Genomic DNA, 133,881 nt, shown 5'->3' on the forward strand with positions numbered 1-133,881 from the left:
ACACAAAAGAAATTCTGGGAACAGAAATAGAAGGCTGGGAGCAAGGCCAACTCCTTTGGGGAGAAGTCTCCAGTGACTCCTGGGTCCAAGAAGCCTGCAGTGACCAAAGAGGAGGAGGCTTATGGTGGGATAGAGGGGCAGACTCTCTCTTTGCAAGGGAGGTCCTGCAATAGTGCTACAGGAAAAGATCCAGCAGGCCAGGGACCAGGGTAGCCTTAAGAAGCTGCCCACTGCTGTTCTGGATAAAAGGCAACAGAGAAAGGAACGGCACCCAAAAGGGCCTGGTGGAACAGAGAAGGCAACAAAGACAGAGGAGGCAGCCAGGCTTCCCTGGAGATGGCCAGCAAGGGCCACAGGAGCTGGTGTTCATCTGCATTAAGGTGGAGCTGTGTGAGGAGGTGCCGGCCAGCAAGGCCCAGTAGAGGAAAGAGAAGAGCAGAAGAGGAAAGGAGGGCTGGGGCTGGGGCTCAGAGGTAGAGCGCTCGCCTGCCAGGCGTGAGGCACTGGGTTCAATCCTCAGCACCACATAAAAATAAAATGAAGGTATTGTATCCACCTAAACTAAAAATAAATATTAAAAAATGAAGAAGAAGAGGAAAGGAACCCTCACACCAGTGATTCTCAAGAACTGTCTGCAGCGTCTCGAGTGTCAGCAGGCACAGCAAGGCCCACTGGAGAGCTACAGAGGGAGCAGACTGCAGGGCAGGTCCAGATCTGGACAAGATGAAGTGGACCACCTCGCTGGGCAAGGTGGTGAAGGACCACAACAATGCACACCTGGGCCGGCCCCAAAGCCAAGGAGAAGCTCAGGAGCAGACACGGGAGCAGCACCAGTGGAGAAGTGCTCAGTCGTCGTGGTGGGGAAAGCAGCAGCCGCAGGATGAGCAGTGCCAGGACCTGCACAAGAACGAGGTGGTCGAGGCCCAGTGGTGCCTGCAGAAGGCACAGAGGAAGGGCTGGGGTGGGGCCCAGGATCTGGAGGAGCCAGCCTCACTTGAGCATCTGCCACTGCACCTGAGTCCCTGGCCCAGCTCCCCCACAGGACACCCCTGCACCCTGGCTGCTCTCTCTGAGAGGCTCAAGGACACACTGACCCCCAGTGATGTGGGATGCTGGCCACATCCCCAAGTGAGGAGGACACAGCCCTCGCCTCCCAGAGGTGTCCAAGAGAATGTTGTTTCAGTGTGGTCCTAGAACAGGGCCACAGCCTCAGACCCCGGGGAAGGGTGAGCCAGTTGGCCATCCCAGATCCCTTTGCAGGGTGGGAGAGCTTCCCTGAAGTCTGCAGGGTAGGGGTAGGAAGACAGGGGTAGAGGGAGTAGAGATTGAAGGAGAGGCACTCCCTAGGCATTCCTGCCTCCTCTGGGTTCCCAGAGGCCACAGGCAGGAAGAAAAGGGCCTTGGTCAAAGCCTCATCAGTCCTAAACTCATCAAGAAGGGATGCAGTCCAAAGGGACTGACTGGCTCCCATAACTGGGGAGAAGCCAAGACACCCAGGCCTGCTCTTCTGGCGTAAAACACCAGGCCTCCTGGCGCTGCCTGGCTCCTCCCTGTTTTAGTCTCTCTCTCTCTCTCTCTCTCTCTCTCTCTCTCTCTCTCTCTCTCTCTCTCTCTCTCTCTCTCTCTCTATTCATCAGAAGTCCCTGGACAATGTCCTCAGAGCTCAAGCCCCAGAGAGAGAGGTCCCCACAGGGTGACCCAGTTGCAGGACCACCTCTGGGCAGTCGCTGGCTCCAGGGCTGTGGTGCAGTGATGGGTGGGCGTGCAGAGGGCTCCCTCCAGGGGATGGGGTTGAGGGAGGACTGCTATTACCAGATGAAAGGGGAGGGACATGGTGACAGGGGCCACGGTGTCAAGAGCTGCCCTTCTAGTTTGGACAAGAAGGAGTCAAGTGGGGCTGGGTTTTTCCTTCAGTGTCTTGGAGAGGAAATTGCACCACCTTGACAGCTCTTCAGAAATGAGCTGCTCTTCTTCACAGCATTACTGTTCAATAAACGGGTGGAGCGCTATGCACACAGGCCCTGGATGAACAGGTCTGTCGGGCAGTGTAGGTTTCCGTGTGCTCAAGCCCTCTAGTGTGGGGGAGTTGAAATGCTTTAAGGGGTTAAGAGAACGTCTGGGCCAGAAGGAGTGCAGCAGCAGCCTCCATCGCCTTTGTATCTGCCACTGCACTCAGGCCTGCTCCTCTGGAGTGGCACACCAGGCTACTGGCACTGCCTGGCTCCTTCCTGTTTTAATCCCTCTCTCCTGTTCTGGTAGTTTCCACCAGTGACTAAGCCAGCAGGGGTGCAGGGCCTCAGCAGTTCTGCCCCAAGCAGGGCTCCTGTCTGGTCTCTGCCACTGGTTCCTGCTGGCTGGTTCAGGCTTCTGCAGCTCTGTGTACTGGTGTGATGCTCTCTACGCTGTCCTGCTCCCTGCCCTCTCTTTCACAGGAGATACCCCCAATCTTGTATTCTGAAGAAGAGGAGGAAAAGGGAGAGGAGGAGGAGGAGGAAGAAGAGAAGACATATGGTATATGAAATTAAAAAATGACATCACTAATTATCAGGGAAATGCAAAGTAAACCACACACTATCAAAAAGACAGAAGGAAGGACAGTAGAATAAAACAGACATTATTATTGCTGTGTGTATATATACGTGACTGCATGACCAGTGTGATTCTGCAACCTGTACACTCAGAATAATGAGAAATTATAGCCTATCTGATTCAAATGTATGATATGTCAAGGTCATTGTACTGTCATGTGTAACTAATTAAAACAAAAAAACAAACAAAAAAGACAGAAGCTGACAAGTTTTGGCAAAGATATGGAGTAAAGGACATTCTTGCACTCTCCTGGTGAGAATGTCCATTAGCACAACCCTGTAGAAAACAGCATGGATGTTCCCGAAAAAAATTAAAACTAGAACGACCATGTGATCCAGCAGTTCCACTCGTAGGCAGAAATGAACCCAGCACATCACAGTGACATCTGCAGCCTCACATTCCTGCAGCCAAGGTGTAGAATCAGCTGAAGTGTCTGCCAACCAATGAAGGGTCACAGATAATGTGCCAGAGGTGCAATGGGATGCTGTCCAGCCCTTAGCAAGAAGGGTGGGCAGGCCTGGTGGACAGTGCGCTGAGCAAGGAGGCCAGGCATGAAAACGGCCAGCTCAGAACCATGGTCGCCAGAGGCTGAGAAGGCCCAAAGAGGGCAGGTTGTGGAAGAAAACTGAGCTCATTGGTAGGGGAAGAAAGCTCAAGATGTCTGTTAGTTTGAGACTATAGTAGTGATACATTGTAGCTAGAAAATCCCAGAGAAAGGATGTTGAGTGTTCTCACCAGGAGACACAACTCTGTGAGGGCAAGCACTGTTGGTATAAATACAAACCTACAGGGCTGAGGTTGCACCTCAGTGGTAGAGTGCTTGCATAGCACATTTGAGGCACTGGATTTGATTCTCCACACCACATAAAATAAATAAATAAAATAAAGGTATTGTGTCCATCTACAACTAAAAATACTTTTTAAATACAAATGTAAATATATCATGTATGCATAAATACATGCAATTTTAAAATACATACAATTTTACAGCCATTTTAGAAAACTAAACTAAAAGAAATAAAGACAGAAAGCCGGTTGCCTGTGGGTGTAGAAATCACCTACAGGGCTGCAGCCCAGCCTTGTCATCCTTGATTTCTCAAAGCTCCTGCCCAAGGGCAGAGGGGCTGCTGCTGCTCCAGCCCCTTCTGGGATGCAGGGAGGGCAGGGATGAGGCTTGACATCTAGTCTGCACAGTTCTCCCTCCCCCCACAGCACCACCTGGTTCGACACTCAACGTCTCCTCTGGGTGCCTGAGTCAAAGTGTGTGGCAAAGGAGCCATGCTCACCTCAAAGCCAGGAAGCAGGGAGCGAGGGGGAGGCTGCAGGGAAGATGCACCCTTTCAGGGCAGCCCCCAGGGATGAGTCCCCTCCAGCCACACCCAGTTTCCACCCAGTCAGTCCATTCTGAGAGGGATGGGTTAGGTCACAGCTCTAACAATCCAATCATTTATTTCACTTGTGAACATTCCTGCATTAACACAGGAGCACTGGGGGGGACACCTCACATCCAAACCCTGACAGGGGCTAGTGTGTCTGGGCCACCAATGTATCCCCAGCACCTAGTGATGGACAGAGGCAAGGATGGATAAAAAGAGGAAGGGAATAAAAGACAGGAGTCACAGACCTTCCCCAGTAGTGGCCATGAGTACACCTATGGTGGCACAGGAGGTGTGCACCTCACAAGGGCCCCCCAGGCAGCAGGCAGGTCCTGCTGGTGAGCCCAGAAAGGACAGTGTGGCTGATGCTGACTGGCAAGTGGCCTCTGCTCACTGACCCATCCACCTGGTTGAAGGCAGGCTGAGCTCTCCGCACTCCCTCGGGTGCATGCCTAGCAGAGAACTCTGTAATGGCAGGTGGTCATGGGGCTGGCAGAGGCCAAGAGGGGCAGCCACAGCACATGAGCCACAGGAGAGAAGAGAGGGGTCAGAGTCCTGCGGCCCACCAGCCTCTAGAAGTCCCAAGGAGGCAGGAAGCAGGAGGGGACAAGAAGACCTGGCTCCTGTGGAAGTGGGCAGTTCTGCAGCACATGGGATTGACTGGGTGACATCAAATGATCCTCCTGCCTCAGCCTCCTGAGTGCTGGGACTATAGGCTGCACCCAGCTAATGAAAAGTCTAACATAAGAAATGATTTCCGGGGCTGGGGATGTGGCTCAAGAGTAGCGCGCTCGCCTGGCATGTGTGCGGCCCGGTTTCGATCCTCAGCACCACATACAAAGATGTTGTGTCTGCCGAAAACTAAAAAAGAATTAATAAATATTTTTTAAAAAATGATTTCCTAGCTGGGCATGGTGGCCACACCTGTAATCCCAGCGACTCAGGTGGCTGAAGCAGGAGGTTAACATTTTGAGGCCAGCCTGGGCAACTTAACAAGACCCTGTCTCAAATAAAAATCAAAAGAGCTGAGGACACAGCTCACCAGTAGAGTGCCCTTGGGTTCCATTCCCGGACCCCATCCCATACACACACACACACACACACACACACACACACACACACGTTTCCCAGAAAAGAGGAATGGAGAGAAACTCTAGATGTGCAAACATGGCTCCTTTAGAGAGTGGTATGCATGGAAAAGGTGAACCACAGAGGAATTTAGAAGGAAAGAGGAGAGGGACATGATTGTCCCAAGAACGCGACTCCAGGAACAGAGAAGAAAGGGCAGTGTCCAGGCCTGCAGCGACCCCTCCAGTGCTTGGACTGCTCAGACCTGACCTCGCTGCCCTCTTCCTGCTGCTGTCTCCAGGACAAGAGTCAGAAGGAGGCATGGGAGGGGGCTCCTACCTGAATTCCTCCCACCAGCTTGTCTTCTGTGAGGCCCGCCAAGCAAGGTTTTTGTGTACCAGACTTGTGTTTTAAAAATAGGCTCATGTGTTATGTTCTAAGTAGCAGGTATGATTCTGAAGGCACTTTCTGCAGGGACGGCCATGTGGTGTTCCCCAGGCAACTGACACAGGACCTCCTTTGCCACACCTGGAAGCCAAGTCACCACTGAAGGGAGACAGTGCTGGCCTCCAATCCCATGACTCTCCCTTCCTCATGACACCAGAACAAACCAGGTCCCCACCTCTCCTGGATATCATGGGGAGGGGCCAGGTCTCTTCTCTGAAGGAGATACCTCAAGGCCTGGAGAACCCTCAGTTCCCAGGCCTGTGGAGCTGCTGGAGGGATCTGGGAAGAGCTCCACTGGAAGCCCCTGGTCCCTCTGGGGTGTGGGATGGAGAGAGTCTAGTGAAAGAAGTGTCTGCAGAGCCATGGGGTCGGGGAGTACTGGGCAGACAAGCCTGTGAGGGAGCAACTGTCCACTGCGTAGAGGGAGCTGTCTTGGAGCCAGTGGGCAGTCAGGTAAGCGTATGATTCTGAGTGGGAGGGGGCTAGGCAGGCAGATCTGTTCACTTGGACATGTCAAGGTATGGTGTATCTCAGGGGGTGCTGGCCCCTGGCCAGAGGAAAGTGTCCACAGGTATCTCCTCTGCAGTCCAGTCTTTGTGCTCATCATCCCTGGTTGAAAAAGGACCACATGTCACTGGGGGGAGGAGCACAGCTTTGGAGGTTAGTCTAAAATGGCTTCCATCTATTGCCCTGGGGGCAGATGGCTGAGTTCCAGCACTCAGGCTATAACAGTAGGAGCAGGCAGACCCAGGTGCCTCTTTACCCAGGGTCCTGAGCTGCTGCTGAGAAAAGCCTGGGCCCTGGCAGCCAGCAGAGCAGGTGGGCACTGCCTGGACCACGCTCCCTATAAGGAGAAACTGGGGTTGGCTTCAGATGAAAGAGGGGTAGCTTTGTGGGGTCAAATAATGATAATAGTGATCCCTCCCACCTGAGTCCCAGAAGCCCATCTGAAGGGAACCCCTATGGGATGAGGAAGGGTTGAAGGAAATGCCAGCCCACACCCATGGGCTACAGTCTCGTGCCAACCTAGCAAGGCACCCAGGACAGCAGCTCAAGCAGCAGACACGCATCCCTCACAGCCCTGGGGGCTGGAGTCTGAGATGGAGGTGCTGCAGGCTGGCTGTCCCTGAGGCCACTCTACAGGGCTTGCAGGTGCCCTCTGTCCCCTATGTCCTCTGTGAGTCTATCCTACTCTCCTCAGGAGGCCTACTGGACTAGGGCCTCACTTAACCTTAATTGCCTCTTTGAAGATCCTGCTCTACATAGCCATATTCTGGAGGACTGGGGATTAGGACTCCAACAAATGAATCTGAGGGAACACAACACATGATACACCAAGCAGAGATTTGAGGGGACAGGTGGGTGCTATGTTTCCCCAAATCCACAGGCTGAAGCCTAACCCCATGGGGCAGCATTTGGAAGTGGGCCCCCTGAGGAGGTGATTAAATGGCCCTTCCAGAAATTGACCCAGCTCACATAGTAGACTTGGACCTCCAGACCCCAGAACCTGGGGGAAAGCATTCCTGCTCTAAGCCATCTGTGGCATTTTGTCATGGCAACCTTAGCAAACTAAGGCAGTGGTACCCAGAGAAAGCAAGAAGCTGCATGTAACCCTTGGGCTGTGGTGCTCTCCACCCTGGGCTATGGAGCAGGAAACAGGTGGCCTATACGGAGAAGCAGGGGGAACAAGTTTGGACAGGCTGAGCCTGGTTGTCTCTGGGCCTCCAGCTGTGACTAGTGATGGAATGGCCATCACAGCAGCTTGAAGGTCACCTCCAGTGCTCAATCCACAAAGTCCCTATTGCCCCTACAACAGGCCAGTCCCTGTACATGAAGGCCTGGCTCTGCCCAGAACTTGTCAGAACCCCCTGACTACTGGCACACTGGACTCTTGTTAATGAAACAAGAGGCTGTGGCTTGGGGAGAGAGAGGAGAAGGTGAGAGACAGAACAGATGTGGGGTGTGGACGCTCTAGCCATTACTTCTGCCCCTCAGCAGGGGAAGCCTGAAGCCCAGCAGCATCCTGTGAGGTCCCAACTTTCCTCCTAAATTGTGCCACTCTGGAAAGGGAACAGCAGTGGGTGACCAGCACCCACTCTGGTACTCAGGAGTTGCCTTCTGGAAATGTCCAGAGGCTCTGGCTCAGGTCTGATGCTTTCGGCTGGGCAGCTGCGAGGGCTGGTGTCTGGCCATGGGCAGAGATGGCAGCCCTGTGCCCTGCAGAGGTATTGATGTGAATGTGGGCAGGGCAAGGCCAGAGCCGGGGTGGGCGGGGCCTCATTCTAATGGGCGTGGTCTCGTCACCAACTGGTGCGGCTTTGTCTGGAGTGGGCGTGGTCTCACCCTAGTGGGTGGGGCCTTCCTGGGTGGGTGGGGCTCGTTGGGGGCAGAAGGGCCTATGTCCTGGGCGGGGTCCTTTTGTTCTGGAAACTCCAGGAGAGTTTCTTTTTCTCCATTTGTCACAGGCGGGCTGTCCCACGCACTTCCCCTGTCAGCCGCGTGCAGTACCAGGAAGCCCGCCTCCCCCCGCCCTCGCCGCCGCCTCCCGGGTGTCCTCCGGAACCCTCAGGCCTTTCCTCCCTGGCCTCTGCGTCCCTCAGTCAGAGGCCTGGCCTTCTTCCCTCTTCCCAGGGGCGGCATGTCCCCCTGCAGCTCTCTCCTCCGCTTCCCTCAGACCCGGCTTCCTTGGGGCTGCTCCCTCACACGCGCCTGGAGCATGAGTTCATGGCTCCCATCCTGTGCCTCCCACTCTCGGGAGTCCCCCAGAGCCCGTGTTCCAGACCAGCTGTCTTCGCAGAGGCATCTTCGATGCCCACTAAACCCCTCCCCTGGCGTCCCCCATGGAAATGGCGGGCAGGGCTGCAGGTGCTGGACACAGGGCCTGCCCACGTCCCTCTTCCCCACATCCTCTGGCGCTCACAAACTGTGTCCTCTTCTGAGCCCCTGAGTCTTTCGTGGTGGGTCATTGAGTCCCGCGGTGGTCCGGGGCACCCCCAGCCACACTCAGCTGCCCACACTGCGACCCCTCAGGCTGACTGGACCCACCTGTTGACCTCAATGTTCTCATTCTCCGCTCCTGCCGTGCTGACCTCCCTCCGCACTGTCTCCGGCACCACTCAGTCTTCACATTCACTGTTCCTCTGCAGGCAGCCATGTCCAGAGCGTTCCCACCCACCACCTAGGTTTCCATTCAAATGTTCTTTGTTTGTTTGTTTGTTTTACTTAGTTATACATGACAGTACAATGATCTTGACGTATCATAAATTTTTTGAGTATACAGGTTGCAGAATCACATTGGTCATGCAGTCATATATATTCACACAGTAATAATAATGTCTGTTTCATTCTATATCCTTCTTATCTCCCCAACCCCTTCCATTCAAATGTCACTCCTTCCAAGGACTTGCCTGACCATCCGACCTCACTTCCCAGGCCCTGCAAACATCTCTTTGGTATTTCCTTCCCTGCACTATGATCTGAATCTTCCTGTGGGTTGTGGTTTTTGTTCATGGTCTGTTTCCCTCTAGAGCACATGCTCCTCAGCCCAGGAAGGTGCCTGTGTTGCGAACTGTCAGGAGTTCATGAGCAGCCACCGTCTCACACGCTGCCTCTCATGCCTACACACACCAAGCAGCCTTATGCTCCCAACCAAGTCTTTGCACTGCTCTCATCATCAGGAGCATCCATGCTCCTGGGAGAGTCACCTGTTACCATGCAACCAAGTAGCCCTGTAGGGAAGTTCTTGACTTATTCTTTTCCCTCTCAAGTTTTGATAATTTTAAGAAGGAAACGGAGCAACAGACAGATTAATGGGGAAGTTATGTGGTAATTTAGGCACTACATGCCTAAACACAGGAGGCACACACTTCCTCCAAGAGGCCCAGGGAGGGGCAGGATGGTGGATGGGGGCTTTGGGTTCCTAGGGCCCAGGCAGTGGTGTTTTCTGGCTGCAGAAGCTTGGGGGAGGTGCAGAGGGAGCCAGGGTTGTCCTGTTGTCTGATAACTTGCACAGCACAGCCACATGTGACCACCTCTGACTGGGCAGGTGTCAGAGCCCCATCTTCTTTCTGCAGAAGAAACTTTTCCAGGCAGAAAGGGAATGAGTGTCAAACAGGAAGTCCTACCTGCATCTGCCATTTTTCCTAGTATGGATGGATGTAAATTTCAGTTACAAAAGAGCATCTTTTCAGCAGCTTCTCAGTATTTCACCTTGAAATATGCCAAAGACATGCTTCAGGGTGGCATGTTTCTGGCCCCATGCCCCCAAACATAAAACAATAAGCATTGATTATCTCACACCTGCTTTGGATCAGAATCTGACGTGTGGTTTGGCCAGCTACCCAGGCCCCAGGTCTCTGTGGCCAGGGCTGCAGTCTCATTTGAAGGCTAGGCTGGGAACTCCACTTCCAAGCTCCCTCCTGTGGCTGGGGACAGACCTGGGCCCCTGTGGACAGACCAGCCTCTTCTGGGGCTGCCTCAGCACATGGTAAGTGGCTTCCCTGAGGATGAAAGTAAAGCCAGAACGTTTTTACAATGTCAAAGACAAGGTCGGACACTGAGCTGGGGGCTAAGCTGAACAGAGTCAGAGGTCAGGCCTAAGGAGAGGGTCCTCTGCTTCTTTCCCTCAGCCTGCAAGGACAGAACTGGCCACCAGAGGGCACACTGACCCTTCTGTACAGCTTGCAGCAGCTAGACCCAGGATCTGGGAAGTGAGGGTTCCCTTAGGGAGATAGATGGGCTTCCTGCTAGACCACTGCAGCCTGTATTCCTCTCACTTCCATGTCACCAGACAGAACCCAGCCATGGAAATGAGAAAACCTGGATCAACAAAGCAGGCGGAGGCTCAGAGAGCAGGGGATACAGCCAAGCAGGGTGCTGGCCTCCAGTCTCAGGGTCTGGTGGTAGGAAATAAGCCCTCCCACCTTTGGAGCCCTCTCTGCCTGTGCCTAGACTCTTCTCTGGAGTCCCATGGAGAAGTGATCACAGTGGCAGAGGGGAGGGCCTGGCAGTTGGAACCAGCACAGCCTCTAGCAGAACACATCTTCTCTGGACATAGGTATCTGGGTCCTCCAGAGACAGGGGCTGAGCATCTGAGCGTGGGGTCCCTTCCCACACACCATCAGTGAGGTTCACCTGACACCCTCCCATCAACATCTAGTACAGGAAATGTCCCCACATTGTGTCCTTCCTTCTGCTCACTCCCAGGAGAAATCCAAGAAAGAGCCGGAGGCTTAGGTGCTGGCCCCCAGGGCCACCTGCACAAGAGTGTCCCCCACCATCATGGCCTCCCTAGATGCACAAGCTCTTACACAAGGTGACCAAGCCCATGACCCTGTCCAAAGCTGACACCTACCCGGCTTCCCACACAGCCCCAGGGGGCAAAAATCCTCCTCCCAGCCCTGTTGCACCTGCCTGAATTCCTGTAGCACTGCCCAAGTGTGTGTAGGAATTCCCAGAGTATGTGTAGAAAGTAAGGGTGAGGAATCAGTAAGCTTCACAGAAAAGACAAATGCCTTAACAATAGCAAGGCTCCCAAAGTGTGGGCTTTTTTTCTGGACCCTAATTCCAGACTCATGTTCCAGGAAGGATCTGTCCATAGCTGTTTGGTCAGGACACCTGCCCTGGGTCCCTCCCCACACTCTGGGAGACCCTGCATTGACTCTGTGACCCCAGGGTGCAGGTTTGCAGATCTGACCATGTGCACACATCTAGGGACTGACCCAGCTTTGCAGGGACCATGGGGATAGAGGAAGAAGGGCTGTCTCTCATGCTGGTCCAGCAGTGAGCAGCTCCTGTCAACAGCAAGCACCTGGCCTCCTCAGCGTATTGTGTGATCCCCACAGGCCTGTTGCCCCCATCTCACCCCATTCCTGGCAGGACACTTTCTTTTCCCACCCCGCTGGTAAACTCCACCTTCTGAAGCCCCTGAATGATGGGAAAAATAAACACAAAACCAGCGTGCCAGGTACCACTCCAAATCTGCTAGAATGCTAAATTTTAAAAAGAAAAATAACAGGTGTTGATGAAGATGTGGAGAAGCTGGAACCCTCTTGTATGACTGGTGAGGTTATGAAATGTGGAAGGGCAACTTCTCACAAAAGTTAAGCACAGAATCACACAGGACACACAATTCCAGTCTCCGGCACCTGCCAGAAAGGACTGCAACTAGTGCTCAACAACACTTAATGTTGACAACCTCATTGCCCACAATAGCCATACAGTTGGAGCACCCCAGGGCCGTCAGTGGGTGAATGATACAACTGTGGTCCATCCACAGGGTGAATGCTATTCAGCCCCAAAGGGAATAAAGCTTGACACATGCTTCAACATGGATGAACTCTGAAAACAGTATGATCAGCAAAAACAGACACCAGAGGGCACCTAGTGCAGGACTCCATCTAGAAAAGAGTCCAGAAAAGGCAAATCCATAGAAACAGGAAATAGAGTTGTGGTTACCCAGCTCGAGGGAAGGAAGAACAGGGGTGACTGCTTGGTGCTACGAAATGTGTCAAGAGTTAGGTGAAATTTCAAGTTGTACAACACTGTGAATGCAAAAAGCACCCTCGAATTTTTCACTTTGAGCTTAAATTTATGTTATGTGAATTTTTTAATATTTTTTAGTTGTAGTTGAACACAATACCTTTATTTTGTTTATTTATTTTTTGTGGTGCTGAGGATCGAACCCAGCGCCCTACATATGCTAAGCGGGCACTCTACGGCTGAGCCACAACCCCAGCCCCTGTAATGTGAATACTATCTCAATAAAATAAAAAAATAAGCCATGCAGGCCACATGTGCCCCACACTCAGCCATCTAGCTGTGCCTGAGTGCTAGTACCCAGCTGTCCCTAGAACTCGAGCCCCACCATCCTCAGCCAGATCAGTACTCTCTGGGCTGTGGCTAAGAGCCCTACTCTCCCTCCACCTGCAGCCCCCTTCTGCTGCGTGTCCACGACTCCTCTCTACCTAATCTGCCCTCACCAGCTGCAGACGAGCTCCACCTCCTGACACTATTCCCTGCAGAGGAGACCCTGATGGCTCACCTCTGCCCACACTGTGGCTTCAGTCACTTAGCAGCAACCTCTGCACCTTTGCACCTCACCGAGCCATTGGCAGAAGCCCTGATGACCCCCTCCCTACCTTCCTCCTCCTTCACCAACCTTGAACAGACCCCCACCCATCAGGCATTCCTGCCCTTGGCCTGATGCTGGGGGTCCACCTCCCATCTAAGTCTGACCTTGCTTTGGGGGAAACTCTACTGGATCTTCAGCCCCCACCTCAGCCCCTTGGCCCTTAAACATGTTCAGTCTCTCATCAATCAGGCCAAGGGTCAATTCACCCTGACCCTGACTCTCTTCACTCTGCCTCTCTCTGACCTCCTGGTCAGTTGTATAGGAAGAGAAGTTTGCAGGTATCTCACCCTGCATGGGCAGTGGGCTCCACCGCCTTCAGGAGCAGTAAAATGCACTATCCTCTGGGTCAAGGCCCTCCTCACTTGCCAACCCACTCTTACCAGTTTTAAGGATGCACCGCAGCAGTGCAGCATAACCCATGGAAATATCCTCACCCACCCGTAGGCTTTGATAGTGGCATAAGATGCAGACCTTGGCTGGGTGCATAGTTGTCCCTCATGGTCAGTCTCTTGGACCCCAGCCCCTCCACATGTGCTCACTCTACTGTCCTCCTACTGCAAGAGGTGGCTGTATGCAGCCAGAGGTCCTCCTGGCATGTGACCTGGCTCTCAAAAAACAGTTTCCCACCCTCGTTTCTTTCCTCCTCAGAAAAATGGAGAGAGTTCCCGTAGTTCAGTAAATCCAGCTGTCTCCACCTAGGATGATACTGGGTATTGAATCCAAGGTCACAAGTGAGGGAGACACTTGGGGAGACGCTAAGAAATTTAGCCAGCCACCACCCACCTAAAATGCACAGGAAGATGGTTTGGGACTGCCCTGCAGGTGCTACAGGACTCTGGATCCCCAGGTATCCCTGCCCAACCTGTGGGCCACAGCTGTGCTAAGACCTCCCAAGCCTCAGACAAAGAAACCCAGAGAAAATGGACTGCAGCAGTTCTGATCAGGTGAGACTCAACCTCTCCTTGACTGGAGGGGCTGAAGGCCCACGTCCTCTTGCACACACTTGCTACCCAGACCTCAGCCAAGTCCAGGGGAACTGAATACGTGTAGTAGAGAGGCTGAGACTGTGGAAACCCTAGGAGCCCTAATTTGGAGCACCTCTCTCTCTCCCTTGTCTCCAGTAGTGTGCCCAAGCCTTTTCTGTCATTCTCTGGCTGACCAATGATTTCTGTTCCTTAATGTCTTATTTTCTTTTGTTTTCCCTGGTGCTGGGTATTGAACCCAGGCCTCATGGTAGAGCATGCTGGGCAGTGCTCTACCACTAAACTACACCTTAACCCCTTAAAGTTCTAGTTTTTGTTGTTTGTTTGTTTGTTTGTGCTGGGGATTTAATACCGGGTCACTTTACCACTGATCAACATCCTTAGTCTTCTCTCTCTCTCTCTCTCTCTCTCTCTCTCTCTCTCTCTCTTTGTGTGTGTGTGTATTTTGTTTTTTGTTTTTGTTTTGTTTTGTTTTTGAGACAGGGTCTTGCTAAGTAACCAAAGGTGGCCTCAAATTCATTATCCTAATAACTCTGGACCAAGTCTCTGGGATCATAGGCATGTGCCACAGCAGCCGACCTTTACGTTATTTTTAAGGCTCCTATCTATGATTCGAATGCCGATCTTGTGTGAGAACTCAAGCTAGCTTTGCAGTGGGCAACAGGGGTTGGTACAATGTCTACCCCTTAGCCCATCCAGAGTCAAGGAGAGGTTGAGTCTCACCTGATTGGAACTGCTGCAGCCCATTTTCTCTGGGTTTCATGACTGTTGACTCTTCCTCCTTGAGATCCAAAGATACTCCCACTCCCAGGGATTCATCATCTGCAGACCCTCCTCATAGACTCTGAGAATCCAGAGGCCCACCTCCCCACAAGTCCATTTCAATTCCTGCACCATCTGCTTGGGAGGGAGAAGAGGAAGGGGCAGGGGACAGGAGAGAGGGGAGGGAATGCCTTTAGCCCGGGTGCAGGAGGCAGGATCCAGCTCTACCACCCTGCCAGGGCTGAGCCAAGTCCTGGCCTCTCAGAGCCCCAGTTTCCTGGGCAGGCCATCTTGACAAGCTTCATGATTTGCACGAAGAGCTGGGTAGGGAGGCCAGCATACTAACAATTTTAGCAGAAATTATCATTATCCAGTGTGTCCTCACTGTACCCCTGTGGTACAAGGGGAAGACAGCAGGCCTGGCTGCAGACCCTGGGGAAAGGGGACAGGTGGGAGGGGCAGTGTCCTCAGTGACCTGGGCCAGCGTCTTTCTCCAGCCTGAAGCTCCAGTAGGCGCTGCTCCTGGGCTGCCCACTGGGGCCAACTTAGGCACAGCGGTTGTCAGCAAGTCCCTGAGACAGAAGAGTTAGACCAGTGGAGACATAAGGGTTAAGCCAGGCCTGGGCACGAGGGTTAGCCCAGAGAGACTAAGGGTTAAGCCCACGGGGGCAGGCTGGGGGCAGGCCAGGGGCAGTGGCGGCGCGGCTGCCCAGACTTCCCGGACGCGCCTGGCGCCGCAGCCGCCAGCCTCCGGGGACGCAGCCGGCCGGCTGGGGACAGCTCCGCCAGCCAGCGCCCCCTCCCGTCGCCGCCCCCGCTTCTCTCTGGGCCCTCAACCATGGTGACTGACAGGGACTGTCACACAACGAGGCGCCCACCATCCACGCTTCTCGGCCAAGATTGAGAGGTCCTGCAGGACTGTCTGACCCATGTCCAGCCGTGGGGGCTAACCTGCCTGCCAGAGGGAGGCTGCTGGCTGACCACAGGGGAGGGAAGTCCTGGGTCTGCTCAGCCCTCCCAGACCCCAGAACCTTGCCCACCATAAGCAGTAGGGGTGAGCTTGCTCCCTGGCACCTGTGCCTCCCAGCTTCCACCCACCCAGCCACACACATCCCACCCAGGCTGGGGACCTTGGAGTGGGTGGGCAGGCCAGAACCCCAAATCCCACCAGCAGCAATGCAGGGTCCCTCACCAAACACCTGGAAGAGACCAATGGCAAGTGTTACTTTGTTTATTTTTCTTAGTTGTAGATGGACACAACACCTTTTATTTTATTTATTTTTATGTGGTGCTGAGAATGGAACCTACTGCCTCATACATGCTAAGCAAGTGCTCTACCACTGAGCCCCCGCTCCAGCCCCAGCCGGCAAATGTTACTTTGAAGTGTGGGTGTGCAGTAGCTGGTGAGATGGGCATTGTTAAAAACACGTGGATTAGCAGGGTTGAGGACAGAGGATCTCAAGTTCAAGGCCAGCCTGGGCAACTTAGCAAGATCCTGTCTCAAAATTAAAAAATGACAAGGGCTGGGGGTGTGGCTCAGTGAGTTCAGTTCACAGTACTGCAAATTAAAAAAAAAAAGGAAACAAAACAGAAACACCTGGATTCAAAGAGAAGCTGATTGCTGTGGCAGTTTTCAGAGGAAAGCATCCCCACTTTTTCTGTTTGGATGCTGGAGTTACACATCTGCCCCTCCGTACTCAGCCCTAGTCAGGACGTGGGGGATGGCCATGTCCTTGTCCTGCCCTATCTGGACAGGGAGACCTGGTCTGCCTTCCCTGCCCCCTCACTCCCACCTGGCCTGGCCAACACCCTGACGGGGCTCTTTCCTCCCCAACTGCCAGCCTCCACTTATGGAGAGGCAGGATCCTCCTTCCAACCTCCCTCTGGAGGGGAAGACAGCAAGGCGACCACCTGCCCTGCTCCCTCATCTATCACCCTGAACTGTGCTTCACAATAAAATTACTCATCCTCGGTCAGTGATGAATGAAATCAGTCTAGAGGCAACCACACGGAGTGGGGGTGGGGGCTCCCCATTCAGGGGCTCCAGACCTGGGTGAGGGAAACCCAGCCAGCTGTCTTTGAGTTAATGCACAGCCTGGCCAGGGCCAAGTCAGTGGACTGTGCATGCCTGGTATGCTCCCAGGGGTAAGGGATTCTGTGTGGGTGAGCTGGGGCTTGGAGGAAGCCATCTGAGGTAGAGGGTGTGGTGTGGTAGCCAGGGAGGTGGCTAGACAGGCCACAGGGGACGAGGAGTAGAAGGACCAGAAAAATGAGGAAGGGCAGACCCCAGCAGGAGCAGCCCTCTGAGAGCCCAGCCTGGGGCTGTGGGAAGCCTGGAGCCTCTGGACCTTCAGATATCAGGCAGACCTCAGCCCTGCCCACAGCCCAGCCAGAAGGACAGTGCCCTTGGCTGGCTATTCTCTTCTGGTTTCGGTTAAAGAACCATCAGCCAAGAATGCCTGAGTGCCATCCACTGGGGCTCCCGTCCAGTTAGAGGAAGACAGGATTTCTGTGGGAGTCAGAAGCTCAAGGAACAGGATGCTTTCTGACTGGAGGATCCAGGAAGTTTCCTGGCGGAAATGGCATTCAAAACTGGCATCAAGGATGCACAGGGTTAGAAAGAGGGACCCCGGGGCTGCTCTGTGTCTCAGGCCCTGATGAGTGATCTTCAGTGCCAGGTGCAGGGTGGGGGCTTCCTGTTCTGCCACAGCAGGTAGAAGAAAGGCTATGCCCTAGAGGTAGAAAGTAGCCAGACTTGGCTGCTGCAGGGGCTGCAGCCCCCCAGCCCCTGCCCACAGAGCCCCTTCAATCTCTCCCTGGGCAATGTTCAGGAAGTCCCGGACCTAACCAAAACACCATAGCAAAATTGGATTGGCAGGGCTATAGCTCAGTAGCAGAGCGCTTGCCTAGCATGTGTGAGCACTGGGTTTGATCCTTTGTACCACACAAAAATAAACAAATAAAATAAAGGCATTCTGTCCATCTGTACTACAAAAAAAAAAAAAAAAAAAAAAAGTGGGTTGGCAGCTGTTGGGGCTGAGGGTGTGTTCAGCAGGTTGCAGAGGGCATGGGGTCAGCCATGGTGTGCAGCCCAGGCGCTGTGAGAGGGCTAGCTCAGAGATGAGGTGTAGCATGTATGAGGCCCTGGGTTTGATCCTCAGCACCACATAAAGATAAATAAACAAAATAAACATGGAGGGAGGGAGGGAGGGAGGGGGACAGAGAGAGAGAGAGAGAGAGAGAACACCCTCACAGGTGTGCAAAGAAGCAGAAAACACAGCCCAGCAGGAAAAGAGGAAACCAGTCAGTTGAAGGTGACCCAGAAATGACAGAGATGACCTGGGAGGAGACAAGTACATTGGAACATTCACCACAACTCTGTCCAGATGTTAAGAAACAGAAAGCAGATGGAATGTGGTAAGACCTTTTGAAGCAATGCTGCCTGAAGGGTGGGACTGCCCAGCATGCAGGCCTGCAGGGCCCACCCCACTCCACTATGATACCTGCACACCACGGACACTCAATACATACTAACTTTGTCTCCTTTTATCCTCATTCCCATTTTATAGACTGAGGTTGGAAGAACTGACAGTCTCTCCAAGGCCACACAGCCAGGAAGTGGTGGGCAAACAGCCCTGGGCGCAATGCCTACCCTCTAGGTTCCACATCCTCACAGAGATGAAGTAGGGCTGCAGCCCCGGAGGCACCTGGAGGAGCTTGGCAGGCAAGAGGCAGAGGTGAGTGCCAGGTCCCCATTCCTCCCACACCCTAGCTTTGCCTTAGCCTTGCACTTCCCAGCTTGGCTGGGAGCCTTGCAGGAGGGTGCGTGCTTCTGTGACATGTAACCACCTTGTCACCATCTGGGCTGTGCCTTGGAGTTCAGCCCCCAGCCCACACACCTCAGCAGCTGTACTTGGAGGTGCAGACAAAAAGCCCAGGAGACCAGGCACAAAGCCCACAGAAGGCTCCCCGCTACCCCCACCCAGACCCTAGCCAGCACCATCCCTTTCCTCAGGGTTTCCTCAAGCCCCTGGCTGTCCTGCAGGTGATGGAGCTCTGACCTGCCTAAGGCACTGTGGCTCCCAGATGGGACTTCCTCTCCTCTCTGGTCAGGGACTAGGCAGTCTGTGGCCCTTGGAGAGCACACTGATAAGGACCCCACCCTCACTGGGCAAGTGCTTTGCTGGTGTGTGAGGTCTGGCTTCACTGACAGAGAGGATCTGAGGCTCGGAGCACAGCACTGCAGCTGCTCCAGGGGTCACACTCCCAGAGGGGCTGGGTGGGGTAGTGCTGAGCCCCACCGGGAGTCTCCAAGAGAAGCAGCAGCTCAGGGCCAGCAGAGGAGGCGGGGGACCTCCGCCAGCTCCCACCAGGTCCTGGCAGCATGAGCGATGGCGGTCCGAGCGATAAGAAACTAATAATTCATGTTTCCAGCTCCCGAAGCCGGCGCCAAGGGAAGGCTGAGCCGCAGCCACCCCCACACTGGAGCAGCCGCAACCCTTTATTGCACAAATTATTAACGACCAGAGAATGAATGGCTGTAATCAGATCAGGGCTGCCAGCACTTTTCATTTCATTTATTTGTATAAATCCTAAAGTCAGGGTCTGCCCTGGGGCACAGAAAGCCAGCCTCCTGCTGGCCAGGTGCCCACCCCAGACAGAGCCAACCCTCCTCATACCCCACCTCTGACTCCAGGGGGAGATGACGACAGAGGGCTCCAGAGGGCTTGGGTGGGGGCCAGGGGTTCATGGTCACCCATGGCAACTCCATTTGGCGGTGGGTCCCTGGGCCAGAGCCAGAGCTCTGCTGTGACTGTTCTGAGCCAGGGGCTCGCCCACGGCTGAGGGCCAGGCCTGAGACCAGGCACAAGATCTGTATCCTCAGCACAGATGGTCCAGGCTGGCCCTCTCCAAGACTCCTGCCACAGCCGTGGCCCTGCCCTGACGGAGTCCCTCTCTCTCCCCCTTACACCAACCGGTGTGCCTCTCAGGCAGGGCTCTCCTTTGCGGTCCTTTCCCTCTTGGGCCAGGCTGGAGTTGGGGACAAAGACTATGAGGTTTCCTTACAGCACCTGGGAGTGAGCCTGCCAGCTCCTCTCACGAGCCCACTTTCAATCTCATTGACCTCTCGTTATACTACGGCACATAAATTCAGATTTGGAGATCTTATGTTCCATCATAAATTGGGCTGGCAGACTTCCGATCAACAAGATAAAGCTGTCTCCTGTGAGGTGGGTGTTTTATTACTCTCGGCCTCAGTGCTGCAGGTGGGGGCTGGGGTGGGAGTAGGGACTTGCACTGTTCAGAAGGCTAGATGGTGCCCAGGGCCCTGAGTCCCTCCCGCCATCACAGGCTAGGTTCTAGGGAACTGGGCGGCCCCTGGACCTGGCCTACAAATGCCCACACACCCCTGGAGTGAGCAGCCATAGATGAGCCCTGCCTGGGTTCCCAAGGCCCTGTGTTGACCGTTCATGCAGACGGGTGAAGTATGGCTGCAGATGTGTGCACCATTCCTTCCAGGTGGCTGTCATCAGGTCATGAGCCTCTGCATATGGGCTCTGCACAGGGCCTCAACACATCCCCACCTGGGGCCACACCTGGGGTCATGGCCATCCAGCAGCAGAGTCCTGGTCCCATGGAACAGCATTCGGGGCTGCCCCACCTGCCCTCACACAGTGCAAGAGATGAGATGGTCCCAGGGGAGCCTGGCTAGTCAGGAATAGGAATTTACACATCCAGAGGGCCTCACAGGACATCCATGCACAAAGCCACCAGTGCACCTCAAAGAATGTCATTGTCAACCTGCCCCCCAAGGACTGGGGCTGGGTGGCAATGGGAGCCCGGAGTCAGACTCGGTCTATACATCAGGAAGCCAGGACAGTGATCTCGTCCACCCAAGCTTCCTACCTCCAACACTCCCTGCCATGACAAAGACACTAGTGTTGATGAAGGGGCTGCTGGCCCTCCAGGTGGGGCCTCACGTGTCCATGCCCTCTTCTTTTTTTTAATATTTATTTTTCAGTTTTCGGTGGACACAACATCTTTATTTTATTTTTATGTGGTGCTGAGGATCAAACCCAGCGCCCCGCGCATGCCAGGCGAGCGCGTTACCGCTTGAGCCACATCCCCAGCCCCCATGCCCTCTTCTTGATGCAGCTGGTTCAGAGGTGTGACCTACTGAGCACAGGGTGACAGTATGATAGCATGAAGAAACACTGAAGGGAGAGCCCCAGACAACTGGGCAGCCTCGGGCTGTGTGAGGGCGCATGCTCCACGTCAGGCACTCTGCATTGAACACCCACGCGTTGTCCCTGGGTCACACACCTTGTGTGCACCACTGCTCCCTGTCACTCACCTGAGTGTCTGCTGCTGTTCTGTGTTCTGTTCCTGAACACTGACCACTGATCCACCCCAATGCCGTGTGCATGTTGACACAGGCCACACTGGGGCAAGGACGTGAGGCGTGGGGGGCATCTGGTACACCAGCCTGGACCTGGGCTGCCATCACTGTCAGACTCTCAGCAGGTGGCCATTAGCTGTTTCTTGTATCCTTCTACCCAGGAGAAGGCCAGTGCTGTTACCAGGCAACTCTGACTAGTTTTCTCTATTTTGAGCTTCCATATCTGCTTCTCCTAGGCCTGAATCCTGACCTGTGGGGCCCCAGACAGCAAAAATTCCCCATGAACCCTCGCTGGTGTACAGAGAAGGCACTTCACAGGAGAAACATGGATAAGCATCAGGAGATCTCAGGCAGCCAGCACTTGGGATGCAGGATCTCAGACCCCTCTATGGTGTGACCACTGCCTCTCCCTGGCTGTGTCCGTGGGCACTCTGCCTCACCCTTGTGTCAGTGGCAGGGTCCTCAGAACAGCACCATACCCCATTTATGCACCCTTAGATCTAACCTTACCTTCCAGCTTGGGCAGAGCTTGCTGAAGACCAAGGATGTCTACCCAGGCTGCTTCAGCAGAAGACTTTCAGGTATCTCTGTCTGATGAAGAGGGTACCTGTGGCAGTACCCTCTTTTTTCAGTAATGAGGATTGAACCCAGAGGTACTTTACCAATGAGCTACATCCCCAACCCTTTTAATTTTTTTTTTTATTTAGAGAGAGGGTCTTGTAAGTTGCTTACATTGCCGGCTATGTGGCTAAGGCTGGCCTGGAACTTGTGATCCTCCTGCCTCAGCCTCCCAGATCTGTAGTCCAACTCTTAATAAGCTTCTGGGGACAGGAAGGTATGTAGAGATTCCAGGGCAGGTGGTAGAAGAGGGGAACAGTCAGGCAGCCATGTCAAGTTAGGAATGGCTCAGAGAGCCCAGAGCCCAGCCTGGTCTGCACCAGATCAGGGTATGAGCTGGATCCACCCATGGCCACATTGGGATGCCCCATGGACAGTCCTGAAGACACTGGCACCTGCCATGTGCCAGTGTGTGTCAGGAAAGCCACCACCCCAGCACTGAGAATCCACCCTGCAGCCTGAACAGCTGAGGCGGCTCTCAGGTGAGTCAGAGCAGCAGCTGACCACCTGACCCCTTCTAGCCCTTTCCTTTTCCCTCCAGCACCATCCGTGATGATTCAGCACATCCCACCCAAGGTTTTCCTTGTGAAGGAACTGCCCAGATGTCCTCTTGTTTCCACCTGGCAGTCTGGCAGAGACCCCACTCCTCTCCCCACTTGGGGATGACCTCTGCCCCAAAGCTCTGCAGACAGCATAGCCTAGTGCCTCTATCAGGACTTCCTGGTAGGCTCTGGCCCAAGGGCTCACAGGGCCTGTGAATTGTACACAAAGTGAACTCTAACCAGCACTGCTGGGCTGGACCAATGAAGGCCCAGATTCCCAGAGTAAGGAACTTGGGTCCCTGAGGCCTTCACACCGTATTTGTGCTGAGTGTCAGCTAAAGTGAATGGCAGGAGGACAGGGCAGGCACACATAAGCACACGAACACCCCTCATGCAGCACTGACACACATGAGCACATGGGGCCCCTCACTCCACCCCTGCTGACACACCCTTGGGACGTGGAGTGGGTGAGACTGCACTTAAGGCCTGTGTGCTACTTAGCTCTGGTGGCCCTGAGGGTGCACAACATTTCTACACTAATTTGAGCCATGAGGGAGAGAACTGCACCCTGCCCCCGCATCCACTCTGCAGGACAGCAGCTGCTCCCATGCACCCCTGTGTATGCTCTAGTATCCAGACTGGGCCCAAGTGCGGCCATACTGTCTGCAGGGAGGAGAAGAATATAAACCACCCTCACATCTGTCTCAGTGAGAGACAGATGAGATAGATTTGGGGGCCTCAGGGGGCACTAGAGAACTCATTTCTTTCCCTTTGCTTGGCTCAGAGTTGATGGGAGCCCCTCAGTTTCTGCGCTCCAGATCCATTTACAGAGGAAAGTGTCTAGGGTGTGCAGGGGTTTGGTGCTCCCACCTCCCATAGCTGCTCTGCTGACTCTTTTACTCCAAGCTAAAGAAGGCTTTAGAAGGTGGGTTTTGAGCCCACCTCTTTAAAGAAGGCTAAAGAAGTGGGTTTTGAGCCCACCTCTCATTTTCAGATGGGACAGTAAGGTCCCAAGAAGGGCAGAGAAGACTGGGTCATGCCGCTGCTGCCAGGAGGGTCTGAGGCTCTGCACACCTGCTTCAGCCTCCCCAACAGAGTCTACATTCGGGTGGGACCACAGCAAAAGACTGCCCTAAGATGGGGGCTGCTTCTGCCCCCATGTGGTCAGAAACAGGCATCTCTGTCCCTTCTCCAGAAGGGCCGAGTGTACAGATCCACTGGTGACAGAGGATTAGGCTGATGCTGCCAGACCAGTAGGAGAGGCCTCTGTGATGCCTTGAGGGTGAAGTCTGGAGTGCTGAGCACCTGTGCATCACTGTGCCTGTGTCTGGTCACTGCCTGTGTTGACACCCTTGAACATGACATGTGACTGTCACTGCACAGGTAACGTCACTCCAGCAGTACAGGGCGCTGTGGGTGCCTGCTAGAATTCCTGCATGTGTGCATCTGGACACCAACTGCATGGCCACAGGAGTGGGGTGAGGCTGAGCTCAGGCCCTAACTCTTTGTTCCTTTAAGTGGCAGAGACTAAGGTAGTGGACAGCCCAAAAACACCTTCCTGCATGCTGAGAGACATAGCATGGCTTCTTTTCAGCTCACAGCTAGCTGCCCAGGTGTCCCAGCAGGGCAGCTCTCCCTGGGTCTGAAAGGGCCACATTCCTGAAGTTTCTAGCTACTTTGCAGGAATGTCTGAGGGAGCCTCATCTGGCTAACCTCTAACCCCTGACCTTCCAGGTTAACTCTTTCTAGACCAATAGTGCAACCAACTGGGTGTCACCTGTGCCTGACACCCTGCCTTGGCAGGTGAACATGTGGACCTGGGTCCATCTGTGCCTGTGTTTCAAGTCCCAGTCTTGGGATATCTGTGATCTGTATCTCTTAGCACACATCCTGCCTGTGTTTGGTGCTTGTGGGAAGCATTTGAGGATTTGTGTGCTCCATGAACCTGTCCGATGCATACAGGCTCAGCAGCTACTGTTCTGGCACACAGAAAGTCATGGGTGTGACACACCTGTGGTTGCTCTTTGTATGTTTTTGAGCATGCATGCATTTGTGGGTGGCTGGGCAGCTGTGTACACAGGTGTGCTTCCTCATAGCTCATTGTCAGCCACACCTGTGGCCCATAAGCTCAGTCCCTGCATGTCCCCCCGTTCTTGGTGGGTCTGGGTGTGCTCCCATGCAGCACCCCCTCATTGAAGAAGCTGGTGAGCTCAGGCAGAGAAGCCGGGAGGCAGGCCAGGACTCTGCCCATCCTCACTTCCTCCGACTCTACACCTGTGCTCTCACTCTTCCCCTGCATCTCTCTTCCCACAACCCCTTCTCTGGGTAGTCTCTTCCTGGGGTTACACCACATCTGGCGCTCAATAAATGGTTGATTGACTGATGAAGGAATGGATAAAAAGGGGGCTTTAAGAAGCAGGCACTCCAGGATGGGTCAAGTCTGGCGCAGTGGGGTTGGGGGCAGAAGTGCTGACGGCCGCCCCCGCACTCCCCCAGGACGTCTCGGGTCACAGTCTGCTCCGCTGCCCGCGGGTTATTTATGACCCTCCTCCCCCTGCCGGCGGCGGCAGAGGCGGCTCCGGCCTCAGCCCAGCGGCGGAGGGCCCAGCGCGGGGGAACCTGGAGCAGCGACGGTGTGGCGCCTAGTGGAGGGCGGGCGGGGCCTCGCGGGTTTGGAGGTGGGGCTTTGGCTTTTGCCGCCGTCGTTCCCGCCGGTCCGGACTGCCTGACTGGGACGATTCTAGAGCCAAAACTCAGTCCTTTGCTCCTGTCTGAGAAGCACAGAGGAAGGTGAGGCCCAGTGCCCCAGACCAGGACACAGATGTACCTGAGTGTGAGGTCAAGGGTGAGGATCCCATCCTGGGGCAAGACACTCTGCTTCCCAGGACCACCCTGGGATTGTTCCCCTCTGTGAAGCTGGTGAGGTGTTGGTCCCCCAGCTTTGGACGATCCCGGGTTTGTTTCAGGAAGAAATCCTGGGGAAGACTGGCATGGGGTTTGGATTGGTCCCCAGACCAGATAGAAACCCAAAGATAGGTCCTCCTAGCTTTCTAACACATGCTGAGCAAGACGAACCTGCGGGGGGGGGGGGGTCGGGCAGGGAGGGATAGAAGGGTCAGGGCTGCCGCGCCAGGCAGTGGACACGCAGGGCCAGCCTTCTCCAGGTGTGGCACACCCACCCACCATCATGATGGCCTCTTATGAGGCAGATTGTGCCTTAGAGAAAGGCACACCACGGGGTGGTGTCCAGGCTGCAGGAGGGGTGAGGGGCCCAAGGGTAATAAAGAAAGGAGGGGCAGGCCACGTTCCCACCTGGCCCCTGAGACGATAGCAGATGATGTACCAGTAGTAGCCTCAGTTGAAGGGCAGGAGGGAGGTCTGGGGCACAGGCATGCCACATTCTTGGTCTAAGCACAGCACATCCCACCCAGACCTCACTCCCAGGTCAGCGTGGGCCCGGCTGGTGCCTTGGCTGTGGGTGAGTTGGTAACAGAAGCACAGTGGTCACCAGTGGTCCACTCCAAGCCCAGCTGGGCTGGTGTCTGCTCCAGAAGGGGATGGTGAGCTGTCCCTCACTCCCACCCAGGCCTCCCTCCCCCTTTAGAAGGCACTGTGCAAACAGGCCTGTGGTCCACCTGAGGCTCCCAGGGATGCCCTGCTGGAGTGTCTCAGGGGGTCAGGGACCGGGCTGGGATTCTGTGTTGGGATGTGAGACCACCTTCTGGTGCATCTAACATGACACACCAAAGACAAGTCACTGTAACCAGCTCCAAGCTCCAGGGCAGTTCTCAGTTTCTTTTCCTAAAAAGAAACTCCAAGTTCATGCAGAATGGTGTGTGTGTGTGGGGGGGCTAACCAGAAGGCGGATCACCAGACTGACCTGCCCCCAGAACACCTAAGTGGGCATGGACTATCAGAAGCCTCTTTCTCAGACCCCCTCCTAGTGGTGTGCACACTCATTTTGCCAGCTGTCACCTTCCTCATCCCCACTCTGATTCAGTCAACTACTCCTGCCCCACACCATGGCTGATACTGTCCTGAAAGCAGACATCCTAGATTTAAAACAGCTGTGTGTCATCAGGAGCTTCCTTGGCTTCTGTGATTCAGGTTCCCAATCTATAAAATGGGGATGATTAAAAAACAAAACAAAAACAAAAAAAAAAAAAACAACCTCAAGAGTGAACAAGTGCACTACAGGAAATTTCTATCCTTATGCACAGAACTCAAACTCTCCACAAATCCACAACCTCACACTCTGTACACGAAGAGAAGCACCCTGCAAACACTCCTACCCAGAGCCACAGGCTCACACACTGGAGGGGCCAGGGAAGCTGGATCATCCACCCTGGGAAAAGCCACCAACCAAGCTGCCCCACAGGGGGTCCCAAACTGGAGCCTGAGACCCAACAGTGACCTGGTGCCCCATCTGGCTCGCGTGCATTCCCCAGGGTCTCCCTCCCTTCTGTGCTCTGACCCGAGGTGGTGGGGGGGGGCGTGCAGCCCTGTCCCGCCTCACAAACTCAGTCGACCGTCACGCACCCCCCGCTGGAGCCCGCGCCCGCCCGCCGCGCCGGGGCTGTTTAAATGGGCCAAGTTGTGGCGGCGGCGGCAGCGGCGGCGGCGGCGGCGGGAGTCTCCCAAGTCCCCGCCAGGCGGGCGCGCGCCAGTGGACGCGGGTGCGCGGCTGGGCAGCAGGGCGGGGCGGGGCGGGAGCTTGGGACCCCCGGGCAGGGCGGGGAGCGGGCCTGGCGACTCCGCGACTCCTCACTGCCCTGCGCAGCGGGCAGCAGGACTGCCCCAGGGCGCGGGCTCCAGTGGACTCCCGACGCCCCACTGAGCGCCAGCGCGGGGCACCTGCGGCGCAGGGCGAGTCGGTCTGTGATCAATAGCAGCTCTGGCAACACCATGTCTGGGTCCGCCGAGACCCCTCCAGCAGGCCGGGTAGCAGGCGGGGGCGGCCCGGCGGGCGGCGCGGCGGCGGCGGCGGCGGCGGCGGCGGCGGCGGCGGCGGCTTCGGGTGCCAGGGCGCAGTAGCGGGCGGGGTGGAAGCGCGGCCAGGCGCCTTCAGGGCCGGCGGAGACGCAACTCCAGCCAGGGCCAAAATAAGTTGCGCCGGCGACCGAGAGCCGGCTGCTGGTCCACTCGCGCGCCATGCCGGCGGTCAAAAAGGAGCTCTCGGGCCGCGAGGACCTGGCCCTGGCCCTGGCCACCTTCCACCCGACCCTGGCCGCGCTGCCTCTGCCTCCGCTGCCGGGCTACTTGGCCCCGCTGCCCGCCGCGGCAGCTCTGCCCCCGGCCGCCTCGCTGCCGGCCTCTGCTGCAGGCTATGAAGCACTGTTGGCTCCACCACTCCGGCCCCCGCGCGCCTACCTTAGCCTGCACGAGGCCACGCCGCACCTCCACCTGCCCCGAGACCCGCTAGCCCTCGAGCTCCTCTCGGCCGCCGCGGCCGCGGACTTCCAGCCGCTGCTGGACAACGGTGAGCCGTGCATCGAGGTGGAGTGCGGCGCCAACCGTGCTCTGCTCTACGTACGGAAACTCTGCCAGGGCAGCAAAGGCCCGTCCATCCGCCACCGCGGCGAGTGGCTCACGCCCAACGAGTTCCAGTTCGTCAGCGGCCGCGAGACGGCCAAGGACTGGAAGCGCAGCATCCGCCACAAAGGTGCGGCCGCCGTGGGGGCGCAAGCCGTCGTCCCTCTCCTTCGCTACTCGGGACCCGCGGGTCCGAGCCCTTCGCTCTGCCACTGGGGAGACTTGGTTTTGGCCCAGAGAGGGCGCTGCAGCTCCAGAGCTGCTGCAGGGACCCACACACCCCGCCTGCCCGGCACGGTTGCTTCAGTGGACACCGCAGAGCGCCCTCGGCCTCCACTGTCCGCCCAGTTCGGGCCACAGAGTGCTGGGGTCCCGAGCTACGCAGGAGCGGGCGCTCCCTCAGCTCGGCAGGTCTTTGTGAAGCCCCTGGGCCTCCAGGCCCAGAGGAAGTTTACAGGAAGTCGGGAGACGGGTTGGGAGGGACGCCTTCCCTCCCCAGGCTCGGAGCCACTGGTTCCCGCTCGAGTGGAGAGGTGCACGTGCGGCCGGGGTGCGAGTGCACACTGGTTGGGGCTGCGCGGGTAGGTGGGGCCGCGGGAGGAGGGCGGGGCGTGGGCGCGCGGAGCTGGAACAGTGTCAGCGAGACCTGGGGCAGCCTGTTTGGATGGTGACTCCAAAGGTGCGACAATACACCTTTGGGGGCCAGATCGGGGGCACCTGATAAGCGCGGCGACCGTCTGGCGCGGTGAGGGTCTTGGGAAGTTTGGGACCCGGTAGCGTTTGGTTTAGGAGTTCAGGCTCCGCAGTGGATGCCCTTTCCTGCACTGGGGACTGACGCAGGCCTGGGTCGCGACCGCGCCGCCGCTCACCAGTTTCCTAGCTCGACCTTCCACTGCCCTGCCACAGTTCGGGCGGGACCGGCTAAGAGAGGGTGGGGCAGGAGGAGGGGCGCCAGGGCTGAGAGGAAGCCGCCCTCCACCAGGGGAGGGCCTCGCCCAGGATTTGAGTTTCAGAGCCCAGCAGATCCCCTGCTCGTCTGCGAGGGTGGGGCGGGCAGCAGGCTCCGAAGTTGGACGACAGTGGGTTTGGAAGGTTGGTGTGCATTTCATACACCTTCCGGGAGTGGGGACTGGCTTTGCCGGTGACTGCGCCCCAGAGGCTCCATCTATGCCCTGACTGCCCCTCACCAGCTGTGCTCGGCTCTCCTCACAGGAAAAAGTCTGAAGACGCTTATGTCCAAGGGAATTCTGCAGGTGCATCCTCCAATCTGCGACTGCCCGGGCTGTCGAATATCCTCGCCTGTGGTGAGACCTGGGAATAAGCTGCCTTGGGATGTCTGGACTCCCCTGAGAGCCTGGTGATCTCTAAGACTGGGAGTCCTAACTTCAGCCCTCTGGGCATGCTGGAGGGAATCCTCCCAGGGCAGATGGGGTGGGTGGGGTTGCTTTGTGCTGTTCCAGACAGTTCCTGGGAATGGGTGGGAACCCTGGGTCACAGGATCCTCTCCTGTTTGGATGAAGGGTGGGTCCTGCCTGTTCTTGAGCAGCCTCCCTCATGGGTGTCTTGGAGCTACTCCTCAAGCCTTCCAGGTTCCAGGGTCTTCCCACTGTTATTGTCATTCATTGGGCCTGGGGACTTCCCTGTCCCAGGGCTGGAGATCACCAAGTCATCTGGCTCAGCAGAGAGAGGTGCTGGGTGCTGGCGCAGGACTCTTTTGAGGTGTAACAGTGATAGCTGGACAGGTTGCACATCTGGGTTATCCCAAGGCTTGAGCCTGAGTGGTGTGTGTCTTGGTGCTCCTAATGTTGAAGTGCTGCCCTGCAAGGGTCTGGACCTCGGAGGGTCCACGACATGGAGCCTGGGTGGGGCAGGGTCTTTGCCTGTAGGTGTCCAGAGAGCAAGAACCCCACCCAGGGTAGACAACCTATGGCCTCCCCACTGGCCTCGGGAGCAGGTATGACACTCCAGGCAGTGAGGAGTAGAGGGTTGATCTGAAAAGGAAATTGCCTCTAGAGAGGAAGCTCCCCCTGTGGGGTACCTCTAGGGACATGGGGGGGTGGAGGCTGCTGTTCCTAGATCCACCCAGCACTCCCCCTCTTATAGGAAGGAGCAGGAGGGGTGGAGGTACCAGTGGTCCTGAGAGGGCCCAGGCTGCCACCTTGGGTTTATTCCCTTTGGCCTGGTGGTGGGGTATCCTGGCTTCTTCGTGGGCTCTGCAGGGTGCACGCTGAGCAGGCTGGGAAATCTTGGACACATGGGTGCTGGCTGGGGAAGGAGAGCCACAGGCCCAGCCCACACCTGGTCTGCCACAGTCACAGCCTCAAGCCGCCCGCCATACACACTTGAGTCTACAGGAGCACAGGGCACCTGTACAAGAGCTCCCCAAGCAGGTGTGCAGAAGCACCTTTTGCTCGCTGTCACATACCTACTGGGCAAAAGATTGAAGTCCCTCTCCATCATTGCACCCCTTCAGGCAGCTGCAACTGGACGGGATCCTCTGGGTGCCCACCTCAGACTAGTCTGGGTTCTGTTTTCTGTTTGGATGGGAGTGCCCCACAGTTTCCGACCTGCCACCCCTGAGGCCTGCCACAAGAGAGGGGAAGAGGGTGGCCTGAGCTCAACATCTGCCATCACCTCAAGTGGCAATCTGAAGCGCAGAGAGGGATGGAGCTGCTGCCCTTCTGAAGCTCCCTGGTACCTGCCTGAATGAAGGGCGCTTCAGACCTGGGCCTGCCTGCCTCTCTGTGCCTGGTCGCTTCCTTGGAGGAATCTCCATGGATCCCCTTTCTAGCCCCAACCTGTTGGTGCACAGAGGCTGTCTCCACCCACCCTTGTGGCCAGTTTCAGAGGTGTGTGCACTTCACAGTCACAGATACTCCAGGGGTAGAATATGGTGTGCATGTGACTGTGCATGCTGGAACCCACTCTCACCATTTCAGAAGGGGTCAATTATTGGTTAGGAGCCAGGTTCTCAAATTTGTTGAGCAGTGGGGAGCTAAGTCTCCGATGTATGGGGGGGCATGTGTTCCCCATCCTGGGGCAGGGTTAGAGTGGCCATCTGGGTTCTCAGCATGCTCCCCCCCATAGAGTTTCCCCCAAGAGCCACCCCAGACCTATCCTTCCAGGGTGCTTTCAGGGCATACCAGGGACTGGAAGTTCCTGTGCCCAGCTCTGTGCCTCATGGGGCTAAGACTGGCATATAGCCTGGGCTCCTTCCCAGCCAGCCGGTCCTGGCCCCCTTCCAAGTAGCAGTCTTATAGACTCTGTGTCCCCCTCTTCTCTTCCCACAGATGAGAGGCAGAGAGATGTTTACTCCTAGTCTGGGTTCTACTTTCTGTTTGGATGGGAGTATTTCTGCCACAAAAGAGGGGAAGCAGGTGGCTTTGAGAAAATACTCCTTTTCTTTTCAAGAGAGTATTTCACCTAAGGCTGATAGGTGACTGAGGAGAAGGGCAGAGCTCATCTCCAGATGCCTGGCACTGGGCTTTGGCAGGCTGGACAAGGCAGAGCCATGGGGCCAAGGGGTGTTGAAAATGATACCAAACCTATGGATTGACAGAGGCCGAGGCATAGGTGGGCACTCACCACTGCCGTCTCCCTGGGCTCTGCTGTCACTGGACCCTGTCATCCTGTGGGCTGGCCCTGGCCCCATGCCACCATGCCCTTGTGTTGCTATTTCGCTCCTCACCATGTTACAGAGGGAAACAGAGGGTATCCTGGGCAGACCCCAGCAGATGTGTGAGGGCAGGTGTGGGGGATACTGTGGCTCCCAGAGCTGGGGGAGGGAGCGCTGAGCTGGGCAGAGCCAGGCATCGGAGATGATGTGGTGCTGAATCTGAAGAGAAGCGTCCTTGCAAGGACAGGACTCCATGCCGCAGCCCACCTCAGGATCCTGGATGACCTAGGGCAGGGACCCTCGTTGACCCCTTCCTCACTGAGCTCATGCGTGTGGTGAGGATCAACTCTTTCTGGCAATGGGAGGGCTGAACGGAGAGGAAAGTAGATACTCTGAAAGCCCATGCAGCCTCTGAGCCAGCAGCCTCTTAACCAAGTAAGAAAAAACCTCTGTACACTGGGAAATAATCAACGGCTTTTTTTCTTTTCCCTGGGGCAGCAGGACCTGGAGCCAGGAAGCCAGGACTGGGGCCACACACTCCTATCCACCGCTCTGTGCAGAAATGTGTGAGCCAGGTGCAGAGCTCCAAGCTTGAGCATACACAGCGCCACACACTTACACATGGTGCAGGGGGGCGCTGAGGAGAGAAAGGAGCCATCAGGGCTGGGGAACAAAGGGTCGGGGCTGTTAGTGCTCTCAGGCGGCCTGTGGATCCCAGACCTGCATTTTGCAAGGGACCAGCGGTCTCAGACAGACTTCCCCTGAGCTGGGCTCTTCATGGTGCTAACAAAATAGCAAAGAGGGGCTGGGGCTGCCGCTCAGTGGCAGAGTGTTTTGTGAGGCCCTAGTTTCACCAGCACTGCAAAAGAAAAACAAAAGTGACTTTGCTTGTTGATATTGCTGTCAGTTTTCAGGACTGACAGGAGATGGGATGTCAGCCAGACACGTTTAGAGGGACCTGCTCCCTGACTGCATACCCACCAGGACCAGCCCCATGATCCCTGCCCCAGGCTGTATGCACAATCCCAGAAGACTCTGGGGACCCAGGGAAGGAGCTGAGGGTCATAGCTCAAGCGTCCCCAGGGCTCCCTGCCACCGTGTGGGCACCCACACTCAGGCTGGGCATGCAGAACAGCCCACACTCTCCTGTCCTCACAGGCTGTGCCTGCAGCAATGAGGCCCCTGGGCCTTGGCCCAGGCCCAGGAGGCTGATGTCTAGCCTAGCCTTAACGTTCTCCTCCTCCTGCCCAGAACCGGGGGCGGCTGGCAGACAAAAGGACAGTGGCCCTGCCCCCTGCACGCTCCCTGAAAAAGGAACGGAACCCCAGCTTTTCGGCCAGTGATGGTGACAGTGATGGAGGTGGCCCAGCCTGTGGACGGCAGCCAGGCTTGAAGCAGGAGGATGATCCGCATGTCCGGATCATGAAGAGAAGGTACTTATTCCAGAGCTGGGCCAGGAGGCTCAGGCTCCTGTGGAAGGGGGCACCAAGACCAGGGCTCTTCTGGAATGCTGCTGTGGGGCGGGGGTACAGGCAGAAGCTGTCCTCTCTCCTGAACTGGCGCCCTGGCACCTTGTTCTGCCTCAGCCATGCCATGGTCACTTCTGGGTAGGGGTTGGCAAGCAGAGAGACCCAAGGTCCGGTACCCACCTGGGCTGACACCCACAGCCTCCCAGAAGCTTGTTTCCTGATATGGTCCTCGTCCTGCCAGCACCTAGGGGTTGGGTGTCTGTGAGTAAGGATGGTGGGGGCTGTGGTGCCTGGTGTTGCCCGGGGCTGTTCAGCATGCTCTTCCTCCTCATCTCTGGGAGGCCAGAGCATCTCAAGCCCTTGGGTTTGTTCAGTGGAAGCTGCCACCAGGTTGAACTGGGCATGAGGTGCCACCCTCATTACTGCCCTGGCTTCTGGCTGGTGGGATGTTAAGAGTCAGGCCCACACCCCGCTGCTGTCTCTATGCCAGTAATGGAGCCACTAACCCTCTTTTCTCTCCCGGTAGAGTCCACACCCACTGGGATGTGAACATCTCCTTCCGAGAGACATCTTGCAGGTAGGAGCCTGGCTTGGGCAGGGGCAGCTGTTGCCATTTCTCCTTGGTCCTACCCACCCTGCCTCCCTCCTCTGCCCATGGTCTTTTATCTTGTCCTCTGTCCCAGTCAGTGTGAGCCAGTGTGGGCCATGCGGTTGCCAGGCCGGTTTTGATGTGTGTCCTTACCTGGCCTGGACGGTAGGTGGCATGGTGCCCAACTGAGATCAGGAGGCCCATCTCAGCCAAGTGCAGACATGGGCAGGGTTCTAGGCAGCCCACCCGTGGAGACAAAGCATGCTATGACCCTCACCACTGGGCTGTCCGTTGGAGCCCAACAGCTCTAAGATGAGGCTGTGATTTTCACCTCTCACCCTCCCAGAGACCCACCAGGGGGTGAGAATGGTGATGTGTGAGCAGGTTCTTGAAGGATGCATAGGAGTTCACTGGGAAAAGGTGGTCTGCCAAGCTGTGGAGGGATGAAGGGTGGGCTGGAAGGAAGGAGAACGGGAACTTGGCAGGTCTGGCTCAGTGGGATGCTAAAAGGTCTGCACCTTAGCCGCTGGACCAGTTGGGCTTTGTTCTCCAAGCTGAGCAAGCCACAGAAAGTTCCTGAGCAGGGAGTGACCAGGTATGTGTTTTGGAAAGATCCTTCTGGGGACCCTGGCAGGCTGTGGTTTCCTCACATGGATTTGGGTTATGGAAACAGGCTGGGGCCTGTGAATCCAAGACATAGAGGATAAAAAAGAAGCCCCCGAGGAGGAGGTCAGGTGTCAGGGGCCCAGTTCCTGCTCCCAAGGGGCAGGGGCTGGTTTCTGGTTATTGGGGCCAAGTTTTTCCCCGGGGCTTCAAGGGGAGCACCACAGGAAGGGCCTGATGGGGAGCAGTGGGCACCAAGGGCAGGGAAAGCCTCTTGTGACTCAGGCTGTGGGTGCCTGGCCTCCCCAGCCCAGCTGCAGGAAGGCAGCTTGTCCTGCATCTCTAGCCAGAGGTGTCATTATTTATGTCTTCAAGAACGTCTGGATCCTGGAGCCGAATTACAATAAAAACATCTTTAAACTTATTTCCACCTCATTTTGGAGTTGCCAGCTCAACTGATCATTTTTATGAACCGTCATGAACATTGATGACATTTTATGAGCCTTTTACTCTGGACGCTACAGGATAAATCTGCCAGCAAGGCCTGCAGGGAAACCCAATGGCTGTGCCTCCCCTCCGGACCTGCACCCCCTTGGGGTACACCTGGCCTTGGGGTGCGGGGAGGCCCGGGAGTCCCGTGCTGGGCTCTCACCAGTACTGGCTGCTGCAGCCTGGGCTGTGCCCGGGAGGAAGCCAGGCCTGCGTTAGTGGAGACCCTGGTCCCACAGAGGATCCAGAGGGGCAAGGATGACTTTCTGGATTTCATTAAAGGGAAGGTTACAGTTCTGGAGAAGAGCACACCCCAGAGGACTAACAGCCCATCATTTCCCGTCTGCTAACAGCCCCCAGTGTCTGGACAAGGAGGGCTGTGGACCGCCAGCTGCCTCACACTGGGTCACCAACTGTCTTTGTCCCATCCCAACTGTCTGTCCATCCCCATTCGTCTGTCACTCTTCACTGGTCTGTCTGCCTCTTGCATCTGTCTGTCCTCTTCGTCCTTCTGACCAGTCCTGCTGGGGATGCCTGCTGCTGGCTGCAAGTAGAGGCCCAGGGCCCCTCTGCCCTGTGATGCCCCTGCAGCATTGCTTGCAAGAAGGGCCTTCTAGGCCCCTGACTTTCTAGGGCCCCCAGCTGGCGAAGGCTACATGAGAGAGTTGGGGTGGGGAGGCCCTCAGGGGGGAGTCGGGTCTCGCCCTTCTCCTGGCCTCCTCACAACCCTCCCTGCAGTCTTCCTGACCCTGCCCCAGTCTCTTCCCCACGTGCCACAGCAGCCTGCTGAGGCCTTGCCTGTGTGTAGTGGCCCCATACTGTGAAGACAGGTGCGGAGCTCTCAACTCTCCAGCCTGTGTGTGAGTCTCTTGGCATTTTTTTTTTTTTTTTTTAATGAACCCAGCATAATTTGTTCAGTGAGTAACTGAGTGACCAGAACAGGTTTTCAGGACTGGCCCATCTTGGGACCTGAGGAACGAACCCCCAAGGCAGGGACTTGGGTGTGGAATGCAAGGGCAGGTCCTGTCTAGCCAAGGGTTGGCCCCCATGGGCCTGCACCTCGAGAGCCCGGGTAACCCCCAAGTGAGACAGAGCCGCTAGCTGTCATTGAGGCTGGTCCCAGATGCAGGTGCTGCTGGGGGTCCAGGCCAGGGCTCACAGGAGATTACTGTGCTCACCTCTCCAGTCCCTGGAAGCAGGAAGTGTCCGGTGCACTGCGGGGAGAAGCTCCACAGCAGCTGCAGCCCTGTACCCGGCCAGCCCAGGCCCTTTCCCCATGCTGAGGACAGCAGTGCTGTCCAACAGCCCCCATCAGTGAGGATGATGGGGGATGAGCCTCGTGAGATTAATCCCATAAAGTACTTACTCCCCACCTGCCTCCCGCCTTCACGGGGGGGGGGGGGGGGGGGGGAGAACCTACATCTGGGTCTCTTAGGGGCTCTGGGGCCGCCCCGGGGTATCTGGTGCTGAAACTGATCTGCTTAGGGCCTGGCCCTGGATTAGCCTGGCTCCTGCCAGCCCGGGCTGGAGGCTGGGGGCTATTTAATAAGGTTCAGGGTCGGTTCCTAGGTCACTGTGAGGAGGCTCTGCTAGTGTCAGTGCTGCTGAAGAGGCTGCTCCACCACAGGTGGGCCGGGAGGGCATTGCTGGGGCACTGGGCTTCCCTGCCCCTGCTCTATTTGGCCTTGACTTCCTGTCCCCTCCTTCTTTGTTGATGATGGGGTTGCTCACATAACCCCAGGGGTGCCCCACTTTCTCCTCCCTCTTCTCTCTGGGGCTGTGGGTGAGGGCTCAGCAGGAGGGAGAAGGGACAAAGAATCACATGCAGGGTTATTCCAAGGCCAGGCCTGGGTGCACCCTGGGGATCACAGGTGTCCTGAGCCGGCCAGTGCATCTCCTGGGGCCACAGGTACCATGCCAGGGCAGAGTCTTTTTACCTACGGGACTTTGGTCTGAACCTCAGTTTCCTTATTTGGAGAAATGAGGGCCCCAAGAGGGTGTTGCAAGTTTTAACCAAAGTGGCATGTGCCAGGTGCTTGCTTCAGAGCTGGCAGCACATGGGTGACAGTGTGCCCTCTATGTGCCTGTCCCGTGAGACAGCAGGGCCGTCCCGTCCTCCCTCTGAGGCAGGGAGCCGAGCACAGCGCTGCCTCTTTGGAGAGAGGAAGGTGGGAGGGGCTGCTCTGGCTCGGCACAGACCAGCTGGGTGCTGGAGTGGGGTCCAGGTGCCATGTCTCTGCTTTCTCTTGGCCTGCCTGGTGAGGGTGCAGAGGTGTGGCATCCCGAGCCCACAGAGGTCTGCACACACATCAGCACGCTCAGTGCACGCTGTCCTCAGCCCCAAGCACCCTGTACTCATGCTCATCAGGTTGCACTGCCAAGGCTCATGGCTCCATCCTCTGTCTTGCTCTGCTGCAGCCAGGACAGTGACCTTCCCACACTCATATCCAGTGTGCACCGAAGCCGCCACCTCGTTATGCCCGAGCACCAGAGCCGCTGTGAGTTCCAGAGAGGCAGTGTGGAGGTTGGCTTGGGACCCACAGGTGAGGAGGCCCATGGGTCCTGAGGGCGATGATGGGGCTGCCAGGGCCACAGCAGCTCTGCCTAGGGACAGCCACCCTCCCTGTGTCTGTTCAGCAGCTCTGGAAGTCTTGGCGGGCAGCCAGGGAGGCCAGCAGAGGAGGCGGGAGGTGTGAGGCCGGCTGTCCCCTGGGGCTCCATGTGATGGTAATTGTGTTAATCCCAGCCAGTCAGGCAGACTGGCGGCAGAGGGCGGCTCCAGTGTGGCTGCTGCTGGGGTGGGCTTGGAGTTTCGAGGCCAGCCACCCCCTCCTCACAAGACAGGCACAGGCAAAGACCTTCCAGAGCTCAGAAACAATGCCCACCTCCCACCAAACCCACAGGGCATGTTGGCCTTGTCCTGCTTCTCAGGCGACCTGGGAGGGAAAGGGCCCATCCCCTGCAGCCTGGACCTCTTCAGGTAGGCCAAGAGGGTGCTGGCCCAGGAGCTTCCAGGGCCACCAAGGAGATCTGGTTCCTGGAGGCAACAGGAACTCAGAGGGAGAGAGCAGCTTGGGGACCAAGGCAGTCTCCCAAGGAGCAGGTCATGAGGGGTTGCAAGATGCCACCGCTGAGAGTGGGCACAACTTGACCTCAGGGGCCTTGTCACATGGACCCTGGACAGGGTTGTTTCTGACAATGGCTACTGCTTTGGGAAAGCAGGGTGGGCATCACCCACCACCCTGGATACTCCCAACAGAGTCCCCATGAGCCCAGAAGGCCTTTGTGGATGGGGGTGGGGGTTGCTTCTGGAGCTGCTTTGGAGGTGGCTGAGCAAGAGGCTGATAAAATCTAATTGCCCCATCGATCGGGCGGAGCCGAGGGAGCCCCTCAGTGATTGAGATGTTCTGAGGCAGCAGGCCCTCCCCTGCCTATGTACAACGTCCTCAGGTACACAGGCCTGCGTGTGCCCTGTGTGTCTGCTGCAGGCCTTACTCACCTGCCAGGTAGCCCTCCACACTCTACAGTGAGTGCAGGTCACATGCTGTGCACAGCTGCCAGGATGCTGTGTGTGTGTGTGCGCGCGCCTGCCAGGTCTGCAGCTCCCAGTGGGCTTCCTCTGGGCCCTGCAGGGGTCTTTACCTGTCACCAACTCTTCTTCCTTCCTGTGGCTCAAGGGGCTGTCCCTCGAGCCACAGCTTCCTGGGCCCTAGACAGGAAGGATCCCAGAGGACTGAGGAGCTCAGCGCAGGTCTTGTGACTTTGTGGTCCACCCCTGGTACGTGTGTCTGCCTCCTGTCACTGCCTACATCAGCTGTGACTCTGAGCTTATGCAGTCTCCTCGAGGCAGCTACAAGGCTGGGTCTCACTGTGGGGCACTCCAACCCCAGTATCACCTCCCCCAAGCTGTGACTCTCAAGCTCCCCAGGAGCAGAGAAGCCCAGCAAGGAGGCAGGCGGGAGTTGCCACTGTTGAAACAGGGAGCAGACTGCAGAGGTTACCCCTGCTGACCCCTGAGCATGTACAGGGAGCAGGAGATGGGCAGCAGGTGTGGAGACAGGCTGCAAGACCCACTCCCTGCCTGGTGCGCTCAGAGTGCCCTCCTGCTTGCTGGACTCTGACATGCAGCTCATGATGCCCATGTGCACCTGAGTGCCCTCCATCTGTCCTACAGGGTCTGTCTGACCTGACCCCTCATGCAGGCAGTGGGGACTGTCCCCTGTCTTTGGGGCAGGGCCTGGGGCCAGCCAGCTAGACCAGTGGCAGTGAGGTGGCTGAGATCAATAAGTTATTAGCACCATTCTGTCAGCTGTAATGTGGAGATTGATCGGTGCTCTTGCTGCCGCCGCACTTCCCTAGCCTGATAAAAATGACAGATTAAAGGAATAAGGAAAAGGAATTAGGCTCCTGAGCTGACAGCAGGGCTTCCTGGGGGCACAGGTTTGGGACCCCCAAGTACCAAGGTGTCATGAAAGGCTTGAGTTACACAAGGAGCAGCCCCTCATCCCCGCCACCCTGGGTCTTGTGAGGAGGAAGAGATGCCAGAGGCAATAGGGTCTGACCTGGAGGCCAGGATGATGACATGCTATCAGCAGGGCCCCCTGATGTCAGGGTCCTCAGGAGGAAGCAGAACTTGGGGGTGCAGGGACAAGTTTGGAGATGGACCTGTAGATGTGTGTGGCTTTTATTTTTATTCAATTTTTATGGTACTGGGGATTGAACCCAGGGCTTCTCACATGTGAGGCAAGCACTCTACCAACTGAGCTATATCCCCAGCCCTGTGTGTAGCTTTTGATGTGGAGATGTGATCTCTAGAGGGGATAGTATAGGAATAGGCAGACCAGGAGCAAGGCACATAGGGTCTGTGTAGGGCAGGTGAGCTGTCCAGGGGTGACCTTTGGAGCACAGAGCCTGGCTGGGCAGGTATGTGCTTGCCAAGGCTAAGTGCAGCAAAGAGAAGGGTCTTGCTTTGGGTGCAGAGAGGAGGGCCCCACTGAGCACACCCCTTGTGTGGGGAGTGACATGTGCCTTCCTGACTGACTCTCCTCCCCAGCACCTGCGTAGCCCACCCAGCCCAGCTCAGAAAGGGAAGGTAGTTCTGTTCTCCAGGAGAAGCTGAGGTGGGCTCATTAGCACACATGGGAATGGACTGGCTGGTCAGGGGCAGCAAGAGGCCCGTGGGGACACAGTCACAGTCACGTGTCACACCCATCACTTCTATTCAAATGCAGCCTGGGGCCCAGGGTCAGGGCTGCCGTCTTTCCTTGCCTTGCTCCATACCTGTCATGATGTCCTCCGGCCAGCTGGGCTCACCAGGTGGAAGCCTGGGACCCAGGGCTGGCAAGGCCTTGCCCCCCCAGAACCAAGGATGCTCCTGAGTGGAGGGGACTGGGGCTCACTAGACTGAGCTGGGGCAGGGGTGGGTCTTCCCCACCTGGTCTTCCCTGCATCCTCCTCCAGTCCCTGAGACTGGGTGTGGCTCACTCCACCCTCTGCAGGTGGCTTGCTAGGCAAGAGACTGGGCTGCTCCCCGCACGTCACCAGTGACTGCTCTTCAGAGAAGAAGGCCCGAAGCGAGTCTGAGTCTGAGTACCCTCGAGGTGGGAGCCCAACCCAGGGAGGAGGGACAGGTCACTGGAGGAGGAAGCAGTAACTGAGTGCTTGGAAGTGTTGTTAGACCTTCCAAAAGGGGCAGGTGTGCACAGAGGAGGGACTTGGGTTTCGCAGCAGGGGTGGAAGGTCTTAGGCTTAGGGTGAGGTGTGCCTTCCCGACTTGCCTCTCCGCCTTGGTAGTATTTCAAGGAAAATCCCCTCCCTATGTGCTACCCCAACGCAGAGACTCTGCTGCTGCCAGAGCTGAGACCCAGCATGGCGCCTGAGGACCACTACCGCCGGCTGGTTTCCGCTCTCAGTGAGGCTGGCAGCTTCGAGGAACCACAGCGTCTCTACCACCTGGGCCTCCCCAGCCATGGTATGTGCCCTCCCCACCTGCCCCCCACACACACACCTGTGTACACTCTCAGTTGCCTCTCCACCCCAGAAGAGGGTGTTGGCTGCTGACATCAAGACCGGGATTGGATCTGACAGTGACCCCCAGCCCTTTGTGGGTAGGCGATGAGGCCTGGCTGCCCCAGGTCTTGTTCCAAGTCCCCACTTTTCATCACATTCTCAGGATCCCCTCCAGGCATGCACACAGCTTACTCAGGGGTGAGTCCAGGTGAGAGGAAGGGGTAGGGGCTTGACTAAGCCTACCTGCCCCCTATCCAGGAGACCCTGTGGTCTGTGCCCATTCTCCTGACTCCCACAGCAGTTGGTGCACAAATTTAAGTCAGTGGACGCTGACCTGTGGTCACACTGAAATAGTGCCAGATCCTTGTCCTGCATGGGGGGCAAGCATCCCGGAAAGACAGGACTAAGAGGCAGCTGTGTTTGGCCACCATGGCCTCCTGGATGCCAAGAGAGGCCCAGCTGGAGGCTGGGATGAGGCTCTTGCCCCTCTCCACTCACTGGGTCTGCTCTGTCCCTTGTGGTCATAGCCCAGGGAGCAGTCAGATACCTGTCCACCTGCACTCTAGCCTCACAGGCTAGGCTCCTGCTAGGTAAACTTGGCTTTTATGGTAGGAGGTGGATGGGGTACGGTGAATGGGGCAGGATTTCCTCTCCTTGCACAAGGCACCGTCCCCCAGGGCGGCTTAGCCACCAAGAGTCTGAATAATTCACCAAATGTTAATAATTTAAAAATCTTCCCTTTTAATTGCTTTCCCTGCCCTGCCTGGGGCCGGCTCTGCTGGCCTATGTGGGGGAGGGAGCGTGGTCGCGGCCGCCAGGGAGCTGCTGTCAATCACTGTGCGCACCGCCCAGCCTAGGAGCCGGCTGCAAATAGCTGCGACCGCGGGCTGGAGGGCGGGGGCGCGGGCCCCGCTGGGATCGACGCGGGCGGCCGCGCCGGCTAGGCTCTGCGGGCTGGCACCCAGCCCAGGGCAGACCCACCTCCGCTTTTCGGGTAATTAATTTATAAACAGAGGCGGCGGCTCAGCGGCAAAGCTACGCAAAGGGGGGTGGCGGGGACTCGGAGGCCGGGCCCTGGGCAGGAGCACAGTGCATCAAACCACTGCACGTCCCGGCGTCCAGAGATTGTGGCCGGTGTGCCCGCAAGGACGCGTATGCATGGGCCTGGTGTGGTCTTGCTGGATGCTGACCCTATGCAACCACTGCTGGATGACCGATGTGGACGGATGTTGGCGTATGCTGGTGTGGCCACGTGTACAGGTTCAGTTTCCTGCCTCCCATCTAGGAGGCGGTCACCTGGTGGAGTCTGGAGACCCACTCCTAGACTTGTCACAGTGATCTCCAGGAACTGGTCCATGCTCTCATGGATCCGTGCACAGTCCCTCCCCTCCAGGCTCCAGCCTCAGGTTCCACAGCCTTGCATACCAGCACTGGGCTTTCCTGCCACCTCACGTTCCTTCCAGGTCCTCCTGCAAACCTGTCTCCCCTGCCCTGGGGCTGCTCCTCCTGCCCCAGTGACTGACATCGGGGCTGGCACACAGCAGGGATGGTGTGGAAGTGGGCCCCTGGTTCCCTTTCTCCTGGGCTCCCCTGGGCCAGTGTCCTGTGCTCACTAGGATGAGGGGAGAAGTCCAGGGAAAGCTGGGCCTCAGGGTCGCTGCTGTTGCCCATCCCCTACCCTCCCACACCCCCCAGATCTCCTGAGGGTCCGGCAGGAGGTAGCAGCTGCAGCTCTGAGGAGTCCCAGTGGCCTGGAAGTTCACCTGCCCTCATCCACAGCAGGTCAGCGCCGGAAGCAGAGCCTGGCTCAGCACCGGGAGAACACGGCTCCAGCTGTTGCCCCGTCCTTCTCAGAGAGGTACTGGGGCTTGGTATCTGACTTCTGCAGGCCCCATAGCCTGAACCTTCCACCCACTTACTCCTCCCCGATTGCAGCTGCACAGTCATGTGGGTATTGCCTGTTTTGGGTTTAGGGTCTGTTGGGCAAAAAGTTCCTGAGGCCGCCTGAGCTGGGCAGAGGCCCAGGAAAACATTTCCTGGGCAGTATGTACTGGGGTGCCAACAACCCTGGGCAGGAATGTGAAGGGTCACTCTTGTTTCTTTGTTGAGCAACTGGGAACCAGCAAAATCCAGGTGCCCCTGGGACAGTGAGGGGGGTGAGGTTGGGGGAGCAGAAGGCAGATCGGCTGGAAGTCTGGAAACCCAGCCCAAAGTAAGTCGGGAGGGGTCGGCCAGAGGACTAGAACTGGGGGAGGAGGGAAGCCCGCTTCGCCAGTTCAGACACACTAGCGGTCTGGGGAGACGGCCTCCCGGGCGGGCGGGGACAGGGGGCGACCTGTAGACAGCAGGGAAGCGCTCAGGGATGGGGCCCCCGCAGCGGGCGCACCGCCCCCCACCGCCGAGCGCGGCGTCTGCAGCTGCCGCCGCCTCCGGATTGCGGCTAATTACGCTTCGTGCCCCCGGCAGCGCGGGGCCGCTATGGGGAGGAGGTGGGGAGGATGGGCCCCGCGCGGTAATTACCGCTGCAGTCGCCACGGCCCGCCGGGTCAGCGCCTCCTCCGAGATTAATTGGCGCCGCCGGCGGGGGCGAGAGCGGGGGCAGCGCTCGACCCAGAGCCATAACGAGCGGCACATCGACCGCCCGCAGGGCCAGCAATTAGCGGCGACGGGGATGCGCTTGGAGGTGGTTACGGGAATCCGGGGCGCGGAGGGGGCCGGGCAAGCCACGCACGCCCCTCAGTCCTGCCTTTCGCAGGGAGCTGTCGCAGCCGCCCCCTTTGCTGTCGCCCCAGAATGCCCCCCACATCGCCCTGGGCTCCCATTTCAGGCCCCCTTTCTTGGGGGTGCCATCGGCTCTGTGCCAGACTCCAGGTAAGGAATAGGCAGGTGTGCACGTCTTTTATGTCCTATGGGCACGCTCCTTGAAACTAGTCCTGTAAGGACGCCCATTAATGTCGAGGACCGACCAAGGTGGTGCAGAGGGCCAATTCATCAGGCCAGCACCATTTGACCACTTGGCCCTGGTCTGTCCCTTTTCCCCAGGGTACAGCTTCCTGCCCCCCGCCCAGGCGGAGATGCTCGCCCGGCAGCAGGAGCTCCTGCGTAAACAGAACTTGGCCCGGTAGGTGCGGCCAAAGCCGGGAGGGGAGGTGGGTGGCACTAGCGCTCAAGCTGATCCTACTACTCCTGGCCTAGGCTAGAGATGTCCGCGGAGCTGCTTCGCCAGAAAGAGCTGGAGAACACACACCGGCCACAGCTGCCGGCGCCTGAAGCGGCCCTGCGGGCCCCAGACAGTACAGAGGAGCTACAGAGGCGCGGGGCCATGCTGGTGCTGAAACATAGCTCCGCGCCGCTTCTGGCCCTGCCTTCACAGGGTGTCTCTGGTCCGGAGCCTCCAACCTCGCCCCGGGAGCCTGCTGGCAGAGCACCGCGCAAGGGGGGCCCTAGTTCTGCCTCAGTTCGGCCCAGCGAATCCAAGGAGACAACAGCATCTGGGCTCTGGGCTCAAGATGTCTCACAAGAGCCCCCCAAGGACTCAGATATCGGAGAGGACCTGGAGATAGCACCGACAGGGGGCCGGGGCTCCACCCCAGGTCAAGCCCTAGGAGGGACCAGCACTGAGGGAAAGGGGCTTCTTTCGGGGTCCACCCTGCCCCCTCCACTGTCCCTGGGCTTCCCCTACTCGGTCAGCCCATACTTCCACACAGGTGGGTGTGGAGACCCAGGCCAGCCACCCTTGGAGGTCTTGCACGGGGAGGGGGTGCAGGGCCTCCACAGGCAGAAAAACCTTAAGTCACGGATTGCATGTCTCTAAGCAACTAAGGCAAGCAAAGGTCAGCAGACCGGTGGGGATATGGGATGGGAGGGACAAAGCCCTAGTGACACCCACTCACACCTAGGCACCGTGGGGGGACTCTTCACTGACGGGGAGGCGGCCACATCCCCTGAGGACGTCAGCAAGTGGACTGTGGATGATGTCTGCAGCTTCATTGGGGGCCTGTCTGGCTGTAGAGAGTATGCTCCGGTGAGGCAGAGCTGTCCTGGGCGCACAGCGGGCCCGTCACTTGCCCTCCTCTCCCTTCCCTACACCCCTCAGCCCCACCTGCTCCTGCTGGCCCCTGCCCAAAGCAAAAGGGGCCTTCATTTGACCACTCCCTGAAAGCTACACAAGCTGCTTACTCTCCCTGGCTGCTCTCTGGGCCTTTGCTGGGCGGGACTGATAGGCCTGACCCTATCCCTGCTCTAGGTGTTCAGAGAACAAGGAATTGATGGGGAGACCTTGCCCCTGCTGACAGAGGAGCACCTGCTGACGACTATGGGGCTGAAGCTGGGGCCTGCCCTCAAGATCCGGGCTCAGGTAAGCATGGACAGTGGGCAGAGGGCATAAAGGCTCTTTGAAATCACCCAATGTCCTTGGCAGGCACCCATCCAGGCTTTTCTTTATAGGTGGCCAAGCGCCTGGGCCGAGTTTTCTACATGGCCAGCTTCCCTGTGGCTCTGCCGCTGCAGCCGCCAACCCTGCAGGCTCCTGAACAGGAGCTTACCTCCAGAGAGCAGCCCCTGTCCCCACCAACAGCCAACTCCCCCTATGGGGGGAGCCATCCACCCACTAGCCGAGCCTCACCCAAGCCAGAGAATGGAACAGCAGCAATGCTCCCAGGGGCCCCAGATGCCACCCAGTCTCTGTGTTGAGTTGGCCAGCAGGCTGCCCACAGTCCCAGCACAGGATGCAGTGGTCCCTCCCCCACAGCTTTCTCCCTTTCAGTTTTGGATGCAAAAACACCAAGAATTTTTAAAAGGAAAAAAATGACTTAAAAGGACTGAATGAGTTTTCAAAGACTTTCTGGGAGTGAATGCAGAGGTCCACAGACAAACCAAAGACAAAGGAGTAGAGGAACCAGGGAGCCACCTCTCTGGAGCAGGCTGCTGTGACCTGGCAGCAGGACCAGCCTCCTGCATAGGGCTGGCTCTTGCTGCCCAGGTCAGCACAGCTCTTGGTTCATCTGGTCTGTCGTGCTGTGACAATAAAGCCCTGTCCACTGTCTACTGCCCTCCTGCTGCACAGACACTGGCCTCAGGGCCTTTGGGGCACTGCAGGAGACCCTTAGTCCTCCTCCGAGAGCTGCAGATCCTCTAGCTCATCCTGGGGCCCCTGGGCCAGCTGCCACAGCTCACCAGGGTCCAGCCCCGCCTCTGCGTCTGGGCCTCCATCTGCAAGGAGAGAAAAGGCTACATAAATTCTGCTTATCAGGAGGAAGCCAGTCTTGGAGGTTAATCATCACTAATTAATCACAGCATTAATTAATTTATTGGTGCACTATAAGCTGGCTGCTAGAGCCCATGAGAACAGAGCAGCTGGCTGGGCACCCCAGGGAGGAGTGGGCCGGGCTTGGCGTTGCCCTCCCATGGCTCTGTTGCCAGATGGGATTAAGGACCAGATAGATCCCTTGCCCCAAGAACCACTCACCTTCTGAGTTGCTGCTATCCTCCTCATCCTGGTAGTCGTTGTCATCTTCTTCCGCTTTGAGCCCCTGCCGAGTTCTCAGGGACCCAGGTGTTTCTGTGAACCGAGAAGAGTCCATGATGAGCCCCCCACCCAGCGACCACCAGCAGAGGTCCACAGGAGGGTAAGCCGCAAGCAAGAGGACCACCCTTCTCTCCACTTGGAGGTGGAAGATCAAACAGAATAGTTAGTAGTAGGGATGCTTAGCAATCAGCACAGAAAACACTGAGGTGGGGACCCCTCTGGCTGTGAGGTCCCATAGCCATCCACACCCTCCCCATCTCCAGGAGCACATGCTACAGCAGGGGCAGCCCCCACCTCTCTCCCAAAAGTCTGTGGTCTCCTCATCCTCAGTACTGTCCAGGTCAAAGAGGTCTTTAAATTCCTTCCTGTCCTCATCCTTCCTGTCCTCTATCTTCCGCCGTTTGATCTCTGGGAAGTTCAGATCTTCTAGCTGGAATAATCAGAACCAGAGGAGTAGGTAGGCATGGACACGGGGTTCAGAGAGGCCAACACTATTTCCCTCGTAAACCTCCAGCAGCCCTCAGGAGCACCCTGCCTGGCCACTTGCTACTTGGCAACCTTTCTGCTCCCACATCCGTAGCATCCCTCCCAGGACAGCCAGCACCTTGGTGGCATGCTACTCCAAGAAGCAGTCTCTCAAGTCACCCCAACTCATAGCCACAGCCATGCCCAGGGTCAAAAGCTAAAGCCCTTCTTGCCTCTTCTACCTGCCTTCCTGGGGTCCACAGGCTGGCTTGTGTGACAAGTATGTGTAGCCACTCCATTCCCCCCAAGGCCCCTACCCTTGGGAGATGCCTGGTTGTGACAACTCCTGACACCACCCCATAGGATCACCACCTCCTCAAACAGCCATAGTCCTCTCATGCCCCACCCACACCACCACCAAAGTCATCCCCATCAAATCTCTGCCTGGTCCTAAAAGTCATGCCAATGTGCAAGATCTGAATCTAGCTGACCCACCCACTCCCTTGGCACCCCAGATGTACCCGCTCTTTGCCACTGATCTCCAGCTGTATCTCGCGGTCCCTCAGCTTCCGCCAGTGGCTATAGTACCTGGTGAGTGGGGTCCCCTCTTCTCGGGCCTGCTTCTCCCAAGCATCCTAGGGGTGGGGCAGTTCAGAGTCATGTCCCACTATGGGCAAACCTCAAACCCAGCCATTCCCTGACGAGTGCCCTCAAGCAGCACCACCCCCACTCCAGATACCAGTTCCCTACTGACCACTGCAAGCTGGTCAGAGACACCAAAAGAGACCCTCTGGCGGTGACTGCGGATGTGCTCTGCATTCTCCTGCACCTTTTCCAACAACTGGCGCATCTGCCGGCAGTAGTTGGCCACCTTGCACTCCCGGAGGAAGGACTTGAGCTGCAGAAGTGGGGGGTCAGTCAACCCAGCAGGCAGACAGGCTACCCTGCACCCCAAAGGAAGTCCAGGGCCCATCAAAACCTCATGGCGACTCCAGGGAGGTCCAGAGCCCACGTGCACACAAGTGGACAGTGGGCCACAGATGAAATCAGGCTGCTCTCCAGCCTGCCCATCTCTGTAAATAAAGCTCTTCTGGCAACAGCTGCACTCATTCCCTCACATGCAATGGGCTTTCTGTGGCTGCTTCTGTACTGTGGCCAAAGGCCAGTAGCCAAACTGAGAAACCATGCGACCATAAATCCAAGAACACTTATTGAAAATATCTGTTTACCCCTACTCTAGTCCCCTATCCCTGAGACCTTTGAATCCAGCAGCAGAAGCTTCCTGACTGCCAGGCACTCCTATCTGGGACCCAGGCCACTGCCAAGTGCCAAAGGACAGCAAGTGACTATGCATGTGCGCACAACTATATGACTGCAGCCTTGCACGCGCGCGCACACACACACACACAACCTGTCTGGATGGGCCTCAGATGCAGCTCAGTTGTGAGCAGCAGCACTGACCCTCCCCCATGAGAGGTACAGGCCTGAGACAGGGAACAGCAGGCAGAGAGCCATACTCTCATGGGAGAAGCAGAGAGAAACCCCCACCCCAGCCCCAGGACCACACAGGAAATCAGTCAGGGACCAGCCCACCCCAGTGTAAAGACTTCTGCAGGCGGCTGGTCTGGTCCCTGGAAGGCTTAGACAGCCTTTCAATGGACCAACATGTTGCTAGGATCCTTGGTGAGCCATCCAGACCTGTCCCAACCTCCTGAGTGACTGATAATCTCCTACACCCCCATGACCAGTACCACACATTGTGGTCCAAGGGGTCCAGCTGCAAGGCGGTGCCTGTGTGGAGACTATAAAGGATCAGGCTCTGCTACTAGCCCTGTGAAGCTGGGACAAAGACACCTCCTTTCAGTCCCTGTGTACAAAGGGCACTGTGTCCATTAAAAGATAATCGAAGTCCATCATAAAGCAAGCCCCCAGGGAATTTGGGGAGGGAGCCAACCATTGGGTACACACCTGTAAGACAGCAGGCAGTGCCAATTCAGGGAAGGCAATACTGTGGGCCTGGCCCTGCAGGTACTCCAGCATGAGGTCATACAGCTGCTCCACTAGGCCATCCTGAGGCAGCAGGGAAGGACCAAGCTCATCAGGGGGTGGGGCCCAGATGCTCAGAGTCCTCCAACTCAGGCTGATGAGTCTGCTCCAGGTCCAGGGTGGGGGCCACAAGGAAGTGTCCACAGCCTCCCAGCCACACTCAGGCTCATGGGGGCTGGAACTATGAATCCACTGGTCTCCAACCCACGGAACCCAAACACCATAGGATGGCAGGACCCTCGCATCCACCTCAATGCCCTCTGAGGTCCTGCTGTGACCTCAATGCAGCACAGCCCTAGGCCCATCTACAGAGACTTAGAGGGCAACTCACCCGGTATGCTTTTTCCTGCAAGTTGACATTCGATAGTTTCAGGACTACAGAGAAGTTGATGGGCCTGGAGCTCATGCGGCCGGGTCGTTTGTTGAAGTCCACCTGCTGGAAAACCTACCCCAGCCCATCCCAGTGCTCAGACCTTAGCTCATAAGCCCCATCAAGGTAAGGGGTGAACAGCCAGAAAGCAGCACACCCCAAAGCCTGCAGACCCCTCCAAACTCTGTTTGCTTTCCAGAGATCTAGCCCCCTTTGCCTCCTCAGTGGATAGGGCAGGACCAGGAGCACTGGCCCTCCCTCAAAGTCAGGGAGGCCATAAAGACCAGTTTCAGAAGGCCAAGAAGGTGCCCTCTGTAAAGAGCCCTGCCACTTAACCTACCCTTCCCAACATGCAGCACCGAGGCCTGGGCCTGGCACAGCTTCAACCAGTGTTACAAGGCCAAAGCAACAACAGAAGGACAGAGCACAAGAAGATGGGAGTCTTGGGAGGGTCTGGCAGCTTACCACACCCTCCATACACTACAGGCTGTGCACCCAATCCTTCCCAAAAAGGGGAGGGAGTGGGCACTGAGCCTGGCCTCTTGGCCTTGATATTCCTCCTCAATTCCTGAGACTCACACCCAAGGCAGGGGAGCCCAGGGTACATGCAGGAGCCTGGAGGGGGAAAGGGGCACAGAATGGAAGCCATGGAGAGAGACCTCATGCACTAGGCCAGGACGCTGTGCGGCTGAGCTGGGCTCCAGATAAAGATTGATCCCAGCAATAAACAATAAAGTAGTTCCTTCTGGGAGGAGGCCTGACTCCCAAACGGAACTGCTCTCAACATCCCTTCCTGCCCTCACATCAGGGGATAGTAGGCCCAGATGCCCTGCTCACTTCAGCCTCTGTGATCTGCCTTCTCAACCTACAACTGGGCATGGGAGGCCCCACAAGGTGCAGCTACAATAAACCAAGGCAGGGTCAGTGTTTGAGCACTGTCCAGGATGAAGGAGAAAAAGAAACCATGCCACAGCAGTGGAAGAGACTGGGGAGACACCTAGAGCCAGTTGGCAGGGTAGGAGGCCCTCAGTGAGGTGCCAAGGTAGAGAGGCCACAGCAGGGGCAGTTAGGAATCACACCTGGCTGTCACAGGGAAACAGATGTGGCTTCCACAACAGCTTCACAAAGCACAAACAGCAACCTGCCTCAGTGGAAGGGAATGGGAACAGGCATGGGTTCCCTTTCCTTGTGACCTGGAGACAGCAAGTCTTTGAACATCCTGTGGGCTAAGGCCTAACCTGACACTAACCTGCCTCCCTCAGAGCAGCACTGGTGCTCAAGTGCACAGAGTGGTCTAGGTAGGGCCTTGGAAGCTCTGAAACCACAAACCTGGGTTTGAAGCCCAGCTCTCCTGCCCGCTGCAGCCCTGAGCAAATATCTCTGTGGCCAGAGTCTGTTCCCTGACTGCAAACCCACTGTCCTCAGGCTCAACCCTCAGAGCCTAAGTGACTGACACTCACAACCAGCTTAGGAGGTAAAGTGCTGAGCAGAGTAATGTGCTCCTTGAACCCATGCAAAGCTCAGGGAAGTGATGTGGACCTCACAGCAGACTCAGGGGCAGGCAGGAGAACTGAAGTACCCTGACCCAAGATTGCAGAACCCACTCACCTCAAGGATAAAAGGCAGCACTGGGATGAAGGTGCCGGTGCTCTCTGACAGCAGTGTTAAGGCACGCACACAGTGCATGCGCAGGGGGTAGAAGCGGGCAGTGGGGACCAGCCTGGGAGGGGCAAGGCAGGAAGGGGCAGAGGCTGGTTAAGTCATCACTCAACACCAGTTTTGGCTACCCACTGCCTCTGAACCCCCAGGAGGGCCTTCCTGTCACTCCAGCAGGTGAGGAGTCACAATGCCCACAGGAAGTAGCATCACATTCCCCCAAACAGAACAGGGTACCACAAAACACTTTGAACTTGGTACTGGTCTAAGCATCTGCTCCCTTGCTCAGCGATGGGACCGGAGGACACCCATGCAGCATTCATATCCACTACACTTTAACACGGGTGGGGGCTGTTCATTCCTGGCTCCCTTCTTCCCCATTCCCTGCTTTCAGGGTTCCCTCCCTCCACCCGCCCTCCTAGTCTAATCGCCAAAGCTCAAGAGGATGCTTTTCAGGACAAAGATGCCCCCTCCTGGTCAGACTGGCACAAAGCACCTCACAAGAAACCAAAAAGGCCTTCGCACTGTTGCTGGGCCTATTCAGCCCTCAGAGCACAGAGCACTCTGCAGCGAACTTGACTGCAAGCAGCCCTGCCCAACAGGGATGGCCAAGACCCAAAGACCCTGGACACAAGATTACTGGCCAAAAACTTGCCCGATGAACTCACTTGATGCAGCCAATGACCACCTGCGAGAGGGGATAGAGCAGAGGCTGGAGGGCTTCGCTGGAGCCAAGGGTACTCAAGACGCGGCACCACAAGTAGAGGCAGTGGATATACTGCCAGTTGTACACCGACTGGTACGTGTCCTGGTCAGAGCAGAGTTTGCCTGAGTGTCAGCACCCAGGACAGTAGCCAAGTGTGCCCCCTCCCGTGTGCCCACCCATCACATCCACCAAGGTGCTAGGCCTGGATTCAAGGAGGCCCCCAGGCCCTCTGCTGGTCAGGCTCCCAAGTCTGGAGGGATGGCTGTGTGCACCTTTTTGCCCATAGTCATGGCACTGCGCAGGTGGATGGCGAGCTGGCGGATATAGAGGAAGGCGTGCTGGTAGGAGATGCTGGGATCCAGGGCAAGCAGCTCAGTCAATGTCCGTTGCATGAAGCTGATGAGGGGCAGAGTGCCTGGAGAGGTGAACTTGCAGTTCCTCACATATGTGATATACATTTGCTGCCAGAGAGACTCCAGTCAGAGGCACCCCAAAACCCACTACCTGGCTCCAAGCCATCTGCCAACACCTAGACATTTCTCTTGGAGCTGCTGCCTCAAGCAGGAACTACAGCCAAGCCAATGGCTGCAGACCCCCTTGCACAGACCCCCAACTCCTCAGGATTCTGATGCTGCTCAGCCCCATGCATATGCCCAAGCGTATGCTTGCCAGACTTACACAGTCTAAGGTATGCAGAGGGACCCTGCAGGGAAGGTGTGTGGTGAGGGGTGGGGAGTGAGTTAAGTCCTGCTGCACGCTGGGCCAGTTATGAGGGTTTCAGAGGGTCCCTGCACACAGATGGGCACCCCCTAGGCCTGGAGTTGGACAGCAGGGTTTGGATGCTGGCTGTGACCTCAGACCTATTCTATTCTTTCTGTAGAAAGTTCTCATCCACTAACAAGATGTTCCCCCTTGGGGACGGTTATCTGAAGCAGAGTCGAGGTAGAGCCCAGAAGGCTGAGGGTTCCCGTGTCTGTCAGCACTCCTACATTCTTGGTGAGGAATGGGATCTAAGGACCTTAGTCTGCCCTGAGCCATGATGCCAGGGCCCAGCTAAGGGCACTGACCACAAAGGCAGCCTGTTAGACCCTCAGGCTGATTCCCAAGACAGAACCTAATGGACAGATTCAGGGCCCACACTACCTTCAGGACAGGGCTCAGGAAGATGTCCTTCTTATGCCGGCAGACTCTAATGAGGACCAGGAAAGCCAGCACCCGCAAAGACTCCTCACCCGTGCTCCATAGAACCACCATTCTCTGAAAAGGGAAGATGTCACTGTCTGCCCCAGCCTTCTTACCCAGGAACCCCTAGAGCCAGCACATGCCTCCCCTCCCTAAGCCAAGCCAGAGGCTCCTGTGTTACTGCTGGGAGACAGCCCTTCCCAAAACACATCAGGAGAAGCTGGTAGCAAAATAGTAAGAGGCACCAAAACACAGAACACAGTATGTCATGCCCTGTAGAGGCAAGACCGTGACAACTTGCCTTTACCATTACGTGTGCATGAGAATGTATAATGACTCCAGCTCTCAAAACCTGTTAGGACACAGATGCCTGAGTGCAACCTGTTCTCACATCACCGAGTTATGCTGGCCTGCCTGGGTCGGGGGATGCCCTAGATGAGGTACCCAGGTGGAGGAGGGCTGGAAAGGAGCTGGCCAGAAGCCAGTGTAGGTGCAGGTGACACTTCTGCCCTGAACAGGAATGGGATGTATTTGTGGGGTGGCTGTGTGCACCACCAGCCACACCAACAGAGCATGATGGGCCTGCTCACCTTGAGCAACATGCGACACTGCTTGGGGAAGGTTAGGTAGTAAGGCACAAGGCTGCTGATGTGCTGCAGGACAGCCGCTGACACGGTAGCTTCTGCCAGAGAGGTCACCAGCTAGGGAAGCAGAAGGGGGCTGTGAGGCACTATCTTACTGAGTCTGAGGCACAAAAAACACTGGACCACCCAATATGGCAAGGGCCCTGACTGTGATCTGGGCTTCCATGCTCCTTCCCCACAGGAACAGCACCTGCATGACTGCACTTAGGTATGCCTTGATGTCCACGCGGAGTCTCCCCCAGAGCGCACTGCTGGACGGCTGCAGCATCCTGCAGAAACCAAACGCATCCCCATTCCTGCAGCTTAGACTCAAGGCTGCCTCAGTGAGTCTCAGACCATACCTTGCCCTGAGCAGACTTCCCACCTCTCTCCACAAAAGCTGAGGGGCTTTGTGCAGCTGACAGACACAGCTGCCCACCCCCCAGTAAAGCAGCACCAGCCCTTCCCACAGACCACCCACCCAGCCAAAGCAGAGCGACTGCCCTCTGAAATACTGAGTCCTATTCTTCCCAGAAGGGCCCAGCCCCAGTTGCATTCCTCATACATCAGCCTCCTCTGGGTTCCCTTGGCCCTGTCACACCACAACCCCCAGCAGCACTCAGGAACTTTGGGCCTAACCAGGCACCACTCACTGGTGCAGACTGGTGGCTCTGGCCCCGACGCACTGGGAAGAAGACCCAACCATGCACATTCACAAACATTTTTCCTAAAACTCTGGACCCTTAAATCTTCTGGACTGAACATCTGACAACAAAAGCCGGTTCCTGTAAGTTTCTCGATGTTCACAGAAATCGGCTAAACACACCAAGGACCAAGGGCAGGGCCCTGAGAGTTTTCCATTCAGCTCCCTTTTGGCATCTCAGTCAGCATCTATTGCTGCTCCCCAAGGTCCAGTTGCATGGACCACTTGTCTTGTTGCCTGCTCATCTCACTGCTTTGTCCTCCACCCTCCTCGCCTGACCTCTTCGGTCTGAACTGCCTACACACACGTGAACACTCTCATGCACTAGTGAAGGTACTCCTCATCCCCTCATGATGCTGACAGCCCAGTGAAGCCTTTCTGCTTTCTTTCAAAGGTGTCCTGACAGAAGTTGGATTTCCAAGCCCTGGGAAAATCTAAGATTAAAACCAAGCACACGCTGGGCACAGTGGTGCACGCCTGTAATCCCAGCGTCTCAGTAGGTGAAGGCAAGAGGATCATAAGTTCAAAGCCAACCTGAGCAATAGTAGGGCGTTAGGCAACTCAGTGAGACCCTGTCTCTAAATAAAATATAAAAATAAGGCTGGGGATGTGGCTCAGTGGTTAAGCACCCGAGTTCAACACCGAATACCAAAAAAAAAAAAAAAAAAACAACAAGCACACACCATGCTCTCAAGAAATCCTCAGCATAGAATTTCTTTTCTGGAAGAAAAAGGCAAGGAGTGGGGCCACCCCCACTGGCAAGAGTACATCCCCCAAAGGCCTCTTTTGCTCTTCCTTCTCAGGAGCCCCCAAAGTCTGCCATGCCTCTGTCCTAGGTGGGCCAAGGCCCTGGGGACAGTGTCCTCTCTTGCAGAGCAGAGCTCTGATCACCCTATTTCTCTCACCTGCTGGTATCCTTTGGGGCCTTTCCAAACAGCAGCTTATGTAGGTATCCAAAGAGATCTCTGATGCAGAAGGTGACCAGAGCGTTGAACACTGTGAGGAAGGGACACAGATGTCACTCACAGGAGAGCAAGTAAGCCAGCCTGACCCGCCCTGTAGACCCTGCTCACCAGTGCTGTCTGTAACCTGAAACCTGCAGGCCTCAACACCTTCCTGGTCTCCTTGGGTGGTAGCAACAGCTGCTCTGAATGCCTGCACCACTTCATGGAACAGCTTGGGAGTGAGGTGCTGAAGGAGCAAGAGACCAATAACTCTGGGGGAGCAGGAGGTTGCACAAGGCAGAGCAAGAGATAACTGTCTCCAAGAACCTGCTCCTGAGAGAAAAGAGACCCTTCCCCACAACCTCAGAAATAGGGCAGAGGTAGGGGCGGGGCCACTAAGCCGTGTTCTGGCAACTAAAATGGAGACAAGTCTATAATCCTCCCGGAAAGGGAATGAGCCCAGCTCAGGAGCCCCAGGGGAAAAGGCTGAGAGTCCTGAGTTGGAGGAGCAAGCTTGCTGTCTCACCAGCCATGTGATGATGCTGCACCATGCTGTTGTACTTCCCACCTCCAGAACTGTGAGCCAAGTAAACACCTTTTCTTTCTTTCTTCCTCTCTCCCTCCCTCCTTCCCTTCCCTCCCCTTGCTCTTTCTTTCTTTCTTTTTTTCCTAGTGCTGGGGGATTGAACCCAGAGTCCATACATGCTAGGCAGGCACTCTATGACTGAGCTACATTCCTAGGACTAAATATCTTTCCTTTACGAACTATCTGTTGGCATCCCACTATAAAGCAAGAGAAACTACACCAAGACACACCTAACAGATACACCCACAATGGCTTTACTTCAGGGAGCAGAGCCCCTGAGAGAAAAGCTGAACTATGACTGAAGAATCCCAACCAGGGCATCCTAGCACTCTACACATGTGGACATTGTGTGCTGCTCAGAGAAGGGCTCTTCCCACCTGTACAGCCATGAGCACCTCAATGAGACAAGGGAGAGACTCCTGCCTGTGGTGGGGTCCAGCTGCTCAGACCACACTCCTTCTTCTCACCTTTGCAGACTGCTTCCATTTCTCCACCATGGCAAGGGTCACGGGAACAGACTCATTCTTCTTCCGCTGAGGTCCTCCAGGGACTCTGTCCCCATCCTCTCCTCCGTCTTCTTCTTCGCTTGCTTCCTACACCAGACACAGAAGAGTCATGGTGGAGGAGGGTGTAGAAGCCACAGGTGCCCTGCTGGACAGGTCTGTGCTGTCCTCACCTCCAGTGCACCTGGCAAGGAGTGAAACTGCTCCTCTTCCTCCTCAGAGCTGTCTGAGTCACTAAAGTTGAGCAGGCTCTGGTCATTGTCTTGCAGGAACTTGTAGAATTCTGGATCTTTTTCCTTCAGACGAGAGAGCTGGTCCTTGTGCTCAGAGGCACTGCCTTTATGCCCACTGAGAAGGCAGGAGTCAGTAAGCCAGTGAAAAACCAGCAGGGGGTTGGCTTCTTGTCCACACAGCCACTTGTGGGCCTCCTCAGAGAGGCCACAGGGTTATTCTGCTCCCTGCACAGCAGCCATCAACAACAAGCAGGAGGTTTCCCACAATGTTAAGCTTTCAGAAAACACAACTCTCTTCTGGACTCCTGTACCCAGAAGCCTCTCCCCATTGTTTTAACCTCTAGCACACAGACACTCAACCTGTGCTCTCCCCAGACTTGCTGTGCTGGCACCATGCTCTGCTGCAGTCCCCACAAAAGACCTGTCCCTAGAACTCATCAACAACATCTTCAAAACCACCAAAGTCTCCTTGCAAACCACCACATCTCTCAACTCTCAATCACCATAATGGCCTCTCCATTCCCACCCTTGTCACCTATGATCCTTTTTGGCACAGAAACCGGAGCGACCTTTTCCCTTTTTTAAAAAACATGTCACATGATGTTGCTTCACAGCTCTCGCTCTGAGGAAACTTCCCATTTTACTGGGTGATCTAACCTGATTCCTCATCACCCACCCTTCTGGGTGCATCTTCAACTACTTTCCCACTTCTCCTGCCAGTCACCCCTTCCTCATGGGTTCCCACTTCAAGACCTTCTCAGTTCCTGCTGTACTGTCCACACAGCCTACCCCTTCGGGCTGTCACTCAAAACTCAGGTGGTCGCCCTCCCAAGTTTGGCCACTTGGTATCCGCTCTGTTACTGTAGTGAGGACACTCGAGACTGACTCCAGGGCTCCTCAAGCGCTAGGTAAGCGCTCTTCTTCTGAGCTACATCCCCAACCCTTTCTGTTTTGAGACAGGGTACTGATAAACTGCCCAGGCTGGCCTCAAACTTGGGCTCTCCTGCCTCTGCCTTCCCAGTGGCTGGGTCTGCAGGCATGAGCCGGCCCGGCTCTCCGCTCAACGCTCCCTCCGGCCCCTCGCGTGGTTCCTTACCGGCCCCTGCGCGCTACAGGACCGCGCTTCGGTCCGCCCCACACCGAACTCTCCCGGGTCAGAAACGCAACTCTGCGTCACCCGCCAGCGCCCGCCCCTCCCGGAGGAAGGCTGGCCCAGCAAGCCACCCAGGCGGCGCCGGCTTACCGGGCCGCGGGGCCCCTGCCGGGCTCCCGACGCCGCGCAGCTCCACGTCCGCTTGCCTCCCGCTCCCGCGTCGCCGCCTCCGGGGCGCCCTCGGACTCCGACTCTGACTCAGAGTCGAAGCCTGAGGCCAGGAATTCGTCCACCGTCAGCTCCGCCAGGCGCCTGCGGGTCACCGAGGGTCACAAGGCGCCAGCCCACTAGCCCCAGCCTTCGAAAGGGGTGAGGACAGCCCGGAGCCCAGGCTCCCGCAAGGAATACCGCAGAGACTTACCTCCTGCGGCTCCTGGCCTCCGCCATGACGCCGAGCCCGCCGCGTGCGCCGCACTTCCGGTCCCAGAAAGCCGTGCGCTACCGCACTACCTCCGGGTCGGCCCCGCCCCCGGCCGAGCCCCGCCCTGTCGCTGGCTCTGCGATTCTCGACTGCGTAGCCGGTGGCTTCCAGGCGGGAGGGCGCGTTCGCACCCTCATGGCCTCAGGTGGGTTCTGGCACGGGTCTGGCATTCATTCGCCCAACGCGGGCCGGGCCAGGTCAGAGCTCTGCGTCCTTCTCCGTGACACGCTGAAATAACAACTCCCACCTGGGGAATCGAGGCCCTGTCCGCGGCCCACCCGTGCGTGTGCCGGGCTCTGACAACAGACAAAACGTACGACAGTGGAGACTTCTGTACTAAGAACCCACAAACCAATGACAAGCCAAGGGTCTAGTGGAGAAAACAATGAAAACAGAAACGGCCGGGATCCAGATAGACAGTCTGACAGGAATCAGAGCGTGCTGGGGGGCGGGACTGGCTTCGCCTGATGCGAGGTCGGAGCAAGAGCCCTGTGTCTATCTCGCTGGACGGTCAGCAGCACCATCCACATTCCGTGCAGCGAGGTCCCACGGAAAACGCACCCGAGTGTCTGGCCGGGGCGCCCGGGGCTGGGCGGAGAGGATGCATTCCTCCTTCCAGGCTGCGGGGTCCGCGGGCCTGGACGGCTGGACCAAACGGCCAGCGCACGGCCCAAGGCTTGACCCACCACAGCACAACCGGCAGGTGGCTGGCCATCTGGGACCCGGAGCTTGTCCGCCTGGGGCAGTACGCGGGGCCCGAGGGCTACGAGAGGAATCGATCCGGTGGCGCGACGCCGGGCTGACCCGTGTCCAACGCGGATCCTCGAAGCCTCCTCGGAGCGCGAGAGATGGGGCGGGCGGCGCCGAGAAACAGCGTCTGCAGCCGGGGAGGCGCGCGACGCTGAGGGGCCACCGCTGCCGAGCATCCTTCCAGCAGTCGCGCTCGCTCGTCCTGCGCGCTTCGCGGCGGCAGTTCGGTGGCTGAGCTGATGCAGCCGCGCGGCGAGCGCCCGGCCGGCAGGACGCAGAGCCCGGAGCACGGCAGCCCGGGGCCCGGGCCCGAGGCGCCGCCGCCGCCGCAGCCGCAGCCGCCGGCGTGAGTAGGGCGGAAAGCGGGCGGCGCCGAGGACCGACGGACTCGGGAGGACGGCGTCGCCCGAGAGGCTGCCGCAGCCCTGGGCCGTGTGAAGTCCGAGCCCCTCGGTCCTTCGGCCACAGCAGCGGTTCTGGGAAGTCCTGAGTGCTGCGGGGGGGCCAGGGGTGCTGACCCCTGGAAAGAGAGGCCCTAAGCCCCTTGCCTGCCCTTGAATCCCTCCACAACGGGAGGTCCACCTGCTGTAAGGGGGGCCAAGGGGTCTGCTTTAAAGCAGGCATTGGCCGGTTCCCTGCGTACACCTCCCACATTCCCAGTACTGCTGAGGGATGGGAAGGGTGGCTGGCAAGGCAGGAGCCCATTCCTTAGAAGGGTAGAGGATACCTGTCTCTCAAGGAGAACAAGAGATGGGTGAACTTAGTAGCTGAGAAGGGAGGTGGGCAGAGGAAGCTGGACAGTCAGGGCAGCAGTGTCCGGATGGCCCCCCAGGGGGAGTAGGCTTAGAAGAGAGTCTGGTCTGGCTCCAGGGTAGCTCCCTGTACAGGAGGGGAGGTCTTGCTCCAGGCGGGCAGCATTACTAGGTGGGCCTTGATGCAGACGTTATGGCCACTGGACTGCTGGACAGATGGCTGACTTGGCTGCCCTGGCCATACCCAGAAGTCTGGTGGCACAGAGGAGGTGGGTGAGCAGCCCCCCTACAGGGCTAACCCTGACCTGGCCCTGCCCACCTGCAGCCCAGAGGCAGAGCGAGCGCGGCCCAGGCAGGCCCGGCCCGCAGCCCCCATGGAAGGTGCCATGCAGCTACTGAGCCGCGAGGGCCACAGTGTGGCCCACAACTCCAAGCGGCACTACCATGATGCCTTCGTAGCCATGAGCCGAATGCGGCAGCGTGGCCTCCTGTGTGACATCGTCCTGCATGTGGCCGCCAAGGAGATCCGTGCACACAAGGTGGTGCTGGCCTCCTGTAGCCCCTACTTCCACGCCATGTTCACAAGCAAGTACCACAGTCTGGGTGGCACTTGGGGGCTCTCTGCAGCTCTCCCGGGACAGGTACCAGCCTGACTACTGTCCCCACAGATGAGATGAGTGAGAGCCGCCAGACTCATGTGACACTGCATGACATTGACCCTCAGGCCTTGGACCAACTGGTGCAGTTTGCGTACACCGCTGAGATTGTAGTAGGCGAGGGCAACGTACAGGTGAGGCAGTGTGCCTCCTGCCAGGTCTCCCCATGCCCTGGCCCCTCACAGGCCTCTCCCCAAACCCTGGGCACCTCCCACCAGACCCCATCTCCATGTTCCACAGACGCTGCTCCCAGCTGCCAGCCTGCTGCAGCTGAACGGCGTCCGGGATGCCTGCTGCAAGTTCCTGCTGAGTCAGCTGGACCCCTCCAACTGCCTGGGCATCCGGGGCTTTGCCGATACGCACTCGTGCAGTGACCTGCTCAAGGCAGCACACAGGTATGTGCTGCAGCACTTTGTGGACGTGGCCAAGACCGAGGAGTTCATGCTGTTGCCGCTGAAGCAGGTAACCTGCCCACAGGGCCCAACCCACACCCTGCCCCTTCCCACCCCAGCACCCTCCTTCACCCCTTGCTCTTTGTTCCCCAGGCCTCGTTCCCAGCTTCTGACCCATGCCCACCCTGTGACCTGTCGCCTGGGCACCCCCAACCCTGTTCCCATCTCCTGGCTCTACCCAGGTCTTTGCCTTGGACTCTTCATCTCATCTCATCCTTAACAGCCTCTGCTCCTAAACCCCAGTCCTGGTTCCATGTCCCCAAGACTATTTGGGATCTAGGCCCCCAGGAACCAATCCACAGCTCCTGACCCTGCTGGGCCCCTTCCTGTAGAAACACTGACCCCACCACCACCTCCAGACCCTCCCTCCCAGGTACCTTCAGGGGGCTCCCTGGACTCGCAGGACCCTCCCCAGATCTCATGCCTGAGGACCCCTATCCCCAGGTGCTGGAATTGGTCTCTAGTGACAGCCTGAATGTACCTTCAGAAGAAGATGTCTACCGTGCTGTCCTGAGCTGGGTCAAACATGACGTGGACACTCGGAGGCAGCACGTTCCAAGAGTAAGGCCAGGCCTCGGGACCCCTGGTGGTGTTGGGGAGGGACCATGGTGGCTGAAGCCTAGGTGTGCCTCATGGAGTCCCTGGCCTCTCCCGTTCAGGGACACCATGGGGGCAGTGCAGGCATCTGTCTCAAGAACCCATCGTACAGGTGGTACAGGCATCTGAGCCAGGGTCTCAGCCCTGGGGCAAGTGTGCCTGAGGGTCCCCTGACCCTGGCACTCCTGCCCCAGCTGATGAAGTGTGTGCGGCTGCCCTTGCTGAGCCGCGACTTCCTGCTGGGCCACGTGGATGCTGAGAGCCTGGTGAGGCATCACCCTGACTGCAAGGATCTGCTCATTGAGGCCCTCAAGTTCCACCTGCTGCCCGAGCAGAGAGGTGTACTGGGTACCAGCCGCACACGGCCCCGGCGCTGTGAGGGTGCCGGCCCTGTGCTCTTTGCCGTGGGTATGCCCATCCGGCCCCTTCCTCTGACACCCCTGCCCTGGCCATACCCAACACAAGCCCAGCCCACCACATTGGTCAGGTCTTGACCTGCTCCCTCCTCCTCCATCCAGGGTCTCCCCAGGCCCTGTGGAGTGTGACCCACCCCCAGAGTCCCAACACTCTTGCTCTCAGGCTATGCTAGACTCCCACTGGTTACTCCCAGTGCCTCTCCTCCTATCCTGTCACCTCCCCTTTCCTAGGTGGCGGGAGTCTTTTTGCCATCCATGGGGACTGTGAAGCATATGACACTCGAACTGACCGCTGGCACGTAGTAGCTTCCATGTCCACACGCCGGGCCCGAGTGGGAGTGGCTGCTGTAGGAAACCGGCTGTATGCTGTGGGCGGGTAAGCATAGAGGCCAGGCTTGGGCCCGGGGCTTGGCACATGCCTGCTAGGCCTTCCTTGACCAGTAGTGGACCCCTCTCCTAGCTATGATGGGACCTCAGACCTGGCTACTGTGGAATCGTATGACCCTGTGACCAACACATGGCAACCTGAGGTGTCCATGGGCACGAGGCGCAGCTGCCTGGGTGTAGCTGCCCTGCATGGGCTCCTGTACGCAGCTGGCGGCTACGATGGGGCCTCCTGTCTCAACAGGTAGTAGCTGGGGTTGAGGCCCCCATGACCCTGCAGGGTGGCTCGGCAGCAGGAGGTGAGGCTGTACCAAGTTGTGTCTGATGGGGGATGATGGCAAGGGTACTGCCTGCCCAGGCCACCAGGGTCCCCAAAGCCTCTTTACCTCAGGCCAAGCAGTTCTTAGGCCTGGTCTCTCCCCATCCCTTTTCCTTCCTGGGGTCCTCTCCTCCAGTCTAGGGCTGGGCCCAAAGGGGACACTTGCCCAGGAATACCCAACCAGGCAGCAACCCATGCCCACCCCGCAGGTCCTGCTGTTGGCTATGGTAGGACTTGAGTCAGAGTCTTCGTGGTGGCCTCCTTGGGATTTCAGCTGTTCCATGGGGGAGGGCAGGTCCTAGGGCTGGACAGCCTTTCTGTTGTGGCTACGGGTCAGCAGCAGTCTGGTGCCCACAGCGCTGAACGCTATGACCCCCTGACGGGAACATGGACATCCATCGCTGCCATGAGCACCCGGAGGCGATATGTGCGCGTGGCCACACTCGGTGGGTGAAAGGGCCTGCTTCCTGTGGTGCCCACCCTCCTACCTGCACCCCCCCACCCAGCAGGAGCACCAGGGTATATTGCCTTCCGCAGATGGGAACCTGTACGCTGTGGGTGGATATGACAGCTCTTCACACCTGGCCACTGTGGAGAAGTATGAGCCCCAGGTGCATAGTGCACCCCATGGCAGTCCCCCAGCCCACTGCTGCCTGGGGGTTCCACCCTCAGGCCAGCCATTCATATCCAGCCTATCTCACAGATATCCTGCCTGGGTTAGGGTTTGCTTAGGGGGATGGGTGGGGTGCCCTTGTTGTGTCAGCCTTCAGCTCAGGCCTCACCACCACAGGTGAATGCATGGACCCCGGTGGCCTCCATGCTGAGCCGGCGCAGCTCTGCAGGTGTGGCGGTGCTGGAGGGCGCCCTGTATGTGGCCGGGGGCAATGATGGCACCAGCTGCCTCAACTCAGTGGAGAGATACAGCCCCAAGGCCGGCGCCTGGGAGAGCGTGGCACCCATGAACATTCGCAGGTTTGCAGACCAGGTTGGGCCGTTCTAGCCAATGCAGTAGATCAGCTCCACTGTCTCCACTCCACTGGGGACACCCAGCCCCCCCCCCTCCCGTGGCCCCGCCCCTGGCTCCTCCAGTGGATCTGCCCCCCCCCAGTGGCTCCTCCTGTGGTCCCACCCACACAACTCATTTGGCTGCCTATCCCCAGGAGCACACATGACCTGGTGGCCATGGACGGCTGGCTGTATGCTGTGGGCGGCAACGATGGCAGCTCCAGCCTCAACTCCATCGAGAAGTACAACCCAAGGACCAACAAGTGGGTAGCTGCCTCCTGCATGTTCACACGGCGCAGCAGTGTGGGCGTGGCCGTGCTGGAGCTGCTCAACTTTCCGCCACCGTCCTCGCCCACGCTGTCTGTGTCTTCCACCAGCCTCTGACACACAGCACCGACCACAGAGAGGCCCCGCGGCCTCCCACATGCCTTAAGCCCCTCGGGTCGACCCCAGCACCTCCCTCTCCTCAGCCATGTGTCAGGGGCTGGACGTGGCCCCACCAGAGACGTCCTGCACCGTCTCTCCACGTCTCTGCTCACTCCTTGTTCCTCTATGTGTGTGTGCTGTTCATTATTTATTAACTCATTATTTATTGATGGATGAGCACCGCTGCAGTTACCAATTCATATGTTTACTCTCAAAGCGTGGGCACTTGTGTGCACAGGGGACCAAGTTTCCCTGCGAGTGTCCTCCACCCAGTTCCTTGTTCCAGGCAGTGAGGGGTGATAGGGTGGCCACTCGCTGCAGGGAGGTCAGTGGCCCAATGGTACTTTATAGACCCTGGGTCAGGAGCAGCATAATAACCAGAGTTGGTGGAGCCAGAGCAGGGCAGGGATTTTTAAGCAGGTGCAGACAGGTAGTCTGAACTTTGCACACTGTCCTTACCTGGCCCAGCCAGGGCTGTCCCCAGGAAGGGCACGAAGCAGGCTCCCTTCCTGCATCCTGTGTCTGCAGTGTGGTGTCTTTTCTGGATCTCACATGGGGCTGGGGCACATGCACTCAGACCCTACTCAGCAATATGAGCCATCTTGAACAATAAACATGTTTTTTGGGCTCCCTGAGCCAGAGACTAAGCGTCCATCTCTGGCCCCTTTTAGCTCTTCTGCCTTGTGGAGGTGCAGCACAGCCTGGGGTCCTGTCTGGGCTCCAGTGTGAGGTTCTGTGGACAAGTGTGCAGCATGGCTGAAAGGGAGCATTAGTGCCTGGGGACGGCAAGGTGGCACTTTTGCAGGGGGAGGTAGGGGAGGTGGGCTACTAACCTGGTCCTGAGAATTCCCTGTGACATTCCAGGTTTGGGGGTTGGGATCACTTGTGGAGGATAAGGCCCTCCACGCTGCCATTACTGTCTGGGCACCTGGGAAATGTGTGACCTTCTTGCATTTAGTTAAGTCTTGGGGACAATGACTTATGGTTGGAGTGAGGGTTGGCCCCAGGCTTCTGGCTTCCCCCTTCCCCATGGTTGCAAACTCCTGCTTCTGTGGCTGAGGGTGAGCACTCTCTTGACAGCTCCTAGTGACTCAGACCAATTGGGATAAGCATAAAAACCGGATATGTGCTCAGGTTGGGGGGTGGGCAACTAGAAGGGAAGGTCACTGGATTCCTAGGCTTTAGTGCCCAGTCACCCCCAACCTGAACACAGGCAGGCGCGGTGCCCACAGAGCAGGCGCTACTGATCCTCCTGGGAGGCTGGAAGCTCTGGTCCCCATCCGAGGAGATGCCCTTTTCCTCTGCCCCAGAGCTGTGCAGAAGAACCCAGCCCGGGTCCATTGGGAGGCTGGGCTCAGGTGGAGCCAAGCCCCTCCCAGAAAGGCTCCTCCCCCCACCCCTGAGTAGGCGCGAAGCAGTCCCACAGCCCCGCCCACTCGCGGGAGGCGGGGGCAGGATCCCGACCCCGGGACCCAGACCTGTCTACCGGCTCGGTCCAAGCCAGCCGCCGCTCGGACCCATGGGGAACAGCCACTGCGTCCCTCAGACCCCCAGGAGGCTGCGGGCCTCCTTCTCCAGGAAACCCTCGCTGAAGGGAAATAGGTGAGAGGGGCGGCCTCAGCCACCCGGGAACACGGTCTCCCTCGACCCGACCCAGGCCGAGCCCCAAACCCCCTTTCACTTGTCCCCAGAGAGGACACCTCGAGGAAGCTGGCGGGCCTGTTCGGCTCCGAGGCTGGCCCCGACGGGGACGCCGCGGCGGACAAGATCTTCTACTACATCCCTGGGACGGTGAGCCGAGGGCGTGTCCCGCCGGAGCGGCAGCTGCCCGCGGTGCTGAGGCATTGAGCGCCCGGCCGGTGTGGCAGGCCCCCATCTGTCGCCAGGCCTGGGGTCTGAGTGCAGCTCTGCGCTCGCTTCTGTGTCGTATGCCAGCGTGTGCGTCGCAGTTTTGCACAGCTAAGGGTCATCCCAGTCAGCTCAGGGGATTTAGATCCAAAGGGAGGTGAGGAAGTGGACACTGCCCCGCCCTGGGAAGCTCATCCGCCGAAAGTCTGGCCCAGAACGAAACCCAGACTGGGACTGAGTCAGTGGTGAGCCGTGCGCCTGGCCTCTGGGCGGGGCCTCTGAAGCTTCTCAGGGGTAGGCGGCGCCAGCTTAGGTCTCCAGCTCACCGGTTGCGTCTATGCTGCAGTTCTTTGGGTGATGTCGCTTGAGAAAGTAAAGGGTTTCAGGCGACAGAGAGCCAGCTGGTCACCTACTGCAGGCCTTAGTTTCTCCTTCAGGGTCTCGCAGGAAAGTGCTCCCAGATATCCACTGCCCACTGCAATCCTACCTATGCTGGTGCCTCCTGCCCCGGCACGGAAAGGAAGTGACCACGAAGCACTTGTTAGGCTACTTCTCCGGAAGGAACTGAGGGTGCCCTGTGGGACGGTGGACTGGCTGAGTAGAGGAGCCCTAGCCTCTTTCCCCAACAGCTGGCACCGGTTGGGGCAGAACCTAGACTGATGCTCCCTCCTGTGGGACCATGCCCGCGGATCTTCTGCTGGAAGTGGGGGCGCGGACTCTGGGCCAGGACTGAAGCAGCTGGCATGGGCTCCCAGAGCCTACCTTTCTCACTGTCCCACCAGGCTGGGACCCCGTGTCCTCCCCTGTCCCCTGTCTAAGGTCTCAGGGCTCTTGCGGTCAGCTGCTGGCTTCAGAAACTATGCTGCCTCAGAGAAGGGGCTACATCTCAGACCCTGACTCTCTCTGTTCAGCCCAGGATAGGCAGTGTGACCCTGGAGGGAGTCCCATGAGGCATGGTGTCCCTAGTGGTCCTCCCTTGGAAAAGGGTCAAGACCCCTTGAGCCTTGGGAGATAGGGGCCAGGGAGGGCCCTGGCCAGGCTTCCATCCCTACTGCAGTTCCTAGCTGTCCTTCCCGGGCCCCAAGGCTGACCTAGGCCACAGGACCAGTGGCCTAGCCCTTACGGATTCATGGCCTATTTTTTCGAGAGTGTCATCTGGAATCTTTTCCCACACTGGGTGTGGGTGCAGAAGGCCCCACCCAGAGGCAGAGAAGCCGGGGGAACTGTGATCTGTCTGTTCACATTCCTAGGCTTGCCCAAGGGGCAGCTTGGCTTGGCCAGGACACAGCAGCCCTGCAGGTGACCCAAATGTGACCCCCAACAGAATTTGCCCCTAGGCTAGTAGGTCACAGTCCTCTCCAGGCCCTTAGCACCTGACTCCTATCTGACCCTGGCTCTGATATCAAAGCCCCCATTCGTAGAGAACGAACTCCCTGCCAGGACTACCTAAGTGCTGTGTAGACATTGGCCCTTCTTCCTTCCCTTCAGCGTAATGCATTGACCGCCCCCCCCCCCCAGCACGTTCCAGGCCCTGGAGACTCAGCAGTGGCAGATAGACAGAAGGACTAAGTAGAAATAGAGTAAGTCAACTGTGGTCAGGCAGCTAACTAGAACAGGAAAGGCTGGAATTTTAGAAGAGTGTGCAGCCAGGGAGAAGGTAAGAGCTGAGCAAAGGCCTGAAGGTTGTGACGTGGAGAGTCAGTGCTGAGTGGCCCCAGCCAAGGGAACAGCCCGATTCAGACATGTGCCTGATTTGAGAGAAAGAGAGGGAGGAAGAGTGGAGGGGCAGGTCGCAGAGAACCCTTAGTCATTGCCGTTTTTGTGTGAGAGACTGAGGCCCACGCTCGGTATGCTAGGGCAACTAGCACTTGAGCACCCAGAACTCGTGTTGGTGTCCAAGCAGGCTGCAGTGGGAATATTCACACCAAGGAAATCGGTGGCTATGACAGAGCAGGGCTTGGGCTTTTGCTTTTTTTTTTTTTTTTTTTGTCTGTTTTTGCTTATAGAATCAGGTATTAAGCATTTACCAGTTTATTGGTAAAAGGCAGGGTTTTATGCACTATCTCACCCAGACACCCAAAAAACTCCTTTGAAAAGTCTGGGGAGATTGAACAAACAAAGCAGAGCGGCAGAACCAGGAGGTGCTGAAGATGAGGGTTGACTCCACCGAGTCCCAACTTCTCTGTCACTGCTACCAGGTAGCATGGACTGGGGAGCTGTGTTGTGTGCATGTTGTGTATTCTGCCACCATTCCATGTATTCAGGCTGTGTGCATCTGCCTATGTGTGTTGTGTGGCCTGGCATGGACAGGTCAGGCCTATATGGGTGGCTGAGTAATGGGTTGGGGTTGCTGGCCCTATCTGGCCACTCCCCAAGCCCTACTCCCCTAGGACTTTCCAGGCCTGGAGAATCAGCCGGAGAACTTGGAGCAGCCCATCCTGAGTGTGTTCAAGAAGGGGCGGCGGAAGGTGCCCGTGAGGAACCTGGGCAAGGTGGTACACTATGCCAAGGTCCAGCTGCGGTTCCAGCACAGCCAGGTGGGGGCTGGGGGGCATGCTCAGGGACCCATACCCCACCATCCTGTCTGCCCCAGTCCCTCAGATGGGCATCTGCTCTCCCCAGGATACCAGTGACTGCTACCTGGAGCTGTTCCCTTCCCACCTCTACTTCCAGGCTCACAGTTCTGCAGGACTCACATTCCAGGTAAGGGGCCTGGGCAAGGGTGGGGGAAAGGCCCCTGAGAGTTCCTGCAGCTGCTACTACCTGTTCTCTGGCAGGGGCTGTTGCCGCTGGTGGAGTTGAGCATCTGCCCCCTCGAGGAGACTGGAGAGCATGGCTTCCAGATCACAGGTATGTGGAGGACACTGGCCTCCTAGAAGGTGCCTCCCAGCCAGGGCCATGGATCAATCTGCACAGATCCCTTGGAGAGGGGCCTGTGCTTGGACTCTGGGGCTCCAAGCTTGGGCCCACCTCAGCCCACACTGCTCCTCCACCCCCAGGCCCACTGCCCGCCCCACTCCTCGTTCTCTGCCCCAGTGAAGATGAGCTCCGCTGCTGGCTCTACCACTTGGAAAAGCAGATGGCCCTTGTCGGGGGACTGCGGCGCTGCCACTCTGTGCCCCCGCAGGTCAGTGTCAGGAGCCTGCAAGCCCCTCCCCCCTCTTTCCCTGCCAGCCTACCCTGATGGCCTCCTCCACAGGGCCCCTCAGGGGATGAGCTCCCCTGGTCCCTGCAGCGCCGTCTGACCTGGCTGCGGAGGGCATCTGGGCGTGAACCTGTGGGCAGTGCCATCTGTGCCTCAAGGGTCAAGCTGCAGCACCTGCCTTCACAGGTGGAGGGGATGTGGGGAGGGGATAGGGGAGGTGGGGCAGCCCCTGGCGCCCAGCCCTACCCATGCTGTCTTTTGACCCCTTGCAGGAGCAGTGGGATCGGCTCCTGGTCCTGTACCCCACATCCCTGGCCATCTTCTCTGAGGAACCAGATGGGATTGCCTTTAAGGTGGGCCCTCCGCAGGGTGGACCTGCCCAGGGAGGCATGCTGTGTGGAGTGGGGGCGGCAACTCGGGGAGAACCTGTATATCAAGGCCTGTTGGGACAGAGCACAGGGCTCCACCCATCTGGCTCACTGCCTGGTCAGTCTGATCTCAGCTCTGAGGTGAAAGAGTTCCTCCCTGGAGCACCTTCCTCATCCTGAAGGGCCCTCAGCCACCAGCCAGATCATCGCCCTTGGGCAGGTGGCATGAGGTGGGACCACTCCTGGGAGTCATTGGTATGTGCTCCTGCTGCCTGATGGGCGTGTGCATACATGCCAGTGAGCATGTCCCTGGTGTATACTTAGGAGACACGCAGGGGCTTCCCTGCCTGGGGGGTCAGTCCCCATCTGCTATGTGAGTTGGTGAGCAGACCTGGGTGATGATGTCCCCAGGAGAGACTTTAGCTGCCCTACTTCCTCAGGGAACTGGCCTTGGTGCTGGACTGTCTGGGTGCCCAGCCCAGCTCTGGAAGACTGGGGGATGGGGCCAGGCAGGGGCTGGAGCTGCTCCCAGGAAGGCATAGGCCTCACTCACTGCCCACAGGGGGAGCTGCCACTCACTGCCATCCACATCAACCTGGAAGAGAAGCAGACCCGCTCATTCCTGATCTCAGGTCCGTTCTGACCCAGACTCTGCCCCTGCCTTGGGGCCAGGGGGAACGGGAGCGAGCCTGGTGGACAGCCCAGCTCTTGATGGGGACTCTGTGGGGTACACCTGTGCTGCCAGGCCCCACCTCATGGAGTCTGTGTACAGGCCGACTCATCCATACCATCCGGGTGGTGTGTGCCAGTCATGAAGATCACCGCCACTGGCTGCTCTGCCTCCAGACGATTTCCAGACAGGATGGGGACCCCCTGCTGCTCAACCCTGAGAGCTTCCCAGGCCTGCAGGGGCCCACACAGGTGAGGGGCAGCAGAAGTACCTTGGCTCAGGCCCTGGGGATAGAGGGGTGGGTCCAGACATGGGTGGGTGGGGAGAGGGATTGGCCACCCAGCTCATCCCCTGACTGCCCAGGTCACAGGTGGTGTCCGAGGCTCACTTTCCTCTGATGGACGGACCAGCTGGGATTCAGGGTGCCCAGCGCCCCCCTCCAACCGCACCAGCCACTCCCTCCCTGAGTCCTCAGTGCTGTCCCCTGCAGGCTGCCCTGCTCCTGCCCAGCCTGCACCTGTGAGTACCTGGGGGAATGGCTGAGGAAGAGGGTAGGAGGCAGGAGGCTTCTGTGTGCCTGGGAGACTGGTTCCCACGCCTCGTCAGCCTGAGCCTGGACCCTGGTTCCTGGGTTGGGGGGACTTAGACTGGAGGGAGTGCCATGGGGCCTCAGAGAATTGAGTGGGAAGGGCCAAGAGAACTTTCTGGAAGGTTTTGGTCCCCCACAGGGCCAGCCCGATTCTGAATCTGACTGTGCCAGCATCGGCCCACGGAGAGCAGATCTGAGGCGCAGCAGCCGGTCCAGGGGCCAGGTCCGAGGGGAGCTGCCTGGTCCTGCCGTACCACCACACATGCATCTGGACCTGACCAAGGTGGCCCAGCCCTGCGGGGTGGCTTTCCCTCCTGCCCTGCCTCCCTGGCCTGGTCTCTCAGCCTGGCTGGGCCTGCAGCTCCCAAGGCTTTGCATGCAGATAGAGGTTCTGCTACTTCTAACTCAAGGACTGTCTCTTCCACACCTTCGTTCAGGTGGGCAGGCTGGGCCTGGGGTGTGGCCCAGAGGCCCCAGAGCAGCCCCCGGAGGCACCACACTCCCCGCTGTATGCTGATCCCTACACCCCACCTGCCACTTCCCATCGCAGGATCGCAGGCATCAGGGGCCTGGATGAGGTCAGTTGCCTGCTGGTGACAGGGCTGAATGTGCCACAGCCTGCAGTCAGGGAGATGCCAAAACCTGAGGTTTGCTCAGGCTATGATGGGAGGCTCAGGGGGGTGCCTGGGGCAGGAATCCCTGTGCTCCCTGGTGGCCCTCACCCAGGGCCTCACGTTACCCACATTCTCCTGGCAGTTCCTCAGTGCAGTACGAAGCTCACCTGGACCAGAGCCTTCCAGCCCATTCCCCTTGGTCCCTGTGTCTGTGCCTGTCTCTGATCCCTGCTCTGGACTCTCCAGCTCTCCTGGCCCCCCAGCTCCCCATTTGGTCTCCAAGAAAGGAGCCCTGCAGTCCCGAGCTTCTCGGAGACACCGGGGTTCCATCAAGGACCGGGGTCCACAGCCCCCGGATTCCCCTCAGCTTGTGAGTAGCAGCCCCCACTGTGGGAGGAGGAGTGAGGAGGCCCAGTCCCTGGGCCCAAGGGTGCTGGGCAGACCTAGAACTTCGAGGGAGCAGGAGAGAGAGAAATAGGAGAATGTGGGGCCAGCAGGACCAGGAGACAATGATGGCAGGGTCGTGGCAGGTTCTAGGCTGATCTTTATGCTCCCTTCCCGGGGATCTGCCCTGCTCTCAGACTTGTGGTTTGGGGTTCCCAGGTCTCCCCTGCCAGGGAAGTGTCACCTAGCCCTCTGCCACCTCCCTCAGGTGAGTGGGGTTCCTGCCTCCCTGGGGGTAAGTACGAACCAGGATGTAGCTTCCTGCAGGCTGATGGGTCTCTGCCCTCCCTACCAGATGGTGACAAGACTTCATCTTCCTCCCACCAGAAATGGCCACGGCTCAGAAGGCTGGAGGCAGAGGGGGGGCTCATCCAGTGGATCTGATGGCCCCTGGCCAGGGCTACTTGTCAGAACCACATTTGTCCAGTTCTGACCCTGGAGAGGGATCTGCAGTCACCTAATCTTTTGACCCATGTCAAATCCCCAGCGTGGGTCTGACCCCAGCAAGTCCAAGGAGTGTCCAGGACCTGAGGGCAGATGGGTAGCAGCTGGAATAGCTAAGAATAGGTGCCTCATCCCTGGGGACACCCTGGCTGTGTGGCTGACCACAACCCAGCAAGGGTCTTCAGGGAGGTGCTGAACATCTGCAGATGCCATCTGCAGCTCTGCCCTCAGGGAGGGAACTTAACCTGGAAGTTGGGGGCCACATGGATGTGCAGGACAGAGGGCTAAGTCAGGTTGGCAGAGTCTGAGTGTGTGAGGTTGGAGCATGAGGTTCCTAGGTCTCAAGGTGTGAACCAGCACAGGCAGGGGTGGGACGGTCAGTGCTTGGGTGTATGGATGGGGCTAGTCAGACACTGATGCCATAAACAAGGAAGAGAGAGGAGATTTTATTGGTGCTACCTGTGTCCTCCACCAAGGAACCAGGAATCTCCCAGCATCCTGAAGACCCTGTGCACACTGCCCTGGGCAGACCCCCTGCCACTGCTCTGCCACCTCCGGCCCCACTCACCTTCCCACCCCATCTCTGACTCTCCCAGCCTTGACCTCCACAGCAGCTGACCCATGGGAGCAGGGACAAGTCCAAGCCAAGTCCTCATGGGTGAGGCCACCAGGTTGTGCCTGAATCCTCATCCAGGTCTCCTCAGAGGAGCCAAGGTCCTGCCCCATAGACTCCCCACCACAGGGGCTGCAGCAACCACTGGAGGTGTCTGGGCATCTGCCCAGGTCTACCCACCACCACTACCTTGACCACGTCCTTTGGGGCTCAGGGTTCAAGAGGCTCTTGTGAGCAGGGCAGATGCCCCAGAACATGCCCCTAGCTCCTATGGCCCCTAGCATCCCTGTCCTGACCCCACCCAAACCCAGCACTGCCTTGCCCCTCTCTGCCACTCCTAATTCCAGTATCTTCTCCTGCCACTTCCCCCCAACCTATAACCAGATGAAACACAATGCCCAGTTAAGTTAGATTTCAGATCATCAACAATAATTTCTTAGTGTAAATTTATCCCAAATATTGCATGTCTGAAATTCAAATTTAACTGGATGCCCTGTGCTTTTCATTTGCTAATTCAATACCCTATTAACTAGTTCCCTGCTCAGTCCCTACCCACCCAGATTTCCAAATTTCCTTCCTCCAAGGGGAGGGGAGCGGCCTCAGCCCCTGGCTGGGCCTCAGGTGGAGTCCAAGGGAGCCAGCCCCACAGACACTGGCTCCCTCCTGGACGCCCTGGAAGACAGGGGTCAGAGGGCAAGGAGGAGGGCAGCACCTCCTGGCACCATGCTTGTCTCCTGTCCTGCGTCTTCGTGGTCCAGGTCTGGCTGCTAGGAGGTGGGACTTGGGCTGCGGCTACAGCTGCGGCTGGGACTGCGCCCTCGCCTCACACGCCTGCGGAAGTAGCGGATGGCAGAGATGGTGCCAATGTTGGCCAGCAAGACTGAAAGAGAAGCACAAGGTCTCCTGGTGCCGGCTCCTGCCAGTCATCCCCTTCTGGCCACATGACTCAGTCCTCAGAGGGCAGGACAAGGCCAGCGGGACAGAGCAATGGGGTGGAAGACGGTCAGCAGGGGAGAAGCAGAGTTGGGGAGAAACCTGTGCCTCCAGCGCACACCTCCTCCCTGGGTGCACACCTCCTCCCTAGGGGCCCAGGTGAGGCTGAACAAGGAAGCCCCTCCTTGTGACTCCTAGGCACAAGCTCCCTCTGCCCCCAGAGCCCCACACCTGTTTTCCAAGCGTCCGGGGTATGTAGATCTGACGTTCTCACAGCCCAGGTGGCAAAAGCCACAAACACCAGACACATGTCATTCTGACTGAAGGGAGAGGAGGCCAGGGGACTGCAGAGCTCCCCTAGGAGAGAGAAGTACACCAGAGCTTGACTGCTGCACCCCGAGACGCGCCTGCCAGGACACGTCCACCCTGACACATGTGCCCTGAACACATCTGCCCTGGGCACGCCTGCCAGGACATGTCCACCCTGGGACATGTGTACCCTAGACCCACCAGTCCTAAGAATCACCTGTGCTGCCATCACCTGCCTCACCAAGGCCCAAGTAAGAGCACCCCCAGCACCTATCCTGCTAGAGGCGGTTTAGAGACGGGCTTTCCCGGCATTTGGGCCTGGACTCAGGTCAAACCCCTGAATGGCCATGGTGCCCGGCCTCAGCCGCCCCATGTGGACTGTGTCCTGGGATTCCTGGAGCTTGCCCTTACCTCCCAACAGGTTCCCAAGGCCCCCCCACCCAGAGGCTGATGACCCAAGATCATGCTCCATCCCCACCCCCATAGCCCTTCTGGCTGGGCTCCCTGGACAGTGTGTTCCCAGACCTGGATGGACTTAGGGCCTAAGCAGAACGTACCTGCCCGCCTGACTGCCAGGCTGAGTTGTTCCACTGTGGCTGGGCTGGGCTCAGGCGAGATCCTGGGCCCCGCTTCCCTGGGGTGCTCTGAGGCCCGCAGCTGGAGAAGGGATGGCAGCACACCCCCAAACCCATCCTCCTCAAGGAAGTGTTCGTAGGCCTCAGGGATAGAAATGGGCACCAGGTCACCAGGGGGTGCCACTGGCACAGCCTCGACCCTCGGGGGCGGGGCTGCAGCTGGGGAACAGCACCCCTGATGCTGGGGCATCTGGCCCTGGAAATCCCGGAAGAAGAACTCGCATGTGTCCGGCCACTGGACTTCGCCTAGGGCCTGGCTGGCTCCCTCCTCTGCCACACTTTCGTCCTCCTCCTCAATGGTGTCACAGAAGAAGAACTCATAGGCCTCGGGGAGGGTCACTGCAAAGCTGCTGCCCAGCCCAGGCCTCACTGAGGCAGAAGGAGCAGGGGGCGGCAGGTGCTTGAGGATCCGCGGCTGGGGGGGCCGGGGCCCGACTGCCACAGCGTTCCAGGCTGCAGACCCCTCATGGCCCCCCATTGCCATTCTGAGGGCTGAGGGCCGGGGTGTGACTGGTGAGGGTGGGCCCTCGGCCCCTGCTGACCTTGGCTTCTCCTCCGGTCTGGGCACTGCCGTAGAAAATCGTACCTTCTTCCTCTTGGGAGCCTGCATGGGGCCCTGCAGGGGCTCGCCCTCAGGGGGTCCTGGGGTCCCTTCAGAGGGCTGCTCTCTGGGCTTCTCTTGGGGTCCCCCAGGAGGAACAATCACCTCTGTCCCCACAGTGTCAGACCCTGCTTGGGGGACAGGGGCCCAGGAGGGCTCAGCAGCACTGGCTCTGGGGGCAGGTGTGGATACAGGTGCTTCAGACTCAGCCTTGGAAACAGAGTGCGGCAGAGCTGTGCACGGCAGGGCCACAGAGACAAGAGTAGAGGAATCCACCGCTGCTGCATGCAGGTCCACACACACTCTTGGTGTGGAGACAGGTGTAGATCCAATCTGGACACGCTGAGGCTCAGAGGCAGATGTAGACATGGCCGTGTCAGGTTGAGGCTTAGAGGCAGGTGTAGATAAAGCCTCATCAGGTTGGAGTTTGGAGACAGGTGTAGACAAATCCATGTTGGGTAGACTTTCAGAGGGAGATGTAGATGAAGCCATGTTGGGTTGAGGCTTGCATGCAGGTGTAGACAAAGTCACATCAGAGTGAGGTTTAGAGGCAGGCACAGACAAAGCCACATTGGGTTGAGACTCAGAGGCAGGCATAGACAGACCCACGTTGGGTGGAGGCTCAGAGGCAGGTGTAGATGAAGCCATGTCAGACTGAGGTTTGGAGGCAGGTGCAGAGAAAGCCACATCAGGTTGAGGCTCAGAGTCAAGCATACACAGATTCATGTTGGGTTGAATCTTGCAAGCAGGTATAGACAGACCCATGTCAATTTGAGGCTTGGAGGCAGGTGTAGACAGAGCCACATCTGGCTTAGCCAGGGAGACATTTGGATGAGTTTCCTGAACAGATATGGATACCGTGTGTAGCTCAGCTCTAGGAGTTATTCTGATCTGGTCTGTACCTTGCTCAGTGACAGGCACAGGTGTACACAGACCCCAGCCTGGCCCTGGACTGGCAGCATGCTCAGGGGGACGAACACTCAGCTCCGGAGCACCTGCAGAGTCTGGCTCCAGTGTGTCCTGCTGGGCTCCTGCTGTCAGCTTTGCTGCCCCGGCCACAAACCCCTTGCCCCTGGACCCAGCCAGGCCAGTGCCCTCCTCAGGCCTGGTCTCAGTGGGCAGCAGGGAGCCCAGATGGGCAACAGCAGGGCCTGGGGCTCCTGAGCGCCCTCCCCCCTTTGCACCCACAGTACGTCTCTTCTTGCGCCCAGGGCTCCGTGCTGGGGCTCCAGGGCTGTCGGGGGGTTTCTGGGAGGTGGGGCTGAAGCTAGGAGACTCAGGACTCCGAGGGGGCTCACCAGGGGGGCTGGGGGCCGGGCTCTGCAGGAGCCTCTGCATCTCCTCTCTGGAAGCTGCTGACCGTGAGAGGACTGAGCACTGACCGGGACGGGCAGCACCTGAGCCAAGGGACAGAAGAGCTTCTGACTGTGCGGACGTGCCGGCTGCCTGCTGACCAGGTCCCAGAGCCAGGACAGGCTCACCCTGAGACCTTCTGACCAGCTGTCCTGTGGCCACGGCGTCCTCCTCTTCACAGCTCTGACAGTCCCTCCTCCTGGGAGCAAGCTGCCCAGTAAGAAGGGGTGGGGGCCCAGGGGGGCTGCTGCCACTGCTGTCCCCTTGGTCAATGTCACTGGACAAGAGCTCATCTCCAGAGGCTAGGCCAGCCTGCAGGAGACCACACTCATCAGCAGTGGCAGAGAACTCAGCCCAGTCCCGGTCACTGAGCTGGACGCTGTACTGGAAGTTGTCCATCATGGGTCAACAGAGGTGCTGGAGAGGCAGCAGAGTGCGGGGCCGGGTGGAGTCTTTACAGGCCCAGGCTCTGGGCACCAACCTGCTCACCTGCTACCACCCCCCCCAGGGGTGCCCCCATCTCCCTGGTGCACCATCTCCACCCTGAAAGAGAGCAAAACCCTTTCTTCTGAATGAAAAAAATCCTCAGCTCCCACTTGCCTTGTCTCCTAATCATCTCTAAATGGTAACTTTATCACACCACACTGCCACCGTCCTGCAATCAAACAGGACCCTGAACTAGCGGGTAAACCAGCTTTCATGGCATTTGCCTTCCCACCCCCCCAGCAGCCCTGGGCCTCTCTGACCTCCTGGCTGCCTCTGCTCCCTTAGAGCAGACTGCACCAGGACAACCCGCCAGGGATCAGGGCCCCTGGAGATGGTCAGCCCTGGGCGGTCCCAGCATGCTCTAGTTGGCAGCAGGTCATAGACTGGAGGCTGCAGTGTCCAGGAGGTGACCAGCCTGGGGCAATGACCTTCACCAGCTTTGGCTGGGACCAGATTCCTCTGAGCTCACCAAGGTCAGAGCTGGTTCAGGGGTCAGCAGGAAAAGCTTGGGCTGGATGTTACAGAGCAGAGCTGAGTCCCTGACCCCTAATGGCCCCCTCACGTTATCCTCAGGATCTGCACCCCTGGCTGAGTTCACCTGAGCTGGTGAGAGCCAGCCTCTGCCTCCAGGGGGGCTGCTCCTTAGGCTCTTGGTGAGACACTGCCAGACCCAGAGGAAAGGAGGTCACTGGCTGGGACAGTCCTGAGCCAAAGCTGTCTGGAGACCAGAGTACGGTGGCTTTCTGCCCACTGACTCGAGCCCTCCTCTCTGGCCTGGGGGCTATCTGCTAATGGGAGCCTTGGACAGGAGTGTGGGGCTGATCACATCCTACCTGGTCTAGGCAGCCAGCCGGGCAGTGGAACTGGGAGTTCACACAGCCCGTTCCAGGGCAGCATGGTGCTATGCTCTCCCTGCAGGCTCCACCCCTACTGCCCAAAATACCTCGTCCCTGTGCACACATGACCCGTGCCACTCAGGGCTCAGGCCACAAATAGATGGCATTTGAGGAGCCTTCAGTTACGTGATGGACGTCGTCCTGGTGCAGATCCAGGCCCAGAGTTGGTGCCAGCCAAGGTCACAGCAGGCTCTGGCCAGAGAATGCTGACCAGTGACCAGCCCTGCACAGGCCTCCCGTTCCCAGGAAGGAGGCTGCCTGCACTTCCATCTTGCCACGAGCCTCAGGCCCATGTGTACCCTGCCCCCAGAGTGTCTCCCGCCCAGCTTTTCAGATGAACCCTCACCCACCCAGGGCAGGACTGTGCCTCCCTGGCCTACCTCCTGGGATCAGTCTCCCCCGAGGCATTGTTGAAGCTGATGGTGGACTGGAGAGCAGGTGGGGGCATTCTTTGCTCTCTGTGGAGGCCTCCCATAATAGGCCTCAGAGAAGGGCTGGGAGGGCTGGGGGTACAAAGTGGTTTCATTCCTGACTCAACTCTTGTGGACAGACCCAGGATGGGGTGGCCTTTTCCTCAGGAAGAGTCTGGCAGGGCGATGCAGAATCTTTGCAAGCCCCTGAACACTTCTCTGAAACTCATCCATTCTGAGAGGGGAATCAGGATGACCCTTATTCCTGAAGGTTATGAGGCACAGAGAGGGTGAGTAATGTGCACACAGCCACAAAGTCGGTGGCAGAGCTGGGTCACATGACCCTGTCCTTAGCCCTGCTTCAGCTGCAGAGCGGGGGCACCCTCCAGGTCCTCTAGGGCAGGATTGGTGGCCATTCTCAGGCCCCGAGTCAGAGGACAAGAGGAAAGCAGGGGAGCCAGACAACATGCGTCTGAACAGACAGGGAGCAAGCTCATGCACAAGCAGCGTGTTCCAGGAGATGGAGCAGGAGCAGAGCGCCCAGAGGGGCCCAAGGCCTCGATGAGCCAAGAGGCTGCAGGGTCCGGAGGAAGCTGATGGCAGGCCAGGTGGAGGGTTGGCTCTTTGATCTGAGTGTGTGCGCCTGCAGGAGGTGCTGGGAAGTGGGTGGCAAGGCAGACCTCTGCAGAAGGGTGTGGCACTGATCAGGCACACCTAGGTGGGCAGCCCACCTGCTTTTATCCCTAATGTAGTGCTGTACCCTTGCACTGATAGGAGTGCCTTGGGGTTACAATCTATGCAACTAGCTACTTTTGACATTGGGGTAGTCGAGGAGGGCTGTGGTTAAAAATGGCTACAATTGGGTCTCTACATCCCAGTTGAAACTAAATACTATATTCCGAAAATGGACCTCAAACTTTCTGCCTCTCACCAGCTGCCTGGGGCAGGCCAGCCCAGCCTGGCTGGAGCTGTGAGAGGAGCCCTACCCCACTGAGCTTCGAATCTGCTCCCCAACTCCAGGCTGCTCCTGGTTCAGGAGGCAGCCATGCCAGAAGGGGCTGCAGTGGAGCACCCAGCGAGGGCTGGCCACATGCACATCTGCCGCATGGCTGTCTGCCTGTGGGTGAGGCGTCCCGGCTGGCGGCTGTGCAGGCATGACTGCTGTGAACATTCTGGAGCTTTTTCAGGAGCCCTGGGTGAGCTGTAGAAGGTTCTGCCCAGGGAGTCCCCAAGCAGTGTGCCGACACATCCCCCAATCACAGGGCAGGGGCTCTGTGGCCTCCCTTGGGCATCTGTCTCTGCAACGCCATCAAGTTACTGTGAGGGTCAAACTTCATCACTGCTGCTGTGCGGACGTGCTTCTGTGGTACGCCCATACCACTCTGTGCCTGTGTGGGTTTGCAGTGTCTTCTGTTCCACCTTCTTTGTGCTGGGTGCTGGGATGGAAGCCAGGGCCGGCAATGTGGGGCAAACATCATTGAGCCACATCCTCAGCCCAATTAAGCATGACTTTTTTTTTTTTTTTTTTTTTTTAATTTATTTATTTATTTTAGTTCTCGGCGGACACAACATCTTTGTTGGTAGGTGGTGCTGAGGATCGAACCCGGGCCGCACGCATACCAGGCCAGCGCGCTACCGCTTGAGCCACATCCCCAGCCCCTAAGCATGACTTTTGATGAACAGAAGTTTTTAATTTAACATAGTACTTTTGCCAACAATTGTTGCTCAGTACTTTTTCATTGTTTTTTTTTAAGTAATATCTTTATTTCATTTTTTTTGATGGTTTAGCATCCACTTTATTGTGCTTACTTATTTGTGTAATGAACAAGCAACACATACCACATCTTTCCAACATTCAAGGTAATGCAATAATAACATAAAAGGCTCCAAATAAAATAACTGGAAATTGCATTCAATACTGCTTTAATTAGATATAACTGCTATAGTAAAACAAATAACATTATACAGTATTTTTTCAATGAGTTTCTGTTTGAAAACTGAACAATAGAAATCAATCTCAAGATTTGAATCATGGCAAAACTGGCAGTTCTTTGAAATCTGGGAAATGCATCAGCATAACCACAGACACAGTCTATCCCTCACCTGGAAAAAAGCCATTTATTAATTTGGGGGAATAAGACTGAACATTCACTAATACAAACTCATTGAAGTCTAAAGCCACCTGGAGAATTGCCCCAAGGAATGAATAGATTTCATGGTACTGGTGGCAAGTAAGAAATAAATAAAACTTTGCATTGGGCTGACCAATTGCATATTTTATAATCACTTTGAATAAAAAATGTGAAATGCTTCATTGTGTTTTCTCAGAAACGAATCCAAAGATTACAGAATCCTACACAATTTAAAGACACAAAGTGGATGCTGAGCGACTAGAGGTCACTCCAGGTGTGGAATTTTAGAAAGTTAGTCCTTGGAGTAAATGGCACCGTGGCTCTGGCAGCAGATACAAAGGAATGATGCTCTGGAGAGGAGGTAGGGACACTCTGTGATCAGCCAGTGGGTAGATGAGGGTCCCAGCTGGATGTGGGATCTTTAATTTTATGGTTAATCTTCCACTGCTCATGCCTCTGTCTTCATAAATGGTCATTTCAATAACTCGAAGTCCTCTCTCAATAGGGTCTGTCAGGAGGAGACCTTGGGGAGCATCTATCTTCTCATTCTGTTCTTGAATAGACTTGGAGACTTTCTTCAGAACCTTCTCACAATGAGTTTCCATACATGAGAAAACGGTATATGCTGTTAAACAAGCCAAACAGCCTTCGAGATACGAAGGGCCCCCAAGCTTCTGGGCTTCTGCATAAAGGTTATTTAGAGTTCGAACTGTCTCTTCAAACTGCTGCCTATCAATCCGGTTCTCCAGCTCCGCGGGGAACTGGGTCTGGAAGGGCAGCGCGTACCACGGCTGCAGTCTCGGTGAATGAATACCTTCCCGGGCGCCGGCGCCTGCTGCGGCCGCGCTGCGAGTTCCGGGGTGGGGGGGGGGGCACCATGGGTCAGATCCCCGGCCTGGACCCGGACTCTGGCCCGCCTGCCCTTGGGACCCACCCACCACCCAAAGAAGCCCAAGGCCTCCCCTCTCCGCTCCCCTTCACCCAGGCTGTCGCAGCGGGCTTTCAGCTACCGCCCCTGCCCAGGCCCCACGCCCCCCACATCCCGGTTCCCCGGGAGTCACCAACCCGCCTCTCCTGCCCTCCAGCTGCTGTCCTATTTCATTTTTTTAATATGGTGCTGAGGTTTGAACCTAGTGCCTCACGCGTGCTAGGCCAGCGCTCTACCACTGAGCTACAACCCCAGCTCCACTTCTTCATTCTTTAAAGAACTCTTTGCCTGCCCCCAAACCACAAGAATATTTTTGCTTTTACACAGATCTTCATCGCTTTATCTTCCACACTTGGATCTGCAGCTGCCTGGCACTGGTTTTCCTGGGTCATGGCATACTGTTTCATGCCCATATGGCCCTGGGGCCCAGTACCACGTCCTGCCGGGCAGGGCAGTGGCATTTGGTCACGTCTCAGAGGCACCACGTGTGTGTGAAGGAGCACACAACCAAGTCCCACACGGCCCACAGGGAGATGAAAAGACTGCAGGGATCTTGGGGCAGGAGATGGCAGGATCTATCCAGGCTTTTAGATAACTACCCCCCCCCCCCCCCGCCGCCGCCGTCCCTTGGAGAGGGAACACAGAGCCCCAGGGAGGCAGGAGGCCCTCCAAGCTGGGGAGGCGAGCTGTGGGCAGGGCTGGAGGAGAGAGGGTTAGCAGGTTTGATGAGGACAAACCTCATGGGTCAGGTGGAGCTGACCGAGCCTTCAGAAGAAAGCCCTTCCTTCATTCCCCTGCCCTGTGAACCTTCCTGGTGGTGGCCTGCCTCAACACAGGGAGGAAGAATAGGCCACGTTCACGACTCAGCTCTACTGTGGAGCCTCCATTACTGGCAGAGACAAGCACCTGGTCAGTGGGCCAAGTGACTGGGTGAAGAAGAGATGGCCAGACCTATCCAAGCAGCTGAGTCCCCTACTACACAGGAGGGAGTGGGTCAAGGAAGAGTGCTGTGCCCCTGAATACCACTAGAGGGCATCAGGACTCCTCAGCGAAAAAGACAACCTTAAAGCCACTCTGCCTGGGGTCCCTTGGTCCTGACCCCTGCCATCCAGATAGGAGAGGGATAAGATGGAGGTTCCAGGGGGATTGCCAAGCCCTTTCCTAAAACCATGTGGTCCCTTTCAAGCCCTTGATCTTGAGACAGCTCTTAAAAGCAAGAGCTAACTTTCAATGAGCAATTAATGCATTCCATGCTGTCTTAAATGCTCATTAAAGCTGGGCATAGTGGTGCGTGTCTGTAACCCAAGTGACTGGGGAGGCTGAGGCAGCAGGATCTCCAGTTCAAAGCCAGCCTCAGCAACTTAGGCCCTAGCTATACCCTGTCTCAAAATTAAAAAAATAAAAATAAATAAATTAAAAGAGGTTGGGGATGTGCCTCAGTGGTTAAGAACACTTAGGTTCAATCCCTGGCACTAAATAAATAAATAAATAAATAAATAAGCTTGGGAAAGGGTGGGCTTCTTCCTGTTGTTTTGAAATAGTTTTACTGAGGCATAATCATGCATAATAAACTGTAAATATTTAAAGTGTACTATGTGCTAGGCTTTGACATATGAATATACTCAGAAATCATTGCCATAATCCAGAGAGATGACATCTCCTTTGTCCAAAGGTTCTTGTGCCCCCCTGTGACTCCTTCCTCCCTCCTAGGGAACCATCAGTCTGCTTTTCATCACTATGAAGTGGCACATGCTTGTTCATACAGTAAAAAAGAGAACAGTATGCCTGACATTGCCATACAGTATTATTTTGAGACTCACCCATACTACTGCATATATCAAAATTTAAAAAAAATTTTTTTAGTTGTAGATGGACACAATATCTTTGTTTTATTTATTTATTTTTTATGTGGTGCTGAGGATCGAACCCAGTGCCTCACACATGTGAGGCAAGCACTCAACCACTAAGCTACAACCCAAGCCCCATATCAAATTTTTTAAATGATAAATATTCTATTGTTGGATATATCACAATTTGCTACCACTAATTAATATGTTGGTGAACATTTGGGCATTTATAAATGTTGGCTATTACTTATAAAACTGTTTTGAAATTTGTGTGAAAGTTCGTGTATGAGTACAATCTTGTTTCTTTGGGGTAAATACCTGGGAATGGAATGGCTAGGTCATGTAGTGGCTATGTATTTATCTTTTTTTTTTAATATTTATTTATTTTTTAGTTATCGGCAGACACAACATCTCTGTTGGTATGTGGTGCTGAGGATCGAACCCGGGCCGCACGCATGCCAGACGAGCGCGCTACCGCTTGAGCCACATCCCCAGCCCTGTATTGATCTTTTTAAGAAACTGCCCAACTATTTCCAGTGTGTTTGCTTTTAGGTTGGTTTTGTTGCTTTGTTCTGTTTTATTTATATATATATTTTTTTCAAGTTATAAATGGACACAATACTTTTCTTTCTTTCCTGATGTGCTGCTGAGGATCGCACCAGTGCCTGCCATGTTCCAGGTGAGTGCTCTACCTCTGAGCCACATCCCCAGCCCTGGCTGTTTTGTAATGGTGCTAGGGATGAACTGGGTCCAGGTCAGGTGGTCAGGCACTCTGCCACTGAGCCACCCTCACTGGCCATCCAGGATGGCTGTACAGTTCCACGGTCCCCCAGTGCTGATGGAATGTTCCAGATGCCCAGTCCGTGGCATGGCCAGTCTTGTCTGGTCATGCCAGCAGGTGTGCTGCGGTGTCTCCTTGAGGTTTAATTTGCCTTCCGTGTGACATCCTGTGTGCTTTCCTGGATGTGTTTGCCATTCATACGTCTTCTTTGGTGAAATAACTGACCAAATTTAATTTTCTTATTTAGGTCGTTTTTTTTATGATTCAGCTTGAGGATTCTGTGCACACTCTGTTTATCAGTGCATCTGCACATATGGAATCAGCTGTCACTGACCAAACACCTGAGAACCAACTGAGAAGGAGGAAAGACTTATTCAGAGACTCTGGTCCACGGCTACTGGGACCCACTGCTTTGGACCCACGTCAAGCTAGCCTGCCATGGGAGGGAGCAAGTGCTGGAGAGGGTCTTTACCTCATGGCGGCCAGGAAGAAGGGACAGAGCAAAGGGCCGGGTTCCAGCAGACCCTTCCTCCCCTGGGGCCCTACCTCCTGCAGGCCTCACCAGCTCCCAACAGTACCGCAGGCCTTTAGCCATGGGCCTTGGGGAGACGGTCACGGTCCAAAGTGCAGCACCCTGCGTCTGACTTGCGTGTGTTTCTCCCAGGCTGAGGCTTATGTTTTCATTTTCAACAGTGTCTCTCGGAAAGCAAGCGCGTGCGTGTGTGTGTGCGCGCGCGTGCACACAAGCCCAAAACCCAAGCTTGCTGGGCAAGTGCTCTGCCTTGAGTTACATTCCCAGCCTTCAAACTTTTACTTTTGATAAAGCCAGTTATTCAGCTTTTTTTTTCCCATGCCCTGTTCTGGTTTTGTATCTAAATTTTCTCCAGAAAGTTCTGTAGTTGGACTTTGCGCTGAGGGCTGTGTTCTGTTTGGGTTAATCTGTGGAGGCATGAAGTGGGGTTAACTGGTTCAGACATGCACATCCAGTTGTCCCTGAGTCTCTCCCTGAAGAGACTTTCCTTTCCCACAGAAGGGTCTTTCCACCCCTGTCCAATGTCAGCTGACCACATTGTACACGGGTCAGTTTCCACCTCTGTCCAATGTCAGCTGACCACATTGTACACGGGTCAGTTTCCACCTCTGTCCATGTCAGCTGAACATATGTGTATAAGGGTCAGTTTCCACCTCTGTCCATGTCAGCTGAACATATGTGTATAAGGGTCAGTTTCTGCTTCAAGTACTGTGAAGAGGTGACTGACTGTCTTCTCTTTTGCATTGTTCCCACAAGAAGTCTGCTGTCACCTGTTGTTTTATTATTCCTCCTGAATGTGCCTGTTTTCTCTAGTTGCACTTTTTTTTCTCTTGGTTGCTTTTGGTGGGGGGGAGGTTCAAAGCTTTATTGGCACAATTCCTCCACTTACACTTGACTCTCTGGTCAGAGTTGTGCAGCTCCATCAGGATGGGTTCTGCAGGGGTCCCCCGCCAGCTCCAGCCAAGCACAGATTCACTTTCCATCGTTGGCAAACTGGAAGGGTCATGTAAATGGGCGAGCGCCGTGTGGCCTTCGTGTCGTGCTCTTTCCTTGGCACATTCTCAGGCTCACCCAGTCTGCAGGGGTGCCAGTGTCTCACTTTCTTATTGTCACATACTATTTTATGGCAAGGACAGACCATACCCTGTGTCTGGGATGCCCCTCCCCTGGGCCTGGAATTTCCACAGTGCCTCTCCTCCTAAGGCTGAGCGGGAGGCAGTTGCTCATGCTCAACCGGACGATGCGCAGTTGAGTCTCCATTTACTTTCAGTTCTTCCTGGTCCACCTCAAGGAAAAAGCTTGCTTGGCCTTACCCTGGGCTGGATGGGAGAGCCAAGGCCAGGGCTCCACTGTACCTGGGGCCTGGAGAGGTCATGGGAAGGGATCAAGAATTGAGGGTGCACCCTTCGCTGTCGCTTCGCCTCTGAGGTCCCAGAGCCACCCTTCCTGCTTTCATGAGTTGTAATGGACAGATCATAGCACCCCAGAGCGATGATTCTGATGAATGTTGCAACCGTGGGAGTCAGGATGAATCGCCTAAGAGCACTTCTGGCATGTGACAGAGAAAATGCCAGGAGATGCTCAAGAAGCCAGCAAGGGAAGAAAAGGATCCGAGGGGACTGCCAAAAGCAGTTGGCTCAGAGACAATAATATGCACTGGGAAAAGCAAGTACTTCTCGGAAGCAAAGTGAGAAGGTGTCAGGACCCAGGAAGAAGAATGTGAATATCTGGAGCCACAGGTGGCGGGAAAGGAAGTATCTCATGGTACATGAAGAGATCAGCTACCCTGAGGAAGAAGAGTGACTCTCTTCAGGGATGTGACCTGTCTGTGATGAGAAGCAAAATGTGGTGACCTTTTTTATAGTCATGGGCATGGATCTGAACTCCTGACCTTCAGGTGTATAAGCAAGTAAAAGAAAGAATTCATAACACTAAAGATTTAAGCATCATTTATTCTTACTATATGCTATGCATTCTTTGGAATTTTTCTTGCTATGTGCCCAGCAATCTGTTAGATATTAGAGTTTGTTGAGCAAAACATATATCTAATGTATATATCTGTGTGTATCCCATGTGCCTATTTTCAAAACCAAATATTGTTAGATATTCTCTGTATTGAACAGCACTACCTTTCCTTTGTTCCTGGTGGGACTAGCAAAGATGTAGGCATTTAATTAGAATTTTTTCTCTGCATTTACACACACACACACATACAGGATACCACATGGGCATCTCGAATCTTCTTTGCCCCACTACTAAGTTGTCTGTCTGGACAAGTACCCCTCAGTCTGTTTCCTGTTCGGCACGTGCTTCCTGCTGCAAACTTCCATCCCTCATTTATCCTGCATCTGTCATGAACAATCGGTAAACATTTGCCCTCATGTAGACATGGCATTGGGCTGTGGGGATGACCCAGGTGAGGACTGTTGGAGCAGGGGAAGCTTTGCCAGCTAAAGGCAAGATCCCCTGTGGCAATAGGAGGCCCTTGACATCGAGGTGCACCCTCTTCCTGGGAGTGTCCTACCCTGACCTTCTCCTACCCATCCACACATGCCTCAGGCCCTTTACTCACAGTAGGGCCAGGCAGGTGAGCCTGAAGCCACCAGGTGGGTGCTGAGACCAGGCAGGATGTCAGCAACATCTCTGAGGTGACCATGGAGGTGGGTTTTTTTTAAATATATTTTTTATTGTTGTCAATGGATCTTTTATTTATTTTTTTATTTGTATGCAATGCTGAGGATCGAACTCAGGGCATCACACATACCAGGCGGGTGCTCTACCACTGAGCCACACCCCAGCCCTGGACATTTGTTTTAATGCTTCTGTCACTGTGGCCCCCATATCCCACTTGGGCAAGACAGTGTGGTCAAGTGTGTCTGTGCAGAAGGGTGGCGGGACCACCTGAGAGGTTGTCTGCCTAGGGTAGTAGGCACAGTAATCACAGCAACTGATACCTGTGCACACAAGTCATAGGTTCACATTCCCCTGGGGACTGTGAGTCCTCGCCTGCCCTGATCCAGGGTGCCCCTTCGGTTACAGCCAGACAGGACCACCAATGCTGGCAGGGGCCAGGCCACCAGGGCGCCAGGCTGTTCAGGCACTTGGGGAATCTGTGCCAGGTGAGAGTAGGCGGTAGCACCACCTGAGTTCTGCACATCACAGTGGCCACAGTGGCTGCTCCTACTTCACTCCCAGCAACCTCTTCCTCACTCCCATGGCCTCTGGAATCCCTTGGGCATGTTTTCTAACCCCTGGGGTCTGTACTGCTAATGCTACTTGCATGTATTCAGTAAATTACATAGAATTTATCAAGATTGTTACTTATTGCTGCATAACAAAAATTTAGCAGCTTGGGGCTGGGGTTGTGGCTCAGTGGTAGAGCACTCGCCCAGCACGTGTGAGGCCCTGGGTTCCATCCTCAGCACCACATAAAAATAAATAAATAAAATAAAGGCCCAACTACACTAAAAAAATAAATATTTAAAAAATTAGCAGCTCAAAGCAACAAATGCTATGGTCTCACAGCTTCTGTGCACAGGAGTTCATGCTGAGGTGCTGGCACAGGGCTTGTCACGGTCAAGGTCCTATCAAGGGATCCATGTCTAAACTCACTGTCATTGCTATTGGCAGGAGGCCACTGCTGCCCAGTGCCCCTCCACCAAGAAGAGGAGACTTCATCTATCATTCATCTATTATGTTGCTCTCTCCATGGAAAGGGCAGCTGGCTTCCCCAGAGCAGACAGGAAGGAGCCTGCAGCCTTGCCTGGAATGACAGCCCGTCCCCTCTCCAGGGCCCCACTGTCGCATAGGCCAACCTTGGTGCAAGGGGATGTGGCCCATGGAGGAGACTATTGGAGGTGCCCAGGAGGCTGCCAGGCCAGGGCCCCAGTTTCCTTGATGTAGCCCAGGGGTTCCAGGGAGCAGAGGGAGAGCATCCAGGCACAGGTAGGACTGTAGGAAACAGACAGCCTTGGAGCAGGGATGCTAGGTGAGGGGAGGAGGGGGCGGGGGAACAGTGGGCCTCACCTCTCATAAGCCAGGAATCCAAGCAGCCCCAGCCCGGACCCTGCCCCAATTTTCCAGTGCATGGAGTTTAATGGGCCTGGCCACTAACTTTTGACACCATAGGGATAAGTTCTTCTCCAGATTTCAAATACCTATAATCTGTTGTCATTGTTCAGTCCCCAAGCCACAGGAGAGGACCCAGTTAGACCCACCACACAGGCAGGTAGCCTGCCGACAGTGCACATGAATCGAGCACTTATTGACCCTTGGTCCAGTCCAGGCACGGGGTTGGAAGGGGGGCTGTTGGAGATGAACTGGGAGGGCCATGACCAGTGCCCCTCCACCCAGAAAAGGGACTCCATCTGTTATTCAGCAGGAAGCCTCTGCAAGACAAGCGCAAAGACATGAACAGCTGGGGGAGGGGGAGGGACAAGGAAAGACCCAAGGGTCTCTTCAGAAACAGGAAATATATAGAAGGGTAGGGAGGACAGGAAGAGGCCCCCTGAGAGTGGGAACACCCACTCTTGGGGGCGCTGCTCCCACTATGAGGGCAGCCCTGCAGAAAAGCACCTGATGAGGGTCTATATTGCCTCAGCCCACACAGTGGTGGTAGGAAACAGGGTCAAGCAGTGTCCTGGCTAGTGTGTAGAAAGGCTGAGACTCAGATGTAGGGGACTCACTGCTCCTGAGCCCCAGCCACTCTCAGTTGCCAAGAAGGGGGCAGCCTGGGAGACCCAGAACCATCCCTTTAGTGTCCCCTTCTGGGGACCCAGCTTCAGCCCAGGCTATGCTTCCTAGGACCTCCCTATTGACTCAAGAGAGACCCCAACTCCCATTCTGCACACTGTTTACACCAACTGATTAGCTCAGCACGGGCTGAGGTTGAGCCCACTGTTTTAAGCAGGTGCTAAGTTTGAAAGGACACAGGTGTGGCTGGCGGGAGAACAGTCCCCCTGGACCCAGACAGCTGGAGAAGCCTGCAGCAGGGGAGTGGTCTGAGGTACATAGAGAGTGGGGAGAAAGTTGGGGAGGGGACTGAGTTCAAGGAATAGACATCAGGAGGGTCTGCCCATCTGAGTGTAAGGGTCCTGTGGAGCCAGAGTAGTCCCCGAGGGCTAAGTGGTCCCCACCACAGAGATTCCTTTGGCAACAGGGCCCATAACAGATCCAGGAATCAAGAAGTAAGGGGCAGGGGTGGATGATGCTGCTGCTTCTGGGGAGAGGGGGCATCTGAAGCCCAACCTCACAGGTGGCATCCTGGTTGGCCTCCTCTTTTTGGCCACCCAGGCAGAGAGTCCCCCTTTCCCTGCAGTGTGTCTGGAACCCAACTCTGAGCAAGTGGCCTCCCCTACCTACACACCAGTCTCAGTTCCCAGCAGGGGCCCTACCCTCCCTGAACATCTCCCCTCCTCCAGTCACCCTCTGCAGATCCCTGCAGCCCTCCTGCCAAGGGCAGCCTCCACCTTCTCCTTCCACCCAGATCTAAAGGGAGCAGAGTCCCTGCATGTACGTACACCCAAGGGTACAGCAGCTGGCCCACATGGTGACCTGCTGTTCAGGGGCACTGGCCCAGCCCCCGGGAGCCCAGGGAGGCAGAGAGCAGGGTGACTGTCTTGGTAGAGACTTGGAGGGTTCTGCCAGGTTCCGTGGTCCTGCCCACAGGCGAACCCGTGGGGAGAGGCGAGATAAGCCTGTGGTAGAGGGACTCACCTCCCTGATGGCCCATCCAGGCAGGTGCAGGAAGGTGTCTGATGAATTCGGCCGCTGAGAAGCGGGTCTGAGTACACCTTGCACAGGGCTCTGGAAGCCTCCCTGCGGTCTGAGCTTGTGGCCCGGACCACTCCCTCAAGCACGTGGACCACAGCCTCCCTCCAGCAGCCGCTCTGGAGGGTAGCAGGACTGTGGCTGCAGGGCGCACCGGGTGCGTGCTAGGGTGGCCTGGCACTTCTGCTCGGTGACCTTAGTTGCATCCAAAGGCAGGTGCTCAGGATTCATGGCAGGAATGTCTCCTGAGTCCAGATTACCATCTGCGAGCCTCTCCCAGACACCCTTCCCTGCTGGGACCCCTACCAGTGCAGGCCTGGGGGTCGGCCTGGGTGCACGGGGCGGCTTTGTGCTGAACCTTGAGCTTCAAAGGAAGAAGACAGTCCTCACCCCAGCGAAGGATAACTCCCCGGGGAAACAATGGCATGAAAAGGCGGATCTCTACCTCCCAGGGTCCGGGGAGAAGTTGGGATAAGTACCCTTAGAGATGCCGTGCGACCGCCTTCCAGTACTGAGATACATTCCGGGAAGCCTTCCTGCCTGCGCCCCGTGGGCACGCTTCCCATTCCCACCCCAGCGTCGCCGAGCGGGTCGCCCGCCCTACCGCGGACCAAAGCAATCCCAACGCTCCAGAGGCAGGGGCGGCCCGATAGCAGGCCCCGGCTGCGGGGCGGGCCGGAAGAGGACCCAGTCTGCGAGACGGCTGGGTCTGCGAACAGGCGGGGCCTCGGAAAAGAGGCACCAACCGGCGCGTCTGCCCGGAGCCGGCTGCCGGGCCGCCCGAGGACCACCAACTTGGGCGTTCTGCGGGCCTGAACCAGGCTGTTCACAAAGACAGCAAAACCACCCCAAGCCTCTGGAAATAAATACTCTCTGCTACAGTCTTGGCCAAGGCCGCGGCCCTGGGACCCGCTGCAGTTCAGTGTAGCCACGGCCTCCAGGGTCCGCTCCGGCCTTGAGATCCCATCCTGGGGGCGGCGGGAGGCGCCAGGGTCAGCCTAGGTGGCAGGAGAGGCGCGAACGCGGCCCCTGGGCGCAGCAGGGGAAAGGGGCCGTCTAAGGAGCGCCGCAGCGGGCGGCCAGCGTAGACCTCGGACTCCGGTTCGTCTGCAGCGGCGGGCAGCGAGGCCGAGCGGCGCGAAGACCCCAGCTGGAGCAGGCAGGCTGCCAGGTGGCCGAGTAAGCGGGAGCGAACTTCGGCCGGGACACCCTCGCAGCCAGCCAGGAAGCGGGTCACCTCGGCCAGGCACTCGTTGAAGCCTGCACGGTACTTGCCCAGGACAGCGGGGTCCGAGCTGAGTGCGGCTGCGGGAGCGGCAGAGACCAGCTGTCGTGTCCAGGGCGGTGGCCCTGTGCGCCTCCCGCCCCCTAGCCGCTGCCACCCGCGCCTCACCTGTCACCTGAAAGCGACGCAGGTTTTGCAGATGTATCACCGTCATCTCCAGGATGTCGGCCTTCTCCAGCTTCGAATGGCGGGAGCTCTGGGGGCAGGGACAGGGTGGTGGTCTGTAACTCAGCCATGTCCCATTCCGCTAGCCTCAGTCCTTGGATTCCCCCTTCTCGGCCCCGACTTACATCCTTCCTGACCGCGTCCAGGAGGAGGGTCTTGAGCTGAGCAAGGCTCTGGTTGATGCGCGCTCGGCGCCGCTTCTCCATGATGGGCTTCGAGGACTGCGGGTCGGGCAGCGGCTGAGTCCCGCGTTCGGCCGCCCCGCCCCCAACCGAACCCCCCCCACGCCTGGCGGGAACCCACCTTACGGTGCTCTGCCGCGCTGCGGGGTTTATCTGGGGTCGGGCTGGCGCTGGCCTGCGCTCCTGCCAACGGCGAGGCGCTCGGCTTCTCTGGGGTGTCAGCCGGCATCCTGCACCCCGCGCTCTGGTGCCGGGCAGAAGGTTTGCGCCCTCTGGCGGGTTCCGGCCAAAAGCCCGCGAACCGGGACAGTGGCCGGCTATATAAGGCCGCACCGCCGCGGGGCCTGTGAACCCGGCCAGGCGTCCTTTCCCACACTAGCGTCGGCCAATGGGCAAAGCGCCTCTCCAGCTCAGCTCCGCGGGCGTGCGACCCCGCCTCCCCAGCTGTCACTCACTCGCTGCCGCGCCTGCTCCGCCAGCCCGGACAGTGGGACCGCGGCGCCCCGCTCTGGCAGGTTCCCGGCGCGAGCCAGGAGGGGTGCTCGGGCTGTAGGCTCACCTACCCGCCGCGTGGAAGCCGGAGCGCACGGGGGATGCGGTCCGTCGCGGCGGTGCAGTACGTCTGAAAGGAAATTTCACAAGCCCCTCTAGGAGTGGGGAGCCCGACCTCCACAACTCCTCAGTCTCCAAATTTGTTCAGGCTGCACGTGTGCAGCATGCAGTGCAGGCTTGGGCCTCTAGGGACGTGAACCAACGCCAGCCACTGGGCTGGAGAGAGGTGACTGGCTGAGCTCGGCAGGCAGTTGGTGGCATTGGGTGACACCATAGGGCAATCTGATGTGGGCAGACTGGCAGTGTCACAGGGTGATGACACAAGCCAGGTAGAAGGATGTAATGGTGATGTGCCTTTCTTCTGAGGGCAATTGTTAAAAAGTTTCTGTCTGTTGCTTGCTGTTGTTTTCATTTTGAATCACACCATGGGCACTGCTTTTCTGTTTAGCACTCAGGGTCCCCAGCATACATGGCCTGACAGACGTCCTGCATCCATGGTGGAGGTTTCCTGAGGTCCTGGAGCCCCGAGGGCTGGAGACCCTCCTGGTGCTCCCAGTCCAGTGGAGGAGGCCTACCACACACCAACAAAAAGCAAACACACTTTTGGAGAGACAGAAAGTGAGGGGTAGGCTGTGGTAGAGAAGCCTCTCCTTCCTCTGGGTGGTCCTGAAGCCTACAGGATGGATTCTTCGCGGGAAGGAAGCTCTGCAAGGTCCAGGTGGAGGGATTGGCATCCCCAGAATCCTAGGGGTCACGGGGGCCAAGAGAAGACTGGAAGTGTTAGGTAGGGCCAGCAGGGTCCTGGGGGCTTCTGGCCCAGGGAGAGGTCTGGAGAGCCAGTCCTTGGGGCCCCATCTGAAGCTGCCCCTCTGAGGTCAACCCTAGTCTGGCCCTAGTCTAGAGGAAGCATAGCCCCTGGCTTCACCTTGGGGAAGCCCTCTGGAATCCCAGCAGGGAGCAGATAGTCCTCCTGTTCTCATGGGGCACTGAGGTGGGGTGGGGGGAGAGTCTGCCTATAACCCCTGAAGTCTACATGGGGTGCACCCTCTGCTTGGCTGTCAATCTGGAAAGTACCCCCAGTGTCCACAGTATCCCCTTCTCCTGCGGGGAATTTCCTCTGAGGGCCTGAGCCTGTCCCTGTGTTCTGGGCCTCACCTTGGGAAGAAAGAAATCAGGCATACAAGGGACCCAGAGTGGAGCAGAAGCCTGAGAGCAAGGTTCTCCCTGGTTTCTCTGTGTTCCCTACCTCTCCCCTTTGAACCTTTGGTTTCTCTTTTTACCCTAGAGTCCTTGGGAAAGACAAATGAGATCTTATCCCCAAAACACATTGAGGGTGCCCAGCACACAGTGAGCGCTAGATTCTCACCAGCCGCAGCCCTGTTCCTTCCCCAGGTCTGGCCACCCAGCTGAACAGAGAGGACACTGCCTGTTCTCACCTCTGCTCTGCCTGAGTGCCCCCTCCTGCTGAAGGAAAGCCCCCCGAGGACTGAGGGGCCTGTGCAAACAGTCCCCAGCAAGAGTGCATGAGCACCAGCTTTGTCACAGGCTGTGCCTGCTGTCCAGCTGCATCTCTCTGAGACTCTTCCCTTGTCCCTCTACTGTCCCTTCATTGCCTCTTGAATATGAACTTGACCTCTAAAGGATCTTCCTGGGGGCGTTGGGCCTCCACTATGAGTAGGAAGGGAGGGTCCTGGGCTGCACAGGGTCATGGTGGTGATTCCCTTGTGTGGCAGACTGGGTTTTCCAAAAGGGGCACTGACCTCTTGGTCCATAACCTTGTGATGTGTCCCGGTGAGGACAGGGGCCTGGCAAGACAGACTTCTAAGGCTGAGGGTTTTTTTGTTTTTTTTAATATTTTTTTTTTTAGTTGTTGATGTTTAGTTCCTTATTTTATTTGTTTATATAGAGTGCTGAGAATCAAACCCAGTGCCTCACACATGCTAGGCAAGCACTCTACCACTGAGCCACAACCCCAGCCCCTAAGGCTTAATTTTAAAGGTGCTGTACACACCCACCTTGCTGCCTTGGGACATTTGCTGTTGAGACCTGGCCCCATGCTATGAGGAAGGCTTCCCTGGCCTGTGTGTGTTGCAGCTGGCACCCTGCCAGGGTCTGATGATACAACAACAACAAAAAATCAGTGTGTCCTACTCTCTTATTCAACAATGGAGCAGCCGGTGTCCTCAAACTCAGATGACACTGTTTGCCTGGAGATCTCATCAGACCCCATGCATGGATTAAGGATTTGGCCCCATATTGGATGTCAGCCACCAGCTCCAGGGGTCTTACCTATGCTTCTGACCACCGGCAAAAACTCAGGGTTCCCACCACCCCCTCCTTGGTTCAGTCAATTTGTGCCCGTGGATCACAGAAGGCAGGGAATCACATTCACTGGTTTATCATAAAGTGTACTCTAAGCCACGCAGATGAAGAGACACAGGGGAAGAGGGTGGAGAAGGGTCCTAGATCTTCCATGCTCTCCCCGGGGACTGTCCTGAGGAACCTCTAAGTGTTCATCTGGAAGCTCTGGGAATCCTGTCCCTGGGGGCTTGTTTGGTTTGGTTTGGTTGGTTGGTTACCAGGGATTGAACCCAGGGGCACTTAACCACTGAGCCACATCCCCAGACCCTTTGTTTTCAGGGAGAGGGGACCTAAGTTACTAGGGCCTTGCTAACTTGCTGAAGCTGGCTTTGAGCATGCGATCCTTCTGCCTCAGCCTCTGAGTCACTGGGATTACAGGTGTGGGCCACCATGCCTGGCTGTTCTTTGGGTTTTAAGGTAGGCTTCTCATGTAAGCATAATGGATTAGATCAATGGTCACTGGTGATCAACCGGACTTTCATCTGCTCCTCAGGGCCCCCTGCTGAAGTTACCCAGGGGGTTACTAGCCAGCACTTGATATACAAAGACACATCACTCTTTAAAAAATCTTTTGTTGTTGTTGATGGACCTTTACTTTATTCATTTTTTAAAATATTTATTTATTTATTTTTAGTTTTCGGTGGACACAACATCTTTGTTTGTATGTGGTGCTGAGGATCGAACCCGGGCCGCACGCATGCCAGGCGAGCCCGCTACGGATTGAGCCACATCGCCAGCCCTACTTTATTCATTTATTTATATGCGGTGCGGAGACTCAGACCCAGTCTTTCACACATGCTTGGCAAGTGCTCTAACACTGAGCCCCAGCCCCAGCCCAAGACACATTATTTTGAAGTTACAGGTATTTTTCAACTGGTATGCAAGGAGACAGAGATCAAATATGTACTTCACGGTATCATAAAGGCCTAGCTGACAGCCAACACCAGCCCTGTACATGCACCTCCACAGGACACCAGATGGTCCCAGCTGTAGCTGTGAGTGGCCAGCTCACACGTACTGAGCCCGGACCCACACCTGGCAAAGCAGAGGCCCTGCATGCCCATTCCAGTATCAACCCACAGAAAAAGGCAGTATTTGGGAGTCATTGATGATGTAGCATTATGACTGGGACATTGGGGATGGACTGAATCCTGGACCCAGGGTCAGCGATCTTTCCCTCCTCCCTACTTCCTGTTCCAGCAGACAGCAGATAAGATGCAAAGAATCTGTAGTGGTCAGATAAGATCATGAACCAGCCAAATAGATCGTTCCTGGCTATTTGGAGCTGTCAGAGTGTAGGCACTTATTCTAGGCCAAGGTTCTGACAGAGGCAGCTTCACAGTGTCCACTTGGATGTCAACTTTGGTTGTTCAGCTTGGAGGGGTCGTGTGTGGGCATCACAGGCTGGAGGAACCACACTGTGCTAACCCTGGAGCACAGGTATCTGGAAGGTCCTTGCTGTGGTGATTTTCCTGGGCAAGGCTCCTGAAAAGTGACCAGGTGACATGGGCAGGGTGCTGTCATGTCCAATCTTGGGGTGCCCCTCCTTTTATGGGCCTCAGGTGAGGGCATTATGTCATTTGGTGCTCTGGGGTGTTCGATAAGCTCATGGGCCTGGTTTTTCCGATGTTTGATACACCCTTGCACCCCTGTGCTTCTGATCGATTTGATAAGTTCACAGGGGTCATTCTCATAAGCAATTAATTCATTTATTTATTATTTTGAGCCTTATGGCTGTGCCAGGCAGATGGTGGCTGTTTACTTGTAGAAACAAGGTGTGGAGTCATGCGCCTCAGTCCTTGTACTCAAAACAGAGCAGCCTATGGCAATCACTGCTTCATGACACGGAGTACTCAGGGTGGGCACAGCCTGGGGACTGCTGTTGTCACGCTGCGGGGGGCTCGGAGCCCGGCAGAGCCTTCTCTCCACGGTGCAGCTTCCCCACTCTCGCTGGGCTGTGGCGCCTGGAGCAGGCAGGCTCCCCCCCATTGCCACTTCCTGACAAGACCTGTGTGGAAGGGGCCCAGTGCTGACCCTGCGCCATGCTGCCCTTTCCTAGATACTACTCCTGGCTCCCGCCACTCTCCCAGCCATGCTGCCACAGTCCTCGGGGACTCCACAGTCTTCACAATGACCTTCCCTCCCTCCTGGCTCGGTGCCCTCCTCGCTTGCCTTATGCTGGCCAAGGTCCACTCCAGCCTTAGGGTTGGGGTCCCCAACTACCTCCAGCCTGGCAGCCGCCTCCCTCTCCTTTAGCCCTGAGAGGTGAGGTCCTAGCAGAGGCCCCAGTGCAGTATCCTCACGCTGGGCACCCTCTCCTCTCTTGTCAAGGGCACTTGTCTGCAGCCCTGTGGCGGCTGCTGCGCTGCCCGTCTGCTCCACCACACTCAGCGCCACCTGCCTTAAGACTAAGTGTCACATGGTTTAACAACCACCTGCCATCTTCCTCTCACCTGGAGGCTCTGAGGGAGCCCAGGCTGCCTGAGGCCTCGCTCATGAAGTTGCTGTTGGCTGAGGGTCAACTGGACTGAGAGGGCACTGTGCCGGATGCTCAGGGCTGCATCACTGATGCTAGGCTCTCTACCAGCTGCCTGGAATCCTGCCCAGCCTACCCTGCCTTCTCAGGGAGGCTCAGCCAACATCCAGGAGGGTCAAGTGGAGGCCTGGGTTCCAAACCCAATAGCAAAACTTCCAGCACATTCCACCAGTCAAAGGAGGTCAGACCAGATTCGAGGGTGGGACCCTCAAAGTGCTGAGCCGTGTCTTTCCCTCATGCTGTGCTGCAGCTGCATGTGGCAAGAGAGGTGCTGTGTATCACCCTGGCCTTGGTCACCCCCACAGCTGTGCCTCAGGTGGCCCTGATCTGCCCAGGCGTTACGCTGGTCCTGGTCAACCCTGCTCCTGGTGCACTCTTCAAAGCCTCTTCAGAGTCCTGGGGCTGATCCTCTGTATTTGAGGCAGGTGTGCCCTCCTTGGGCCACGTATGCCCCTGCCAAACCCACCTTTGCTGTATGTGTGAGTGGTGGACACATTCTCAATGCCTTTCTGCCCGGTGACACCACCTTTCCTCAACTCTGGGTGGTGACAGTACCCATCAACACTCAGGCAGCCATTTGATGTCAGATATGATTTTCAAGGTCAAAGCAAGACTTTCAAGTAGTGTGAGCACATGTCCATTGTGTGTCTTGCTCATAGACCAGGAAACCAGCAGATGGGCGCCCCTGAGGATCCTCTTTACAGGCCCAAGCAGGCAGGGCTGCAGGAGTGGGACTGCTCCGGCGTTCCAGGGTAGCAAGACCAGCCTTTCCCTGGGACAGAACCTCTGTGCGTGGTTCCCACAACCACTCACAGTGTGGGGGAAGAGGCTACTCCATGGCGCGCAGCATCGGTGAAGCCACCTCCAAGGCCGTTGGGGACAGGCAAGGAGGCCTTGCCCTGCCTCCGGGTCTGGAACGAAGCTACTCTACCTGTGGACTGTGGGCTTCACTGGCACTGTTTCCTGGGCAGGTGCCGCAGGGGCCTCTCTCTCCTAGAGAGCCTCTGACCCCGGGGGGGGGTGGCCAATCTGTCCTGGTAGCCTCCCCACCTTAGCACTCCCCTGTCGGTTGGGTATCTGAGAGCCAGAGGCCAGACAGGTCATTCTGTGGCAGGAACACGAGGGGGCCTGGTTTGGCCTTAGCCCGATTCTCGACTGCCTGTGGCCGTCCCCACAGTCCTGGGTCTGTACATGGGTCTGGATTTGGAAGACAGCTGACCTCGGGTCATGTCATATACTGCGGGCCCCTGCTCCCATCAGACCTGCAGCTCCTTCTCCTCCTCCTTCACGGGACGGGTGGGTTTGACCTGTCCCGTGCCTGCTCCTGCCAACGGCTTCTCACAGATTAGAACAACAGCCCTGGTCACAGACCTGTCTCCTCCTCCAGGTTTCTCTACAGATATCACCACCCTGTCCTGAGAGCCCTGTCCCCAGCCCAGGTCTGTTTTACTAAGAACCAGAATCCAGGGTTCTGAAGGGTCCGCTGGGCTGCTGCATGGTGTTAAAAGAGATCTCTTTCTTGCCCTGTACTACATCCTGCTCTCCCAAGAGGCCCGTTGCTAGGGCTGCCTCTGGGAGGGGCTGTGCCAGCCCAGGGGGCAGTGAGGAAGGAGGGCTCTGGTCTGGCTGCAACCGCTCAGTCCTCCTGGTCCTGGTGAAGGGTCTGGTGAGCTCCTGGCTGCTGTTTAATCAGCCCGGCCTGGGAGCCCCACCCAGGTCTTGGCTGACACATTCCCTGGTCATTGTCCACTGGCTAAAAAGAAAGCTCTGTGCTCCAGTCCTGCAGCCATAGCCTACCTGTAGCCCCTGCCTCAGGAGGCCTGTGGGGAAGGCCCAGCCCATCTGCCCAGAGACATGGAGTGACCTTTGAGCTGTGACCAAGGGCCACCAAGGGACACAGGGTCAGGTGTCTTGAGTCAGCCAGGTGTCATCCAGAATGGTGGCCTCGGGTGGTGAGCAGCCCCTCGGGAGACAGGGAGAGGGGTCTGGATCTGACGCCGGCAGACTTGCATTGGATGGGAGAATCTGTCCCTTGTGCTTCTAGACTCTCAGCGAGGCCAGGTCCGGGCACTGTCATGAGGAAGGCTCTGTCCCCCCTGGAGTCCAGGGACACAGTCTGTGCATCAGGACCCAAGCCAGCCCTGGTGAGGCTCACCCGCCAGAGGCACATCGACATCTCAGATAGGAATGTTCTTTAATGGGCATGAACCAGCTAGGACTAGGTAGAGGAAGAAGCCCAAGCAGACTCCTGGTGCCTGCTGTGCAGACAGTACTCGCCACATTGTCAGGGCTCCCCATTGCCATGACAGGAACACCATGTCAGACCAGATGAGCCTGGGGGTTCTGAATGCTGATTGATGGTCAATAAAATATTTAGGTTTATGCTTTCAGGCAGACAGTCGGGATGGTGCTTGCGCTCACACTGAGTAAAAATCAGAATGATCTTGAGAACGTAAGATCCAGCACATGTGTATAGGTTAACAAAGACAGACACATTAGATGCAATTGGATGTATTAGGGGTTCCACTCCTTCACACAGTGTCCTCTGCATGGCTAGGGGCAGGCACAGCAGTGAGCAGGCTGTAGAGGGAGGAGAGGCTCAAGCCACAGAGAAGTGAATTGCAGGGCTGCTGAAGGCCAGAGGCACAGGCACAAGTACCGGAGAAGAGAAGTAACTGGGGGGTAAACCACTTCTCTATGGACCCCCCTGTGGTCCTCAGCTTTGCAACACTGTGACAAAATACCTGACCCAGTCAACTTAAAAGGAAGACAGGTTTATTTTGGCTCAGGGTTCAGAGGTTTCAGTCCATGGTCCCTGGGCTCTGCAGCCTTTGAGGAAGCACATCGTGGCAGGCATGGGGGAGAGCTGCTCACCTCATGGTAGTGCAGAAGCAGAGAGAGGAGGGGCCAGGGTACCAGGGCCCTTCCAAAGCAGCCCTGTCTCCTACTTCCTCCCACCAGGGCCCAACTCCTAAAGATTCTACCACCTCCCAGTAGTGACATGGGCTGGGGACTGAGCTGTCAATGTGTGGCCATTCCAGATCCAAACCCTAGCAGCCTTGTTCTGGACTTTTGATATCCTTAGTCTCACAGCAGGTGGCTGTTTGTGTCTGGCTTGTTTCATTCAGGACTGTGGTGTGGTGTGACAGAAGCTGCTTCCTTGTCCTGGCCGAGTAATACTCCATGTGTGTGCACACACCACATTTTCCTTGCCCATTTATCTGTTGATGGACATTTGAGTTGTTTCTACCTGTTACCAATTGTAAAAAATGCTGGTGTTCAATTCTTTTGGATATATACTCAGGAATGGAATTGCTGGGTTATATGATAATTGACATTTTGAAGGACAACCGGCCTGTTCTCCACTGCGGCTTTCACACCCCCAGCAGCAGTGCCAGGGCTCCTGGTTCTCCAGGTGCTTGTCAGTGCTCATCACTGCTTCTGTTATTGGTGTCCTGCTGGTGCAAGATAGTAACAGGCTCACTGTACCATTGAGCCATATCCCCACATCCCCTCTTTATTTTAATACAGGTCTTGCTAAATTTCCATGCTGGCCTCTAACTTGCAATCCTCCTGCTTTAGCCTCCTGAGTAGCTAGGATTACAGGTGGGTGCCAGCACACCACCATGTCTGGCTCAGACTGGTTGTGGTTTGCATTTCCCTAAAAATTAATGAGTGAGTATGTGTGCACACGTGTTTGTGTATGTGTGTTGCTGGGGATGGAGCCCAGGGCCTTATGTAGACTAGGTGAGCATTCTGCCACTGAGCTACACACCAGCCCTTTTTGCTGGCTTGGAGATTGAGTTGAGCTGTTTGTCCTGCTGGTGTGTGGTAAGAGTTGTTTTTGTTTGTTTGTTTGTTTTACCAGGAATTGAACCCAGTGGCACTTAACCACTGAGCCATATCCCCCTAATAAGACTCAATTTAGGGCTGGGGCTGTAGCTCAGGGGCAGAGCATTTGCCTAGCATGTGTGAGGCACTGGGTTCTATCCTCAGCACCACATTAAAAAAAAAAAAAAAAATAAAGGCATGCTGTTCATCTAAACTATAAAAATTTTTTAAAAGACTCAGTTTATTTATATATAAAATGGAGTTAATTACTCTTTTCATAGTCATTGAATAAAGTTAAATTATGTATAAGTAGGTCCCAATATCAAGGCTACCTCATGGTAGGAACACTTTTTGTTGGTGGGGGGGTACCAGGGATTGAACTCAGAGGTGCTTAACCACTGAGCCACATCTTCAGCTCTATATTTTTTTAAATAGAGAGAAAGATAATTTTTTTAATATTCATTTTTTAGTTTTCGGTGCACACAACATCTCTATTTTACTTTTCTGTGGTGCTGAGGATCGAACCCAGCGCCCCACGTATGCCAGGCGAGCGCACTATCACTTGAGCCACATCCCCAGCCTTTCAGCTCTACTTTGTAGTTTATAGAGAGACAAATTCTCACTGAGTTGCTTAGGGCTTTGCTTTTGGTGAGGCTACCTTTGAACTCGCAATCCTCCTGCCTCAGCCTCCCAAGCCACTGGGATTACAGGCCTGTGCCACTATGCCCACCCAGCCCTTTTTAATATTTTATTTAGAGACAGGGTCTCGTTGAGTTGCTTAGTGCCTTGCTAAATTGCTGAGATTGGTTTTGAACTCGTGATCCTCCTGCCTCAGCCTCCTAAGCCACTGGGATTATAGCTGTGTACCACTACACCCAGCTGTAAGAGCTCTTTATATATCCTGGATAGTGGACTCTTAGATAAATGATTTGAAACATTTCATCCCAGACTATGGGTTGTCTTTTAACTTTCTTTTTTTTTGTCTTTTAACTTTTTTGATAGTGTCCGTGAATTTATTTTTGTACAAAATAAGATACATTTCTTTTTTTAAATTTTTAATATTCATTTTTCAGTTTTTGGCGGACACAACATCTTTGTTTGTATGTGGTGCTGAGGATCGAACCCGGGCCGCACGCACGCCAGGTGAGCGTGCTACCGCGTGAGCCACATCCCCAGCCCCAAGATACATTTCTTTCACTAAGAAATAATCTGAACAAATATTGTCCTAAACCAATGGTTATCTCTGGGTAATTTGGATTTTCCCTATCTTATGATTTTTTTCCAGATTAATCATGGTGAAAATTTCCAAGCTAACTAATTTGTAAACTGGTAAATGGAAAGTGAAAGTTATCAGTCATTAGTTCATGTGACTACGACTCTTGTGCATCTTGTAGGCAGACTGAGTGCTGGACATTTACGAGCTTCTGAATGCACATCCTGGCGGAGCCTTGGGAGGCAGCCGTTGAGAGCCAGGCCCTCCAGAGTATCTCCCTGTCATTCTGTCATTCTGTCTTGTTTCTCCACTCACGCTGGGGCACGCACTGGGAAAAGGAAACCGAAACTGAAGGCCACCAGCCACTGGTGCGGGCTGTGGGAGGCACCGCCCTCTGACGTGTGTAGCTTAGACTCATAAATGGGCCGTGGAGCAGCTAGAGGGGAGAGGAAGCCAACTCCTGAGCACTTGAGGTGGACCGAGCACTGGAGACCAGGGCCATGGTGGGTCAGCTGGGCTACTCCAGCCCACTTTCCTCCCTCCCCTTGCTGGGGTCTCCCAGCAGCAGAGCACCCACTGCCAAGCCCTGAGCTTGGCCGGGTTCCCAAGTGTGAGGAGAGGGGATGGGCCCACGGGGGGACACAGAGGGTGATGGGAGGAACGTGGAGGCTGTGGGAGACTGGCCTTCCTGCGCCTAGTGGGTGGAGGAGGCAGCCAGCAGAGAACAGCACCCAGGATCTGTGGCCAGTGTGGGAGCCCAACCTCTGTGATGCCCGCAGGGCTGGAACCTGAAGGTGAAGATGCTGGGGGGCGAGGAGCACCAGGTGTCCCTGAGTGACTCCACGATGCTGTCGGAACTGAAGCAGCAGATTTTCCAGAAGACTGGCGTGCCTGCCTTCCAGCAGCACTTGGCCCTGCCCAGTGGCTCCGTGCTGCAGGACAGGGTCCCTCTCATCAGCCAGGGCTTGGCCTCTGGCAGCACAGTCCTGCTGATGGTGCAGAACTGTGACAGCCCCCTGAGCATCCTGGTGAGGAACGACAAGGGCCGCACCAGACCCTACAGCATCAGGCTGACGCAGAAGGTGGCGGAGCTCAAGCGGCAGGTTTGCCAGCAGGAGCACATCCAGGAAGATCTGTTCTGGCTGAGCTTCGAGGGGAGGCCCATGGAAGATTCGCAGCTGCTGGGGGAGTATGGACTCACCCCTCAGAGCACTGTGTTTCTGAACCTGCGCCTCCGCGGGGGCGGGGCCTAGAAGAAGAGAGGAGCCCCAACGAGGATCAAGTGCTAGGAATAAAGATGATGTAAAGGACAAACTGCCTTCTGTCTGTCTGCCTGATCTCCCCCTCTCTCTGCTGATGAATTAGGAGGGACGAGGTTTGAGAGAGAACCAGGCCTGGGCGACAGGCCCGGGCTAGAAGTCAAGGGGCCAGGTGTCACAGAGCCTAGTGGTCTCCACCGTGACTCTTCTCCCAGAAATTGAAGGGAGACATACTTCCACACCTCTTGGGGTCAAGGGGTCATATCTAAAGAATGATAAAGAGACACATTTGCTGGGGCTGCCTGGCCAGGCTGAGCCACAGACTCACAATGGCTCCACTTTCACATTTGGGTGGGCAGAATTAGGGAAGAACAGGTCAGGCCAGGCCAGGTTCCACAGGCCACAGTGTGTGGCTCCCTGGGATCAGCCCCTCCCAAAGCCCTGGAAGCAGTGAGGGTGGGTCCTTAGACCTGTGGGTGGGAGGGCAAGGGAGCCTCTTGCACAACACTGGGGGCTGCAACCTGCCCACCTGCTTTGTCCTGCCTGCAGTAAGGTGGGGACAGATGAAGGGGGCATGTGTATCCTCCAGAGCCTAATGAAGAGGCCAAGTGCAGCAGGCCGGGAACTGGTGGTTCACCCTGTCCACCAGGAGAGCATGTCCCAGACCTTCCCGGATGGGCCAATTCACTCCCTTCTTCTGGAAATGCTTCTTTCAGTCTTTTTCTCCTGTACCAATGTACCCAGTGAGTTCCACAGGAGCCAGGCCGGGCACCTGGGCTCCGGGTACTGTGGGAAGAATGTGCCCCTCCCTGGTCCCTGGACCACTACCTTGGGGGCACTTGGACCTTAGCTTTCAAATGCCTCAGGATGATCTGGCTGGAGGCCCAGAAGACCACTTTTGGGTGCCTGGGATGCAGATCTAAGACCGCCCAGGTCCCCCTTTTGCCATGCTGCAACAGAGCAAGTGTAAGTACAGATCCTTGGAGTCACTTTCTCCCGGAATCCCCCCCAGGGCCAAAGTGGGCTGGGGTCCTCCTCTGGGGGAGTGTCTACCACCCACCACTCAATGCCTCTGGCTCAGAAACCTGTGCCTCGCACACGGCAGATCCAGTTCTAAGAGGACAGAACGGTGTCCTTTCCCTCCATCTTCAGCTCGGCCGGGCTCTAGCTTGGACTCTCTGAGCCTCACCTACCCAGGATAAGCTGCAGAGAGCGGCCCGGAGCGGCGAGGGGGTGTGTCTGGCGCCCAGACGGGACCACCAGCCGATGGACAGCAGGGGGCGCCCTGCTCCCTCGCGGCCAGGCCGCGATGCCCGGGCGGGAGGTGGGCGGGTCTGCGCGCCGCTTCCGTCAGTCACCGCCCGCACCGGTCCGCCGTTGGGGGGCACGGCCTGCTGGGGACGCCCCCGCGCCCTAGTGAGCAAGAGTCTGGACCCCGAAAGCTCGGGCGCGGACCCCAGCTGGAGGGACCACTCCCCCGCCGGGGGAGGGGCAGGCCAGAGGGCCGAGGGGCCGCGGGTCCGGACTCCAGCAGCCTCTCTTTCGGCCCTGTCGTCTCCGCGAACCCCTTGGAAGTCCAGTCACGTCGCCTCTAGATTATGCATTAACCCGACATCAGCCGCATTTCCTGGGGGGGACGTCCGCGCAGGCGGGGGAGGGGCGTCCGCAGGGGTGAAGCACAGCAGAAAGCCCTGGGCCCGCCCTGCCCCGCCCCGCCCCCGGCCTGCCTCTGTCCCCGGACGGTCTCACCGCCACCCGGCGCGACGTAGCGCCCCCACCCCCGGCCTCCGCCCGGCGCCGCTGTCCCGGTGCTTTGTTCGCGGCCGGCGCGGGTCGCAGGGCGCCGGGCGGGCGGGGCGGGCCCCCGTGGGGGAGGGGCAGCGCTGCCCGGCCCCGCCCCCGCCCCGCCCCCGCGCCGCCCGCGCTCCAGCCGCCTCCCGGGGCTGCGTCCCGTCCTGTCCAGTCCGGTCCCCGGCGCGGCCCGGCCCGCGCGCTCTCCCGGCCGCCTTCCGCCGTCCTCGGCTGCGCCATGGCCAGCCTGCGGCCGTCCGGCCCGGCTCCGATGCGGCCACTGCTGCTGCTCTTGGTGGTGGCCGCGCACACCCTGCCCATCGCCGGCGGGACGTGCCCGGAGCGCGCGCTGGAGCGGCGCGAGGAGGAGGCGAACGTGGTGCTCACCGGCACGGTGGAGGAGATCCTCAACGTGGACCCGGTGCAGCACACGTACTCTTGCAAGGTGGGCCCCGCCGGGACCCCAGCCCCGGGAGGCCCGGGCCGGGGCCTCTTCCCCGCGATGCCGCCCCAAGGCCCTCCCCTCGCTTGCCGGCCGCGCTGCTGGGACCCCTATCCCAGGCCGTGGGAATGATCCCGGACGCTCCGCAGCCCCCGCTCGCGCTCCCTTGGCGACCGCCAAGCCTCCGGGTGGGGCGCCTGGTCCCGGAAAACTCTGGAGCGACCGGGAAAGTTCCTGCGGTGTTGCTGCGGTACCGCCCGTGGTGCCCAGGCCGGGCAACCGGGTGTTGGCTTCCCCTCCGCCCAAAGCCCTTTCCCTTATCGAAAACAAGTGCACCTCCCCCCAGGGAGGGTGGGGGCTGCCGCGCCCCCTCCCCACCAGCCAAAGAAAAGGGGTAGGGTCGGGGAGGTGACGCTCTTTGCCTGGGGTGTGCACGGGAGCTCTACCTGTGATCAGTGCTGTTTCCCCCTTCTCAGAGGCGGATATACCAGTGCTAAAGGGGGTGCCGGGAGAAAGAGGGGCACAGCCTAATTTCCTATCGTAGGGAGACTGCTGAGGGGTGCTGCGGCCACGGTTGTGGGGGGCTGGGGCAGGGAGTGGGCGGGGCCGCTGCTGAACCTCGCGTGCCTGGGCCCAGTGGGGGAAGGGGAGCAGGGGCAGGTGCTCTATCCCGCTCCCGGGAATGCTGGAGCTCCCCTGGCCAGAGGGAGGGGAATCTGGTCCCACTTCTCCTTCAGCTGGATCTGGGAGCTCCTGGAGGAGGTATGGGGGGTTTCCTCCACAATCTTCCAGGGAGGGCCCTGGGGACCCAAGGTTGGTCCTCCCTCCGGCCCCCCAGACTACCTCACTGGACCAGAAATGGATCATTCTTGTTCCATGGAGCTGGGGAGGGTTTCGGCTGGTTTCAGAGTGGTCTGTGCGGGCTACAGCTGGGGTCCCCCCCCCACCGAGCCCCTCCCCTCACCGCTGGGCACTTTGCCAAGCCCCTGCAGGATTTTCCCGACTTCCTCCCCTGCTCCTGGGTGTGGCTGGGGTGGGGGGAGGCGCTCAAAGCCAACAGGCCCTCTCCTGCCTGGGTTCGCTCCTCTGGAGCCTGCGGGATGTGTGGAGGTTAGATGAGGCTGGACCAGCTGATGGAGGGGTCCCTGCAGACTCTGCAGTTCTGAGCTGGCAGGTGGAAAGGCGTCCCATTGTCTTTCACTCCCATTCCAAGAGCCCTGGCCCCCAACAGCTCTTGAAGGAAGAAGGGGCCTCTTCCCAGAACTCCATTCGCAGGGAGTAAAAGGATCTGTGGACCTGTTATGTGGGCTGCCTTGGGTGGGGGCTGTAGCGGTCCCTCCTGCCATAGTGTCAGAGTAGATGCCCTCAGGGTCCCAGGAGGAGAGGTGTAGGGTGGGGCTGCCTAAAGCTGCCCGAACTTGACTTTGTGGCTCATGGCTACCTTGGCTGCCCTGACGCTGGAACTGGAGGAGGGGGCCTTCATTTCCTGGAAGGAAGGTGTCAGCCCACCCACAGGGGTGTGAAGATCCTGGCTGGCCGCTTGCCCCCAAACCCCCCTCCATCCCTGTGTCCCAGTCCTGGCTTTGCCCAGAGTGTGAGCAAGTGGTGGTAGGCAGGGGGGGTAGAAAAGGAAGGGTGGAGGAGGCAGGCACTCCAGACCAGGTGGGCCCCTCCCCAAATCCAGCTTGAGCTGAGGTGGACATTTTGGAGTTGGGGTGCTGATCTTGGTTAGACCTGGAATAGGAGCTAATTCCTGGGGTGGGCCTGTGTTCATGAGACATCTTATCACATGAAGAGGTCCCATGTCCTCACGTGACATAGGGGGGCAGCACCACCCCAGCACTGTGTATATTTACCTGTAGCCTCTGCCCAGGCCTGGTGTCTACTGTGGGCATTCGACCTGAGCAGCTGAGGTCGGAGCCGGAAGGGCCCAGGCCATTGTCTGGTATCCTTCCCCCAGGAGGAAGAGGACCATTAACACCTGCCCCTGTGTCTACCCAGGTTCGAGTCTGGCGGTACTTGAAGGGCAAAGATGTGGTGTCCCAGGAGAGCCTTCTGGATGGTGGCAACAAGGTGGTCATTGGTGGCTTCGGAGACCCCCTCATCTGTGACAACCAGGTGTCTACCGGGGACACCAGGATCTTCTTTGTGAACCCAGCACCCCCCTACCTGTGGCCAGCCCATAAGAATGAGCTGATGCTCAACTCTAGCCTCATGCGGATCACCCTTCGCAACCTGGAGGAGGTGGAGTTTTGTGTAGAAGGTGCGTGGGGTGGGTGCGTGCAGGGATCCAGTGGGGTGGGCAGAGGGCTGCCAGGTATGTGTGAAAGGTGGGCTTGGAGGTGAGTGGCAGAGCGTTGGGCCCAGGGAGAGTGAAGAGGGGTTTACTTGCAGCTGGAACACATACTGTCTTGCTGTCTGGCTGTGTTCCCACCTCATTCCTACTTTGCTGCTCCCTGGCCGCATTTCTAGTCATCCAGCCATCAGAGCCCAAGGAACAGAAGCAAGCCCTGCAAAAGGACTGGCTTCCTCGCCCCTTCCCCCTTGGAGGGCTCTTTCCCAGGGGAGGAGCTGGGGCCAGGTGAATGAACGGACACCAGCTGTCATGCTCTGGCAGAAGCCCCATGTCTGCCTAGACTGGGTGCACACATTTGAGCAAAGCCCTGGTGGCCAGGCTTAGGGGTTGGAGGTTGGGGGCCTATCCTGTGTGTCCAGAGGCCCACGGTTTCTGGGAAGAGCTGCTGTGTGGGATGAGTGCTTCTGGGGACTAGACAGGTTAGTGCCTCTGGGAAGTGACCTGTCACATGAGAGGCCAGGGAATGTGGTGGGAGAATGTAAGAGTTTGTCGCCTCCACTTCCTGTCTGTTCCCTTATGGCTATCTGGAATGGGATGTGTGGTGGGGGACGGAGAGAAACTTCCTCCTCAGGGCAGTGGCAGGGGTCATGACTTCCACTTATTTGAGGTGCTCTGTTGGCCAGTGGGGAAGTCCTAACTATTGTCTGCCTTTCTGCTTTGATGCAGCTCCTGAGGGGGATCTCTGGGACCCTTCCCCACGCCCCCTGTGTTGTCTTGCTGGGGGCACTGTGAAGGAGGAGGGACATAGCCCAGAATGGGCAGCCTTGTGGTCTGTCCCCCAGCTGTGGTCAGCTGCTCCTGGGCTACCTCCAGGTCCCCTGAATGGGTCCCTGCTCAGCAAAGGCTTAGCCGTGGGAGTCTAGCCAGGCCATCCCACTGGGCAAAGACCAGTCCTGGTCCTGCCCTGGAAGCTGTGGGCTGGGCATGGCATGGAGGCCTGGGGGGATGAGTAGGACGGAGGAAGGCCTGGAAAAGGAGGGTCTGGGTGGTGTCCATGCTCATCCCTGAAAGATCAAGAGGGAAAATCATTAACTCGATGAGGGGTGGGTCCCTCCTGAGGGTCTGTGACTCAGTAACTGAGGCCTGATAAGGAGTCAGAGGTCACACAGAGGAAGGGTGTCCTGGGCCCAACAGGTTCAGCTTCTGAAGCCTACTTTGCCCTGGTGTCAGGAATGACCGGGCTGAGCAGAGGGACAGCTGGGGAGGAGAGTTCCCAAGGAGGCCCCAGGTGGTGTGGCTTGACCTGTTGTGAGCCATGTGGCTCGGGGAGCAGTTAGGACCTGAAAGCCAGGTGGGGCTTCCAGGCAGGCCAAGGGGACACAGGGGAGCCCCAGGAAGAGGGGCAGAATGAGGAATCTGGGTTCCGCGGTAAGGTTTTGGGGAGCCCAGAGACCTTGAGCAGGGTTGAGTGACAGGAATCTCTACTTTGGAAGCAGACCAGGGTTCCATGGCCGCTAGGACAGGGACGTGCATCAGTGACGCAGGGTGAGACAGGGCTCTGCCTTTTCCAGGCCCCCCTGAGGCCTGAGGGACCAGGCTGAAGGGACATCTCTTGCCCAGTCCTCCCAAGCTGGGTCCGTCTTCTGTTCTGAAGATGAGCACATCAGCCCCCTCCCCAGTCCTAGTGATGGTGGACAGACAAGGCTACAACCTAGTCGACCCTTCCCCACACTGCCCCACCCCAACAGGGCACAGGTGATCTGGTCTTCAGTGGTCACCCAAGACCTACAGGGCCCTCTGTGTGGGAATCCAGTCTGGGAACATGCCCTCCCCCCCCTGCCTAGACACTGCCCTGAGGGGTCCTGCTGCAGGGACATACACCTTTCCCCCTTCTAGAGACTTCTTTCCTCAGTTTCTCCCCTGGGCCAGCTGGAACTTCCTGGCCCTGTCCAGTCAGCCCCTCCCCCAGCTCCGGCCCCCTAGGAAGTCTCCTCCTCCCTCCTTGGCCTGGGGAGCCACATTCCTGGCATAACTGAGACAGGTATGTGCCCCTCCCCCTGTACCACCTTTGGGGGCCCCTCCTGCTCCTTCCAGAAGGCAACCCCACCCCCTGCTTTGCTGGGGAAACTGGCCTGGCTTAGCCTCTCTCCCCTGCCCGCTGCCATTTGGGAGCCTGCTCAGGGCAGCCCTCTGCCACCTTGTGCCAGTCTGGACATTGTCCCACACTCCCGTCACCTCCCTCTGCACCTCAGGAAGGCCACCCTGGTGCTTTGCAAAGCCTCAAAGCCCCCAAGAGGGACACAGGCCTGACTGGGGGCTGGCAGGGCAGCCTGAGGCCCTTCCCTCCCCACTCCAAGCCAGTAGCAGAGAAAGGAAGTGTTGTCTGCCCCTGCCGGGGCCTGGCACAGGGACAGGGCAGGGGGCCAGGGTTGGAGTGAGCCTGGCACCTGCCCAGCTCGGCTCTGCCCAGCCCTGAAGCTGGGGGTCCTGGCAGCCAGGCTCCCAGGTCTGGCCTAGCCAGCAGTGTTCTGGTCAAGCGCTTCCTGCCAGGCCAACTGTCCAGGGCCCTCAGGAGGACAGTCCCAGGGCAGTGGGTGGGGGCATCCTGACCCCGTCCAGGTTCCTTTCTCTGATCTCTTGATCTCTTGGGCTGGGGAGGCTTCTGGACTGCCGAGGACGCCCCCTGCTGTGTACTCCATCTCTGTACCCACCCCCCAGCTTTCCCACATTCCTCTGCAGATGGGAGGTAGCTTCTCCCTGTCCCTGCTTCCCTCTTCTAGACTCCAGGTTCTCAGCCTACCCCTTGGCCACACCTAGTGCCCTCAAGGCCCCTCCCCCAGGCAGGTCCAGGCTGGAGGCCGCTGGCACCGGAGACGGCCTGCCACAGGCAACCTGCCTGTGTGGCTGGGGGAGGGGCCGTCTCCTTCCCACCCGGGAGCTGGTGCTGCTGTGCACCTGAGTGGGTCTGTCTTGTCTTTGGCTGCCCTGGGTTTCTGGGGCAGTTCTGGGATGGGTGGGGAATGCCCTGGCTTCTGTGGGGTGATCTACCTTACACAGGCAAAGGAGGGCAGGACTGGAAACAGCTCTTGGCTTTTTCCAGACCCACCCCATTCCCCTAATCCCCACCCAGAGAAGAGCCCCCCCTTCTGTCCCCCCCACCCCCCACTGGAAATGGAAAAGTCTGCTTTGAAGCCAGCCTCCCTCCCTCTCCTGGGCTGCCCCAGTGGGTGCTAGAGGGAGTCCGTTCTGTTGGGGCCTGCCTGCACCTTCACAGCACCCCTGTGGGTGGGAAACTTCACAGGGGGCTGCATTCAAGGTTAGAGGCCACCTACTCAGGACAGGGGCCAACTTCCCAGCCCCAGAGGCTGAGGTGGAGAGACTGGAGGTCAAAACGGGGCTGTTCCCACACTGAAGGGCCAGGGGCTCCCTGCCTCTTCCCACCTGGCTGTTCTGCTCCTTTCAGAAGGGCTGATCCCCCACACCTAGAAGATCAAAGCCTACCCCCTTCACGACAGGGGGTGGGAAACCGCTGTAGCTGCTGCAGGGGGTGGGGGGCAGCTTCCACTGTCTCCACCGTGGGACCCAGGCCAGCTGTTCACAGCAGAGCTGGGGAGGGGGGTGCTGGATGGGGTGGGAGCTGCCCTCCTGCCTCTGTCAGCTCTTCCCTATGGGGCTCCCCAGCTTTGAGGCCTTGCTGGGCTGGGGGTTGCTGCAGTCACCATGGTAGCCTTGTCTAGCAGACTTGATCCTCCCAGGGATAGTTACCTCTGGGAAGAGGCCTCTGCCCCCTGTATGTTCTGCTGCTGGGCCCCAGGCTGGGGAAGGTCTCCTTGAAGCCTCCAGTGGAGAGGGACCCTCCCCAGTGAAGGGCCCCCTCCCTCCAGTTCAGATCCTGAGAACTTCCTCTGAGGAAGGCCCCCTGCAGGGGCTGCTAACAGCTGGACCTGGGAAAGGGGGGATGGCCTCTCCCAGGCTTCCCTGCACACACCCCCACTCCGTGGAGTGGAAGCGTGGGAGAGGGAGCAGAGCTGCTCACCAGCAGGCTGTTTCCAGCTGTGCTTGTGTGTGCCTGGGGCCAAGCTGTGTGCAGTCATTCTGTGCTTTCTATGGGCCTGGCTGGCAGTGGTGGTTCCTGATGCTCTATCACAGTGGAGATAGGTGGAACCCATCTCCAGAGGCCCAGGGTCGGACTCCCTCCCAGATCTGCACCTGAGAAGCTAGTGTCCCTGGGCTCAGCCTGGGAGGAGGACGCTCAAGTCTTGGCAGTGGGCGCCCTCTGCCTGTGTCTGAGAGGCCTCTGCCTTCATGCACATGTATCACCTCTGCTTGCTGCTTATTGTCCAGTCTGTCCCCTGGCCCTGTCCAGCTGGGCCTGGTGCCTGCCAGGAGCCCAGCACCTTCTCCTGTGGGCTCTGCCCGTGGGAGTAGCTGAGGTGGTGAGATGAAGGGCATGCTTGGTGGGGCTGCAGTGAGGATAGTCCCTCAGGGCCTGCCTGACCCTGAGGCTGATGCAGACACTTCCCCTCCCCACACAGCCAGACAGGGTGCAGGGCAGTTAGGCCTGAGGTTGGCCTAACTGAGCCCTCCCTGCCCTCCCCTTGGCCACACACGCTGGGCCCTTGGAGAAGCAGCCTGGCCTGTGGGGCATCGTGCTCACAGATGTGAGGTCCCAGTGCATTCTGGGGAGAGTGAGCACTGACACTCAGGGAAAGCAGAAACTGTACCCTGTGCCTTGGAAGAGGGTGGGAGAAAGGTGCCATCAGCATGGGGAGGAGAGAGGACAGAAAGCCGCCATGCTTCCAGGACCCCCTGGCGGGAGAACAAGCTGACCCTCCTCCTTTTCACCTGACCGACCTCCTCTGCTGACCCTGCACTCCTTCATGAGGAAGCTCCTCCCTGACAGCCTCCACCAAAGCTCTCCCTCTAGGGTCTGCCTCTGCCCTCTCCTTCCTGCACCTTTGGTCCTTTGTACCTCTCCCTTCCCTGGACATCCCAGTGCCCAGCTGGCCAGCACCTCCAGGAAGCTCCCTAAAACTCAGCCCTTGGCCATGGAGTGGTACCAGCCCTATTCTGCCCACCTCCCCTGTGTCTGGTGCCTCTTGCCCAGCTCAGGACAGCTGGACTCTCAGAGGCATTGACCCACATCTGGGTTCCACCTGTCTCCACACAGTCTCTTTCCTCCTGAAGATGGACAGGGCCTGGCTGAGTGGGTTTGGAGCTGCCGGGAGAGGAAGGGCATATTTTATAGAACTTGCTCACCTGGCACCCCCTGGTGGTTGTGGCAGAGGCCCCGGACTCCCTCCCAGATCTGCCCTGAGAAGCTGTCGGCCAGTGCCTGTTGCCCCTCCCACTGTCCCTGTTCCCCAGGCTTCACCACACTGGCCTCCTGCTCTCCTGCAGCTTCTTGAGCTAGTTCCCATCCTGGGCCTTGGCAGTTGCCTCTGTCTGGGGCTCTTCCTCTGAATCTGTGGAAAAGCCCTCTTTCTGTCCCTGGGCTGTGTGCAGATGTCACCCCAGAGGCCACACTACTGTCTGGGCTGTTAGAAACTGCTACAACATAGCCTCCCTGAGGCTGTGCCTGGGACACTGAGCCCTGCCAGGGACGCAGACTGGCTGGTTAGGGCTCCTTTGTGATAGGGTGGGGCCAGCTGAGAAGTAAGGGGTGGGGTCAAGAACTGCAGGCTTCTGGAGTGTCGCTATTCTGTGTGCTAGCCTTCTGTGCCTCTGTCCCTTAATTTTCACTTACTCACCACCCTGAATAGCAGGCTGTTCAGGGTGGTGAATACCTGTTTGGGGACAGATAAAGGGCACAGGCTTGACCCAGACACCTCCTGGCCTCACCTGAAGTTGGCAAGAGGAACCACAGAAGGCCAGCCCTTGGTGGCTGGCCTAGGCCCAGCAGGGACATCCTGCTGTGAAGCTCCCAATGTCTTCTGAGAGGGACAGGGAGGATGTGGCACAGCTTGAAACTGCATGACGAGGCTGCAAGTGGTGTGGTGGGGAGCCAGGCCGACAGATAGAGGCTCCCCTCTGAGCAGGGCACCTCTGGGCAAAGAAGCAGAAGGCCTCACCCTCCGTCTGAGGTCAGACGGTGCAGGTGCGTCTGCAGATGGCAAGGGGGAGGCCCCTGTAATGGAGATAGTGTGTGCCTATGTGCGGCATGCTACCATCTGACAGCCCCGCAGTTAGGTCCCTTGGGCTCCCAGCCATCCCACCCCACCCCATCCCATCCTTTCCAAGGGAGCCCCACCCCCTCCAGAGCGGAAGGGGGATCATCTGCATGAGAATGGGCCAGCCGGTTGCCTATGGGCTGGACTTTCTACCCTTTCCTAGGCCCATAGAAGTACCTGGAAGTTCCCAGCCAGATCTTAAGTGTGTACACAGCCTGTATGGGGCGGGTGTTAGTGTGTGCAGGCCGGTGGGGGCGTGTGACCCCAATGCTGCAGACTTGGAGGGTGGGAGTTCCTGCACGCCCCAGAGGAATGCCAGTGTGTGGGATTGCTGTTGCTGCGGGGGGCTGTTTCCTGGCTCAGTATCCTGTTCATTCCCAGGGCATGGGCCTGCGTGGGCTGCTCCAGGCTGAATGATTTTGTCTGAAGATCCCAAAATAGCTTTAGTAGCCTGAGCTCCCCTCCCCCTCGGGCCGGGAGCCTCAATGGCTCTTTGTCTCTCAAGACATCCCGCCCCTGCTGGGGGTGAAGACACTGACAGGGGCTTAGTGGGGCTGGGCTGCCAACCTTGTTCCCTTTCCTATTGGCTGATACCAAAGGACCCTAAGCCCCATTCCCAGTGTTGGCTTGGGCCATTTCGGGCTCCCACGTGAGCATCCAGGCCAGCCTGTTGGCACTCCTTCAGTATCAGATCCCAGGGTCTCTGGGGGAGCCAGACTTTGCCAGGGGCTCCCACTACCACTCAGACACCCCTGCCCCCAGCCCCCCTACCCTATTCCTGGCTGCTTCCTGCAGAGCATACCTAGAACATTCTCAGTGTTTCCTGAGGCTTGGCCCCTGGCACTTTTCGGGAGGCTCTCTGCAGCCCAGCAGTGAGAGGCAATGGGAAAGCCTGCATGGGCCACTCTGGGTGCCCCACACCCAGTCTCCCATCGGCTTTCTGGCTCTAGGAGTCAGACCCTGCCCTGGGCAGGAAGTTGCCAGCACCGCCTGGACACTTTCTAGAGTGTCATGGACAGTGTCAGGGGTCCAGAGGTGTTTGGGGCAGGAGCTCCCCAGAGGAGAAGTGAAGGTGGCCAGGGACTGGGACTTCTTGCCAAGTTTCATCAGAACAATGGGTTTCAGGGCCACAAGAGATGGGAAGGTCCCTAACACAGGTGATGGGCAGGGGTGATGTGGCAGTGGAAGGAGTAGGAGCAGAGGGACAGGGTGGACAGGGTGGAGTGCGAGTGCCAGGAGGCAGTCGGCAGGTTGGGGGCTCCAGCAGGCTACCTGTGGGATGGAGGCCATGTGGGGGTGGGGCCATTTCTGGGCCTGGGAAGGACTCATTCAAGGACTGGGCAGAAAAAGCCCCACAGACAGACCAGGGACTACGGGGAGGTGGGTGTGGTCAATGCTTTCTTCCCCAGGTGGACTGACATGAGCTCCAGTGACCACGAGGTGGCACTGGTAACTGTGGCAGCAGAAGTGGGGCTGGAAGGAAGACCTACTGAGGGCATATAGAGCTGACAGCCGAGCATGTGGGTATGCCTGGGTGGTGCTAGGGGGAGTGAGCACCAGGTTCTGGCAGGGTGCACAACCTGGCCTAGAGGAGGAGAATGCTAGTGCTGAAAGGACATGGCACTCATGGAAGCTTGTGTGGTGGGGTGTGAGCAGGACCAGTGAAGGGTGGGGGCATGGGTGCTCAGAGACCTGTCCAGGATAGTGAAGGTGTTAGCCATGGAGGTGGTCACCTTGGCCTCAGGAGGACCCATGTGGCTAGTCAGGATGGCGTGGGGATCCAGGCTATGGGACCTCTCCAACCCATGGTGCCCCCAAGTTTGGAGGGAGCAGAAGTCGGGGCCCGTGTGTAGATGCCCTACTCTGGATCGGGGATTCCAGACTGGCTGCCCTCCTCTCCGGCTCGGAATTCCAAGGGAGGCCGCTGGGGGGCGCTCTAGGCCCGTGGGACCACAACTGCTTTTTGCATACGGCTTATTTGCTTGGGGCTCATTTGCATTTTTTTCTCTTTGCACTGAAGGGAGTTAAGGTTGCACTGATGATTTGAGGTGTTTGCTGCCAATTCCTAGGGGAGAAGTGGGCAAAGCAAATTCTGGACACCTCACTTTACACCAACCCTCCTTCCACCTTGCACCCTACCTGGGGACCCTTGCCCACACACATCAGGGTGGAGACATCAGAACAGACATATTTGCAGGCACACACAGACGCATCCCAGAACCCTAGAACCGGGTCGTAGGTGCAGGGCCAAGCCCCCTATAGGTATGTTAAACCTTACTGCCCCGCCCCGCCGGGCACCAGCCCAGCCTCTGCCTGCGACTCAGCCCCAGCTCCTATCACCCTTGCCCCAGTGAGGTTCCGGTTCTGATCTTTCTCGCTCCCCATCCGCGGGCCAGCACCAGCCACCACGCCAGCACCTGGCCCGCCTCAGTTCTTTTTCAGCCTCTCCTTTGGCCCCTCCCCTGGCCTCAGCCCCTACCTCCTGCCCCCGGCCAACCCCTCCCTAGGCCCCGGTCCCCTTTTTAGCACCATCCTGCCCCTGTGGATGCCCTAACCCCCACGTCAGCGCTGCCCCTCCATCTCTTTTGTGACTCGCGTCGGCCCTCATCCGCCCATCCTCTGCTCTGAACTGCGACTCCCCGCGGACGCCGGGGTCCCCCGAGGCAGCTTCCTTTGTCTCTGCTCCCCGCCCTCCCTCCGCGACGCCCCTGGCCCCGCACTCACCGCCCCAGCCTCGCGAGGGTGAGGGCAGCCGCTGCTGCTGGAGGCGGGCGAGCGCCTCCGCGGCCGGCTCTTTATTCTTTCCGATGCTGTCGCTCCTCCCGCTGCTGCCATCGCGCTCCCGCCTCTGCCAGGCGCGAGCAGCAGGCCCCGCGCCCGCGGTCCCGCCGGCCTCCGTCGCTCCGGCTCCCGCTCGGCGGACAGCGCCGGCTGGCGGGCGGAAGGGTTGCGGCGGCAGGGGTGGCCCTGGCCCTCTTCCATCCTCCTTCGCCTGCTTCTGAGCCCGCATTTGGGATTTCTGCTCCTGGATCATTCTGCGCACATCCCGTTATGAGCCTGGAGGGCCGGGGAGGACCGGGCGTGCCCCAGGCTGTGAATGGGGCTGAACTTTGAGAGCGCAGCAGCTGTCCACTGCCCCAGGGGACCTAGAATGGGGGCAGTAGCCCCGAAGAGGCCCAAGGGCGCTCCGTGAGGACCCCCACTCCCCAAGAGAGAGGCCAAGCCCCAGGCCATGCCTCCGTTGCCGCTGGAGCGGCCCCCCCGGCAGCAGCCTGGCGCCTCGCTGGTGGTGCGGTACTTCATGATCCCCTGCAACGTCTGTCTGATCCTGCTGGCCACCTCTACGCTGGGCTTCGCGGTGCTGCTCTTCCTCAACAACTGTACGTGGCGGCTGGGCGGGGCCCAAGTGGCCCAGCTTCTGCCGGCCAAGTCCTGCTTCCCTGCTGGCAAGGGTACAGGGCAGGCAGGGTCACAGCCAGGCCAAGGGCCACAACTAGCTTGAATGGGTCACACATTCGTCTGGGGATGGAATGGATTGCTCTGGACCCCTTGAGACCTGTCCTTGGGCTCCTGGCCAGCTGACCCCCATCTTGATGGGGCAGAAACAACTTCCTGTGGGAGTAAGAAAGGGGCAGTTGCACTAGGAATGGGGGGGGGGTTGGACTTATTTGGTAAATCAGGTGACTTTACTGGGGACCCACTTGGCAGGTGATGGGTGTCAAGCCCTGACCATGCAGCTAGAAGGGCAGAGGAAAGTAAGGGCCCCTGCCCTCTTCTCCAGAGTCTGAGCCAGCCTATGGGGGAAGGGCAGAGTGGGCGTGGTGGTCTCTGGAAGGCCTTGCTCAGAGGGCCCTAACTTGGAGATTTGTTTTATTCCAGACAAACCTGGGACCCACTTCACACCAGCACCTCCCATGCCTCCTGACGGTGAGTGGGGCAGCCTGGGTGGAAGGCACAGCTTGGGGTAGCAAGTGGGCAGGGCACTCCTAGGGTGGGTTCATTCTAGGGTGTGTATACCAGGGGTGCCAGGTGTCTGGAGAGGGGAGGCTGGGCAAGGCAGCCTGGGTTCCTCCTGGGGCATCCACTGAGTGTAAGCCCGGGGTCTCAGCTCCTGGCAGTGCTCAGCCAGGGCTCTGGTTTCCCTGGGCCTCAAGACTGGGAGGAACCATAAGAAGTGAGATGCTGGCAGGTGGTGTGGGCAGGGTGGGGGTGGGCAGTGGAGTAGGCGGGTTGTGGGGGGGGATTCCTCTCCTTTGTCCTCCCTTCTCCCTTTTCAGGAAGGGCTGGGGCCAGGCAGGGGTTGAGAAAGTCAGAAGTGCAGAGGGGAAACTGGGCTGGGGGGGTGGGGAGTGTCTCAGCATGGCATGAGGAGTCAGAAAGGCTTGCATCTGTCTCTGGGAGGATGCAAGTGATGGAGGGGTGGGCTGACCTTCTTGACATCCCTATGGGTTGGGATGTCCTCCCACAAGGCTGCTGGAGCATGGGCCTCTGTAATTAGGTTAATGTCGGAGGGGAAGAGAAGGCTCTAGTGCTGCAGAGGAAAGGACCAAGGGGTTGCCATGGTCTGTTCACCCTTCCTGCATCCTCAGCAGGCGGGTGGGAGCTCCCGGGTCTGCTCTCCGTCCTGCCCCATCACTGGGTTCTCTGTCAGGCAGCTGTCTGTCCAGTATCACGGAGTCACATGTCTAGGCAGGACATGGGTGGGGAGGACAACCTGAGAGAGCCCTGGGTGGCCTGGGGTGGGGGCATGGCCCTGGGCCTTCTTCTCAGGATGCACCCCTGGGTTGCATTAGTCAGGGCTGCTTACTGAATCATGGGGCACCCAGAAGCAGGAGCTGGATTCATGGGTACAGGATGAAGGGGCTGTGCTGTCCTTCAGTGGCCATCTGGGCAGGGGTCACCTGTGACCAACTGTTCTTTGCTCCTGGAAGCTGCAGGGTTATTGACTGCTTTCTTTTTTTTTTTTTTCCCTTGTGATGCTGGGGATCAAACCCAAGGCCCTACCACTGAGTCCCAGCCCTTGCCCCACACTCTTTTTACTTTTTATTTTGAGACAGGGTCTCACTAAATTTCTGAGACTGGCTTTGAACTTGCAATCCTCCTGCCTCAGCCTCCCGAGTAGCTGGTATCACAGGCGTATTTTCAAATGTACCAGGGTCCCTGGGCTGGGCAGCATGTAGGGTGGGGCAGTAGGAATGGGTGACGGTGGCTGTGGGGACACACATCCTGGCCCTGGGCTCTGCTGTGCAACCCATGTCTCTGACAACAATGCCCCTCCTCACGCTGCTCCCACCAGACCTGAAGGCCCCTCAGAGGTCCGAGCCCCACCTGGGCTGTGGGAGGGGAGTCTGTGGCCTCTGAGGTATCTCTTTCTGGGGGATTGCAGTCCTTCTCCTGAGACACAGGAGCCTTGGGGTCAGAGCAGTGCAGCACCCCTTCATGGTATGTGACCCTTGGTATTTGCACGTATTGTGGGGACCAGTGGCTGATGGGGTAAGTGGATGTGGGTACATCCCATTGGTCTCAGACCACTGTCCCCCTTCTGGCCTGGGGCAGGAGGCTGTGACCCAGACAGGTCCCACATCTTCCAGGAAGGGGCCCATGTCCTCCAGTGGGGTGACTAAGGAGGAAGCCAATCTGCACTGGGCCGGGGCTGAGCACTGAGTGTCTACAGCCTCTCTCCTGAGTCCCTCGATTTAACCCACCCTCCCTGCAGCTGCCCACGTGAGTCCCTGTGCACACCCTAGCCATCAGGACACACATGTGGCCACAAGCAGGGCTCTGGGCGTTGGTTCCATCCCCCAACCCACCCTAGACCAGGAGGAGATTTAAATATATCAGCGGCATCTGTGGCTATAAAAAGCCCTTCCACCTCCGCACTGCAGCAAGAGATTGCTCCGGTGGGACGCTCGGTGGCCAGGGAGAGCCTTCCACTGGGGACTGAGCAGGGCATGCATGGTGGGGCCCCCAGAGGTGACCCACTAGGGAACCATGTCACCTGAATTTATGAGGGGTCATGGGCAGCAGGTGTGTCTTGAGTCCAGCTCTTCCATTCCTTAGTAGTGACTTTCGGGAGACCTCTGCCCTCAGTTTCCTCTTCTGCTGAGTGGGCTTGAGGAGGGGCATTATGTGTGTGAAGGAGTATGCCTAGGAGGGCCTGGCTGCTGTGGCAGGCTCTGCCTGCACCTGTGCGCAGGTGGGCCTGTGTGTGTGCTTGCTGGTGGGCCTGTGGGGGGGTGGGTCGTCTCTGTGTTTGTGACTCAAGAAAGTTCAATCAAGAAACTTATCTTCAGCCCTCCCGATCTCCTGGTCCCATGGGCCAGGGAGACACATAAAGGGGCAGTCATGCTATAGGTACCAACAGGGGACCAGGGAGCAGCCCCTCTCCCAGCCTAAGCATGGGACAAAGTGGGGCCCATCCTGAAAGTGGGGATTCCTGAATTAACTTGAGAAGTTACTTTGCTCTGGCCAGCTGGTGGTCACACATGTGATCCAGCTGCTATGGGGAGTTTGGTAGGGTCACAAGTTCAAGGCTAGCCTGGGCAGCTCACCAAGGCTGTCTCAAAAATAAGAAATGTGAAAATGCCTGAGTATCTCTGGGTTCCATCCCCGGTACCTTAAACCAAGGAAAAAGAGAAGTTACTTTGTCCTGGCAGGGGACAGAAGTAGGGACCAGCATTGTGTGCTCTTAACTGTGGCTTTATACTGGAAACATTGGTGGACTGTGGAGTGAGAACCAGGTTGTGGTGGGGAGGAGTGTGCTGCTCCCAAGAACAGCTCTTCCCCGCTGTGGGGTCAGGACCTTGGGAGAGAGCTGGTGGGTCAGGTGACCTGGTGCAGAGAGAGGGAAAGCCCAGGGCACAGATAGCAGAAGCTAAGGAGCCCAGGGGCAGGGAGGTGACTGGGCCCTTGACCCTGGGGTTCAACCCTGGAGACCTTGATCAGCAGGTCCAGCTGAAGCCCAAGAGCACCACTGGGCATTCGCACGGGCCTGTGGGACTTGGCTTGGGAGTCACAAGGAGCCTGGGCAAGAAAGGGCTGCATTCGAGAGGGATGTGCCACTAGGAGAGAGAAGGGGAAATGGAGGGAGCTTACAGCCTGGCATGAAGAGGGGACACTGGCAGACATAGATTGAGCCAGATAGAGGCAGGACAGAGAGGAGGCCAGTGGTGGTGACCATCCGTTATCGTAGGTGGAGCTCATCCTCCACTTGGTGCTTGTGCCCAGTGCCTCTTGAGCTTTGCAGTCATTTGGAAGCAGGTCCTGTTGTCCCGTTCACAGAAAGGGACACTGAGGCATAGTGCGGTGGGGGGATGGGAACATGGGTGGGGGCAGGGAAGGCAGGCTGCGGCCTCTGTTTTTCAGCTCTCCAGGGTTGGGTCAGGCAGGTGGAAGCCTGGGGTGGGCTCTTGGAATGGCAACAGCTGGCTCTAGCTCCTGGGCTATGCACCTCTCCTAGGAGATGGGGAGGGTTTTCTGCTACATTTCCTCGACCTGCGGGAGTTGATGGGAGCCCTGACACCATGACTTATTAATGATAATTGAGCCAGATTAAACATTTATTAGATCCAGGCAGCTGCAACCCCTAATGGACCCGCCTCCCCCAGGGGTACACTGACCTAAGGAGCCAACTATCCCCAGTCCCAGTGCTGGCCTCAGGGTGGCTACTTGGGGCTATCCCTAACGACTCTGGTCTCTTCGTTTGTACACTGTGACAGAGGGCCAGCCTTTCCCTGTGCCCACACGGTGGGACGCAGTGGAGGCCTAATGATGATGGGGCCTGTGCTGCACCCTGCTGTCTGCAGAACTAAGGGCTGAAATGGCAGACTCAGATGGCAGGCCCAGCTGTGCAGAGCAGCTGCCCTGGGAGGGGCTGTGGGAGAAGGCTAGGAGCTGGGAAGAGGCCGGGGTCAGGCATGGGGAACACCCAGGCAGCTCCCAGATGAGGCCCCAGAAACTTATGGCCTGAGTTGGGATGAGCCTGGCCTGCGTGGGGGTAACAAGATGGACTCTGGGGCTGATGTGGGAGAGGTGCTTTGGGCAGAGTGGGGCCTCGACTGCTTGCTTCGGACTTGGCCTGGGGTCCTCTCCTGTTGTGTGTTGGGGAATCTGCTGAGGTGGGATGGGAGTGGGTGGCTTGTCCTGTTATGGGGACAGGAGGCCCCTCTCTCCTGGTAGAGGGTATAGAGAATGTTCTCCAATGAGGAAAGGTCCCTGGGTTGGCAGGGGAGCCATCCAGGGGGCCAGGCCCTGTGAACATGCACAACAGAGCGTCCGTGACACTTGTGGCCATGCGTGGGCTTGAACATGCTTGCACACCCGGGTGTGGACGTGCCTGTGAGGGCTGCAGCAGTGCCCAGCCCTGAGACCTGGCTTCAACAACCCCTTCCTGTGCCCGACCTCAGTTTGCAGGGGAATGCTGTGTGGCTTTGGCGCGGTCTGTGAGCCCAGTGCAGAGGATCCAGGCCGGGCCTCCTGCGTGTGCAAGAAGAGCGCCTGTCCTGCTGTCGTGGCGCCAGTGTGTGGCTCAGATGCCTCCACCTACAGCAACGAGTGCGAGCTGCAGCGTGCACAGTGCCGCCTGCAGCGGCGAATCCGCCTGCTCCGCCGCGGACCCTGTGGTAAGGGAGTGTGCCCAGCGTGGGGGGGTGGGCCAGGTGTTGGAGGTGGACAGACAGCCAGGGTGACCCCACCCTGCCATCCGCAGGTTCCCGGGACCCCTGCTCCAATGTGACCTGCAGCTTCGGCAGCACCTGTGCACCCTCCGCCGATGGGCAGACCGCCTCCTGCCTGTGTCCCACGACCTGCCGCGGGGCCCCGGAGGGCACCGTGTGTGGCAGTGATGGTATGGACTACCCCGGTGAATGCCAGCTGCTGCGCCGGGCATGCGCACGCCAGGAGAACATCTTTAGGAAGTTCGACGGCCCCTGTGGTGAGTGCCCGCCCCACGTGGGGCTCCTCTCCTTGGGCGTGCAGGCAATAACCCTGACTGCTGCCTGTCCGCCCCCAGACCCCTGCCAGGGAGCCCATGCTGACCCGAGCCGCGTCTGCCGTGTGAACCCGCGCACTCACCGTCCAGAGATGCTCCTGCGCCCAGAGAGCTGCCCTCCCCGGCATTTGCCTGTGTGTGGGGATGATGGGGTCACCTATGCAAATGACTGCGTCATGGGCCGCTCAGGGGCTGTCCGCGGTCTGCTCCTCCAGAAAGTGCGCTCTGGCCAGTGCCAGCCTCGAGGTGGGCTGCTTCCCCTGCACACAGTGTGTCCCCTGCCTCCGTGTCCGTGGGGTCCCTGCTGTGGAGGTGCTGGTGTGGTTCTGGCCTCTCTGATCTCCTTGCCCACCCCCAGACCAGTGCTCCGGGACCTGCCAGTTCGGTGCCATCTGCCTGTCCCGCCGTGGCCGACCCCGCTGCTCCTGCGACCGTGTCACCTGTGACGGGGCCTACAGACCGGTGTGTGCCCAGGATGGGCACACGTATGACAACGACTGTTGGCGCCAGCAGGCTGAGTGCCGGCAGCAGCGAGCCATCCCTCCCAGGCACCAGGGCCCGTGTGGTGAGCACCCTGTGGTCCCCGCCATCAGTCCTTGCCCACCATCACATGCCATCTTCATTCCTTGGCACCCACCTCCCAGGGTCTTGGGCCAGGGTGGGTCCCCTGGGAGGGTGCAGGGTGTGGAGGGTAGAGGCTGCAAGAGGGTGCCCGGATACATGGGGAGGCGGTCAGAGATGGGCCTGCACTTGGCCATGCAAGTCCAGGCTGCAGGTCCTCTAGTCTGTCCGCCCATCCGTCTCTGTTCTGCCTGAGGGTATAGATTGCTTGGGTGGGCAGGAAGTGGATACAACGGTGGGGTCCCTCACTCTTGGGACATAACTGTCACCAGCCCCTTCAGAAGCAGGATCTCAGTTGATTTTAAGGGGCCATTGGAGGGTGGAGGCAGCTGGGAAATGGCCAGCATGTCCCATGGGGACCAGGGCTGCAGTGACCCTGTGTCCATCGGGTCAGTCCTCTGTCCATCTTTCTGGTCTGTCTTTCTGCGTCTGTCTTCTCCTCGGTCCTTCCCTCTCGGCTCCTCCTCTTGTGTCTTCCAGCCTGACCTGCTGGCAGGATGAGGTGCCGCGCCTGCCCACCAGGAGCCCACAGCCCGAGGTCTGCCCCTGGTGCGGCTGGGGGGGGTGGCTCGCTACTGCCTGGCCTTGTGGTTCTCAGAGCAAGTGGACAGACACCTCCTCCCCGTGCAGCCCTGGGTGTGACTCTGGGGTGCAGACTCCTCTTAGCCTGGAGAGAGCCCCCACGTGCATGGGTGTCCCAGGGCTGCTGGTGGTCGGGGTCAGTGGCCTGCTGTGGGCAGTCAGGAGGCTCCTGTGTCCCCATCTGCCTCTGTCGTGTGTCTGTCCCTTTCTTTGCTATGTCCTGCACATCTAGCTCTTCCTTGACCACCCCACCCTGGGAGAGGGCCTGCTGCGTGGGGCTGGGGGCTTTGCCCAGTATGGGGTGGGTAGCAGGTGGGCTGAGTGCCCTGTCCTTCCCAGACCAGGCTCCGTCCCCGTGCCGTGGGGTGCAGTGCGCATTCGGGGCGACATGCGCCGTGAAGAACGGGGAGGCTGCGTGCGAGTGCCAGCAGGCGTGTGCAGGCACCTATGACCCCGTGTGCGGCAGTGACGGCGTCACCTATGGCAGCACCTGCGAGCTGGAGGCCATGGCCTGTGCCCTTGGGCGGGATATCCGGGTGGCCCGCAGAGGACCCTGTGGTCAGTAGTGGACAAGCAGGTCTGGGGGGGGGGATGGCCTTCCTGACACAGTGGTGACAGAGCCCCCTCCCCAGACCGATGCGGGCAGTGCCGTTTTGGAGCCCTGTGCGAGGCCGAGACCGGGCGCTGTGTGTGCCCCTCTGAGTGCGTGGCCTCAGCCCAGCCCGTGTGCGGTTCTGATGGGCACACGTATGCCAGCGAGTGTGAGCTGCATGTCCACGCCTGCACACACCAGATAAGCCTGCATGTGGCATCAGCTGGACACTGTCGTGAGTGGGGCCATGGGGGCCAGCGGGCTAGGGTCCCACCACTCTCCGGCTGGGTCTGCTGACCCCTGCTGGCTCCGTATGTTTCAGAGACCTGTGGAGACACAGTGTGTGCCTTTGGGGCTGTGTGCTCAGCTGGGCAGTGTGTGTGTCCTCGTTGTGAGCGCCCCCCGCCTGGCCCCGTGTGTGGCAGCGATGGTGTCACCTACCGCAGTGCCTGTGAGCTACGGGAGGCTGCCTGCCAGCAGCAGATACAGCTTGAGGAAGCCCGGGCAGGGCCCTGTGAGCAGGGTAGGCTTGGGCAGCTGCCTGAGCTGTGGGGCACCAGCCTCAGGGGAGAACCTGCGGGTGAACCGCTCTCCTTCCCCACAGCTGAGTGTGGCTCAGGAGGCTCCGGCTCTGGGGAGGACAGCGAGTGTGAGCAGGAACTCTGTCGGCAGCGTGGCGGGGTGTGGGATGAGGACTCAGAGGATGGACCATGCGTCTGCGATTTCAGCTGCCAGGGTGTTCTCAGGAGCCCGGTGAGCCCCCACCTCCCCCAGTTATAGGGGGGCAGTGAGGAAGGGGCCAAGGCTGCCCACGCTGACCCCACCCCTCCAGGTGTGCGGCTCAGATGGGGTCACCTATGGCAGTGAGTGTGACCTGAAGAGGGCCAGGTGCGAGTCTCAAGGAGAGTTGTACGTCGCAGCTCAGGGACCCTGCCGTGGTGAGTGGGCCAGGGCACATTCTTGTGGGCTTGTGCAGCAGCCGCTGCGCTTCTGTGTGTGCATATTCAAAGGTGTATGCCTGCACTGGTGTGGGCACGTGGGCATCCATGTGTGCTGTGGTGTGCTTGTGGTCTTGTGTGTTCTTCTGAGTATAAAGCACTGATACGTGCACTGTGGACACTAGCCCATCTGTCAAAGTATGCACCACACTGGGGAGGGTGGGCAGGAGGATTGTGAGTTTGAGCCCAGCCTGAGCCATGCAGTGAGATCCTGCCTCATAAAAGCAAGTGTATGCCAAGTACCTACTGCAGGCCAGGCCAGGCTTCTGTGCAGGAGGCAGCAGGAAACCACAGGGCACCTTCCGGGCCCTTTTGCTCTTCTGGGCAGGGACTGACAGTGGTCTGTAAATGTCACATGTCACACACGAGTGCTCACGGTATGCTCATGCATGTTCACAGATGTGTCTGTGCAGTTGTATGTAAATGTGCGTGGTTTGGAGGAATGTGAGTGCGTGTCCGTCTTCGTGTGTGTGTGCTGCCTTTACACTTATCTGTATGTCCATAGCTCTGTGTACACACAAGGCTGTGTCCGTGACTTTGGGTATTCTGTGTGTATGTGGCCCTGTATGTTTCCTGTGGGCTGGGTCCTACATTTGGCACTTGCATGTCCTTGTATGATTATGGTGGCCTCACCTAGGGCCTCAGCCTCAGATTCCAGACCTGAGGGGCATGGTGTCAGGCTGAGTGGTGGTGTGGAGGAGGTTGAGGCAGAGGGGTGGGCATACAGCACTGCCTCAAGTCTGACCCCACACCCCTCTCTGCAGGCCTCACCTTGGCCCCACTGCTGCCTGCAGCCCCTGCTCACTGTGCCCAGACCCCCTATGGATGCTGCCAGGATAATGTCACTGCTGCCCGGGGTGTGGGCCTGGCCGGTTGCCCCAGTGAGTACCTGAGTACCCTCACCCCTAGCCTGGCACAGCTGTGTGACTGTGCTGACCCTGTCCCTCCCCCCTTCCCTTGCAGGCACTTGCCAGTGCAACCCGCACGGCTCCTACGGAGGCACCTGTGACCCAGCCACAGGCCAGTGCTCTTGCCGGCCAGGTGTGGGCGGCCTCAAGTGCGACCGATGTGAGCCTGGTTTCTGGAACTTCCGTGGCATTGTCACTGACAGCCGGAGCGGCTGTACTCGTGAGTGACAGGGCCCCAGGGCTGGCTGCCAGTCAGTTACTCCTGCCTGTCCACCCCCATCACTGTGCTCAGGCCCTGGCCTGAGCTGCACCCGGCAGGCTCTGCAGCAGGTGGAGAAGACTGTCTAGGTACAGACTCAGGCTCCCCTCCCCGCAGCCTGCAGCTGTGACCCCCGGGGTGCCGTGCGGGATGACTGTGAGCAGATGACTGGGCTGTGTTCCTGTAAGCCAGGCGTCGCTGGTCCCAAGTGTGGGCAGTGTCCTGATGGCCACACCCTGGGCCCCACCGGCTGTGAGGCAGGTGAGGACAAGATCTGGGCTGGCCTGGGGTTTGCTGTACAGAGGGACAGCCTGAGCTGGTGGGGTTTCTGTGTCCACCCCAGATCCTTCGGCACCGGTGACCTGTGCGGAGATGCACTGTGAGTTTGGCGCTTCCTGTGTGGAAGAGGCAGGTTCTGCCCACTGCGTCTGCCCAGCCCTCACCTGCCCAGAGGCCAGTGCCACCAAGGTGAGCCAGGTGAGGGTGGAGAGTGTGAAGGGCAGTGGGTGGGGGAACCGCCTGAGTGCCCCTGCCTTGCGCCTCAGGTCTGTGGATCAGATGGCATCACCTACGGCAGCGAGTGCCAACTGAAGACCATCGCCTGCCGCCAGGGCTTGGACATCTTCACCCAGAGCCTCGGCCCGTGCCAGGGTAGGGTCTGGGAGCCACCACCCAGCACTGACAGGAGGGCCTTGCCCTGCCCCGACTCCAGCCCCAGCTTCCCTCTCCTTGCAGAGGCTGCTGTTCCTGGCGCTCACCCAACATCCAGGGCCACGACAGCCCCGGGGCACTTGCCAAGCGAGCCTCTGCTGCCTCCACCCAGTGCCCTCCCCCTGGCTCCCAGCAGTACCCCCCAGAGCCGGCCCACCCCTCCACCCACCTTACGACCTCGGACCACAGCCAGCATCCCCAAGACCACAGCTCGGCCCGCGCTGACCATGCCCCCCACAGAAACCTCCACTGCAGCCAGTCTCTCCGCGTCTGCCTTTGGAGAATCTGGCAGCACTGATGGGAGTGGCGATGAGGAACTAAGTGGGGACCAGGAGGCCAGTGGGGGGGGTTCTGGGGGTGAGCAGGGGCTCGGGGACGTGGGTGGGCCTGGGGTGAGCAGGGGCTCGGGGACGTGGGTGGGCCTGGGGTGAGCAGGGGCTCGGGGATGTGGGGTGGGCCTGGGGTGAGCAGGGGCTCGGGGACGTGGGTGGGCCTGGGGTGAGCAGGGGCTTGGGGATGTGTGGTGGGCCTGGGGTGAGCAGGGGCTCGGGGACGTGGGTGGGCCTGGGGTGAGCAGGGGCTCGGGGGTGTGGGGCGGGCCTGGGGTGAGCAGGGGCTCGGGGGTGTGGGGCGGACCTGGGGTGAGCAGGGGCTTGGGGATGTGGGGCGGGCCTGGGGTGAGCAGGGGCTTGGGGGTGTGGGGTGGGCCTGGGGTGAGCAGGGGCTTGGGGATGTGGGGTGGGCCTGGGGTGAGCAGGGGCTTGGGGATGTGGGGTGGGCCTGGGGTGAGCAGGGGCTCTGGGGTGTGGGGCGGGCCTGGGAGGTGAGCAGGGGCTCGGGGACATGGGACAGGCCTGGGGAGTGAGCAGGGGCTTGTTGGGGCAGGGCCCAGAGAGGCTCCCACCTGTGGCTGGACTCAGACTGCGCATCCCTAGGACTGGAACTCTCCATGGACAGCAGCGTGGTGACACATGGACCACCCATTGAGAGAGCCTCCTGCTACAACTCACCTTTGGGCTGCTGTTCGGATGGCAAGACACCTTCACTGGACGCAGAGGGCTCCAACTGTCCTGGTGAGTGGGTGGCAGGGCAGGTGGAGCTTGAGGAGCAGCCTGGGCAGCCATGAGTGCTGCTCCTACCCGCCGGCAGCAGGTGGGTCCAGGTTTTATGGTCTTTGGTCTCAAATGCGTATGAGATCTTGGGGATCCGGCACCCGTGTGCACACATGTGGTCTCAGCCCTAACACATGTGCGTGCCCAGGACCGTGTACCTAACCCGTCTCTCTCCTTGCAAGCAAGCCTGGGGCAACTGCTCTGAGGAGTCTGCCTGGTAACTGACGCCAGCCCTGCCCTGGGGTCCCCACTAACCTCATGACCATCTGACTAACATCCACCTGCCCCTGTACCCTGCGTGGCTTGCTCCAGGGGCCTGCACCCGGCGGGTGCCAGGCAGGGCCTCACCGCCCCTTCTCCCACAGCCACCAAGGCGTACCAGGGCGTGCTGGAGCTGGAGGGGGTCGAGGGGCAAGAGCTGTTCTACACACCCGAAATGGCCGACCCCAAGTCAGAGCTGTTTGGGGAGACAGCCAGGAGCATCGAGAGCACGGTAAGTGGGGGCGTCCTCCCAGGTCAGACCCAGAGGAGGCCAGGGCAGGAACCCCACAGTCAGGGGACCGATTTCAGTGGGTTGGGCGGTGCCCAGTATCCTCACTCACTCCCTGCCCACAGCTGGACGACCTTTTCCGGAACTCAGACGTCAAAAAGGACTTCCGGAGTGTCCACCTGCGGGACCTGGGGCCTGGCAGATCAGTCCGTGCCACTGTGGATGTGCACTTTGACCCCAGTGAGACCCCCGCGCTAAGTCTCTCCCAGGAGGTGATGGGTAGGGGCTGCACAGGGCCAGGCCGTGCTCAGTACCCCCTCTTCCCCAGCCACAGCCTTCAGGGCACCTGATGTGGGCCGGGCCCTGCTTCGGCAGATCCAGGCCTCCCGGCGCCGGGCCCTGGTGGTGAGGAGGCCTCTGCAAGAGCACGTGCGGTTCATGGACTTTGGTGAGCACCAGGCCAGGCCTCCTTGTCTGTTCCCATCCTCCACCGCCCCGCCCCCTGCTCCTGGCAGACCCTGACCACTCCCTGCCCCGCAGACTGGTTTCCTGCATTCTTCATGGGAGCCACCACAGGAGCCACCGCTGCAGTGGCCACAGCCAGAGCTACCACTGTGGGCCAGCCACCTTCCTCCGTGACCCCTCGGGTCCACCCCAGTCACACCAGCAGGCCCATTGGAAGGACCACGGCCCCCCCACACACACACCGGCCCCCCACCACAGCTCCCGGCCATGTGGCTGGACACTGGCCTTTGCTCCCCAGTCCCAAGCAGCACCCAAGGTCCTGTGATTCTCAGCCCTGCCTGCATGGGGGGACCTGCCAGGACCAGGACTCTGGCAGGGGCTTCACCTGCAGCTGCCTGGCAGGCAGGGGAGGCACCTTCTGTGAGGACGGTAGGCGCTTTTGTCCACCTCTCTGGAAGGACAGGGAGGCTGATGGGGGCAAGGAGGGAGGGCAGAGATAAGCCACCGGCAGGAGGTGGTAGGGGCTGGGTCTTGGGTACTCTGCCAGCTCACCCTCCCTATCCCCTGCAGTGCTACGCCCCTCTGTCTCTGTTCCTGCCTTTGGGGGTGCCTCCTTTCTGGCCTTCCCCACCCTCCGTGCCTATCACACGCTGCGCCTGGCGCTGGAATTCCGATCCCTGGAGCCTCAGGGACTGCTGCTATACAATGGCAACGCACGTGGCAAGGACTTCCTGGCACTGGCGCTGCTGGGTGGGCGCGTTCAGCTCAGGTGCCCAGAGGGCCTCCTGCATGTCTGGCGGGTGGGCGGGGCCAGGGCCTTCCAGGGAGGAATTTGTGGGTGCTTCCTGACCAGACTGTGGATGGAGCCTCGCCAGTGCTCTAAGCACCTGCTTGGGTCTCCAGGTTTGACACAGGTTCTGGACCAGCCATACTGACCAGCTCAGTACCTGTGGAACCAGGCCGGTGGCACCGCCTAGAACTGTCACGGCATTGGCGCCAAGGCACGCTGTCTGTGGATGGCGAGACCCCAGTTCTGGGCGAGAGCCCCAGTGGCACAGATGGCCTCAACCTAGATACCGACCTCTTTGTGGGCGGAGTCCCAGAGGACCAGGCTGACGTGTGAGCAAGAGGGTGGAGCGTGCCTCAAACTGGGTCTCTGACCTTGATCTTGACCTGGGACTCCACCAGAGCGACCTCCGTTGGATAGCAAATGGGATCAGAAGGGTGGTGTGGGTGTGGCTAGGACCCTGAGCTCAGCTGGGGCTCCTGGCCCTTCCCTGTCCCGTCTGGGTGGCTGACCTTTGGGGCCAGAGTGAGGAGGGCCTGGGCTGACCCTTACCTCCAGTCCTGACCCTTAACCTCGGCCCCACCCTTTGGTGGGTCCTCTTTGTGGGGCTGGCCGCTTGGTCTCCAGGGTGATGGGATGGAGCAGCTCTGACTTCTGGCCCTAACTGTACCCCTGTGACTCTGGCCGCGAGAAGGAGGCCTCTGCTGAGCTTACTCTGACCCCTTCCTGGTGGCAGGGCCCATGAGCGGACCTCCGTGGGCGTGGGCCTGAAGGGCTGCATCCGCCTGCTGGATGTCAACAATCAGCGCCTGGAGCTGGGCCCCTGGCAGGGGCTTGTGTCCCGCAGCTCCGGGGTGGGAGAGTGTGGAGAGCACCCCTGCGTGCCCAGCCCCTGCCATGGTGGGGCACCATGCCAGGCCCTGGGAGACGACATGTTTCACTGCCAGTGTCCACCTGGCCGCTTTGGTGAGGGCAGGCGGGGATCGGGTGAGGGCTAGGAACCAGGTGTCAGGGGGCCTGCCTTCTTGGACTCAGCTCTGTCTCCCTCCAGGCCCAACCTGTGCGGAAGAGAAGAGCCCCTGCCAGCCAAACCCCTGCCACGGTGCAGCCCCCTGCCGCGTGCTGCCCAAGGGTGGGGCCGAGTGCGAGTGCCCCGCGGGACGTAGAGGCACTCTCTGCCAGACAGGTAGGGGAACCAGGCTGTCAGGAGGGGACAAGAAGTCAGGGTCAAATGTTCAGTTTGCATTGTGGCCCGATCTTCGGGTCCAGGAAGAGTTGGGATTTGGGTCCTGTGGGTTTCAGTCGAGTTAGGCCGGACAGTGGGGTACACAGCCTGAGTGAGCCCTGTCCTCCCTCTGCAGTGTCTGAGATGGATGGTCGTGCCCAGCCCTTCCTGGCGGACTTCCATGGCTTTTCCTACCTGGAGCTGAGAGGCTTGCACACCTTCGAAAGAGACCTGGGGTCAGTAGGGTAGGTGAGGCAGGGGAGGGGAGGCAGCCTGTAGGGAAGGGGCAGTGAGACACCCTGACCCACGTGACCCAGGGAGAAGATGGCCCTCGAGGTGGTGTTCTTGGCCCGAGGACCCAGTGGTTTGCTCCTGTACAATGGGCAAAAGACAGATGGCAAAGGGGACTTCGTGTCACTGGCTCTGCGTGACCAGCACCTGGAATTCCGCTATGACCTGGGCAAAGGGGCAGCAGTCATCAGGTGGGCAAGCATGAGGGCTGTGGGCTCTGTCCTGGGCTGCCCACAGGGAGGGCCTGGAGGCCTGGGCCTGGACAGGGGTAAGGTTGGGGCTCCTGACATTGTCACTCAATGGGTAGGCAGAGCCACAGCCTGCTCACTCAGCCTCTTCCTCACAGGAGCAAGGAACCCATAGCCCTGGGCTCTTGGATTAGGGTCTTGGTGGAGAGAAACGGCCGTAAGGGTGCCCTGCGCGTGGGTGATGGGCCCCGCGTGCTGGGAGAGTCCCCGGTGAGTGTCTGAGGTGTGAGGAGGGCCCAAGTGTCCCCCCACCCTGCCCTGCTCCTACGCCTCCTCCTCCTCCTCCTCCTGGGGGCTTGGCAGCCCCCATGACAGTTCTTACAGAACTCTTTTCTCTCGTCTGTCCTGTGCCTGGTCTGTCTCCTCTCTGCCCTGCTCTCTGGCTCTTACTCTGCACCCCCATGCTCTCCGGATGTCAGAAATCCCGCAAGGTATTGTCTGCTGCTCATACTGCTCATTGTCTGACACCACCCTAGAGTAGCTCCTCCCCATTAAGGCCCCTGTCCACCATCTCTGTGTGGTTAATGCTGCCTGCTAGTTAGCTAGGGGCTGGGGTGTGGGTGTCAGGCAGTTGGGCACCCTGGTCTGGGACTCAGACCTGCCCCTGCCTAGTGGGTAGGCCCTGCACACCCTCATCCAGCGCCTTCTGCAGGTGCCGCATACCATGCTCAATTTGAAGGAACCACTCTACATCGGGGGTGCCCCCGACTTCAGCAAGCTTGCCCGGGCAGCTGCAGCATCCTCTGGCTTCGACGGTGCCATTCAGCTGGTGCGAGGCATGGGGTGGGGCCCTCCTGCCAGGGCTCTCCACGGCGGGGGGAGGAGGGGCTGCCCCGGGCTGACTGCAGGGCAGGGAGGGCGCAGCTGCTGAGACACAGGCTCTCACCCTGTGCCCTGCAGGTCTCCTTGGGAGGCCGCCAGCTGTTGACCCAGGAGCACGTGGTGCAGGCGGTGGACGTCTCATCCTTTGCAGACCACCCTTGTACCCAGGCCTCAGGCCACCCCTGCCTCCACGGCGCCTTGTGTCTCCCAAAGGAAGCCACCTACACATGCCTGTGCCCCACGGGCTTCTCGGGGCTACACTGCGAGAAGGGTGAGCACCTGTGGCTGGGCCAGGGCTGCAGGCCTGCACCTGCAGCCCACCTCACGCTGCCTGTCTCCCAGGGCTGGTTGAGAAGTCGGCAGGGGACCTTGAGGCACTGGCCTTCGATGGGAGGACCTACATCGAGTACCTCAATGCTGTGACCGAGAGGTAATGCATCGCCCAGGAGCCGGCACCTCGTGCACCCTCCGCTGTCTGTCTGGTCCTGTCTGTACACACCACACAAGGCAGGACACCATGCTCTGACCAGGCGGGAAGCCCCAGTGTCCACCCCTCCTCCCCCTCCTGCCTTCTCACCTCTCTGTCTCTTTGTTTCCAAGCGAACTGACCAATGAGATCCCAGTGTAAGTAGCCCCTCGGCCCCCACCTGCACCTTCCACTCATCCATGCCCATCTGTGCTTCCCTGACCCTGCCACAGCACAGTCCTGAGCCCCTCGAAGGGCAGAATGTCCCTCCTGGATGGAGGTGGGGGTTAGGGCCTTTAGTGCTGTGTGAGGCTCAGCTTCTTCCCTGGGAAATGGTACCCCCTCCCAGGACACGTGCCTCATCCACCCTGCAGCCACCACCCTACCCCAGGCCGGCGTGAGTGTGTGCTTGTGCCTGTGCCTGTGTGTGCGTGCACACACTTAGACATATCTGTATGTGTGAGTAAAGGTGTTCCTGTGTGTGCCTGTGTCTGTGTGCAGAATCGTGTGTGAGTTCACGTGTGTATGAGCGTGTCTTTGCTTGTGTGTCCGTGTTCTGTGCACATGCATGTGTGCTGGGGCATCAGGGCCACCCCCAGGCAGATGAGCCCTCTGCTTCCATCTGCCCTTCACGTCTCATTCCTTGAACTCTGCACTAGCTTGGGCCATGCCACCAGCTGTGTCTGCACACGCGTGTTGCACACATGTCACTTCTATGGCTCTCTGGTGGGTCATCAGTGGGGCCCAGGGCCACGCGTGTCCAGGTGTATGCTTGCTTTTCCCAGT

General features: G+C 57.9%; 8 protein-coding genes, 1 non-coding gene and 1 pseudogene across 27 annotated transcripts in view; 5 read left to right on the forward strand and 5 right to left on the reverse strand.

Moving 5' to 3' along the window:
- Positions 1–26,486: 26,486 nt before the first annotated feature.
- Positions 26,487–45,268, forward strand: Samd11 (sterile alpha motif domain containing 11). 7 transcript variants are annotated; one of them, XM_071617214.1, is made up of 15 exons: positions 26,487–26,593; positions 28,662–28,753; positions 31,564–31,640; positions 32,317–32,498; positions 33,061–33,111; positions 36,634–36,758; positions 39,714–39,815; positions 40,052–40,186; positions 41,920–42,082; positions 42,980–43,095; positions 43,267–43,345; positions 43,420–43,931; positions 44,124–44,248; positions 44,471–44,581; positions 44,671–45,268. In XM_071617214.1, the coding sequence occupies exons 1-15, from the start codon at positions 26,502–26,504 to the stop codon at positions 44,914–44,916; spliced, it is 2,208 nt and encodes a 735-aa protein (XP_071473315.1). In that variant the 5' UTR covers positions 26,487–26,501; the 3' UTR covers positions 44,917–45,268. The 7 variants fall into 7 exon arrangements, with proteins under 7 accessions (XP_071473315.1, XP_071473316.1, XP_071473311.1 ...); XM_071617215.1 differs by having other exon boundaries at positions 31,567–31,640; XM_071617210.1 differs by lacking the exons at positions 26,487–26,593; positions 31,564–31,640 and adding an exon at positions 26,649–27,579.
- Positions 45,050–57,375, reverse strand: Noc2l (NOC2 like nucleolar associated transcriptional repressor). Of its 2 annotated transcripts, XM_027947729.2 has the most exons (19): positions 57,283–57,375; positions 57,012–57,173; positions 55,709–55,883; positions 55,500–55,625; positions 54,576–54,693; positions 54,408–54,498; positions 53,011–53,089; positions 52,767–52,877; positions 52,138–52,251; positions 51,267–51,455; positions 50,957–51,096; positions 50,241–50,352; positions 48,594–48,707; positions 48,185–48,286; positions 46,971–47,114; positions 46,738–46,851; positions 46,046–46,181; positions 45,692–45,784; positions 45,050–45,435 (listed from the first exon to the last, which is right to left on the reverse strand). In XM_027947729.2, the coding sequence occupies exons 1-19, from the start codon at positions 57,306–57,308 to the stop codon at positions 45,329–45,331; spliced, it is 2,253 nt and encodes a 750-aa protein (XP_027803530.1). In that variant the 5' UTR covers positions 57,309–57,375; the 3' UTR covers positions 45,050–45,328. The 2 variants fall into 2 exon arrangements, with proteins under 2 accessions (XP_027803530.1, XP_071473317.1); XM_071617216.1 differs by lacking the exon at positions 46,738–46,851.
- Klhl17 (kelch like family member 17) lies at positions 57,169–63,734 on the forward strand. Of its 4 annotated transcripts, none has more exons than XM_027947726.2 (12): positions 57,169–58,438; positions 59,170–59,429; positions 59,513–59,634; positions 59,741–59,962; positions 60,397–60,513; positions 60,612–60,957; positions 61,197–61,341; positions 61,426–61,593; positions 62,026–62,114; positions 62,206–62,279; positions 62,459–62,640; positions 62,829–63,734. In XM_027947726.2, the coding sequence occupies exons 1-12, from the start codon at positions 58,332–58,334 to the stop codon at positions 63,055–63,057; spliced, it is 2,061 nt and encodes a 686-aa protein (XP_027803527.2). In that variant the 5' UTR covers positions 57,169–58,331; the 3' UTR covers positions 63,058–63,734. The 4 variants fall into 4 exon arrangements, with proteins under 4 accessions (XP_027803527.2, XP_027803528.2, XP_071473319.1 ...); XM_027947727.2 differs by having other exon boundaries at positions 60,744–60,957; XM_071617218.1 differs by lacking the exon at positions 62,829–63,734 and having other exon boundaries at positions 62,206–62,266; positions 62,459–62,548.
- An 830-nt stretch (positions 63,735–64,564) lies between these two features.
- Plekhn1 (pleckstrin homology domain containing N1) lies at positions 64,565–71,647 on the forward strand. The gene is made up of 15 exons (XM_027947675.2): positions 64,565–64,701; positions 64,791–64,890; positions 67,338–67,484; positions 67,570–67,650; positions 67,725–67,797; positions 67,947–68,074; positions 68,147–68,278; positions 68,365–68,445; positions 69,023–69,092; positions 69,233–69,381; positions 69,494–69,649; positions 69,859–70,002; positions 70,157–70,297; positions 70,476–70,703; positions 70,937–71,647. The coding sequence occupies exons 1-15, from the start codon at positions 64,619–64,621 to the stop codon at positions 71,159–71,161; spliced, it is 1,938 nt and encodes a 645-aa protein (XP_027803476.2). The 5' UTR covers positions 64,565–64,618; the 3' UTR covers positions 71,162–71,647.
- On the reverse strand, positions 71,646–77,069 carry Perm1 (PPARGC1 and ESRR induced regulator, muscle 1). Of its 2 annotated transcripts, XM_071617220.1 has the most exons (4): positions 76,985–77,020; positions 73,634–76,082; positions 72,999–73,124; positions 71,646–72,714 (listed from the first exon to the last, which is right to left on the reverse strand). In XM_071617220.1, exons 2-4 carry the CDS (start codon positions 76,065–76,067, stop codon positions 72,602–72,604), a joined length of 2,673 nt encoding a protein of 890 aa, XP_071473321.1. In that variant the 5' UTR covers positions 76,068–76,082; positions 76,985–77,020; the 3' UTR covers positions 71,646–72,601. The 2 variants fall into 2 exon arrangements, with proteins under 2 accessions (XP_071473321.1, XP_071473320.1); XM_071617219.1 differs by having other exon boundaries at positions 73,634–77,069.
- A 2,708-nt stretch (positions 77,070–79,777) lies between these two features.
- On the reverse strand, positions 79,778–84,660 carry LOC114102191 (golgin subfamily A member 7 pseudogene; annotated as a pseudogene).
- A 1,742-nt stretch (positions 84,661–86,402) lies between these two features.
- On the reverse strand, positions 86,403–86,474 carry Trnat-ggu (transfer RNA threonine (anticodon GGU)). The gene has a single exon. It is a non-coding gene; the product is annotated as a tRNA-Thr (tRNA).
- A 3,766-nt stretch (positions 86,475–90,240) lies between these two features.
- Hes4 (hes family bHLH transcription factor 4) lies at positions 90,241–91,307 on the reverse strand. Of its 2 annotated transcripts, XM_027947455.2 has the most exons (4): positions 91,200–91,307; positions 91,022–91,117; positions 90,840–90,927; positions 90,241–90,751 (listed from the first exon to the last, which is right to left on the reverse strand). In XM_027947455.2, the coding sequence occupies exons 1-4, from the start codon at positions 91,305–91,307 to the stop codon at positions 90,366–90,368; spliced, it is 678 nt and encodes a 225-aa protein (XP_027803256.2). In that variant the 3' UTR covers positions 90,241–90,365. The 2 variants fall into 2 exon arrangements, with proteins under 2 accessions (XP_027803256.2, XP_071474772.1); XM_071618671.1 differs by lacking the exon at positions 91,022–91,117.
- Positions 91,308–101,967: 10,660 nt separating this feature from the next.
- On the forward strand, positions 101,968–102,885 carry Isg15 (ISG15 ubiquitin like modifier). Its single transcript, XM_027947620.1, has 2 exons — positions 101,968–102,074; positions 102,351–102,885. The coding sequence occupies exons 1-2, from the start codon at positions 102,072–102,074 to the stop codon at positions 102,822–102,824; spliced, it is 477 nt and encodes a 158-aa protein (XP_027803421.1). The 5' UTR covers positions 101,968–102,071; the 3' UTR covers positions 102,825–102,885.
- A 1,923-nt stretch (positions 102,886–104,808) lies between these two features.
- The window catches only part of Agrn (agrin), a 31,538-nt gene continuing 2,465 nt past the window's right edge, over positions 104,809–133,881 (forward strand). For 2 of the 7 annotated variants that reach the window (XM_071617222.1, XM_071617225.1), the window contains exons 1-34: positions 104,809–105,066; positions 107,065–107,326; positions 117,409–117,456; positions 121,935–122,150; positions 122,237–122,461; positions 122,540–122,764; positions 122,877–123,083; positions 124,061–124,279; positions 124,354–124,548; positions 124,636–124,836; positions 124,918–125,066; positions 125,146–125,251; positions 126,076–126,192; positions 126,275–126,439; positions 126,596–126,739; positions 126,822–126,946; positions 127,024–127,129; positions 127,214–127,546; positions 128,125–128,262; positions 128,667–128,794; positions 128,917–129,031; positions 129,120–129,239; positions 129,332–129,685; positions 129,827–130,025; positions 130,160–130,375; positions 130,780–131,009; positions 131,095–131,229; positions 131,405–131,513; positions 131,586–131,750; positions 131,906–132,017; positions 132,227–132,238; positions 132,460–132,576; positions 132,708–132,900; positions 132,972–133,059. In XM_071617222.1, coding sequence (XP_071473323.1) covers positions 104,860–105,066; positions 107,065–107,326; positions 117,409–117,456; positions 121,935–122,150; positions 122,237–122,461; positions 122,540–122,764; positions 122,877–123,083; positions 124,061–124,279; positions 124,354–124,548; positions 124,636–124,836; positions 124,918–125,066; positions 125,146–125,251; positions 126,076–126,192; positions 126,275–126,439; positions 126,596–126,739; positions 126,822–126,946; positions 127,024–127,129; positions 127,214–127,546; positions 128,125–128,262; positions 128,667–128,794; positions 128,917–129,031; positions 129,120–129,239; positions 129,332–129,685; positions 129,827–130,025; positions 130,160–130,375; positions 130,780–131,009; positions 131,095–131,229; positions 131,405–131,513; positions 131,586–131,750; positions 131,906–132,017; positions 132,227–132,238; positions 132,460–132,576; positions 132,708–132,900; positions 132,972–133,059 — 5,681 coding nt within the window. In that variant the 5' untranslated portion in view covers positions 104,809–104,859. Of the gene's footprint in view, positions 105,067–107,064; positions 107,327–116,761; positions 116,910–117,408; positions 117,457–121,934; positions 122,151–122,236; positions 122,462–122,539; positions 122,765–122,876; positions 123,084–124,060; positions 124,280–124,353; positions 124,549–124,635; positions 124,837–124,917; positions 125,067–125,145; positions 125,252–126,075; positions 126,193–126,274; positions 126,440–126,595; positions 126,740–126,821; positions 126,947–127,023; positions 127,130–127,213; positions 127,547–128,124; positions 128,263–128,666; positions 128,795–128,916; positions 129,032–129,119; positions 129,240–129,331; positions 129,686–129,826; positions 130,026–130,159; positions 130,376–130,779; positions 131,010–131,094; positions 131,230–131,404; positions 131,514–131,585; positions 131,751–131,905; positions 132,018–132,226; positions 132,239–132,459; positions 132,577–132,707; positions 132,901–132,971; positions 133,060–133,881 lie in introns of those variants that run through there. The other 5 variants (XM_071617223.1, XM_071617227.1, XM_071617224.1 and 2 more) reach the window with 4 other exon arrangements.

This window comes from Marmota flaviventris, chromosome 10, assembly GCF_047511675.1.
Source record: "Marmota flaviventris isolate mMarFla1 chromosome 10, mMarFla1.hap1, whole genome shotgun sequence".
Taxonomy (NCBI): domain Eukaryota; kingdom Metazoa; phylum Chordata; class Mammalia; order Rodentia; family Sciuridae; genus Marmota; species Marmota flaviventris.

Excerpts from the sequence above, each read along its gene's own strand:
- Samd11 (XM_071617210.1), top strand. The coding sequence starts at position 27,069 with ATGCCGGCGGTCAAAAAGGAGCTCTCGGGCCGCGAGGACCTGGCCCTG. Across the intron at positions 43,096-43,266 it reads GGCTCTGTGCCAGACTCCAG|GGTACAGCTTCCTGCCCCCC; the intron begins GTAAGGAATAGG and ends CCTTTTCCCCAG. Across the intron at positions 44,249-44,470 it reads GCTGTAGAGAGTATGCTCCG|GTGTTCAGAGAACAAGGAAT; the intron begins GTGAGGCAGAGC and ends TCCCTGCTCTAG.
- Noc2l (XM_027947729.2), bottom strand. The coding sequence starts at position 57,308 with ATGGCGGAGGCCAGGAGCCGCAGGAG. Across the intron at positions 52,878-53,010 it reads ACCTAAGTGCAGTCATGCAG|CTGGTGACCTCTCTGGCAGA; the intron begins GTGCTGTTCCTG and ends CTGCTTCCCTAG. Across the intron at positions 51,456-52,137 it reads TCCTGAGCCCTGTCCTGAAG|CAAATGTATATCACATATGT; the intron begins GTAGTGTGGGCC and ends TCTCTCTGGCAG.
- Klhl17 (XM_027947726.2), top strand. The coding sequence starts at position 58,332 with ATGCAGCCGCGCGGCGAGCGCCCGGCCGGCAGGACGCAGAGCCCGGAG. Across the intron at positions 60,514-60,611 it reads GGAGGCAGCACGTTCCAAGA|GGACACCATGGGGGCAGTGC; the intron begins GTAAGGCCAGGC and ends TCTCCCGTTCAG. Across the intron at positions 62,280-62,458 it reads TGGAGAAGTATGAGCCCCAG|GTGAATGCATGGACCCCGGT; the intron begins GTGCATAGTGCA and ends TCACCACCACAG.
- Plekhn1 (XM_027947675.2), top strand. The coding sequence starts at position 64,619 with ATGGGGAACAGCCACTGCGTCCCTCAGACCCCCAGGAGGCTGCGGGCC. Across the intron at positions 67,798-67,946 it reads GCATGGCTTCCAGATCACAG|GCCCACTGCCCGCCCCACTC; the intron begins GTATGTGGAGGA and ends CTCCACCCCCAG. Across the intron at positions 70,704-70,936 it reads CCCCGGATTCCCCTCAGCTT|GTCTCCCCTGCCAGGGAAGT; the intron begins GTGAGTAGCAGC and ends TGGGGTTCCCAG.
- Perm1 (XM_071617219.1), bottom strand. The coding sequence starts at position 76,067 with ATGATGGACAACTTCCAGTACAGCGTCCAGCTCAGTGACCGGGACTGG. Across the intron at positions 73,125-73,633 it reads CCTGGCAGTCAGGCGGGCAG|GGGAGCTCTGCAGTCCCCTG; the intron begins GTACGTTCTGCT and ends TCTCTCTCCTAG. Across the intron at positions 72,715-72,998 it reads CCCGGACGCTTGGAAAACAG|TCTTGCTGGCCAACATTGGC; the intron begins GTGTGGGGCTCT and ends CTTCTCTTTCAG.
- Hes4 (XM_027947455.2), bottom strand. The coding sequence starts at position 91,307 with ATGCCGGCTGACACCCCAGAGAAGCCGAGCGCCTCGCCGTTGGCAGGA. Across the intron at positions 91,118-91,199 it reads GCGCGGCAGAGCACCGTAAG|TCCTCGAAGCCCATCATGGA; the intron begins GTGGGTTCCCGC and ends CCCGACCCGCAG. Across the intron at positions 90,928-91,021 it reads TGGACGCGGTCAGGAAGGAT|AGCTCCCGCCATTCGAAGCT; the intron begins GTAAGTCGGGGC and ends CCCTGCCCCCAG.